The 130,766-nt window shown below is 47.5% G+C and overlaps 13 protein-coding genes, 3 long non-coding RNA genes and 1 pseudogene across 37 annotated transcripts in view; 11 read left to right on the plus strand and 6 right to left on the minus strand.

The window, feature by feature from the left end:
• The first annotated feature begins 28,379 nt into the window (after positions 1-28,379).
• LOC4329880 (uncharacterized) lies at positions 28,380-34,979 on the plus strand. Of its 3 annotated transcripts, none has more exons than XM_066307848.1 (13): positions 28,380-28,632; positions 28,722-28,750; positions 29,407-29,509; positions 29,756-29,927; positions 30,325-30,513; positions 30,674-30,834; positions 31,383-31,654; positions 32,041-32,255; positions 32,346-32,444; positions 32,525-33,033; positions 33,118-33,875; positions 33,969-34,167; positions 34,607-34,979. In XM_066307848.1, the coding sequence occupies exons 1-8, from the start codon at positions 28,425-28,427 to the stop codon at positions 32,053-32,055; spliced, it is 1,149 nt and encodes a 382-aa protein (XP_066163945.1). In that variant the 5' UTR covers positions 28,380-28,424; the 3' UTR covers positions 32,056-32,255; positions 32,346-32,444; positions 32,525-33,033; positions 33,118-33,875; positions 33,969-34,167; positions 34,607-34,979. The 3 variants fall into 3 exon arrangements, with proteins under 3 accessions (XP_066163945.1, XP_015626212.1, XP_015626210.1); XM_015770726.3 differs by having other exon boundaries at positions 31,383-31,638; positions 32,026-32,255; XM_015770724.3 differs by lacking the exons at positions 33,118-33,875; positions 33,969-34,167; positions 34,607-34,979 and having other exon boundaries at positions 32,529-32,959.
• On the plus strand, positions 34,607-40,995 carry LOC107276682 (probable protein phosphatase 2C 17). Of its 5 annotated transcripts, none has more exons than XM_026022654.2 (12): positions 34,607-34,707; positions 35,042-35,145; positions 37,115-37,241; positions 37,363-37,432; positions 37,942-38,047; positions 38,130-38,241; positions 38,737-38,859; positions 38,962-39,145; positions 39,245-39,321; positions 39,419-39,471; positions 39,645-39,699; positions 39,994-40,995. In XM_026022654.2, exons 3-12 carry the CDS (start codon positions 37,131-37,133, stop codon positions 40,750-40,752), a joined length of 1,650 nt encoding a protein of 549 aa, XP_025878439.1. In that variant the 5' UTR covers positions 34,607-34,707; positions 35,042-35,145; positions 37,115-37,130; the 3' UTR covers positions 40,753-40,995. The 5 variants fall into 5 exon arrangements, with proteins under 5 accessions (XP_025878439.1, XP_066163944.1, XP_015626207.1 ...); XM_066307847.1 differs by having other exon boundaries at positions 39,245-39,297; XM_015770721.3 differs by lacking the exon at positions 34,607-34,707 and having other exon boundaries at positions 35,098-35,250.
• A 729-nt stretch (positions 40,996-41,724) lies between these two features.
• LOC4329881 (probable protein phosphatase 2C 18) lies at positions 41,725-55,151 on the plus strand. Of its 2 annotated transcripts, NM_001417112.1 has the most exons (17): positions 41,725-42,090; positions 46,166-46,364; positions 46,450-46,642; positions 47,127-47,215; positions 47,453-47,574; positions 48,238-48,344; positions 48,701-48,803; positions 50,786-50,912; positions 51,036-51,105; positions 51,605-51,710; positions 51,793-51,910; positions 52,401-52,520; positions 52,623-52,803; positions 52,898-52,974; positions 53,061-53,113; positions 53,280-53,331; positions 53,627-55,151. In NM_001417112.1, the coding sequence occupies exons 8-17, from the start codon at positions 50,802-50,804 to the stop codon at positions 54,827-54,829; spliced, it is 2,091 nt and encodes a 696-aa protein (NP_001404041.1). In that variant the 5' UTR covers positions 41,725-42,090; positions 46,166-46,364; positions 46,450-46,642; positions 47,127-47,215; positions 47,453-47,574; positions 48,238-48,344; positions 48,701-48,803; positions 50,786-50,801; the 3' UTR covers positions 54,830-55,151. The 2 variants fall into 2 exon arrangements, with proteins under 2 accessions (NP_001404041.1, XP_066163123.1); XM_066307026.1 differs by lacking the exon at positions 48,701-48,803 and having other exon boundaries at positions 41,777-42,090; positions 46,265-46,364.
• On the minus strand, positions 42,571-44,623 carry LOC136355270 (uncharacterized; annotated as a pseudogene).
• Positions 55,152-55,688: 537 nt separating the features above from the next.
• Positions 55,689-56,834, minus strand: LOC107280010 (uncharacterized). The gene has a single exon (XM_015769000.2). It carries the CDS (start codon positions 56,832-56,834, stop codon positions 55,689-55,691), a length of 1,146 nt encoding a protein of 381 aa, XP_015624486.2.
• A 9,136-nt stretch (positions 56,835-65,970) lies between these two features.
• Positions 65,971-67,142, plus strand: LOC4329882 (uncharacterized). Its single transcript, XM_015769620.3, has one exon. It carries the CDS (start codon positions 66,306-66,308, stop codon positions 66,945-66,947), a length of 642 nt encoding a protein of 213 aa, XP_015625106.1. The 5' UTR covers positions 65,971-66,305; the 3' UTR covers positions 66,948-67,142.
• A 711-nt stretch (positions 67,143-67,853) lies between these two features.
• Positions 67,854-69,612, minus strand: LOC4329883 (uncharacterized; the record flags this gene model as incomplete). Its single annotated transcript, XM_026023088.2, has 4 exons — positions 67,854-68,013; positions 68,103-68,173; positions 68,550-68,600; positions 69,417-69,612. Coding segments are annotated over 4 exons (396 nt in total), but the record flags the coding sequence as incomplete, so codon positions are not given.
• A 3,885-nt stretch (positions 69,613-73,497) lies between these two features.
• On the plus strand, positions 73,498-75,039 carry LOC107280011 (uncharacterized). Its single transcript, XM_066307655.1, has 2 exons — positions 73,498-73,906; positions 74,216-75,039. Exons 1-2 carry the CDS (start codon positions 73,498-73,500, stop codon positions 75,037-75,039), a joined length of 1,233 nt encoding a protein of 410 aa, XP_066163752.1.
• Positions 75,040-82,861: 7,822 nt separating this feature from the next.
• Positions 82,862-92,873, plus strand: LOC9271361 (probable protein phosphatase 2C 19). Of its 8 annotated transcripts, none has more exons than XM_066307296.1 (20): positions 82,862-83,056; positions 83,699-83,789; positions 83,873-83,940; positions 84,186-84,250; positions 84,334-84,369; positions 84,441-84,520; positions 84,964-85,053; positions 85,284-85,405; positions 85,841-85,935; positions 86,544-86,721; positions 89,286-89,413; positions 89,535-89,601; positions 90,110-90,215; positions 90,308-90,416; positions 90,908-91,027; positions 91,130-91,307; positions 91,414-91,490; positions 91,583-91,635; positions 91,790-91,841; positions 92,213-92,873. In XM_066307296.1, the coding sequence occupies exons 10-20, from the start codon at positions 86,577-86,579 to the stop codon at positions 92,708-92,710; spliced, it is 1,533 nt and encodes a 510-aa protein (XP_066163393.1). In that variant the 5' UTR covers positions 82,862-83,056; positions 83,699-83,789; positions 83,873-83,940; positions 84,186-84,250; positions 84,334-84,369; positions 84,441-84,520; positions 84,964-85,053; positions 85,284-85,405; positions 85,841-85,935; positions 86,544-86,576; the 3' UTR covers positions 92,711-92,873. The 8 variants fall into 8 exon arrangements, with proteins under 8 accessions (XP_066163393.1, XP_025878453.1, XP_025878448.1 ...); XM_026022668.2 differs by having other exon boundaries at positions 83,890-83,940; XM_066307298.1 differs by having other exon boundaries at positions 82,909-83,129; positions 83,890-83,940.
• An 872-nt stretch (positions 92,874-93,745) lies between these two features.
• On the minus strand, positions 93,746-96,548 carry LOC107277629 (uncharacterized). The gene is made up of 3 exons (XR_010739186.1): positions 96,151-96,548; positions 94,086-94,560; positions 93,746-93,895 (listed from the first exon to the last, which is right to left on the minus strand). It is a non-coding gene; the product is annotated as an uncharacterized lncRNA (long non-coding RNA).
• Positions 96,549-96,948: 400 nt separating this feature from the next.
• On the plus strand, positions 96,949-98,747 carry LOC9267103 (uncharacterized). The gene is made up of 2 exons (XR_001543183.3): positions 96,949-97,704; positions 98,067-98,747. It is a non-coding gene; the product is annotated as an uncharacterized lncRNA (long non-coding RNA).
• A 3,478-nt stretch (positions 98,748-102,225) lies between these two features.
• LOC107280120 (uncharacterized) lies at positions 102,226-103,817 on the plus strand. Of its 2 annotated transcripts, none has more exons than XR_010739187.1 (5): positions 102,226-102,365; positions 103,106-103,196; positions 103,280-103,352; positions 103,592-103,690; positions 103,776-103,817. It is a non-coding gene; the product is annotated as an uncharacterized lncRNA (long non-coding RNA). The 2 variants fall into 2 exon arrangements; XR_010739188.1 differs by having other exon boundaries at positions 102,311-102,361.
• A 6-nt stretch (positions 103,818-103,823) lies between these two features.
• On the plus strand, positions 103,824-110,999 carry LOC9269793 (probable protein phosphatase 2C 20). 5 transcript variants are annotated; one of them, XM_015769623.3, is made up of 13 exons: positions 103,824-103,976; positions 104,792-104,900; positions 105,117-105,448; positions 107,124-107,251; positions 107,373-107,439; positions 107,959-108,064; positions 108,157-108,274; positions 108,775-108,894; positions 108,997-109,174; positions 109,282-109,358; positions 109,451-109,503; positions 109,658-109,709; positions 110,081-110,999. In XM_015769623.3, exons 1-13 carry the CDS (start codon positions 103,967-103,969, stop codon positions 110,603-110,605), a joined length of 1,875 nt encoding a protein of 624 aa, XP_015625109.1. In that variant the 5' UTR covers positions 103,824-103,966; the 3' UTR covers positions 110,606-110,999. The 5 variants fall into 5 exon arrangements, with proteins under 5 accessions (XP_015625109.1, XP_025878457.1, XP_025878456.1 ...); XM_026022672.2 differs by lacking the exon at positions 103,824-103,976 and adding an exon at positions 104,299-104,438 and having other exon boundaries at positions 104,792-104,911; XM_026022671.2 differs by lacking the exon at positions 103,824-103,976 and adding an exon at positions 104,299-104,438.
• A 777-nt stretch (positions 111,000-111,776) lies between these two features.
• On the plus strand, positions 111,777-116,185 carry LOC4329887 (26S proteasome non-ATPase regulatory subunit 6-like). Its single transcript, XM_015767221.3, has 7 exons — positions 111,777-112,130; positions 114,559-114,649; positions 114,734-114,879; positions 114,973-115,192; positions 115,258-115,366; positions 115,462-115,630; positions 115,745-116,185. Exons 1-7 carry the CDS (start codon positions 111,874-111,876, stop codon positions 115,917-115,919), a joined length of 1,167 nt encoding a protein of 388 aa, XP_015622707.1. The 5' UTR covers positions 111,777-111,873; the 3' UTR covers positions 115,920-116,185.
• Positions 116,186-116,366: 181 nt separating this feature from the next.
• Positions 116,367-118,401, minus strand: LOC4329888 (protein HHL1, chloroplastic). The gene is made up of 6 exons (XM_015767223.2): positions 118,006-118,401; positions 117,752-117,889; positions 117,553-117,639; positions 117,408-117,455; positions 116,843-117,056; positions 116,367-116,699 (listed from the first exon to the last, which is right to left on the minus strand). The coding sequence occupies exons 1-6, from the start codon at positions 118,303-118,305 to the stop codon at positions 116,686-116,688; spliced, it is 801 nt and encodes a 266-aa protein (XP_015622709.1). The 5' UTR covers positions 118,306-118,401; the 3' UTR covers positions 116,367-116,685.
• Positions 118,402-119,446: 1,045 nt separating this feature from the next.
• LOC107275383 (putative cyclin-F2-1) lies at positions 119,447-120,448 on the minus strand. The gene has a single exon (XM_015769005.1). It carries the CDS (start codon positions 120,446-120,448, stop codon positions 119,447-119,449), a length of 1,002 nt encoding a protein of 333 aa, XP_015624491.1.
• Positions 120,449-130,660: 10,212 nt separating this feature from the next.
• LOC4329889 (glucose-6-phosphate 1-dehydrogenase, cytoplasmic isoform) overlaps positions 130,661-130,766 on the plus strand; it is a 6,368-nt gene continuing 6,262 nt past the window's right edge. For 2 of the 3 annotated variants that reach the window (XM_015771574.3, XM_066307322.1), the window contains exon 1: positions 130,727-130,766. This exon is cut by the window's right edge. The gene's annotated coding sequence lies outside the window, so the exon portion shown is untranslated. The other variant, XM_015771573.3, reaches the window with a different exon arrangement.

The raw sequence follows: 130,766 nt of genomic DNA on the forward strand, positions 1-130,766 counted from the left end.
GGGAACACATCAGGATACTCCCGGACTATAGGAATCTCTTCCAAAGTTATCTGGTTCAGTCTTGACCTTAAAGACTCAGATGACAATGCATGAACGGTTACAACTCGACCATCATAGCTGGTGAGAGTTACTTTTTTGTTGGCACAGTCTATCACACCTTTATGTCTGGCTAACCAGTCCATCCCTAGGATGACATCAAGGTCTTTGGATTCTAACAAGATAAGATTGGCCAGAAATGGTACTCCCTTAATTTCTATTCTGACCGAGGGGCTACGTTGCAAAGAGAGTGCTTGATTACTTGGGGTACTAACCATCAAAGGACGTCTAAGATCTTCTACTTCCATCCCATGATTTCCCGCAAAACTCATAGATAAGAATGAATGTGTAGCACCAGAATCGAAAAGTACTGTTGCAGTAACTGAGTTAACAAGGAACGTACCCAAAACCACATCTGGAGCATCTTGAGCTTCTGCAGCAGCAACATGATTGACACGGGCCTTTGATGCTGGTACAGCAGAGTTATTCTGGACAGGGACAACCTTCACGCGTCGGGGCTTCGGACACTTGTCAGCATAATGTCCTGGATCTCCACAGTTGAAACACACCACGGGCTTGCTGCCTTGCTCCCTCTTGGCAGGTTGTTGCTGTGCTGGAGCTGCAACAGGACGTGGAGCTTGATTACGGATGTTGTTGCCAGCATTGTTGTTGAAGAACTGACGTTGCGGACGAACAACAGACGAAGAACCTCCCTGTGGCATGGACTGGGGTCCTAAGGTAAGACGCGGCTTTTGATTATTTCCCTGTTGTGTCTTGAATTGAGCAATCCGACGTTTCTTCTGCTCCATGCGATTGTACTTGTCCTCCTGACGAATAGCCTTATCCACTAATTTCTGGAAATCAGGGTAATCTCCAACCATAAGTGGGTAAGAAAGCTCATCATTAAGTCCTCCCAAAAACTTCTCCTGGCGCTCTTCATCATTGCGCACATCTTCCGGAGCATAACGAGCAAGACGATTGAACTCGTGCAGATACTCCGTAACAGAGCGAGATCCCTGGGTAAGCGACCTGAACTCCTTCTTCTTGAGAGACACTACTCCCGATGGTATATGCGTCTTTCGGAAAGCAGCGGTGAATTCAAGCCAAGTGATAGGTTCAGCAGTAGTCCTGTTAAGGCGGAAGTGATCCCACCATTCAGAGGCAGGGCCATGCAACTGATGTGATGCAAATGAGACCTTCTCCTGATCAGTACACTGAAGTAAATCCAACTTCTTCTCTATGGCATGTAGCCAATCACTAGCTTCAACAGGATTAGTGGTACTAGAGAAAACAGGCGGCCTCACACGAAGAAATTCTGCTAACTTGTTCTGTGGAGGTGCATGATTATTCCCTTGGTTTTGCTGATTCTGAAATTGCTGCATCATCATGTTCATAAGCTGTGTCTGTTGAGCAAGAACTTGGGCCAGAGTGGGATTCTCTCCATTGTTGTTATTATTGGGGTTGTTGGGACCATTCCCATTGCTACGAGTGTTCACCATCTGGTATGGACAGGATAAGAAGAGAAAACGGGGGAAACTACTTAGGACAGAGAATTACTTTAACTTTTATTGATCTTAACTGAGTTTCATTATTACAAACTGAAGACTCTCACACCACTAAACTCACCCACTTCCTAACACTCAAAAGCAAACAAACGCATGCACTTACATCCCACCACTGATGTAAATCACATGCGAGACCCACACACACAAACAAACTTAAAACAAGCAAGCTGTCACGACCGGAAATCACCCAACAGGCGTTCCCGACGTGCGTGTATTATTCCTTGTCCCAGGAGGCAAGGTACACCAAAAGTTGATACAATACAGAGTTTAACAAGCGGAAGCGTATATAAAATTATTACATGGGCAACGAAGGCCCAGCACACTCAAAGACAACGAAAAACAGCGGAAGACTAGGGCGACGACCACAGGCGCTTGACGGCAGGCACGAGCTAGACACCAAAGCCTTCATCTTCCAGGAACTCCTCATCTGGGCTTGGGAAAATTAAGCAAGACTGAGTACAACCACCGTACTCAACAAGACACACCCACAAATGCAGAATAAATGCAAGGGAGTACAAGGGAATTATAATATAAAGGGTTAGGGTTGCAGTAAACAGCATTTAAAGACATTTAGTTGCTCAAAGCTACTTTGTAAACGCGATCCTAGAACGCTACAAAGTTATTAATCAAGGCCGTGAACCCACACGAACCTGCCTTAACCCAAGGCCTATGATGATTCAGACCGAACTGGCAACCCGACCCTGGGTCCCAGCTCGTCCTAAGCCAACCCAGGCCAACCATTCCACATTTTAGTTGTTAAGCAAGTTTTAAGAATTAAAACACTAACTTGGGTACATTGCTCGGCTTGCCCATAACCGAGGGCGCGGCTATTCGAATAGATTATACTCTGATCAGAGGTGTACATCTTTACCCACAAGACACATCTTTCTCACGTGCAACCACGTGCCACATACCACCACGGTATACAGGCGAAAGACGTGACATAGTTTCCAACCCATCCTAGCCATAGACAAGAGTACCGACCCAATCCCGCCTACGGCCGGAACCCCCGGGACAGGCAGACGGAACTGAGCCCCTCGCAGCAGGGCACCAACCCTGTGCTTTTTGACATCTCGACTACCGGGCCGCAGCTCGTGTAGCCTTCATTTGCCCTGGAGAATGTCCATCGACCCCCGACTTCATCCATCTCCAATCCGTGTACTTTTGTTTAAGACTAGACTGAGCCACAAACTAAGCCTTACCCACTAGACATGTGGAAGTACGGTAGTGCGTTGCAACAGAGGCCCGAAGACCGGTCCTTATACGGCCGAGGTGCTACCATCAAAACCATGCACCCCGAGCCCAGCCTAAAACCATTTTGGGGACTTTTGAATAGAGGGAGCGGTGTGAAGCCAATTCCACAATAATCCAACAATTCCAAAGTGTCCAAGTGATATGAATATCTCCCAAAGTCTATAGTTGTAAAACCACCTAATGTTACCTAATTAAAGCGAAGCATCTACCTAAAATCATACTAGTGATACCACGAGTAGAGTGTCCACTAGTTGGGGTTTTGTTTATTCTAGGGTGAACAAGGTAATAATAACAATAACAACAATAATAAGGTCATAACAAAGGTAAATAGGCAAGGCTAAATAAAACAGTGATAACGCGGGAATTTAAATAAAGCGATAATGCAATAATTTAAATCAACATAATTTTATAAACTGGGATTCAATATGATCAAGATGATGTGTCTTGCCTTGCTCGTTTTCCCAATCGACGGCTTCGACTTCCACGAAGAGCGGATCTTCCGAAGCTGCAGCGTCTACACGACCAACGGAAAAGAAAAAGGCTTTAACACTAAATAACTCCACATAACAGCAGAAACAAAGCACAAAAATGGGTTCTTTACATCTTAAGGAAAAATTAGAGACTTGAACGGTCCAATTCCGAGTTCAAATGGCCAAGATATGGCCATTTGAAGTTTATATGCTCTTTAAATGGATATTTGCGAATTTCTTCATTTAATTTTCAATTAAAAATCCTATTTATTGCGTCAGCCGAGGGAGCAGGGCGCGCGGACCGGGTCCACGGGAAGTGGGGCCCACGCGTCAGCCCCACGGTCCACGGTGGACCGGGCGCACGCGGCTGGCGGCGGTCGGCGCCGTGGGTCCCGCGCGTCAGCCGCACCCGCGGGCGCGGGCGGCTGACGGCCGGGCCCACTTGGCAGCCGCGAGGGCGCGCCCGAGGGCGGCCTCGCCGGCGCGGCCGACGGGAGCGGCGCGCCCGCGCCCCGATGGTCACCGCCGGCGACCACCGGCGCGGCGGAGCGGCGCCCGAGAGAGAGGAGGGAAGGGGGAAGGCGAACGGCGGTCCTCGGCTCACCCCGGGACAACGACGACGACGAGAACGGCGGCCGGAGCGGAGGAAGACGGCGGCGCGGGTCGGGATGCCGAGGGCGACGGCGCTCCGGCAGTCGACGGGCGAAGCGGAGCGGCGGACGGGGTCGGCGGCAACACGGCGAAGCGGACGGAGGTGTCGCCGAGTAAGGAGGAAGTCCGGAGCGGCGGCGGCGGCGGAACGGAGCTCGGCGGCGATGGCGGAGAGAGCGGAGCACGGCGCGAGCACGAATCCGACGGCGAGAGCGAGCGGCGAGCGGCGGAAACGGAAGAGCGGAGCTCGGGCAACGTTTAAATAGCGCCGGGGGAAGGAAAGAGCGGCCGGAGAGGGAGGAATCGGTCGCGGAGATTTCGGCCGCCATAGATGCGCCGGCGATGAATGCGGGAAGGAAATCGGACGAATCCGAGGGAGAGAGAGAGGGGAAAACGGGGGAAACGGGAGAGGGAATCACGGGGAGTGATTCCCCTCTCTTTAATGCGCGCGGGGACGGCGGGATGCGGCGCAATCCGCGGCGGCGGCGGCGCTAGGGCACGGGCGCGGCGGCGGGCGCGGCGGGAGGAAGGCGATGACAGGTGGGCCCCACCCGTCAGCGAGAGCGGCGGGCGGGCCCGCCTGTCAGCGGCGCGCGCGCGCGGGGAGGCCGATGGGCCGCGGGGGAGGAGAGAGAGAGAGGGAGGGAGAAGTGGGCCGAGCCGGCCCAAGAGGGAAGGGGGGGGGGAAAAAGAACTTCTTTTAGGATTTTCTTTTTTTTTATAAACCTTTTCCACTTTGTTTATTTCTTTTCAATTATTATTTGTGCTCTGAAAATTCCACTAAAATTTGTTTAAGCATTTTAGGCTTTTAGGAAATATACAAAAATCCTCCAAGCCTCATTTGACTTTTACATTTGCACATTTTAATTGTTGGAGGCTTTCACATGAATTTTAATTATTCTTTGCACAATTTCGAGGATAGATTTTAGAGTCGATTTGGGACGCGACACAAGCTAACACAACGATCTAAGACAACGACTTAACAAGTCATTCTAGTTCTTCCGAGCATAGGAGGTCGATTGAAGGCTCGTTCGGCTCATCTTCCTCATCTTTGATAGCTACCCACTCAAACTTGGAATTGTTGCGCTTGGGTTCTTCTTCTTCATCACTACTTATGATGATGACCGGAGGATTTGCTGGGGCAACTTCTTTCTCCACCACGCGGACCTTTGGCGCCAATTGATAGCGAGGGACAAACAAAGCTCTCTTCCTTGCGGTAAGACGAATCCTAGCCTTCTGCGGCGGTGCTTCTCCCTTCAATGCGGCTAATTCCTTCTCCAAACGATCCACCTTGTCTTCTAGCTTGCAAATCTTACCACGATTCCGATCTTCACGATCTTGAGCTGCTAACACAGTCTCCGCACGACTTTCATCCATAGCCCACAACATCTCAACCAAATGTCTTGTGGTAACATCATTCTCAATTCCTTCAGTCTCAAGGTAACTGCCACGGTCACTTCCCTGGGGTTGGCGAGGATGATAGCGATACTCAGTGTCGGCCAACTGATCACTGTAGCGATCACGAAGCTCTCCTATGGCAATCCTTGCCACCTCCTGACATGCATGGATGTAGTTTCTTCCTCCAGCTTCAAACATCACTGAGGGGATATCTTCACTATTGCTGTTCAAGGTGACTTTGACTCGGCACTTTTCTTCATGACGATCATGACGAATCTGGGCATAAAAAGGAGCATTCCCAAATCCAATGACAAAGGACATCGTACGCAACTCCTGGACAAAACCTTCAACTCCAAACAGGTACTCAGGCTTGTAACACGGCATCTAAAGACAAGTGAAAGGAGAGAGTTAAGACATCTATCCAATTAATAGCACAAGTTTTTGGATTAATTTGAATAAAGTTTGAAAATCAAAGTAAAAAGGTAAGTAATTAAAGTAAACCAAGCTTTGCGAAATAAATTAAAACAGTTGGAAACGAGATCATAAATTTTGTAATTTTGAATAACTGGTTTCAAAAGAAATGAAAGAAAATTATAAAATCAACATGGTAAATTTATTTTATTGCAGCAAGATTAAATAAAACAATATTGTAAAACTTTTGCTGATAAATGAGCCATTAGTACAGTAATAGATGTACAGTACTAATAACACTGGAATAAATTTTTAATGAGAACCAAAAAAAAATTATGAAGTGCATGTGCCATTAGTTTGGTTAATTAAAAGAGAAAGGGAGGAGAACAGTTCTACTTTTCCAATATTTTTAGAGGGCTTCTATGGGTAACCATTTGGCATAACCTAGGGTCAAAGAGGCTCTGATACCAACTTGTCACGCCCGGAATTTCTATCCAAAATTCCAAACGCTTACATGTGTGTGAACCCTCGTCCAGGAATCAGCCGAGGCACACAATAACAAATTGATAATAGAGTACAAATATTACTCTAATTAATAAGCGAATAGAATGTCATTACAGAGGTAGATAGTTCCTCTCAATCAATAAAGTTCTAAGCAGCGGAAAATAAATAAACGGCGTAGACGGCTCCACTCCACAGGCAGCTTGACCAAGGCTACACCTAATCCTCCACACCATCAGCCTCATTGTAGAACTCTTCCTCTGATGAATGATTGCAAGGTGAGTATATGACATACTCAGCAAGCCACGCAGCAAATATGCAAGTGCACAGGATAACAAAGGATGGCATAATAGGGTTTCATTTGCAAAAGCAGCATTTAGCAAACATTTGAGAATTTAACAAAACAGTTAAGTAATTAAACAATATTAAGCCAACGCTATACAACATACCCTGTTGTATAGGCCCAACCATTCTGAACAACCACCCCGGCTGCACAGTTCTATCTCCAAACCAGGAATGTACCATTCCAAACCAGGAGCTAATCAAATTATTACCAGTTATAGCATCTTTTATAATGATGAGAGGTGTGAGACTAATCACGAAAGACATTGTTAGACCCGCCCATAACCGCGGGCACGGCTATTCGAATAGTTTTACTCTGATCAGAGGTGTACCACTGTACCCACAAGACACAACCCCACATCATGTCACCATGTGCCTCAATACCACCACGGTATCTCGGAAAGGAGTTGTGACAATACCCCTCGCATAACACAATTCACTGCAGCGCACCTTCCTGGATCATAATCACCCCCTTATAAACAAGGCATGGACTCCCCAGCGACCCCCGTGGGCTTATCTCCGCCACTTCTCAGTCTGGTGCCCCGCAATGAACCATGCTATACAAAAGATAAAGCCGTTGCCCATGCTGGCTTGTGGTTGGCACGATAAATGTTTCACAACCGAAACTCGTGAACCGGTCCTTAATTGTCATGAGCACGACCATCAAAACCATGTGCTCACAACCCACCATTACCAGGTTTTAGTTGGCACAATAATTAATTAACTAATCACGATTGACCATCGTGAACTATCAATAAGCCATCATAAAATAATAGTGAATCATTAGTTATCCCATAAGTGTACTAATGTTTCTAAGCAGGGCTAAGCAATTATATCTAATATCTAGTTGAACCAATATAAATAAAGCTCAACTAGTCAAATTAATATAACCCAAGGTATCAAGGAATAAGGTAATCAAGTACGAAAGGGCCATAACAAAGAATAGGTCAATTACACCCAATGACATTCGAAAATAGATGCAATAGTTGAATAGAAACAATAGCTTTAAATAGGATCAACATGCTCAAAGGGTTGTTTGGGATCTGTGTGACTTGCCTTGCTGGCCTTGGAACTCTTCAAACTCTTCTTCCGCGAAAACGGACTCTCCGGAAACGACGGAATCTAAGCAGAAAAGAGCAAAATCACCAAAACAGCACATAAACAAGCATGAACAGTACATGTGGATATTTTTAATGTGTAGATCTCAATTTTAGAAAAATTTAGAGACTTGAACCAACTAAATCGGAGCTAAGATGAATTAGTTATGAATTTTTAAAGATTAAATCGGATTAAAACACTTAAATCGGTTTAAATTGAATTATGACGCAATAATGAATTATTTTTGAAAAGGAAAAGGGGATTTATTGCGTCAGCGGGCTAGGGTTTGGTGGACCGGCGCATGGGCGGCGGTTCACGCTAACGGACGGCCGAGATTGATCCGATCCAAATCGGACGGCTGAGATTGATCGAGTCCACGGCGGTTCACGGCGGACGGCCTTGATGACGCCAGCAATGACGTCACCGACGGCGGCGGCGGCTCGGCGAGGCAGACGGCTCGGGCGGCGCACGCTCACCGGCGAACGGCGGCGCTACGGCACGAACGGAGGACACCAACGGGTAGCGGACGGCACGGCGAACACACCGACGACCAAAACGACGGCGGAGAAGCAACGGACGGCGACGGCGACGAGAAGGAAGCGGCGGCTACCTTTGGGTTGTCGACGGCGACGAAGCTCCGGCGGGTTCCGACGGCTGCGAAGGGACGGACGAGGACGGCGGCGACTTGGCGATGACGACGGCGGTCTTCCCGAGCGGCGGCGACAGCTGGAGCGACGGCGGAGCACGGCTGAAGCGGCGGCGGCGACGGCGAAGCTAGGGCACACAGCGCTAGAGCTACTCCGGCGACGAGAGGCGAAGGCGAGGGCTGCGACGGGTAGAGGAGACACCGGGGGTCCTTTTAAAGGGGCTCGGAGGCGGCGGCGAAGGCCCACGGCGACGGCAACGGCGAAGGAAACTCGCGGCTTGGAAAGAGGGAAAACCGATCCGAATCGAACTCGATTCCAAAGCTTTCCAAAGCGATTTAACCAAAGATTCCAAAGGAGAAAAGGTAGAGGAGATCCCGGAGATCATTTCCCCTCTATTGATTCGGCCGGAGAAGGAAAGAGGCGGCCGGATTTGGAAAGCGGCGGCGACGGCAGCTCGGCGGCGCGAAACTAGGGTTTCGGCCCGAGGAAGACGACGACTGACGGGTGGGCCCCACCTGTCAGCGGCCGAACGCGCGCGCGCGGCTGCGGACTGGGCCGGCTGGGCCGAGGAGAGAGAGAAGAGAGGTTTTGGGCCGACTTTCGGCCCAAAGCCAAAAGAAGACTTTTTAAAACCTTTTTCAATTAAAATTATTTCTTAAATGCAATTCCATTTATTAAAAATACTTTCTTAGCTCAAATAAATCCCAGAAAAATCTAGGAATTATAGAATTAAGCAAAGTATTTAATGAAATTTTATCTGGCCCAATTTTATATTGGAATTTATTAATTAAACATAGATTTTCTTTTCAAGACTTTTAAAATTATTTCTAAAAATTCCATTTAAACAACAATTTATATATTTTGAATTTTCAGGGTGTGACAATGTCATTCGGGGCCGTGTGAATCATGTGACGGCCGAGGACGTGCTGACAACTCCAGACGTCATCGTTGGTACGTTCCTCGTTCATTCCATCCCTGCTACAATTTTGTTTGACTCTGGAGCTTCCCACTCGTTTATATCTGTGCGATTCGTGGGGAGAAATCAGTTGGGGGTAGAAAGGCTTAGAAACCCTCTGCTCATCACCACCCCTGGAGGGGTTATGACAGCAAAGTATTATAGCCCTGCCGTCCCTATAGAAATTCAGGGGATTCCTTTTCCCTCGGATCTGATTCTGCTAGACACCAAGAACTTGGATGTGATTCTTGGGATGAATTGGTTGGCACAATTCCAAGGAGTAGTGGATTGCGCGAGACGCACTGTTACTCTGTACCGAGGGCCAGAACAACCGGTTGTTTTCTTTGCACCCCCAACCTCTGTCAGAAGTTCAGAACTTCATCAGATAGAACTGTCAGAAATTCCCATCGTCAGAGAGTTCGGAGACGTGTTTCCGGAAGAACTACCCGGTATGCCGCCTAAGCGAGAGATTGAGTTCCGAATAGATCTTGCTCCAGGAACCACTCCTCTGCACAAGCGACCCTACCGTATGGCAGCAAATGAACTAGCCGAAGTAAAGAAACAGCTGGAAGAGTTGAAAGAAAAGGGGTACATACGTCCGAGTACTTCCCCATGGGGTGCTCCTGTGATTTTTGTAGAGAAGAAAGACAAGACGAAGAGGATGTGCGTTGACTACAGAGCTCTCAATGAAGTCACCATCAAAAACAAGTACCCTCTTCCCCGGATCGATGATCTGTTCGATCAGCTCAAAGGTGCCACTGTATTCTCCAAGATTGATCTCCGTTCCGGATATCACCAATTACGTATTCGTGAAGAAGATATTCCGAAGACCGCATTCACCACGCGATACGGGCTGTATGAATTCACGGTGATGTCGTTCGGTTTGACCAATGCGCCTGCCTTCTTCATGAACTTAATGAATAAAGTGTTCATGGAATACTTGGATAAGTTTGTTGTGGTTTTCATTGATGACATTCTGATATACTCACAACCAGAGGAAGACCATCAGCACCATCTCCGTCTGGTGTTGGGAAAGTTGCGGGAACATCAATTGTATGCCAAGCTTAGCAAGTGTGAGTTCTGGTTGTCCGAAGTCAAATTCTTAGGGCACGTGATATCTGCAAAAGGAGTTGCTGTGGATCCCGAAACAGTGACCGCCGTCACCGATTGGAAGCAACCCAAGACAGTTACCCAAGTCCGCAGTTTCTTAGGTTTGGCAGGATACTATCGGAGATTCATCGAGAACTTCTCCAAAATCGCTCGACCCATGACACAGTTGTTGAAGAAAGAAGAGAAATTTGTGTGGAGCCCGCAATGCGAGAAGGCGTTTCAAACTCTCAAGGAAAAGCTGGTTTCCTCGCCAGTGTTAATCTTGCCGGATACCCGCAAGGACTTCATGGTGTATTGTGATGCTTCGCGCCAAGGATTGGGGTGCGTGCTCATGCAGGATGGTCATGTGGTAGCCTATGCCTCACGTCAGCTACGACCTCATGAAGGCAACTACCCTACACATGACTTGGAATTAGCCGCAGTAGTTCATGCTCTAAAAATCTGGCGGCACTATCTCATTGGGAATCGCTGTGAAATCTATACCGACCATAAGAGTCTGAAATACATCTTCACTCAGTCGGACCTGAATCTTCGGCAAAGGAGATGGTTAGAACTCATCAAGGATTATGATGTGGGAATTCACTATCATCCTGGTAAGGCCAACGTGGTTGCCGACGCTCTAAGTCGAAAGAGCCATTGCAACACTCTTAACGTCCGTGGCATTCCACCCGAACTTAACCAACAGATGGAAGCCCTGAACCTAAACATAGTTGGTCGTGGATTTTTGGCCGCGTTGGAAGCCAAGCCCACCTTGCTCGATCAAATCCGCGAGGCTCAGAAGAATGATCCGGACATGCATGGACTCCTCAAGAATATGAAACAGGGTAAAGCCGCTGGTTTCACAGAGGATGAACACGGAACCCTATGGAATGGAAATCGGGTATGCGTCCCAGATAACAGAGAACTTAAACAGCTGATACTTCAGGAAGCTCACGAAAGTCCTTATTCCATCCACCCGGGCAGTACAAAGATGTACTTAGACTTGAAGGAGAAATACTGGTGGGTTAGCATGAAGCGGGAAATTGCAGAGTTTGTGGCCCTGTGTGATGTGTGCCAGCGTGTCAAGGCAGAGCACCAACGACCGGCCGGACTTCTCCAACCACTCCAAGTACCCGAATGGAAATGGGATGAAATTGGGATGGATTTCATCACTGGACTTCCAAAGACCCAAGGTGGATATGATTCTATATGGGTAGTTGTGGATCGATTAACCAAGGTAGCTCGATTTATTCCTGTGAAGACCACCTATGGAGGGAACAAACTAGCGGAGCTCTACTTCGCTAGGATCGTGAGTCTCCACGGCGTTCCCAAGAAAATCGTATCTGATAGGGGAAGCCAATTCACCTCTCACTTTTGGAAGAAGCTCCAAGAAGAGTTGGGTACTCGATTGAATTTCAGCACCGCCTATCACCCGCAGACAGATGGACAGACCGAGCGTCTAAATCAAATCCTAGAAGATATGCTCCGCGCATGTGTACTAGATTTCGGGAAGACCTGGGATAAGAGTCTCCCCTATGCCGAGTTCTCCTACAATAACAGCTATCAAGCCAGCATACAAATGGCACCATATGAAGCGTTGTACGGGCGCAAATGCCGAACACCGCTCCTGTGGGACCAAGTTGGGGAAAGCCAAGTGTTCGGGACTGATATCCTGAGAGAAGCTGAAGCTAAAGTCAGAATCATTCGGGATAATCTAAAGGTGGCACAGTCACGGCAGAAAAGTTATGCAGATAACCGTCGCCGTGACCTGGAATTCGCAGTGGATGATTTTGTGTATCTTCGAGTCACGCCATTGCGAGGTGTACACAGGTTTCAGACGAAAGGGAAGCTTGCACCTCGGTATGTGGGTCCTTTCCGTATCATTGCTCGACGCGGAGAAGTCGCTTACCAGTTGGAGCTGCCCGCCTCCTTGGGCAACGTGCATGATGTGTTCCATGTGTCGCAACTCAAGAAATGCCTTCGAGTGCCATCCGAGCAGGCCGACTCAGAGCAAATTGAAGTTCGCGAAGATTTGACCTACGTGGAGAGGCCAGTGAAAATCCTGGACACCATGGAGCGCAGGACCAGGAACCGGGTAATCCGTTTTTGCAAGGTCCAGTGGAGCAATCACGCCGAAGAAAAAGCTACTTGGGAGCGTGAAGACGAGCTGAAGGCAGCCCATCCCGATCTCTTCGCCAGTTCTTCCGAATCTCGGGGTCGAGATTCCGTTTAAGGGGGGTAGGTTTGTCACGTCCCAAATCGACTCTAAAATACATCCTCGAAATTGTGCAAAGAATAATTAAAATTCATGTGAAAGCCTCCAACAATTAAAATGTGCAAAGATAAAAGTCAAATGAGGCTTGGAGGATTTTTGTATATTTCCTAAAAGCCTAAAATGCGTAAATAAATTTTAGTGGAATTTTCAGAGCACAAATAATAATTGAAAAGAAATAAACAAAGTTGAAAAGGTTTATAAAAAGAAAAATCCCTAAAAGTCTTCTTTCCCCCCCCTTTTCCTTCTTGGGCCGGCTCGGCCCACTTCTCTCCCTCCCTCTCTCTCTCTCCTCCCCTCCGGCCCATCGGCTCCTCCCCGAGCGCGCGCCGCTGACAGGCGGGCCCGCCCGCCACCCTCGCTGACGGGTGGGGCCCACCTGTCATCCCCAACCCCGCGCCGCGCCCGCCGCCGCCCGTGCCCTAGCGCCGCCGCCGCCGCCGATTCCGCCGCATCCCGCCTTCCCCGCGCGCCATAAAGAGGGGCGAATTACTCCCCGTGATTCCCTCTCCCGATTCCCCCTCTTTTCCCTCTCTCTCTCCCTCGGATTCGTCCGATTTGAATCCCGCAATCGTCGCCGGCGTCTTCAATGGAGCCCGAGAACTCCGCGGCCGGTTTCCTTTCTCTCCGGCCGCCCTCTCTCTCTCCCGTCGCTATAAAATCAATCCCCGAGCTCCGCTCCTCCGTTTCCGCCACTCGCCGCTCACTCTCCCCGTCGGAATCGAGCCCGCACCGTCGCACTTTCTCTCCGCCGTCGCCGCCGTGCTCCGGTTCGCCGCCGCCGTCGCTCCGGACTTCCTCCCCACTCGGCGTCACCTCCATCGGCTTCGCCGCGTTCCCGTCGACCTCGTCCGCGCCTCCGTTTCGCTCGCCGACCGCCGGAGCACCGTCGTCCTCGTCGTCCCGAACCGCGCCGCCGCCTTCTTCCGCTTCGGCCGCCGTTCCCGTCGTCGCCGTCGACCGGGGTGAGCCGAAGACCGCTCCATTCGCTTCCCCCTTCCCTCCTCTCTCTCGGGTGCCGCTCCGCCGCGCCGGTGGTCGCCGGCGGTGACCATCGGGGCGCGGGCGCGTCCCCCTACCTTCGGCCGTGCCGGCGAGGCCGCCTTCGGGCGCGCCCTCGCGGCTGCCAGGTGGGACCCGGCCGTCAGCCGCCCGAGCCCGCGGGTGCGGCTGACGCGTGGGACCCACGGCGCCGACCGCCGCCAGCCGCGTGCTCCCGGTCCACCGTGGACCGAGAGGCTGACGCGTGGGCCCCACTCCCGTGGACCCGGTCCGCGCGCCCTCTCCCTCGGCTGACGCAATAAATGAGATTTTTAATTAAAATTTAAATGAAGAAATTCGTAAATATCCATTTAAAGAGCATATAAACTTCAAATGGCCATATCTTGGCCATTTGAACTCGGAATTGGACCGTTCAAGTCTCTAATTTTTCCTTAAGAAGTCAAGAACCCATTTTTGTGCTTTGTTTCTGCTGTTATGTGGAGTTTAGTAGTGTAAAAGCCTTTTCTTTTCCGTTGGTCGTGTAGACGCTGCAGCTTCGGAAGATCCGCTCTTCGTGGAAGTCGAAGCCATCGGTTGGGAAAGCGAGCAAGGCAAGTCATATCATCTTTGAACATATTGAATCCCAGTTTGTAAAATTATGTTGATTTAAATTATTGCATTATCGCTTTATTTAAATTCCCGCGTTATCACTGTTTTATTTAGCCATGCCTATTTACCTTTGTTATGACCATATTATTATTGTTATTGTTATTATTATTACCTTGTTCACCCTAGAGTAAACAAAACCTCAACTAGTGGACACTCTACTCGTGGTATCCCTAGTTTAAATTTAGGTAGATGCTTCGCAATTTAATTAGGTAACATTAGGTGGTTTTATAACTTTAGACTTGGGAAATATTCATATCACCTGGACACTATGGAATTGTTGGATTATTGTGGAATTGGCTTCACACCGCCCCCTCTATTCAAAATCCCCTAAAATGGTTTTAGGCTGGGCTCGGGGTGCATGGTTTTGATGGTAGCACCTCGGCCATATAAGGACCGGTCTTCGGGCCTCTGTTGCAAAGCACTACCGTACTTCCACATGTCTAGTGGGTAAGGCTTAGTTTGTGGCTCAGTCTAGTCATAAACAAAAGTACACGGATTGGAGATGGATGAAGTCGGGGGTCGATGGACATTCTCCAGGGCAAATGAAGGCTACACGAGCTGCGGCCCGGTAGTCGAGATGTCATATGGCAGAGGGTTGGTGCCCTGCTGCTAGGGGCTCAGTCCTGCCTGCCTGTCCCGGGGGTTCCGGCCGTAGGCGGGATTGGGTCGGTACTCTTGTCTAAGGCTAGGATGGGTTGGAAACTATGTCACGTCTTCCGTCCGTATACCGTGGTGGTATGTGGCACGTGGTTACACGTGAGGAAGATGTGTCTTGTGGGTAAAGATGTACACCTCTGATCAGAGTATAATCTATTCGAATAGCCGAGCCCTCGGTTATGGGCAAGCCGAGCAATGTACCCAAGTTAGTGTTTTAATTCTTAAAACTTGCTTAACAACTAAAATATGGAATGGTTGGCCTGGGTTGACTTGGGACGAGCTGGGACCCAGGGTCGGGTTGCCAGTTCGGTCTGAATCATCATAGGCCTTGGGTTAAGGCAGGTTCGTGTGGGTTCACGGCCTTGATTAATAATATTGTATAGTTCTAAGATCGTGTTTACAAAATAGCCCTGAGCAACTAAATGTCTTTAAATGCTGTTTACTGCAACCCTAACCCTTTATATTATAATTCCCTTGTACTCCCTTGCATTTATTCTGCATTTGTGGGTGTGTCTTGTTGAGTACGGTGGTTGTACTCAGTCTTGCTCAATTTTTCCCAAGCCCAGAAGAGGAGCTCCTTGAAGATGAAGGCTTTGGTGTCTAGCTCGTGCCTGCCGTCAAGCGCCTGTGGTCGTCGCCCTAGTCTTCCGCTGTTTCTCGTTTGTCTCTGTGTGTGCTGGGCCTTCGCTGCCCATGTAATAAGTTAACTATTTACGCTTCCGCTTGTTAAACTCTGATTTGTATCAACTTTTGGTGTACCTTGCCTCCTGGGACAAGGATTCATGCACGCACGTAAGGAATGCCCGTTGGGTTATTTCCGGTCGTGACAGCCACCAAGACCTCTGGCGCTGCTACCACCGGCTCCGTGTCGTCAAGGCGGAGGGCGCGGCGAGCGGCGGCTGTTGCTCGCCGTTCGGCTGCCACTCCCTCGTCAGCACCTCTGACCCGGGAAGATCAGCGTGGAGGGCCAGATGCCCGCATCGGTATCGAGCGCCGGCGTAATGGTCGACGTGCTACCCACGCAACGGAGGGTGCCTCCTCGTCCGGAGTGTCACCTCAACACGGACGCGGGGATCAGCCCTCCGTGCCCCCGGTTGGTGGTGTCGGCTGTAGAGCCTTTGTAGCGAGCCTTCGGAACGTCCGTTGGCCCCCAAGGTTCCGGCCCACCATCGCCGAAAAATATGACGGGAGCGTCAACCCCGCCGAGTTTCTCCAGGTCTACACGACCGGGATCGAGGCCGCCGGGGGTGATGACAGGGTCATGGCGAATTTCTTTCCCATGGCCCTGAAGAGACAGGCGCGGGGTTGGCTAATGAACTTGCCACCCGCGTCGGTCCACTCTTGGGAGGATTTGTGCCAACAGTTTACCATGAACTTTCAAGGCACATATCCGCGCCCAGGTGAAGAAGCGGACTTACACGCAGTACAGCGAAGGGATGATGAGTCACTTCGCTCATACATTCAGCGGTTCTGTCAAGTCCGCAACACCATACCATGCATCCCTGCACACGCGGTGATCTACGCGTTCAGGGGGGTGTGCGGCACAACCGCATGCTCGAAAAGATCGCCTCCAAGGAGCCCCAGACTACCGCGGAGCTTTTTCAGCTCGCGGACCGAGTGGCTCGTAAGGAGGAGGCCTGGACCTGGAACCCCTCCGGTTCCGGTGTGGCAACTTCGGCCGCCCCCGGGTCCGCTGCTCAGACAGGGCGACGTGACAGGAGGAGGAAGAAGAGGTCAGCCCATTCCGACGACGAGGGTCATGTCCTCACTGTCGAGGGCGCTTCGCGGGCCACCCGAAAGGGGAGGCCTGCGAGCGACAAAAAGAAGGAGGCCGGCGCTCCCAGCAGGGAGCGCCCAACCGGCAAGTGGTGCATCGTCCACAACACCTCCCTCCACGACCTCGCGGACTGCCGCGCAGTCAAAAGTTTGGCTGAGCGGACGAGAAAGTGGGAGGAGGAGAGGAGGCAGGAGCGCCGAGAGGGTAAGTCCCCGGCGGTACCCTCCGGCAATCGGCGAAGTGAGGCCAAGCAGAAGGCCCCCGTCGAGGACATCGATGGCGGCGATGATGACCTAGGCTTTCAGGAGCCTGGGGCCACCATTGCCACTGTCGATGGGGGAGCGTGTGCTCACGTTTCTCGCCGGAGCCTCAAGGCCATGAAGCGAGAGCTTCTGGCCGCGGCCCCCACTCATGAGGCGACGCGTCGGGCGCGGTGGTCGGAGGTTGCCCTCACCTTCGACCAGACCGACCACCCACCGTGTGTTGCCCGGGGAGGACAGATCGCGATGGTGGTTTCCCCCACCGTTTGCAACGTGAAGTTGGGGCGTGTCCTCATAGACGGGGGGGGGGGGGGGGGCAGCCCTCAACATCCTTTCCCCCGTGGCCTTTGACGCCATCAAGGCCCCGGGGATGGTGCTCTGGCCGTCCCAGCCGATTATCGGTGTGACGCCGGGGCACACATGGCCGTTAGGTCATATCGACCTACCGGTCACCTTCGGTGGATCCGTCAACTTCCGCACGGAGCGGGTAAACTTCGATGTGGCGGACCTAAGTCTGCCCTACAACGCGGTCCTAGGGAGGCCCGCGTTGGTGAAGTTCATGGCGGCGGTCCATTACGCTTACCTTCAGATGAAGATGCCGGGCCCCGGTGGCCCCATCTCTGTCCATGGCGACCTCAAAGTCGCGCTTGCTTGTATGGAGCAGCGCGCGGATCACCTCGCCGCTGCGTCCAAGCCCGAGGGTGGCGACGAGAGGCTTGGCACCTCCGTTCCCGCCGCCCCGAGGCAGAGGATGATCACATGCGACGAGGTCCCGGTCAAGGAGGTTGCCCTGGGTGACGGCCCGTCCAAGACTACACGAATCGGTGGTCTTCTGGATGGCAAATAGGAAGACGCGCTCGTCTCCTTCCTGCGGGCAAACGCTGACGTCTTCGCATGGAGACCGGCGGATATGCCCGGGGTCCCCAGGGAGGTGATTGAGCACCGTCTCGCCGTACGGCCGGGCGCAAGGCCGATCCGGCAGAAAGTGCGGCGGCAGGCCCCGGAACGTCAAGCCTTCATCCGCGAGGAGGTGGCGCGACTTCTGGAGGCCGGATTCATCCGCGAGGTCATCCATCCGGAGTGGCTGGCGAACCCGGTGGTCGTTCCCAAGGCGAATGGCAAACTTCGGATGTGCATCGACTACACCGACCTTAACAAGGCATGTCCTAAGGACCCTTACCCCCTGCCTCGCATAGATCAGATTGTCGACTCCACAGCGGGGTGCGACCTTTTGTGTTTTCTAGATGCATACTCTGGTTACCATCAGATTCGCATGGCTAGGGAGGATGAGGAAAAAACTACATTCATTACCCCCATAGGAACTTATTGTTATACGACAATGCCCTTCGGGTTAAAGAATGCAGGTCCTACTTTTCAACGTACTACTCGAATTTCTTTGGGTAGCCAAATAGGACGTAATGTTGAGGCTTATGTCGATGACTTGGTTGTGAAGACGCGCGACCAAGAAACTTTACTTTCAGATCTGGCGGAAACTTTCGAGAGTCTCCGCTCCGCCCGCATAAAGCTGAACCCTGATAAGTGCGTGTTCGGTGTACCTGCGGGCAAGCTTCTCGGGTTCTTGGTCTCTGCCCGAGGCATCGAGGCCAACCCCGAGAAGATACGAGCTATAGAGCGGATGCGCCCCCAGCAAGCTTAGGGATGTGCAATGCGTCACCGGTTGCATGGCCGCCCTAAGTCGGTTCATATCGAGGCTGGGAGAGAAGGCGCTACCCTTATTTAAGCTCCTCAAACGCTCCGGGCCGTTCACTTGGACGGAGGAAGCTGAACGTGCCCTCACTCAGTTGAAGGCGTATCTCAGCTCTCCCCCAGTTTTGATCGCCCCGGAGCCAGATGAACCCTTGCTACTCTACTTAGCGGCGACCCCGCAAGTAGTTAGTGCGGCGTTGGTTGTGGAGCGCGATGAGGACAATCCTCATTCCGCGCATCCCCACCCTGTGCTGGCTTGGCCCGGGAGAGAGCAGGGAGGAGAGGCCCCCGAGCCGAACGGTGGCCCAAGGCCCCCGACGACCGGAGCTGGCCCTCTGCCCGCTTGTCAGACGGTGCCAGGTGCCCCCGACCCCCAGGATGGCCCGGGGGCCACTGCGGGAAGGCCGCACCTATCGCCCTCTGACCCCGAGGTTAACCCTGTGCCGACTCGACCCGGGAGAGAGCAGGGAGAAGAGGCCCCCGAGCCGAACGGTGGCCTAAGGCCCCCGACGACCGGAGTTGGCCCTTTGCCCGCTTGTCCGACGATGCCAGGAGCCCCCGACCCCCAGGACGGCACCGAGGCCACTGTGGGAAGGCCGCGCCTGTCGTCCTCCGACCCCGAGGTCGTCGGCACAGAAGACGAGTGCGCCCCGCGAGGCCGCTTGGACGAAGAGCGCCCCAGGGATGCGGCCCCTGGCGAAGAGGATCGGCCCCACCGAAAGGTGCAGCGGCCCGTCTACTTTGTTAGTGAGGCCCTCCGGGACGCCAAGACCCGATACCCTCAGGCCCAGAAGATGCTTTATGCTATTCTGATGGCTTCGAGGAAACTGCGCCATTATTTCCAGGCGCATCGGGTCACGGTGGTTACGTCTTACCCCCTCGGCCAAATCTTGCATAATCGAGAGGGTACAGGACGGGTGGTGAAATGGGCAATTGAACTTTCTGAGTTCGATTTGCACTTTGAACCACGTCACGCTATCAAGAGCCAGGCTCTCGCCGATTTTGTGGCAGAGTGGACCCCGGCTCCCGAACCCGTCTCACTCCCCGAGGCCAGCTCGGGCCCCTCGCAGCTGCCTCACACCGCCCGCTAGGTGATGCAATTTGACGGCTCCCTGTCTCTTCAGGGCGCCGGTGCGGGGGTCACGTTGACCTCGCCGAGCGGAGAAATCCTCAGATACCTGGTTCGCCTCGATTTTCGGGCGACCAATAATATGGCAGAGTACGAGGGACTCCTTGCGGGACTTAGGGTGGCAGCTGGACTGGGGATCCGCCGCCTCCTGGTGTTAACCAGGTCTGTATGGAGTACCGGTGCTCTGACCCGCAGATGGATGCTTACGTACGCCAAGTACGGCGTATGGAGCGCCATTTCGACGGGATAGAGCTTCGGCACGTGCCCAGACGGGATAACACGATTGCCGACGAACTCTCACGGCTCGCTTCCTCGCGAGCCCAGACCCCACCGGGCGCCTTTGAAGAAAGGCTTGCCCAGCCGTCGGCGCGACCCGACCCCTTAGGGGAGACGGACGCGCCTGACCGGCCCCCGAGGCCCGTCGGAGTCCAGGCCTCGGGACCCGAGGGGAGTGCTCCCAGCTCCCTTAGATTGATTGCTTGGATCGCTGAGATCCAAGCATACCTCACAGATAAGACTCTACCCGAGGACCGCGAAGGGAGTGAACGCGTCCAGCGCATCTCCAAACGCTACGTGCTGGTAGAAGGGACCCTCTATCGGCGCGCGGCTAACGGAATCCTCCTGAAGTGCATTCCTCGGGAACAAGGCGTCGAGCTTCTTGCCGATATCCATGAAGGCGAATGCGGAGCCCACTCCGCCTCGCGCACCTTGGTTGGCAAAGCCTTTCGTCAAGGTTTCTATTGGCCGACAGCTCTCAATGATGCGGTCGACCTGGTCCGGCGATGCAGAGCGTGTCAATTCCACGCCAAGCAAATCCATCAGCCGGCCCAGGCCCTGCAGATCATACCACTTTCATGGCCATTTGCTGTCTGGGGGCTCGATATCCTGGGACCGTTTAGGCAGGCCCCGGGCGGGTTTGAGTATCTGTATGTCGCGATCGACAAGTTCACTAAGTGGCCCGAGGCTTATCCGGTCGTCAAGATCGATAAGCACTCCGCACTTAAGTTCATTAAGGGCATTACAGCCCGGTTTGGGGTGCCTAACCGTATTATTACGGATAATGGCACCCAATTCACTAGTGAACTTTTCGGCGATCACTGCGAAGACATGGGCATCAAGCTCTGCTTCGCCTCCCCCGCCCACCCCAGAAGCAATGGCCAAGTGGAGCGCGCCAATGCGGAAATCCTCAGAGGCCTTAAAACCAAGACCTTCAACATCCTCAAGAAGCACGGCGATTCGTGGATCGAGGAGTTGCCAGCGGTGCTCTGGGCGAACCGAACCACACCAAGCCGAGCAACCGGGGAAACGCCTTTCTTCCTCGTCTACGGCGCGGAAGCGGTTCTCCCATCCGAGCTCACCCTGAGGTCCCCTCGGGCCACCATGTACTGCGAGGCTGATCAAGATCAGCTTCGCAGAGATGACCTCGACTACTTGGAGGAGCGAAGGCGGCGCGCGGCCCTCCGAGCCGCGCGCTACCAGCAGAGCCTACGGCGCTACCATCAGCGCCGCATCCGGGCCCGATCACTCTGCGTCAACGACCTCGTCCTACGCCGCGTCCAAACGCGTGCTGGATTGAGCAAGCTCTCACCAATGTGGGAGGGTCCGTATCGAGTGATCAGCGTCCCCCGGCCGGGCTCCGTTCGGCTGGCCGCGGGCGACGGCACAGAGCTGCCTAACCCGTGGAACATCGAACACCTTCGTCGCTTCTACCCCTAATAGGGTTCGGGTGTCAGGTTTCGGGCTCGGGCCAACCCCGTACCCCCCTCGGGCGTGCAGGGTTGGCCGGGGGCTACCACACATGCATATTCTTATTTCTCTTCTATCTGTATTTCAATAAAAGCATTTTCGATTTCCTAAAGGCTGTGTCTGTGCTGTTGTTTCCTTTTGAAGAATCTTGACTTGAAATAGGTCACTCGTGCTCGATCCTGCCCTCGGGGGCTCGAGTCGGCTAAAATCGCCAAAAGGGGCCCAGAACCGAGCCGTGCCCCGGGGCGTGGTTAACTCCGGGGGGGAATCGGCAAAAACCCACAACCGGGTCACCCATAACCCTCGGTCACCACGCTCCCGGCCTGGCCAGTCTCGACACGTGGATCTCCCCAGGCACTAGCCCCGACCCGAGCCATTTGAGGACTGGGACCTGGGCACGAGCCCTTGTTCGAGCTAAGACACAAAAGAACCATGGCACAGATCATCCTCGTTCTCATACACACAGTAAAATGAAATTGACACAGAAATTTCTTTATTTTGATTGCAGAGTAAGTTAATCTATACAAAAAGGAGGCCCGAAGGCTTCGGAAGAAAGAAAAGAAGAAAAAACTATTTAAAGATTGGCGGGGACCTGGAGGCTCACTCCGATGCACCCGAGTCGCCAGCCTCGTCGCCACTGTCGCCCACACCGCCGTCATCGCCCTCCTCGTCGGAGCTGAGGGCGAACGCGAGCCGAGGGGCCGAACCCTCGAAGCTGTGAACGATATGGTTGGCGGCGTCCTGGACCCGCGCGCGCGCGCCGTCCTCAGTCCCGGGAGGGAACTCGTCCAGCGCCATCCATGGGGAGAAGTCGGGGTCCCTGGCCTGGTAACTCGCCAGTACGAGCTCCACCGCTCCTCGGGCGAGGTCCCTCGAGGATGACTTAATCGTCCTCTCGAGCTCCTCGGGGAGCCGTTGGAGAGTCCCGGCCATCTCCGAGAGGCGCTGGGCGAGGCCCCCCTGGTTGGCGGCGTACTTCGCAGTCCGCCCGCCCCAGAGACCCGCCTGCCGCCCGGCGCGGTCTAAACGGGACACGGCGTCGCGAAGCATGCTGGGCCCTATCTCGCCTGCCAGACGAAGGGCCTCGACCTCCCCGGTGGACGAATTCAGCGCGCCCTGCAGATCCGCGATGGTGTGTTCGGCAGCTGCGAGGCGGGCGGCTAAGTCGCTGTCGCCCGTGGCCGCCCCACCGCTACGCGCCCTTGCATCCAGCTCCCTTGCCTGCGCCTCGAGTTCAGCGGCCCGTTGGTTCAGTGCGGCCCTCTCGGCGCGGGCACCTTCCAGATTGCGACGCGCTTGTTCCTCTTGCGCAGCTTCGCGGAGGGACGCGCTCTCCGCCAGCCTTTGCGCTGCGGCCTCGGCCTCCTCGAGGGCTCGCTCCCGCTCGGTGAGCGCATCCTCGCGGAGGCGGAGTGCGGACTCTTCTTCGGCACAGGCGGCTTCGTGCGCCGCCAGTGTGACCTCCCGAATGGCAACGGCGGCCTCGCGGTCCGCCAGGTCCCTCTCCACGACGCAGGCACGCTCTTCCAGCGCCATGGCACGGGCCTCAAGGGCTTCTTCGCGCCGCCGGGATGCCACCTCGGTCTCCGCCGCCCGCCGTTCTCGGGCAGCGGCAGCGTCAAGGACCCCCTGGGCGGCGTCGAGCTTCTTCCCTAGCTCCGCCTCCCAGCTCCCGTATTGAAGGCGGAGGTCGTCCTGCGCCTCGTTCATCACGGTAGTGGCGATGAGGGCAGCCCCCCGCTCCTCCTCCACCTCCCTGGCGATCTCCTCCAGCACCTTCCGACGGGCTTCGAGCTCTGAGGCATGCCGGCGGTGTGCCTTGCGGCTCACCTCCACCATGGCCTCCACCGAGTGTCGCCCCTCTTCGACGCGCGCCCATGCGGCGTCGAGCTCCGCCCGCTCTGCTTGCAGGGCCTCCATCTGGGCACTTAACCCGTCCAACACCGTGGTGTTTGCGACGGCCAAGGCCTGCAGAAGGGGCTCTGCGCTCAATGGGGCAACGGAAGGCGTGGGGGAGAGCCGCCTCGGTGAGGATGCCGCGCGGCCCGGCCCGCCGATGGACGTGCCGGGCTCGGGGACGTCCCCCGGACCTGGCTTGTCCTGAGTGTTGCCCGAGGGAGTGGGCCCAAGCGATGTGCCCGCGGCCTCGTCGCGAGCTGCCTCGGAAGTTGTCGCCGCCTCGGCTTGGCGAAGTCTGGCTTCCTCCCAAGCGGCTTCTTCAGCCTGGCGAGCCCGGACGGCCTCCCGGGCGGCCTCCTCGGCTTCCCGTAGGCGATCCGCGGCTTCTCGCCGGTCAGATTCTCGCCTCCGGGCCTCCGCGGTCGCCGTATCCTCGGCCTCAGACTGGCCGGACTTGGAATGGCGGGAGGGACGCGACGAGATCTCGCTGAAACAGAAGAAAGACCAGAAGACAAACAAGATGGGTGAGTGAAAACTCGCGTTGGGAGAATGAATACAGCCACAATGGGCGTGGGACGAACCTGCGAGGGGGTCGGTTAAACGACTACCTTGGAGGGGAAATAAGGTTTCCCCGGGATGGTTCTGTCCCCCCCATCTTGCGAAGCCGTATCTTCTTCCGCTCCCCCTCGGGCTGCGGCGTCGGCGCGGCCCCCTCCGGGCGCCTGCTGCTGACACGCGCCGCCCCGCCCCCTCGGGGAGGAGATGGGGAGGAGGAACCCTCTTGCTTCCTCTTCCCTCGGGCGTCGGCAGGGCGGCAGCCCCCCGAGCCCCCGTCACGGAGCCCGGAAGCACGACCCCCTCCTGGGGTAGATTGTTCTCCCCTGCAGCTCCCGCCCGCGCCATCATGGCCTCGAGGAGCCTGCTCCTCTGAGGCCCCGACCGCCTTCATGATGGTCAGGATGGTGGCGCGATCTGGATCGCTGCAGAGGGGGAGGACTCCTTGGGGGATGAGCGATGCCTCCGCGGAGCTGAGATTCAGCACCCGTTGGATCATTACCTTGAAGTCTTCAGGGACCCAGTCCCATTTGACCCCCCGGTGGGTCCTCATACAGTCCTCGGACCCGGTGTACTCCCAGGCACCCCGGGCGCGCCGCTGGAGTGGTGCGATCCGGCGACGAAGGTAGTCGCCGTACACCATGGCCCCTGTGAGCCCCTGGGATCGCAGGCCCGCCAGGCGGTCGAGGACGGCGTCGTAGCCATCTCCCAGATCTACCGGCGCCCGCCAGCTGGAGGCCTGCGCCGGGGGCTGGTTCGGAAGTCGGAGGCGCGCTTCGTCGGCGAGGGGGGTGTAGAACCAGTCGCTCTTCCAGTCATCCCACTTCTTGCGGAGGACGCAGGGAATCTAGCGGTTCAGCACCGGCCCCCGCGGCTGGAAGTAGCAGCCACCAACCACCGACGGCGGCGACACCGGCTGTACGGTGAAGAACCACCGGAACAACCGAAGGGATGGGCGCACCCCGATGAACATCTCGCACAAGTGCGCGAAGATGGCCAATGTCATTACCGCGTTGGGGGTGAGGTGCGCCATCTGGAGATCGTAAAACTCCAGAACATCCATGAAGAAAGAAGAAAATAGCGGAACCAGCCCTGCCATTGCGAAAGGGAGGAAGAAAACGGTCCGCCCCGGGTAGCGTGGCGCCGGGCGTCCCTCGCCCAGCGTAACTATCTCCTGGCCGGTGGCAGATTCCGGCAGGAAGCGGCGCGGCAGCCCGGCCTGCCTCTCGCTCACGATGCGGGAAAGCGGCAGCACGCTACCATCGAGTGGAGCAGAGCCCCGTGCCATGACGCCGGAAGAAGAGATGTTTGAGAGCGAGCGCGTGTGGCGAGGGTAGGGCACAGGAAACAAGGAGTTAGGGCACAAGCGGCGAAGACAAGGGGAATAATGGCGAGAGGAAGGAAGCAAATCTCTTCCTCGGTGTCTTTATACCCTTGCCAACGCTGTGCCCGGCTCCTCGCTTCTCGCGCCCACTATCTCGCTCCCTCGTTTCTCGCGCCCACGCTTCCACTAATCCCATTCGCCCGCTTGCGGCGCATGAGGTGAATATGCGGCTGTGGCAGTCGAGATGGAACATATCGTGCGCGCGTTAATTGCACTCGCCGACCGAAGTGCCATCACCATATCTCCAGGCAAAACGAACCGGCTCGTCCCGATTCGTGTGCTACTCGAGTAATGTGGCAGTCTTGAAGAGGCCGCTCATTATTGACAGTCGAGTTACCATTGCCGATGTGCGTGATTTGCGACCGTTGGGTTTCTGCCCAACTGTAGAGACCAGCCCCACTTGTCACCAGGCCTAAGTAAGGGGCGTCACGCCCGACCGCTTCCCTCGAGGAGGGTGATCGCCCTGGCATAACGCCGGGGGCTACTGTCGGTGACATGGGACCGGGAGTATCATGACTAGAGGCTTGGGCAGGAGCAATCACCCACGTGGCCTGACCCCCTCGGGGGGGTCGGGCCCGAAGGTGATGAGACCGCCCCTCTCTTTGTCTCCCCGAGGGATCGGACCGCTCCCGTTTCGGCCCCGAGGGCCGAGGCGCCCCGACCCCTTGTGGGTTTTGCGCCGCGTGTATAGGTTAGGTGAGCACGGCGGGGCTCACCTAACCGCATTTATTGCGGTTTGAACGAGCGCGTCACGCCGCATGTAACGCAGTGCAGCGCGCTCGTTTATCCGGTCTGTGACCGGTCACAGACCGGTCAGATCGTGGGTTAGGTGGCAACAGGCGGTCTGACACACGCCTCGCCCCATCCCGTCAGGATAAGAGCCTCCAGGCACTTGTCCCTAGCCGGAGCCAGCGTGCTAGCTCCTGGAGATGACACGTTGGTCCCGGTCAGATATATGCCAGGCTTCATCCCAACCGTTACAAGCAAGACATTGTATGAAGAAGGGTGAACATGCAGATTGATAAACTGACGCGTGGTGGACAAGAATGACCGATTTGTGACCGGTCTGACACTGGTCATGTCGTCGGCAGACAGCCATGTTCCCACGTCGCACCTGCTTCCGGCGAAAGTAGAGGTAGGTATGGGCCGTCCCATCAGAAGGTCATTCGGACGGCAACCATTACAAATCTCCGCCCATTTATGAAGGAAAGGCGAGCCAAGTTTTAGTGAAAAGAGGATGGGTCCCCACCAAAAAGAGAAATAGGTAGAAGTGGTGCATGTGGTATCCCCTTGAGATATAAAAGGAGGACCTTGCCCACTTAGGGAGGGGATCCGGACCAGAGGACCAGGGGAGGAGAGATTGGAGACTCCCGGAGGATCCAGGAGAAGATCCCACGAGAGGCAAAAAGGAGGAAAGGGGTTTCTAGAGTTTGAGCTCTCTGGTTCTCCAGCTCTTTGTAGCTTCTTCGTACACAGATCTACCAGAACACAGGAGTAGGGTATTACGCTTCTCAGCGGCCCGAACCTGTATACATCACCCGTGTCTTGTGTGTTTCCACTTTCGCGAACATTCCACAGACTAGGAGCTTAGAACCTCACCCAGGGCCCCCGGCCGAACCGGCAAAGGGGGACCTGCGCGGTCTCCCGGTGAGGAGCCCCACGCTCCGTCACATGATGTCAATAATATGAAATCGAAATGTTTCTTGGTTGTAATGAAAGCGTTCGAAAGTTCGAGCTTGTTTTCGAATCTTATAGAGAATCATGCACTCATGCTTCGTATTTGGCAGTTGGTTATACTCGCTCCTTCCGCTTTTGATGCATAATTCGACTACTGAGAAAAGTTAGTTAATTGCTGTATCGAGGAAAAGAAGCAAGTTAGTTTTATAGCAGGTACAATAGCATACTATAAGAGTAAGTTTAATAGTATAGTCCACTACTAGCTCCAATTCATCCATAGCCAATCTAATAGCTCATTCATACAATAGTTGCTTACTATACTATTAATATATGGCCCCAGTCATACACACACTGTGTTTTGGAGTCCGTGCTGCAGCTGGCTACAGATCTGTAGCCCGCTGCTATTCTTTTTCATTTTTTATCTCATAAAAATATGTTTATAGCTAACTAATGGTATGCTATTGTACCTGCTCTAAGCCAGCTATAGACATATTTTAAAAAGATAAAAGAGGATAGAGAAGTGCAGTGGGCTACAGATTTATAGTCAGCTGTAGTACGGACTCCAAGAGGCAATGTGAGTATGACATGTGGGACCAGATATTAATAGTGTGGTATATGTTTCTAGTTAACTATTGTATGAATTACTATTACTCCATCCTTCCCAAATTGATCATCATGTAAAAGAATCTAAAAATTCTTAAATTGATCATCATATAACTGCATGGACACGGATTTCAGCAGAATACAGTTAATACAGCATGGAAGAATGTGTGCATGCTATGGTGTAAGTGGCATGAGGTTTTAATCGATGCATGGTGGGAGAATGTGTGTATGTTGTATTGATTGATGTGATTTAAATTATCCTTGGTTTTGGTGTATAAAATCAATTTGGGAAGGAAGGAGTAGATTGACTATAGATGATTTAGAGCTAGTAGTTGGCTATACTATTAAACTTGCTCTTAGCAGCTCCAATTCTATCCTTATAAAAAAACTTAGAAATAATAGGAGTAATATACTACTGGTATCATGAATAAAAGTACAATTGACATTCGACATTCTTAATTCCTTCAATTATTTTTTTGGTATCTCAAACACATCTTCTCTAACAAAAGTTCATTTGCAAATTTTGATATTCTCAAACATACCCCAAAATTTTATCTTAGCCAACGGCAGTCAAGCCGGGTAAAACTGTTATTTCTCCTCCAAACAAAACCCCCTAATTACTCTTGCTCCAAAACCTCCCCTTCTCAAGCGCTCTCTCTTAGGTTCGTCGTGTGTTTCCCTTCACCCTCCCATGGCGAGCAACCCAAGCAGCTCCGCGGCGAGGGCTGCGGGCTCCCAGGGCGGCGGCCATGGTGGCGCGCGCCTCGAAGACCTAGCACTGGACAAGGTGGCGGAGGCGGCCGACGCGGTCGCCGCCGCGTCGAGCGCCGGCGAGGTCGTCCGCGCGATCCACGCCGTCGCCGCCCTCGTCTTCCCCGTCGACTCCGCTGCCGTAGCCGGTGAGGCTCCGAATCCTAATCCGACATGCTCCCTATTCCCATTTATCTCATTCGCCGTCACTTGGGGTGTCTGATGGCCTCTCTTGTAGGTACCGTGGACGAACCCTTCAGGAGCCAGGTGAAGCTCTGTGCTAATTTTAGGCCTTTTATTTCGTCCATCTGAGAAAAATTACTAGTAGTTTTATCATTTGCTATTTTTGGTTCTGGCATAAACAATGATGTGTGATTTCTAATAATCATGGAAGGGGTCTGTGATAAAAAAAATGGGGAAGTCTTGAGTTTTTGTTTTGACCTGCAATCACAAAGGACTGTATGCCGAAATGGAGCAGTAATTCTGCCACAAAAAATAGAAATGGAGCATTAAGATATCATAGTGAACTATTGGTTATGTGGACAATGTTTCAGCCGCTGTAATGTCATAATTGTGGTGCATATATTTGAGGAAATTGATCTCTGGAAGGAATTACTCTGAAACTGGATTGATAAGCATCCACAGAATTTTCCAGTTGATAAACCTATAACTTTGGTCACACAATGGGTAATCGAATTGCAGGACCTTGCTAGGTGAGCTGTAGCAGCACACATTTTGTAAAACCTGTGTCATTTGATAATGCATTCAGAATACAGAAGATCATGTTTCATGCTTGAGAGATAAATTAGTATGGATATTCAAAGACACATGCTTCCTTCAATATGATTCAGCCAAATAGCCAATTGGAGTTCCATCCTTTTAGGCCATGATGTAACAGGGAGAATTATTTTCTGTACTTTCAGATAATTAATGGCGTAAGCCTCAGCAATGATGAACGGGGATCTTGGAGGCATGCTTTTTACCATGGTCCAGCATTTCCTACTATATCTAAGATTTTGCTTGGCCGTAAGTTTACTCTTGAATCTATCACTGCATATATACTTTGTACCATTGATATTCTTTACATGTACAACTCTCCTGTTTGCTTATAATGTTATCTGCCAGTCATACAAGTCATACTTCATTTGTATTGTTTATCGATCTCTACAATTTGATTACTATACACTCAAAACTTCTTGATTGTTCATCACAGTTAGGTCAGTTGCAAAGTTCCTTCAGTTATAATCCCATTCTCACACTTTGGTTGTCCAGATGTTGCCTTGAAGTGGTTACGTCAGATCCGTGCCTCTGCAAGGAAGGAAATATATGATTCGTTTTTTGTCAAAGGACCTCCAACTGAAGTCATTCAAGCTCTTGTTCCTGCTTTGTCTCACAAAGGAGGCTCTAAGGAAGATCATAACATTATGTGTTCAAATATTGAAAGGTTATTCATGAACAATCTATCAATTCTATTAAGTTTACACCTGAATCTTTTATTGGTCCAACTTTGTTTGCTTTTACTATAAGTCTATAGCACATCCTTCTTTTTGACAATTCCCTGTGAGTTCAAAACTTCAAATATTACACCCAAACCTTGTAGGACAAAATTTCAAGTTTCAACACTTCGACTACATGGGTCTGTACTAATATCATGTATTTGTCCAATCGTCTGCTTTGTATTCTTAAGTCTATTTTATGCTCGAGTCATTAGGAAATCAAACAATCTAGCATGCACACTTCATCTGAAAATTCATGGGTCTGTTCCTATCTGGTATCTTCCTTTTTTCTCACCCGATAACTATGTTTTGAGCTTGGTGTGTCATTATTTCCCCCCATTTCAGGCTGTTAATTCTATGTTTGGTCGAGAATAAGGGGGTCAGCCAGATTATTGCAGAGTTTACTGTAAGCAGCAAGCACGATGATGACAACTTGAACCCAGGCAGAGCAGCTTTCATTTCAAGGGTTGCTCAACTACTTGCATCTGTTCCAGATAAAACAAGAATGGGAGCTTCACCTGCACTGACATCATCGTATCCTCACCCCCACCGCCCCAAACACGACACACACAAACACAAACATCTTTGTTATTTTTTTCCTTTCCTTTTATTCTGTTAGCTTTTTCTCAGCTAATATGTATTTATTTGCACTATGTTTGTTCCTCCAAACTGTAAGTCCTTGATGGAAACCAAGGTCATTCTTCAAGTGTGTTGTCGATCAGCTTCTTGTTGCAACTGAACAAGCGGCTATGGAGTTGGCTGCTGGCGAAGATGCTAATGGACTAGATGCCTCCAATTCTGTGTTCCTCTTCGTGGGTGAAGTGATATCTCGTGTTAGCCGTCGTGGATCTACTGGTGAGTATTCATCCTTCAGGATGTAGCTTGACGTGTGCAGTGTGCTGTTAGTTTATCTGTTTAGACATTTCTATTTACTAATGGGGGCAGTTCTAGTTGGTGCAGTAATGGTTTAGCAATGCATTTGTGTCTGGTAGGATTATAGTGTATTCAACTCAACATTTATGTTTGCGATGGTCTGCTACTAGGGTGATGGAGCAGATCCTTTTTTGTCCTCATATAATCTTTAATCCTTATGCAAACTAATACAACACAGTGGTACACATTTGGTTTTCTCTGATGGTCCACTAATAGTCCCTTCAGCTGAAATTTTAAACATTTAAGGTAGCCTGTTTTTGGGTTTTTATCCAGTGTTCACTTTTGGCAATCACAGTAGACTTGGGGTCTGCAATGCTTGAGATGTCACCCAGGATAGCAGTGCCTCATGTCATGGCTGATCATCCTAGCACACTGTTCTAGTCATTAACAACTTCTTGTTTGTAATCTATGTAGCCATCCTTTTCCCTACTATTTGTTGTATTTCTGATAATATATCTTGCTCTTTTCAGGCATTTTAGTTGCTGAGCTGATTCCTAGGATCCGTAGTCACTTAAAGAGATGTATGGAATCTGATCATAAAACCATAAGTCCTGACAAGATCAAGCATGTTTCCCAATTTTGGTTTAATGTGGTTGAGGCTATTAGAGACCAGCATTCTGTTGAAAGGTTGGCGGAAGAGATGTTGCGCCAACTTGCATCACAACATACAAGCGATGAGGAGGCATACTGGATTCTGTGGACTTTGTTTAATCAGAGCTTCATGCACAAAACTGTTTTTGAGGTGAGAATGAGATAGTACATGTGCGCATTTTAATACTATGCAACACTTGACGTGCTTGTTTTTTAGTTTATCCACATTGGTTCATCTGTGTCTGGCATGCTACATTTATCTGTGAAGGAAAAAGTACTTCTGAGGTTTATTTTTTTCAGTTAGTGGATGTTTTAGGTAAGGTGAATGATAGTCTTCAGATACCCTGTATGTCTTTGTTACTTCATTCCTATGAACGACAAACAGGGTGCCATGTATGTTTACTTAACTTTCAGCATGGGCTTATATTATGGGTGTCTATTCAGCGTATAATTGGCATGCAGCGATTGATCAAATAATCTTCAACGTGTCTTTTCTTTTCTTTTCTTTCATCCTTTAATTCTCTGTGCTTTCTTCAGGGCAATGTTTGTTGACAAATTTTTGCGTTGGAAAACATTCCCTCTATGTTGTCTGAGATGGATTCTTCACTATGCTGTCTTTGAATTGCCACCAAATTCAGGCATAGAAACACAGAAGCAAAGGACATCGAGCTTCCTTGGTACACTGCAAACTTTAGTCAGTGTTTGGTCCAAGAAAGAGTTTGTCCAGGCATACTCAGTGGAGCAACAAGCTTGTATCCTTTGAGGCACTCAAAACTGTATTACATTACACACTTTTTATTTGCAAATTATCATTTGACTTGTTCCCCTTAAACAACACTCAGACATCACTGCAGCAATTGGGTTGTGTTTGGAGAAGATGTCAAAAAGAGAATTAGAAACAACTAAAGATGTATTGAACAATATTCTTGAAGGTGTAAGCTGTGAGTATCCCCCCCCCACCCCCCCTGCATTAGCTTATCATATTATTATTATGGTAATACTGAATGCTCTTTTGCTGTAGGTAGGTTAGAGAGTCCAATTGATTTAATCCGGAAGATGGCCAGTGCTATTGCATTGACATTTTCTAAAGTTGTTGATCCAAACAATCCTCTATACCTTGATGATAACTGTTGTGAGAATGTTGAGTGGGACTTTGGGGTTTTATCTCCGAAGGAAATCACAGCCCCTTCAAAGGATGTAGAACTTATAAGCAAACTGAAACCATCTTTGCCTGAGAACAAGAAACATGCTTGTGAGAGAAGGGCAAAGGCTATTAAACATGATACTTCAGAGAACAGGGCAAAAATCATTGAGATCAAATCACTAGATTCTTGTGAAACGTCTGGTTCTGCTGTGAATGGGCATTTCGAAGAGGAAGAATGTGATGAGGAAATAATGAACATTGATGCCTCCAGTGATTCATCCCTGGAGCCATATGATCTGTCAGACGATGACTCAGATTTGCAGAAGAAATTCACCCAATTAAAAGATCTTGCTGCTGCACTACGAAAACCTGATGATCCAGACGGTGTAAGTTTCTATCTAGTGCTACCTGTACTTTCCAGAGCAAATTATTGTAAAATCCTGATCATCCTCCCTTCTTTTTTACCCAAGGTTGAAAACGCTCTGAGTTCTGCCGAAAAGCTTGTGAGAGCATCACCTGATGAACTACGCCACAACTCAGGTGATCTTGTTAGAGCACTTGTGCATGTTCGATGTTCTGACGTGGCAATGGAAGGAGAGGAAGATTCTGCTGAAGAAAAGAGACAGAAGGCATTAGTTGCCTTGCTGGTAACCTGCACATTTGAATCATTAGATGTTCTCACCAAGTTGCTGTACTCATCAAGCGTGGATGTAAGTCAGCGCATTTTGATTATTGATGTTATGACTGAGGCTGCACAGGAGCTTGCGGAAACTAAAATTGTAAGGAGAGAGCTGCGGCATGGAAACTTGATATCCGACACCTCTCCCTCTTGGCTAGTTCCTAGTGATCAGGGACCTGCTGGTGCAGGTCCTTGGAGGGAAGTCTCAGAATCAGGAACACTTCTGAATTGGTCACACCGGTATGAAAGAGAAGTTCCATCTAGATCTGGTCAAGTTAAATCAGGAAAATCTCGTAAATGGGGTCTTGGAAAAGCTAAAGATTTGCAGACAGAGTGGTCAAAAAACAGATTTCCTTTATATGCTGCTGCTTTTATGCTCCCTGTTATGCAAGGATATGATAAAAGATCACATGGTGTTGACTTGCTCAATCGGGACTTTGTTGTCCTAGGTAAATTGATATACATGCTTGGTGTCTGTATGAAGTGCATGGCAATGCATCCAGAAGCATCAGCTGTTGCCCCAGCTCTTCTTGATATGATCAGATCTAGGTCTGCCAAGCCTAAAACAAGCATTTCCGTGTTAAAGACTTTCTTAGTTATAACCAAGTGGTACGATTTTGACATTGGATTTTGTTTCTGCAGGGCTGTTTCGCAACATCCCGAAGCATACGTCAGGAGGTCTGTGTTGTTTGCAGCTTCTTGCATACTGATAGCGCTGCATCCGTCGTATGTTGCATCATCTCTTATAGAAGGAAATCAGGATGTTTCTACTGGTTTGGAATGGATACGCACATGGGCTCTTCATGTTGCAGAAACAGATCCTGATACAGAATGCTCATCAGTAAGTACTCTGGTCTATATCTGTTATCGATCACTTGTTCGTGTTTTGTTCGTCGACGTAGAGAGCAATTATGGTATAATAGGATGACATTTGTTTCTTAAAACCACACACAATAATAATAGGTCATTTTTTGACGAACAAAGGAGTACAGTTATGCTGGTTTTGTATCAAAGTTTGTCTGCATCGCCTAATCATTTCAGTAACCTACCCTTATATGCTTTAGTTTTCTGTAACCTACTCATTTCTCTCATTCCTTCAGTATACAAATTCAGTGACCCAGCTCTTTTCAGCAATTTGTAACGAAAAACAGGACATATTTTTACTTATAAGCTGGAAACCAGTTTTTACTTAAAAGAGAAACCAATTCAGTATAAGCTGGAAACTCAGTAACTTTTCACACTGTCATCTAACTCCTCCCATTGGCATGTTTGTCTTCAAGATGGCTATGACCTGCCTGCGGCTTCATTCTGAGATGGCCCTTCAGACATCACGAGCACTGGAATCGGCGGATCACAGCAAGGCCAGCAGCAGCAGCAGCAGGTCGCTACCTTCTAAGCTTGATAACATCATCATACCATTTGCCAACATGATGTGATCGATGTACTAGATTAAGTTGTAAATAAGCATATATTATCTTGCCATGTAATATTAGAAATTCCAGGTCAGCTAATTCTGATTAGGCTTGATATTGTCATATTACAGGGTTTTTTAATCTGGGATTTGAAAATGCTAGAATTTTTGTCGATTCGTGTGGAGATTGTATGGAAGTTGTCCTGATCCAGATTAAAGAGAATTGATGAAAATTGTACCCAGATTGATGAACTGACTAATAGTTGATGATGATGAGTAAAAGAGAATTGGACGAGTCATGCAGGGGCGAGGGATCCGTGGGGACCACCAGCCACAGGATGGGGCCACTCCTCGAGCGTTGGATCAGCCGCGAGGGACGATCCGACGGAGGAGATGCGTCTGGTCCAGGTATTTAAGCGCAACTTTTTTTTGCCCTTCGCAGCACAACTGCACAACCACTTTTCCGCATCTCTCTCTCTCTCGCGTCTCAAGAGCAGCGGCGAAAGGTGGGAGGTGAGATCTCTCTCTCACTTCATCCTCCTCTCCTCTTCTGTGGTTTCGTCCGCCGCCTCCATCCCTAAACCCTACTTCTTCTCCGAAAGCGCCGTGAGATTCTTCTCCCTACTCTTCTTCGATCTTGCTCCATTGGTGGTGGTGTTTGTTTGCTTGGAGTGTTTGGTGTCGCGGTTTCTCTCGTTCTTGTCTTCGCTGAATCGAGCAGCACCCTGCGTCTTGGTTGGTTCCTGTTTACCGCGGTCTGGTCCTCTTTTTTCGTGTTCTTCGCTTCCCGTACCCGTGATGTTGTTGCTTGATGCATTTGAGGCGTGGTTTTCTCGGAGTTGGATGAGGAGGTCGACGAGCACCGAAGCTTCATGGTTGGTCTCCGTTCGCCTCTCTCCCATCGGAGCACGTTGATCTTGACGGTTCCTGGCGCGACCAATGCGTGCGCGAGAAGTTAGACGCCATGAATTCGTTTCTCTTCTCTGCTTTGTTTTTTTTTTGGCTCCTGTTTTGCAGTTGGTGTGTTGCGGAGGTGTCAGTTTCTGAATTTGTATAAACCAAATGCCCTCTTCTTATTCTTTTTGCTGTTCCTGATGCAATCTGCCCGTCTTCCTTACGTCTTGATCAAGTAGAACGGCGCCTCTTTCTCTTCTCGAATTTTAAGGCGTTTCGGAATCCGAAATTTGCTAAGATTTTACCTGGCCGTGATCATTTTTTTCCTCCTGTTCTTGGCTTCCCTTACCCGTGTTGTTGTTGCTTGATGCTTTTGAAGTTGGGTGTGTGAGTTTCTTGGAGGAGGTTGAAGAGCACGGAAGCTTCATGGTGATCTCGTTCGCCTCTCCTCGGAACATGTTAGTCTTGATCTTGCCTTCCGTTTCTCTATTTGGTCTTGATCTTGCCTTCCGTTTCTCTATTTCTACCAGTGCAAGCTCGAGAAATTAAACCACATCAATTCGTTTCTCTTTTCAGTTTGTTCTGTTTTGGTATGCTGCGGAAGTGCCAGTTTCTGAATTTGTATTAGCTAGATGCCTTCTTCTGTTCTTTTCGCTGCTCCTGATGCAATATGCAGGATGCTTCTTCTCTACACGTCTCTCTGTTTTCTGCCTCGAAAGAACTCTCTGTCCTATTGTGGCTTTGTTTACTCGATGCTATTTTTTCGTTCAATGATTTCTGCATGTGTCGCTCCATTGAATTACTTGTAAATCTTCTGATTCTTTACCTATCAAAGAAACTTCCATCTCTTGAATCTTGATTTGGCTTCCTTCTCCCTTACCGAGATATTGTGCATTTTTTGTCTGTAACCTGTTTTTCACTTCTCTGTGATGGTGTTCGGTGCCGTACTGTACTGTTAGGTTGTTCTTGCTTTTTTTCTTCTGTTCTTCATTCTTTGTTTGCAATTGTTTAAGTTTTGATTCGCCGAAGCAGTGCCATATCTAAAGGAAATCGATCATTCTTGTACAGTACACTTTATGCGCTCGTTTCCTCTTCTTATCTCACTTTGAAATTTGGTGTTATGATATGTGTCAGTAAAGCTTATATCGCGTTTGTAGAAAACCTTGTGTGTATTTTGTTCGCAGTAATAAAATAAGATTTAGGTGTAAAATAATGCAGCACTGCAACTGAAGATTGATACTTCCATGTTATATATCTCAAAAATGCATTTAAGCATTTAAGGGCCCTGAATGAAAGCACCAATTACACCCTGTGCTTTGAGCTAGATAAGTAGTGCCATATCAAGTTTGATGATTCTACTTCACTTTATTTCATATGTAACCTAGCTTTCTGGCATTTAATTGATCTGTATTATTGTTTAAGTGTCTTTCCCCGTTTTTGTTAATAATGTTATTTTATATTTGTATTCATGTTAAATTTTCAGCAAAGCAAGTTCCGCTATGGGTAACAGCCTTCCTGTAGAATCGAAGTTCACTTTTGAAGAAGAGAATGACAGAATTAAGTATGTTGTGTCGTCTATGCAAGGATGGGGTGAGAAAATGGAAGATGCTGTGAGTAAACTTGCAGCCTTTTGTATGACAAAAAAAGGGACAGTTCTGCAAAATTTTCTTACTGATCTTTAAGTAATTGTGTAAAATACTGTGATTGACATATGCCCTCTATATTCTCTAGCATGCAGCTATTCTAAATCTTGATGATACCACGTCCACGTCTTTCTTTGGTGTTTATGATGGCCATGGAGGTTTGCTTCATTCTCATTTTTTTTTTTAATTTCAAACCCTCCAAATTGTTGGCGTAACTGTTTGTCATGCTATGTTTGTCTGTGTGTATCACTTTGTTTATCTCTGCGCATGTTTTGAAAACTTTGTTGTATATGTTGAAACATTTACCTGTCAATTTTCAAATAAATATGATGCTACAGTTATGGATAATGAACAAGTTAGCTAATCAGTAATCACATTCGTGTGGCATGCTTGCAAGGATAACATGAACTACATAAAAAGAAATTTTAATTCATGAGAGATAAAACACTGCATGAATGAGTTACTAGTAATATAAATGGTGATGATAATTTAGAGGATAATTACAGATTAACAGGTTAGTTTTTTTTTTAATGATGCCTATTCAAGTGTTGTTCTGCTACTAATGTTCACAACAGTGTTTTGATTTATAAGCTTCTATGCAATAGAAGTAATCTTGATCCATCGTATTGAGCGAGACGCCATACTGAATTGTTTTTTTCTATCTCAGGAGCTGAAGTAGCATTGTATTGCGCAAAACAATTTCACATTGAGCTATGCAATCATGAAGACTATCACAACGATCTGATTAATGCACTGGACAATGTGTTTTTAAGGTTATTTTGGCCTACTTTACATAATTTTGTTTATAGCTGCACTTGGAAATGTGGGATATCATTGTTCGTGTGATTGCTGCAGCATGGATGAGAACCTGCAACAGTCCGATGCTTGGAGAGAGTTAGTTATTCCTCATGATAATGGATGTATGTATTTTCTCAAGGCTGGTGTCTGTGCTAAGCCTTTCCCACAGGTAGTAATCTTTTAACCCCTAGCATCCTCAAATATTCATGTCGTGAAGAAGTTACTCAAAATTGTATTTGTTGGACAGTGTGCATATTGTATCTATGAAAAAGGAAATGGAAGAATGTGTTTGATATCGAGACTGTTGTTCTTTCTTGTGTTGTACTTTGGAGTTGGAGGAGATATGTTTAACCCTAATCTCGACTAATTGCTCCTATTAAAAATGGTTCAATTAGTTACATATCAATTGGCTGGTTTACTGAGTTGGAGGCCAACAGGTTCTTAAGTTCTCATTGCACCTTGGTTCTTATCATACTATGCTATCCAAATTGAGGTATTGTTTGCGATATCCCTTCGATGGTTATTTCTTTCATACATTGGTTTGGTTTTCAGAAATGTTTTTCTATACCTGTTGGCTTTCTTGAGCTATTTTTTGGTAGTCTTTTCCTTCTAACAATGTTGTGATTCTGTGTTATATACTTCAGTTTGGTTGTTGTTTTCCCAGGCGACATATACTGGGCCAGCGTATGAAGGGAGCACAGCATGTGTGGTTGTCATCAGAGGTAACCAAATGATTGTTGGACATGTTGGTGATTCTCGTTGCGTACTCTCAAGACAGGGTGGCCTGGTATAGTGATTGTTTCCCTATTGAATTTCTGGTTAATACCTAATTTGCAAGCTCGTTCATTGTGGCGCCTAACATTTGTGCTTGTTTCCATTTTGTCAATAGGCTATTGATTTATCCTTCGATCACAAACCATGCACAAGAACTGAGTCTGAAAGAGAGAGAGTTCAAAATGCAGGAGGGAGATCTCTTGGACTTAGGTGTGAACAAGTAATGGGGAATTATGTAGTCAAGGAACAATGGGTCCTCGGTGATTTTGGGGGAGGTGTAACAATCTCAAGATCAATTGGTATAGTCTTGTCTGGATCTGTTTTTCATTGATTGCATGTAATAGCACAAAAAGAAGCACATTACACTGTGATTGGCGTTTTACCTACTTACATTTCAGGTGACTTTGCTTTCAAGAAGAACAAAGATTTAGATCGTGAAAAACAAATGCTGGTATGTGATCCGGACATCCTCGCTGTAAGTGTAACTAAGTGTAAATAGGTCCGTTTGGTAGAATATGAAGTTCAGTTTTGCCGGGTTGGGATCTGATGGAAAATTGCCCTTTCAATGTCAGGATGACATAACTGATGACATGGAGTTTCTTGTTATTGCAAGTCAAGGTCTCTGGTAAGTGGTAACTCTTCAGCAAAAAATACCTGTCAATAACTATTGGATCATTTTTATGTCACCAGTACTCATTGGCATTCTCTTTTTTTTTTTTCCTCCTATTTGGTTCATATATAGTTTCACTCATAGTTCCATACTAATTGCATTGACTACTGTATATTTTCCCCCTGCAGGTCTTGCGTGGACAGTGCGGACGTGGTTTCTTACATACATGACCGTTTATCGGTGGTGAGTCTTTTCTTTCCCTCAGTTTGTCTTCTTGGCAGGACAAGATATCTTAGTGGTGTTAATCATGCTATCTGTTCTAGGAAATGACTTCAATCAAGCAATGTAAATATCCTGATTTTCTCTTTTCTTTTAAAAAAAAACTGTGTAAGCCCTAAACCTCACAAAACCATTTGTTAGTTTAGCACTGAATATGCATGCCTGGCTGACAAACTGCCATCTGCTTTGACTTCGATTCTTTCGCTGTTAAAACTGCTGTTACCAATAATGCTGTGACCAATTAATATTGCTATGCAGGAGGGTGCAGAGCTGCGTGTCATCTGTGAGGAGGTTGTTGAGTTCGGCTTGGCATCGGGCGAGAACACTACCGTCATCCTGGTTCAGTTCAAGCCCGGCGCCTTCCAGTACCAGCTGGTGGATCCCGCTGGATTTGGCACTGCCGTCTCTAACATTGCCAGCACCAGTGCTGCGCCGGCTGGTGCCAGCGACACAAGCGACGAGGGCGTCGATGACGCTGCCACTGCCAGGCCCACCGTTATGGGCTACGACGCGGACTCCAGCACCGGCAGCGCCGATGCCACGGTCGACAGCGACGAGGTCGATCCCAACGCCACGGCTGACAGCTACAATCCCAGGGGGCACGCTGAGATCGTTGCCAGCCACACCGACGACGAGGTCTACACCAGCGGCAGTGCCAGGGTTGAGAGCGGCGAGCTCGCCGTCCCCACTCCCAGCGCCAACAACACCGTCGCGGATGAGGTCAAGGTCGACGCCGCTGTCGTCGCCGGCGGCAGTACCACCGCCATGGCTGCTGACGAAGCCACCGTGGTGTCGTTGTTGTCGACCATCGTGGATAACTACTACTCCATTAACACCAGCGAGGAGCCAGCGAGGAGGTTGATCCCACTGCCACTGTCGCAGCCGACGACAAGGTCACCAACGGCAGCACCAGCGCCACGGCCGGCAGCAAGCTGCACACCAGCGATTCTTCACTCAATTTTGTCCTGGTCGAAGATGATGTGTGATGATGCGTGCACCGCTGCATGCGCAGGATGATACTGATCCTAGGTAGCACTAGTATCGTAGTAGTAGAACTTTGCTTTGGTAGGATCGGAATAGTTGGTTTCTGCTACCCTTGTTTTTGGTTTATGCCTCCTGGTTGGTTGGCTGGGTACGGCCGCCCCCCCCCCCCCCCCCCCCCCCCGATTTTGCTTGCCAGACTCGGTTAATTAATGAGGCACTTGAATGGTTTTTGAGTTTTCAAAGTACTTAATCTAGTGATGCTTTTGTTGACCTCCATTTTGAATCTCTATACATGCTGGGTATGAACTACTTCTCTGTTCCCGATTCGGGATCAACAAACAAAACTGTCCTGATAGTCCTAGATAGCAGCAATAGCTTCAAAGGTTCAGAGCGAACGAAAATAATTTTCAATAGTGCTGGCACATGTTTTTTCAGAAACATCGAGTGGTCTCAAGTCTCAACTCTTCAAATCGAACAACTGCTTTCTTGGATCCACATCAACAAAATAGGATGTCTACGGTCTACCTACCAAGATCAGCGCTAGTATCTACTTCCTCCGTTTCACAATGTAAGTTATTTTAACATTTCTCACATTTATACTGATATGAATGAATCTAGATATATATATCTATCTAGATTCATTAACATCAATATAAATGCGGAAAATGCTAGAATGACTTATATTGTGAAACGGAGGGAGTACTTCCTTGTCAAATCTTCGTGCCGGTGTGGAGGCCGACACCAGCAGAGGGAGGTGACAAGTGGTGGCGCGGGCGTAGAGCACGGGAGTATAGGGGATGTGCCACCGTCGATCCGTCGTGCCGGAAGGTGGATGGAAAAAGGAAGGAGGCGCGGCCGTCGCGCCGGCTCGAAGTACGCGAAAAAGGAGGAGGAGGAGGGAGCGTCGTGCCATGCGGGCTGTAGGCATTTTGTGCCTGAAATCGGCCCATGGTCTGAAGTAGGCCGTAGCGGGCTGCTTCTTGGGTCACGGTTACTCTTTCAGCTCGGCAACAGCAATAGACTCACTCACTCACACTCACGGTCACACCGATTTCTCCCTAGGCGACCATACCGGAAAACCCGCGACTCCCCAACTCCGACGAGAACGACATGGACGCCGGCGGCGAGGAGGCGAAGCAGGAGCGCCACCTGGTGCTGGCTCACGAGCTCTTCCTCCTCTCCCGCCCCGACCTCGACGACCTCGCCAATGTCGCCCTCCGCTCCGATGCCCTCGACGCCGTCAAGTCCGATGGCATGGCGCCGCTGTTCGAGTCGCTGGCCACCGCGGGCGTGCTGCTCAAGCCGGACGACGCAGCTGCTCGCCGAGATGCGCGCGCGGATCGACGAGGAGGTCCGCAAGCTCGACGAGAAGTGAGTGGATTCTTCCTCTCTTCGATTTTATTTCTAGCCCCACAAAAAAGAGGTCGCCCGTTGCTGTGTTGCGTATGCCTGCAGTAGTACTATGTGGGGATAGGTTTTGTGATAAATAACTCTGGTGTTGATATGATCCGTTTGCCTAAACTAACCTAGCTTGCTCTCGGTGCGGAACATGGATGCTAAAGCTGGTAGACAGTGGCGAAGCTAGAGCAAAATGGAGGGGGGTTCGAGATTTTGCCACAAGTATATCAATATATATAACTTCAAGCTACATTTTCGATAGAACCGTTGATTAATAATTTTTTACATCAACAGTAGAGACACACATGCATCAATAAAATAAAAAAAGTGACAAACATTGTTTTTCAAAATTAAGAAATCCACTAATAACATTGATAATTGAGAATTGGTTACTAACCCATGAGCAAAAGATGATCTGCATATGCAAACATAAGCAAACACCATTCTATTTCATTATCTCAACATCCTCGACGATGATTTGATAACCTAAAACAAGTTAACATCAAAATCAGTTCTCATTTTTCAAATAAAAAGTAGAATCCAGCGCACTTAGATACAATCATTACCTTCAATCATCATCAAATATGCGTCCTTGCATTTTCATGAAGCGACGAACAACGGCCTCATTGGTGACTTTCTTCATTTCTTCTTTCTCCACATAACAAATAAGGCTATCACTTAAGTACTCATCACCAATTTTATTGCACAAATATGTTTTCACATTCTTCATAGCTGAAAAGCACCTCTCAACTGTGGCAGTAGCGACGGGCAATACAAGTACAAGTTTTAAAAGTTGATAAACCAATGGATAACAAAGATGTTTTCTTGTCTCCACCATTATTTGAGAAAGCTCGGCAATAGTTTGTATGTTGGAGAATCTACCATCATCCCTCACATCAGCGATGTAGAGACCAAGTTGGTGGCTAAGGTCCCTCAAATTTCCAGAATTAAAATCACTAGGATACAATTTTGCTAAACTCATCAAATTCTCTAGATTGAAATCATGAAATGAGTCTCTTGGACTAAAAGCCGATGAGCAAATAAGCAATTGAGAGCTTGTCTCACTGAAGCGATTGTCAAGCTCTTGAAGTATCCAATCAATAACATCATTAAAACAATCCACTTGATAGTAATGCTTGTTTGTAATTCTAGATTTGTGCCTACGCTTCTTGGGATCAATATATGTATCTTCCATTTCCAATTTGACAATATCATACTTGTCACAAAAGTCAGAGACTTCATCTAGAACTTTCTCCCACTTTTCTCTTCTAAGCTCATCCAAATTGAGCCTAGTTGACTTTACACATTTCATAGCATTCACTATGTCTTGATCCTTCCGTTGCAATGCTAGTGACAAGCTGTTTGTGATTGTTAATATAGTCAACATGAGGTGCAAATAGAAGACAAAATCAAAAGATTGGAAGTACTCCAAAAGATTCGATGCTTGATCTCTAATTTTCCAATCATTTTTGTCTTTTTCCACAATTTCTAGCACTTTGACTATTGTAGCAAACATGCCAACCAAACTTTTGAGAGTTTTATAGTGGGAACTCCATCGAGTATCCCCAGGTCTCTGAAGACATTGCTCTTGATTCAACCCGGTTCTAGTTTGAAGTTGCCCACAACCCAATGCCTTACTCATTTCTTTAACATTAATATCTCTAATCAAATCCCTTCTCTTAGATGATCCACCCACCACATTCAGTAAGATGGAAATCTTAGTAAAAAAATCACTAACGCCTTTATGTTTTCTCACAATAGCCACAAGAACCTATTGGAGTTGGTGAGCAAAACAGTGAACATAATAAGCTGAACTATTTTCCCTCATGATCAATGATTGCAAACCATTGAACTCACCTCACATATTGCTAGCACCGTCATATCCTTGCCCTCTAACTTGCTTTAGACTTAGCTTCAGTTCTGCAAATAGAGCATCAATAGAAGACTTGAGATAGGCAGAAGTTGTTTCAGTCACATGGACAAGACCAACAAATCTCTCTCTCACAATTCCATATTTATCAACATATCTCAAGACCACTGCCATTTGTTCTTTGCAAGAAACATCTCTTGATTCATCAACTAGCAAGCAAAAAACATCATGCCCAATTTCTTCTAGAATAGCATGTAGCACTTCCTTTGCAAAACATTTCACAATATCCCTCTGTATTTCAGGAGCAACCAAAAGACTGTTATCTGATTTTTTTGTACCTATTGCCTTTCTTAAGGATGGGTTTTGCTCCGCTGTGTAATCACGAAATTCCCTGAAGTTGCCTCTGTTGTAGGGCTCCTTTGACTCATCGTGACCTCGGAAAGGCAATCCTAGCTTTACTAGCATCCTAGCAACATCAATGGACCCATTCAATCGAGTAAGATAGTCCCTCTTACCAGTTTCTCTCACACTATGAAAAGCAACATCAATGTGCTGTCTTTTTTTGTAATAAATCATCACACTTCTTCATTGCTTGATAGTGTGAACCACCGACATCACCTACATGCAATTTCAACCTTTCTTTTCTATGAAAACCATTCCAACCATTTTTAACAAATGCTTCATATCCACCATCCTTCTTTTCTCTAAACAAGAAATAGAAAAAACAATATGCTCGATTTTTGGACTCACTGTATTCAAGCCAACTTCCAAACTCATCAAACCATTCCGGGACAAACCTTCTTGAACCTGTCATAGGAAAAGCAAATGTGCGAGGTTGACAAGGGCCATTCTCCAAGTATTTCCTTCTCACCCTCTCTCTGAGATTAGGATGGTACTCATCAATTTGTTTTCTTAATCCTGGATCATATTTAATCTCATCTTCCCAGTTTATATCATCCAAACATGAATTACATGCATTGTTAGCACTATTCGGCTCTGGCACTTTCCTTTTGTAAAATCGTTCCATCAATTAACCTATCATTAGATGATTTAGGAGGATGTAAATATATACTGATTTTATCATTCATTCAAGTACAGAAGTAGAATGAAAATTGATATGACTTACATCCAAATAGCACCTTCAACTCAAATTCTCAAATTTCCCCCCAATCTGCAATTTTATTCCAATTCTGAAGGATTCCAAATTGAACCCTACTGGCCTCCTAATTCTACAATGTAAAAAAAAACAACCAATAAAAATTTTAGGCCTTTGTATCTAATAAATCAAATTGATTAAAAAAGAAATAGATGAAGCATGCTTTCTTACCTTGTCTCTACTAACGCACAATGTGGCTGTGTGCTGATCAGTTGATGGAGATGGATGATGTCATTGTTGGCTTCATGGCTTGTGAAAGTGTGGTCTGACGCTTGCTCCTGGTTAGCTGGTTGCCTGGCGACCGGCTTCCTGCCTTCCTGGCTCCTGCGGCTGGAGCGAGCAACGTAGGCACTAAGCAAGCAGGGGCGACGGCGACAGCGACAGTGAGCTGCCGAGGGCGACGGCCGACGGCGGCGCGTCACGATGCCGAGATGGGCAAGTGTTGTCTGGGAGACTGGGATTGGCTGATTGCAGAGCAGTGGCGTGGAAGCCAAACAGATGCGAGGCGGAGTCGTCAAGATTGGCAGCGACGGGACGCGGCATACGAGAAGTCGAGAAGAGAAAAGATTGATCTGGATTCGACTCTCCTCATGGGCTTACAACGTTAACTGGACTGTTGTTTGGACTGTGGGTGCACTATATTGGGCCAAGGGGGGTGCATATAGGGCCGAGATATGGGGGTAATAACTAAAAATTTTGTTTGAGGGGGGTTCATCTGCACCCACGGGCCTCTATTGGGCTTCGCCCCCGCTGGTAGATCCGTAGATAGCTTGCATTTGATTTGGTAGTTGTAAATTTACGAATTATGCTTAGGGTCAATTCACCTCTATATAAATCTGTACTACATAATACTAATAAACTTTCTCCACAGTTTTGTTTTAGATTCATGTACATATTGATGATTTTGTACATTATCTCTGCAATGTGTAATTTAGCATGTAGAAAAGTAATTGAGATTGCTAAGGATCACAATGCACAACATCCCAACTGATACGAATAATTTGTGTGTCCCTTTTATCCAGAAAAAATACCAGTGTAAACTAATGTGAAGGAAGAATGGCATGTTGAACTTCGTTAGTAATATGGTATCGATTTCCTTGGTCGCTACTTTGTTGTCCTAGGTAAATTGTTATACATGCTCGGTGTCTGTATGAAGTGCATGGCAATGCATCCGGAAGCATCAGCTGTCGCCCCATGTCTTCTTGATATGATCAGATCTAGGTATGCCAAGCCTAAACAAACATTTCCCTGTTAAGGAATTTTATTGGTAAGTTACCATTTTGACATCAAATTTTGTTCTATACAGCTGTTTCACAACATCCTGAAGCATCAGAAGGTCTGTGTTGTTTGCAGCTTTTTGCATATTGATAGTGCTGCACCCATTGTATGTCTCATCAGCTCTTATAGAAGGAAATCGGGACATTTCAACTGGTTTGGAATTGATACACATATGGGCTCTTCATGTTGCAGAAGCTGATCCTGATACAGAATGAATATCAGTATGTACTTTGGTCACTATGGGGGGATATATCTGTTATGAATCACCGATTTGCATTTTGTTCGTCAAAGTAGAGCAATTATAGTACAATAGGCTCAGCACATAATACTAATAGGGTCATTTTTGAACCAACAAAGAAGTACAGTTGTTCAGGGTAAACGTTATATCAAATTCATTTGCATCGTCTTTGATTTTAACCTGAAAGAAGAGTATTTTCACTGTGAGATAATTCACTATCTGAAAATAAAGAGCTAATAACTCCCACCTTATGCTTTAGTTTCCTGTAACGTACTTCTTTCTATCATTCCATTTGGTCTTCTATTATACTCAACCAGTGATCCAGCTCTTTTCAGTAATGTGTAGAGTAAAACCAGACTAGTTTTTTGTTCAACTCATAATTAGAAAACCATTTCAGTACACTGGAAACTCAGTAACTTCTCACATTGTCATCTAACTCTTCCATTGTCATGTTTGTCTCCTTGCAGGCATCATGACCTGTTTGCAACTCTGTTCCGAGATCTTCAGACATCATGAGCACTGAATCAGTGGATCGCAGCATGGCCAGGAACTGCAGGTCTCTGCCTTTTAAGCTTGATACCATCAAAATGATCAATGTACTGGACTAGATATATAAATCGATTGATGTATTTGGTTTCGGAGTGCTAGATTTTTCGTCATTCATACATAGAACATGAATTGATTTACGTGAAACAATTTATGTAAGTCTTCTGTTCCAGATTACTACTATGTTTGAAAACTTTGAACTGATTAGTTGAGCAAAAGAAAATTTACCTGTGGATGGGTCATGCAGGGCGAGAGGAGGAGGAGGAGGGCGTGTGCTCCATGGGGACCACCAGCCACAGAACGGGGCACTCCTGGAGCGTTGGATCAGCTGCGAGGGACAATCCGACGGCCGAGATGCGTCCAGTGCAGGTATTTAAGCGCAATGCTGCTTCTCCTTGCGCGGTTTGCTGCACAACCACTTTCTGCTTCTCCCTCCCTCACAGGCTCACGCATTCTCATCTCAAGAGCACTAGTGGCGAAAGATAAAGGGCAAATGTTATATCCAATTCCGTCTGCATCGCCTTTGATTTTAGCCTGAAAGAACTAATAATTTCACTGTGATATGATTCACAATCTGAAAATGAAAGAGCTAATATCACTCATCATATGCTTTAATTTTCAGTAACCTACTCCCTCCTCTCATTCCTTTAATCTAATGTTATACTCATTCAGTGATCCAGCTCTTTCAGCAATCTGTAAAGAAAAGAGATCTTCAAACGAGTAGATTAACAAAAGCGTAAAGTGTCTAGAGTTTTTGGAGGCGTCACCCTAAGGTGGCCGTTTTTCTTTTCTTTTGGGGGGCGTTAGCTGCGGCTAGCACCCTGCTCGACTGTCTAAGGTCGATTCTGTAACCTTCGTGACACCCTCTTTCTTCTTAATACAATTTGGGCGACCTCTTTCGGCTGTCCCGGCAAATCTGTAAAGAAAAACAGGACCTCTTTTTACCTTATAAAGAGAAACCAATCCACTAAGCTGGAAACGCAATAACTTTTAACACTGCCATCTAACTCCATTGGCATGTTTGTCTTGTAGATGGCTATGAGCTGCATGCGGCTCCATTCTGAGATGGCCCTTCAGACATCACGAGCACTGGAATCGGCGGATCACAGCAAGACCAGCAGCAGCAGCAGCAGCAGCAGGTCTCTCTACCTTCTAAGCTTGATAACATCATCATACCATTTGCCAACATGATGTGATCGATGTACTGGATTAATTTGTAAAAAAAACTTATATTATCTTGCCATGTAATATTACAAATTCCAGTTCAGCTAATCCTGCTACAGTCTACATGATTTTTTTTTGTCTGGGATTTGAAATGTTAGAATTTTGGTCATCCATGCAATGATGCAAAAGAACATGACTTGATTAGTGTGGAAATTGTATGGAAGCTGTCATGTTCCAGATTAGGAGTATGTGTGGAAACTGTACTCAGATTGATGAACTGACTAGTTGATGATGAGTATAAAAGAGAACTACACGGGGATGAGTCATGCAGGCTGAGGGATCCGTGGGGACCACCAGCCACAGGATGGGGCCACTCCTCGAGCGTTGGATCAGCCGCGAGGGACGATCCGACGGAGGAGATGCGTCTGGTCCAGGTATTTAAGCGCAACTTTTTTTTTGCCCTTCGCAGCACAACTGCACAACCACTTTTCCGCATCTCTCTCTCTCTCTCTCTCTCTCGTCTCTCTCTCGCGCGCGCGTCTCAAGAGCAGCGGCGAAAGGTGAGAGGTGAGATCTCTCTCCCACTTCGTCGTCCTCTCCTCTGTGGTTTCGTCCGCCGCCTCCATCCCTAAACCCTACTTCTTCTCCGAAAGCGCCGTGAGATTCTTCTCCCTACTCTTCTTCGATCTTGCTCCATTGGTGCGGTGGTGGTGTTTGTTTGCTTGGTGTTTCGTGTCGCGGTCCTCTCGTTCTTGTCTTCGCTGAGTGGCATTGATCGAGCGGCGCCGCGCGTCGAACTCTTGCTTGAATCTGGAGGCGTCTCGGTTTCCGAAACTTGAACCTCTTTACCGCGCTATGATCCTCTTTGTTTTTTTTTTTCGTGTTCTTGGCTTCCTGTACCCGTGATGTTGCTGCTTGATGGTTGATGCATTTGAGGCGTGGTTTTCTTAGAGTTGGATGAGAAGGTTGACGAGCAACGGAACTTCATGGTGGTCTCCGACTCCGTTCGCCTCTCTCCCATCGGAGCATGTTGATGTTGACAGTTCCTGGCGCGACCAGTGCGTGCGCGAGAAGTTAGACGCCATGAATTCGTCTCTTCTCTGATTTTTTTTTAATTTTTTCAGTTCTGTTTTGGTGTGTTCTTATTATTTTTGCTGTTCCTGATGCAATCCGCTCGTCTTCCTTACGTCTTGGTCAAGTAGCACCGCGCCTCGTTCTCTTCTCGAATTTTAAGGCGTTTCGGAGTCCGAAATTTGCTAAGATTTTACCTGGCAGTGATCTTTTTTCCCCTCGTGTTCTTGGCTTCCGTACCCGTGTTGTACTGTTGCTTGATGTTTTTGAAGTTGGGGTGTGCGTGGGTTTCTTGGATGAGTTTGATGAGCACCGAAGCTTCATGGTGATCTCGTTCGCCTCTCCTCAGAACACGTTGGTCTTGATCTTGCCTTCCGTTTCTCTATTTGTACCAGTGCAAGCGCGAGAAATTAGACCACATCAATTCGTTTATCTTCTCTGCTTGTCTTTTCAGTTTGCTCTGTTTTGGTATGTTGCCGAAGTGCCAGTTTCTGAATTTGTATTAGCTAGATGCCTTCTTCTGTTCATTTCGCTGTTCCTGATGCAATATGCAGGATGCTTCTTCTCTACACGTCTCTTCTGTTTTCTGCCTCGAAAGAACTCTCTGTCCTATTGTGGCTTTGTTTACTCGATGCTATTTTTTCGTTCAATGATTTCTGCATGTGTCGCTCCATTGAATTGCTTGTAAATCTTCTGATTCTTTACCTATCAAAGAAACTTCCATCTCTTGAATCTTGATTTGGCTTCCTTCCCCCTTACCGAGCAATTGTACTTTTTTTTCTTGTCTTTTACCTATTTTTTACTTCTCTGTGATAGTGTTCGGTGCTGTACTGTAGGTTACATGTCTCTGGTTTTCTTCTTCTTCCGTCCATCATACTCTGTTTGGAATTTCTTTAAGTTTTGACTCGCTGAAGAGATGACCATATCTAGAGGAAATTGATCATCCTTGTACAGTACACTTTATCTGTTGTTTCCTCTTCTTTTCTCACTTTGGAATTTGGTTTTATGATTTGTGTCTGTAAAGCTTATATGGCGTTCATAGAAAACCTTGTGTGTATTTTGTTCACAGTAATATTTCAATTCCTTGCTTAATTCTTGTACAAGATAAGATGTAGGTGTAAAATACTGCAACGCTGCAACTGAAATCACTATTAACACCCTGTGCTTTGCGCTAGATAACTAGTGTCGTATCAAGTCTGATGATTCTACCTGACTTTATTTCATATGTAACCAAGCTTTCTGGCATTTAATCGATCTGTATTGTTGTTTAAGTGTATTCACTTTATTCTTTCCCCGTTTTTGTCAATAATGTTATTGTATATTTGTATTCATGTTAAATTTTCAGCAAAGCAAGCTCCACTATGGGTAACAGCCTTCCTGTAGAATCGAAGGTCACTGTTGAAGAAGAAAATGATAGAATTAAGTATATCGTGTCATCTATGCAGGGATTGGGTCATAAAATGGAAGATGCTGTGAGTAAACTTGCAGCCTTTTGTATTACAAAAATTAGGATAGTTCTGCCAAAAAATTCTTATTGATCTGTAAGTAATTTGTGTAAAATGCCGAGACTGATATACGCTCTCCTTATTCTCTAGCATGCAGCTATTCTAAGTCTTGATGATACCACGTCCACGTCATTTTTTGGTGTTTATGATGGCCATGGAGGTTTGCTTCATTGTCATCTTTTTTGTTTCAAACCCTCCAAATTGTTGGCGTAACTGCTTACGTCATGCTATGTTTGTCTGTGTGTATCACATTTTTATCTTTGTGCATGTTTTGAAAACTTAGCTGTATATGTTGAAACTTTTACCTGTCAATTTTCAAATAAATATGATGCTATAGTTAAGGATAACGAACCAAGTTCAGTAATCACATTCGTGCGGCATGCTTGCAAGGGTAACCTGAACTACATAAAAGGAAATTTTAATTCATGAGGGATAAAACACCGCATGAATGTGAGTTAATACAAATAGTCATGATAATTAAGAGGATAATCACAGATTAACAGGTTGGCTAACTCTATTTTCTTATGAAACCTGTTAAAGTGATGTTCTGCTACTAGTGTTCATAACATTGTTTTAATTTATAAGCTTCTATGCACATAGAAGTAATCATGATCCATCCTATCGAGCCACCATACTGAGTTGTTTATTTTCTATCACAGGAGCTGAAGTAGCATCGTACTGCGCAAAACGATTTCACATTGAGCTTTGCAATCATGAAGACTATCACAATGATCTCACCAACGCACTGGACAATGTGTTTTTTAGGTTATTTTAGCCTACTTTATCATTTTGTTTATAGCTGCACTTGGAAATGTGGGATATCATTGTTCTTGTGTAAATGCTGCAGCATGGATGAGAACCTGCAACAATCCGATGCTTGGAGAGAGTTAGTTATTCCTCGTGATAATGGATGGATGTATTTTCTCAAGGCTGGTGTCTGTGCTAACTTTTGGCCTTTCCCGCAGGTAGTAATCTTTTATCCCCTAGTGTCCTCGAATATCCATATCTTGAAGAAGTTACTCAAAATTGTATTTGTTGGACAGTGTGCATATTGTATCTATGAAAAAGGAAATGGAAGAATGTGTTTGATATCGAGACTGTTGTTCTTTCTTGAGATGTACTTTGGAGTTGGAGGAGATATGTTTAACCCTAACCTCGACTAATTGCTCCTATTAAAAAAGGTTCAATTAGTTACATATCAATTGCTGGTTTACAGAGTTGGAGGCCAACAGGTTATTAAGTTCTCATTGCACCTTGGTTCTTATCATACTATGCTACCCAAATTGAGGTATTTTTTGCAACATCCCTTCGATGGCTATTTCTTTCGTACACTGGTTTGGTTTTCAGAAATGTTTTTCTTTACCTGTTGGCTTTCTTGAGCTATTTTTTGGTAGCCTTTTCCTTCTATGTTGTGGTTCTGTGTTTTACACTTCAGTTTTGTTCTTGTTTTTCCAGGCGTATACTGGGCCAGCATATGAAGGGAGCACAGCATGTGTGGTTGTCATCAGAGGTGACCAAATGATTGTTGGACATGCTGGTGATTCTCGTTGCGTACTCTCAAGACAAGGTGGTCTGGTATAGTGATTGTTTCCCTATTGAATTTCTGGTCGTTACCTAATTTGCATGCTCGTTTCTTGTGGTGCCTAACATTTGTGCTTGTTTCTGTTCTGTCAAAAGGCTATTGATTTATCCTCCGATCATAAACCAAGAACAAGCGAGTCTGAAAGAGAGAGAGTTCAAAATGCAGGAGGAATATCTCTTGGAGTTGATTGTGAAAAAGTAATGGAGAATTATGTAATCAAGGAACAATGGATCCTCGGTTACTTTGGGGAAAGTGTAACAATCTCAAGATCAATTGGTATAGTTTTGCCTGAGCCTATTTTTCATTGATTGCATGTAATAAAAAAAACCACATAACACTGTGATTGGCGTTTTACCTACTTACATTTCAGGTGACTTTGCTTTCAAGCAGAACAAAGATTTAAATCGTGAAGAACAAATGTTGATATGTGATCCTGACATCCACACTGTAAGTGTAAATATGTTCGTTTGGTAGAATATAAAGTTTGTTTTGCCGGGGTGGGATCTGATGGAAAATGGCCCTTTCTACGTCAGCATGACATAACTGGTGACATGGAATTTCTTGTTATAGCAAGTCAAGGCCTCTGGTAAGTGGTAACTCTTCAGCAAAAAAGAACTGTCAGTAACTATTTGATCATTTTGATGTCACCAGTACTCATTGGCATGATTCTTTTTCTCCTTTTTGATGCATATATAGTTTCATTCATAATTTCATACTAACCGCATTACGTACTGTATATTTTTTCCCTGCAGGTCTTGCATGGAAAGTGCGGATGTGGTTGCTTACATACATGTCCGTTTATTGGTGAGTCTTTTTTTTTTTCCTCAGTTTGTCTTCTTGGCAGGACAATATATCTTATTGGTATTAATTATGCTATCTGTTCTAGGAAGTGACTTCAACCAAGAAATATAAATAACCTGGTTTCTCTTTTTTATAGAATAACAGTGCTTATCCCCTAAACCCCCGAAAACCAGTACTTTGTTTCGCGCTGAATATACATGCCTGACTGACAAACTGCCATCTGCTTTGAGTTTGGATTCTTTCCCTGTTAAAACTGCTGTTACCAATATTGCTGTGACCAATTAATATTGCTATGCAGGAGGGTGTAGAGCTGCGTGTCATCTGTGAGGAGCTTGTTCAGTCCGGCTTGGCATCGGGCGAGAACACGACCGTCATCCTGGTTCAGTTCAAGCCCGGCGCCTTCCAGTTCCAGTATGAGCTAGTCGATCCCGCTGCCTTTGACACTGCCGCCTCTAACGTTGCCAGCACCAGTGCCGGCCCGGCTGGTGGCAGCGACAGCGACACGAGCGCCACGAGCGACGAGGGCGTCGACGACACTGCCACTGCCGGGACCACCACCACGGGCTATGAGGCCGGCTCCAGCACCGGCCCCGGCAGCGGCGGCGGCAGCGCCAATGCCGCGTTCGACAGCGGCGGCGACCTCGCCGCTAACTTGGACATCGCCACTAACTTCGGCAGCGACGACCTCGCCGCTAACTTGGACATCGCCACGGACATCGACACCGAGGACGTCTTCACCTTCATCAACAGCGACGACACGTTCGGCATCAACAGCGACGAGGTGGAGCTCGATCCCAACTTCAGGCCCAAGCCTCAGGTCCGCAGGGCCCACGACGGCCCCTCTCCCACTCCCAGCGAAATCGAGGCCGACCTCAATGCCAGCCCCACGAGGTACAATATGAGGGATATCTTCGAGGCCTTCGACAAAGTCGAGGCCGAGTTGGGCGGCTTCCCGTTACAGGGCCACGATGTCTCCAGCACCAGCACCAACCCCAACACCGCGACTGACACTGGCAGTGGCAGCCGCACCGGCGACGATGACGTCGACGGCGCCATTGCCAGAGCCATGGCCGTGGCTAGCAGCGTCATGACGGGCGCGGGCTACGAGGTCGACTCCACCACCACCAATCCCAGCGCTGCGGCTGACACTGGCAGCTACACCGGCGACGAGATCAAGGTCGACGACAGCACCAGCGGCAGTGCCAGGGGTGACAGCGGCGAGCTCGTCAACAACGACACCACCGTTGCTGACAACAATGCCAGTGGCGTTGCTGACAGCACCACCGTCGGCGACGAGGTCGATCCCACTGCCACTGTCGCGGCCGACGACAGCAACACCGGCGACAAGGTCGATCCCCCTGCCATCACCAAAGCCACGGCCGACAGCAACACCAGCGGCGAGGTCGACGTCGACGCCACTGCCACTGCCACTGCCAGCGCCAGCGCCGCCGTGGCTGATGACGAGGGCACGGCTCCTGATGACAGCGAGGGCAGCCCGTAGATGCATGATTCAGAAGAAAGAGGTCACCGGTTCATTACAGCTTCCACTCAATTTTGTCCAAGACGGAGATGATGTGTGATGATGCATGCACCACTGCATTCGAGGGATGTTACTGATCATAGGTAGTAGTAGTAGAACTAATGCATTGATAGGATCGGAGTAGTTGGTTTCTGCTACCTTGTTTTTGGTTTATGACTCCTGGTTGGCTGGGTACGTTTGGGGTAGGAGATTTTGCTTGCTAGACTTGGTTACTGAGAACACTTGTCTGGTTTTTGAGTTTTTATCAAAGTACTTAATCTAGTGATGCTTTTGTTGATCTTCATTTTGAATCTATTACACATGCTGAGAGCTGAGTATGTACTACTTGCTCTGTTCCCGAATTAATGTTCTCTTGGATACGTAATCAGTAATGCGCTTGGTTTGGCTGATTACCTCTCTTCTCTTGTCTGAACTGAAGAGAATTGCGTGCTGAAACCGGCTCTGAAAATCTGAAGCCGGCCTATGGCATACTCCAGCACCGCAACAGCAACGGACTCGTCACTATCAATATAAGGAAATCGGGACATTTCTACTAGTTCTGCACATGGGTTCTTCATGCTGCAGAAGCTGATCCTGATACAAAATGTACGTCAGTAAGTGTTCTGGTCATTATGGATCACTAGTTTGCATTTCGTTCGTCAACATAGAGAGCAAGTATGGTATTGGCTGAGCGCATAATATTAATAGCGTCATTGTTCAACGCCAAACAAAGAAATACAGTTGTGCAGGGTAAATGTTATACCAAAATTCATTTGCGTCGATTTTGATTTTAGCCCGAAAGAAGAGTAACTTCATTATGAGCTAACAACTGCAATTTGGGTCAATTAGTACTAAAATCAACCCAAATACTATAATCTACTCTCTCCGATCCCCAAAACTCTCTTGCTTCGTGCTGCCCAAACTCGCAGGACCAAATATTTATGTCCGAGGTGATCTCCCTTGTGGCAGACGAACTGTATGACTTGGGAACAAATGCTATTTCGCTGTCACGTATAACAAGGTCGACATGGATGGTCTCGGGCCAGTCGTACAGCCTCGGGAGGAACACCTTGTTGTGCATCAACCTAAGCTTAGTCTTCCTCAACATCGTCGTGTATGTCCCGGTGAACAACGCATGTCCTTCCAATGACCGCATCTTCTCCCACTCCATCGTCTCTTCATTGAGCTTGACGACATGGACAGGCGCACCACTGTAGCCAACGAGGACAGCCATGAGCGCGCCAGCTTGGTCGGACTCAAACAGGTGGCTATCGACTTGGTGTTCGATTCCAAAGCTCCCAGGCTTATCAAGAACCTTAAAACTATCGCCATGGTTGCACGGATCGTACACCGCGAGCTCCCCGTCTTCGCCAAGAACGTACAGCAAGCCACCGTGGAGCACCGGGTTGCTGGTCGGTGCCGCCAGAATTTGCGGTCCGAAGCCCGTCAATTCCCAGGGCCCCCATTGGCCATCGTCTTGTTGGATCGCACGGGCGAGCCGTAGCGCGGACGTCGTGTTGACGCAATACATCCTTCGCGCGCGGTCGTCGTAGACGATGAAATCGGGCGACGAGTCGAAAGGCGGTGTCGGCTTCGGCAGCTCATGGATGGTGCTGCCGGCGAGTAGTACGAGATCGGCTTGGAGGATCGATTTAGGTGAGCACAGCGTGAGGCGTCGTCCGGTGGAGCAGCAGATCCTAGCGTTAGGCACCTTGACGAGCGTGTCGGCGATCTGGAAACACTTGTGGTAGTAGGGGCTGTAGTACCTGGCGCTCGTGACGCCGACGTCGGCGGCGCTCAGGAGGAGAGGCGTGATCCACGCCGGGTAGAAGGGCGACACGGCGGAGCGCCAGTGCCGGCACGTCGACGCGAAGCTGGGGTGGGTCGACCACCCGAGCCGATATTCCAGGACGAGCACGAGCATGTCCAACGGGAGAGACGACCAGTCCCGTCGTCCTTGCGCCGCCGTCGCGGCGGCCGCCTCCATCTGTCGATCTCTGCTTGCGCTTCTTTTTGCGGTGCTCCTCACGCGAGTCGCGAGAGTTCGTGCCTGCATGGCGAGCTGCGTTTTGTGCTGCTACGGAGCTCTACTTTCATGGCGTGTTTCCTCCGGACTCGTATTATAGGTCGGCTTCAGCTCGGAGATTGTATACCGCCCCAGCGCCCCGGTTGGTTTTTGTTGGTTTGCTACCCACTCTCCATATATGCAAAGTATTTAGATTTTGCTTTTGAATTGGGTTGATAGTTTGAATTTTGATATCGTGTAGGAACTCATGTTTCCTTTTCCTGATCTACGGGCGGTGCAGATGATAATTGGTAGGAGTACTAATTGTAGGTAGTGGACGTGCATACCTCTTTCCTATGCCAATAGTTATTTATAAGGACTAGCAAATATACCCGTTCGTTGCACCGGGTGAATATCAAACAAATATGGATGGTTAAGATTGCTTGTGTACTTATAATACATGTGCACAAAAATATTGAATTTGTACATACCTTGCAAATATCTCCAAGTTTTATACAGGAAAATATCAAAACATATCTCATACTGTATACATATTCAGATTCAGGTCGTATCTCAAACTATATTCCAAATTTTCTACACATTCAGACAATATTCCAACTTTCACAAATTTTCATAAACGGGGGCAGTTACAGCTCTGAATTCACCATGCTCTACAAAAGAAAAATGGTAAAGGCATCTGCAATGGGAAAGAAACACACACTTTGTAGTATCGAAATAAAATTCACTCAAAAATCTTTAGTGGAATATGTTTGAATTCTAGAAATAATTTAATATTTAAGGAAATAATGGGGCGTTTTGGTTTGATACCAAAATATTGCCATATCAATTTTTTGGTAGTTTAAATAGTAAATATGATGATTTGGTTTGAAGCCAAATGTTTGGTAATGCCTATACTCAATTTGGCACAATTCTAGAATATTCTTCATCACAATTTAAAATTTGGCTCTCAATTGGCATAAATCCAAAGACACTCATTTATAATTCTACCCTACCAAAATATTGGTAGTGTCAAAACTTGCCTAGAGTTTGGCACTACCAACATAGGATAATAAACCAAACAAGCCCAATAATTATTTTGACATGAAACCATATTAACTTGGTCAAATACAATATCATATGATTAATACTTTCTAGATAAATTTTTTGTTGGTTTCATTTATCTAAAAATAATCTATGAGTGATTAAATAATTAATCGTAATTTCCCAACAATTTTAAATGGCTTAAAATAGTACCAAACAAATTTCTGTAAATATAAAAATAATTAAATCAGTTGCTTAGAAAAATAAACTGATTTTGGCCTAGCATTGTGGTTTAGGGATGAAGATTTGGGGACAACTTGAGGGACCAAATCTGAACTTATCCGTGCGAAGCATACACGTGGCCCAATTGTGTGGCGGCCTGGGAACGGCAACCCGACGCGGGAGAAGCCACACTCGTCTGATCTGATCAACGGTCCCGATTGATCCGAACATATATAAAAAGTCGGCAGCCCAAACCCTAACCCTAAAATCACTTCCCCTCCCTTCTCTCTCTCTCAAACCTACGGCGTCAGCGGCGCCTCTCCCCTTCCGCCGCTTCCCCTCTCCCTCCCCACCGGCGGCGCCGCTCCCCTTCCCCCTCCCTCCATCAGCAACGCCGCTCCCCTTCCCCTCCCCCATCGGCAGCACCGTTCCATCTCCCCCTCTCCCTCCCGTCTCGCTAGCATGGCACAGTGTTGGGGGACGACGGCGACGACGACCATCCTTCCATTTCCCCTCTCCCCGTAGGCCTCGATGGTGGGGCTACAAGCCTATGACACGGAGACGGCGGCGACGACAGTCCTTCTCTCTTTCTCTCCTCTGTCTCCGAGCAAGAAGAGAGCGCCGGAAGGTAGGTCGCCGGGGTAGAGGGAGGGGGTGTGTAAGTTCAAGTGCCTTAATTTGGTTTCGGTGATTAATGACAAATCTAATTATATGAGACTAACGTTTTTATGAGTCTTTCTTTGACTAGTCTCATTTGGATATGAAAGTAAAAATGATGAGAGGTATGTATTAAACTTCACATATTCTAACTTGGTCTCTCTTGTGGATCCAAAATATAGTGTGAGCTTCCTATTTGATCTTTATTGATTATGTGCATATGCGTTCCTTCATATGCATATGTATGCACATCTTGAGGGGGAGCTTATTCTATTTTTTTTATTATAAGATTTCTATCTTGATTTGAAATTATTTTTTATCTCATCTCTCTATATTGTTTATATCGGGTTATTATCCATCACCAAAGAGAGAAAAGATTGAAAGATCTTGGATTAAACAATTTGTGTAATTGTTACTTTGGTGATAGATGATAAACCGATGTTTATGGGATTAACTTCTCTTTTGTATAAGTTGTCTACTAGGTTATTTCCCGATAATGAGATGTGGAAGACATGCATTTTTTTGTGATGGACCTTAATCATGACAAGAATGAAATGCATGGAGATAAAACGATATATACCACTTCTTATCTCCTACGTTTTGATATGTTCATATATATGATTTCCATGTTATTGATATATAAGTGTGAGACTAATGTTTACTCGAATGTTATCTTATTTAGTCTCATTTACATTGAGAACATGGAGATCATGAAGGTATATGTTTTATGTTAGTCTACATCATTACTACATATGTCTTCTCTATATGTATAGGATAAACCCCCATTGGTCATTCTCTAATTATGCATACACTTGCATCTCTTGTATATTTATTTGTATGCATATATTTAGGGGGAGCAAATCCTATACATTTATTGTGCATGTTCTAGATCCATGTTGTTCACCTATTATTTATATCGGATCTTTGCACTTGAGCTTGCATACGAGTATATGACACTTGTGATGTTAATGAATACTCAACAAACATATCCATATATTTCATATGCACCCGGTTGGTCATCAAGTGAAGGATGACAACCGATTTGTTGAGACTAATGTTCTCCTTTGAGGTGTGAAAAGGAATAGGTCCCACTACGATGAGGCTAATGAATGACACCATGGGTTAGTGGTCACCAAGCCAAGGACATCATCATGTTGGCAAGAATGAAGTCAAGCTTGTGATGAGAATAAAGTCCTGACAAAAGATGGACAAGACCTCGGCATAAACATGGTTCAACCGGATGGTTACAAGTGTTGATCTCGGCTCAAGCTTGACCCCAAGATGGATGGCGCAAGGCAAAGGTATAATGTAGCTAAGAATGTTTTCTTAGTCTTTTCCCGGTCTTGGTGTTTGGTGTAGACCGGATTTGCTAGATAGGCGCCGTACTATCAAGAGGGGTCTATGAAGCGAGCTTGTGGATGATCTTGTGCCATATTAGTTCCTATGCATGTAGGTGCATTTTGTGGGCTTGTCTAACCAAGTGTGATGAGTTTTCTCAAGTCCTAAACCAAGAGAGAAGTGGGCATGTCAAATAGGAGTGAGTGACATCTTGTGGGTATGTCCGGTGGATATCCTTTGGAGTGTGAGCCCTTTATCCTTGACTTAAGTTGTGTTTCTTGGATGGATTTTTCATGGGTTGGATGGCCCTTTGAATAAGCTTTCCATATATTCCAAGAACGCCAAATTCCGAGACCCGAGTCAAGAGATATCGCCGTTTTACTAACGGTCGGTTGAGCTGAAAAGTGACCTGCGGTCTGACCGTGGGCCTTAGGCCGGTCTGACCGGGTCTGTTAGCCAGTCTGACTGGCGTGGTAAGGCCGGTCTGACCGGCCCCATTGGTCTGTTGCACTAGTCTGGTTTTTGGTGGCGATACAGAGCCGCCAGAGCCGCAACCGGTCAGACCGAGCCGACAGCAGTCTGACCGAGCCGTGGACGGTCTAACCGGCCACTACACTGCGGTCAGACCGGCCAGGTTGAGTGGGCTCAATGATTGCCCTGTAACGGCTAGTTTTCTAGCCGTTACAAAGTAGTCCGGTCTGACCGGCATCACAACGGCGGTCTGACCGGCAGAACACAAAGTTGGGGATTTTGGTTCCAACGGCTAGTTTTGATGGTTGGGGGTATATATACCCACTCCCCAGCAGCAAGGGTAAGGTTTTGGCACTCCATTGCATTATCTTGAACCCTTGCAAGAGCTCTCACACCCTTGTGCACTTAGTTTATCTAGTGAGGTGTTAGAGAGTGAGTTAAGTCAATCCAAGTGCATTGCTTCATTGTTAGAGCTAGTGTGGCACCTGATCATCCTCGGCAAGCATCCTAGACTTGTTACTCTTGGAGGTTGCCGCCTCCTAGACGGCTTGTGGAGGTGTTGCCCGGTGACCTCTCCGAGGAGATTGTGGAGGAGGCCCGGCGCCGGTTGTGAGTGGTTTGGAGTTCACCACCTTCGGAGCGAAGGAAGAACTACCCCTAGTGATCGAGGCTTGGGTAGTCCTCTCCGTGGGCCGGCTCTCACCTTGCCCACCCCTTGACGAAGGGGGCGTGCGGTGGCTTCGTGGTTGAGCGGTGGAGTTGGGCTCGCCTCAACGGGGATTAGGAAACCGGCGAGTTTCCGAACCTCGGTGAAAAATTCCTTGTCTCTTGTCTCATTTATTTTCTGCATTTACATTTGTGCAATTTGCATTCATAGAGACATATTTGAGCCCATATCACCTAGGTTTGCAAAATTTAACTTAGTTGCTTAGTTAACCTTGCACCTCACCTTGCCTAGCAACTTAGGTTAGTTTTGTTTAAGTGCCATTAAGTTTTAAGACCGCCTATTCACCCCCCCTCTAGTCGGCCTCCTTGATCCTACAGGGTGCCGTGCGCGGTTGGGGATGTGGTGAGTGTGGCCGTGCCCGGCGGGCGAGGCCATGACAGGAGCGCGGTCAATGGCAATGGTGACTGTCACACCCTGAAGTTCTTTCCCAAGCCTAAATTGAAGTTATAAATGGTCTCAAGAAAATACCAGTGTAAAGCAAGAGTAAACCTTAATAAATTAATGCAAATAATAATCAGATTTGGCATGTGGGATTTTTCTTGAGTTCTAAATGTCGAAATACGCTAACAAGATTTTTAGTGGAATTTTCAGAGCTCTAGAAATAATTTTAACCAATTAAAATTGAGCACAAGCAATATTTAATCCCAGGAAAATCCATTTCCTTCCTTTTCTTTTTCTTTTCCCCTTTTTTTCTTTCGAATGGGCCGCCGGCCCGTTCTCTCTCCCTCCTCTTCTTGTTGGGCCGGTCGAAGGCCGAGGCCCAGCCGAGCTGAGCCAGCCGCCCGCCTCCCTCTCCCGGGGTTGCCGACAGGTGGGGCCCACCTGTCGGGCCCGTCCCCTTCCTCCGGCCGGAGCCGCCGCGCCCCGCTCCCACGTCTCCCGGGCCACGTCGCCCACGTCGCCCTCGCGCCCGCGTTCCCCGCGCCCACTTCCCCTCTCTCCCGCCTGCGCCCGCGCTCGAGACAGCCGGGATTCGATTTTCGAATCCCGCCTCTCTCTCCTCTCCCACTTCCCCCACGTCGGCCGGCGATTCCCTCTTCTACCGGCCACGTCCGAGCTCCCTCTCCCCTATTTAAGCATCCCCACTCTCTCCTCTCTCTTTTTCCCATTTCGCCAAGCTCTCCCGTGCCCTCTATCGCCCTAGCGTCGTCACCCTCCTCTCCGCCGCTGCCGCTGCTCCGGTCGCCGCTAGCCACCTCTAGCCGCCGTGCCGAGCCGTGTCGTCGACGCCGTCGCGTTCGCCGTCGTGCCGGCCACCCCGTCCACCCCTCTCCCGTCGGATTCCGCCGCCGGAACCCGCTCCACGCCGTGCGCCGGTGAGCATCGCCATGGCCGCCGCCCTTGGCCGCCGTCCTCGCCCTCTTCCATCTCCCTCTCCCTCTCTAACTCCTTTCATCGTGTTCGCTAGGTGGTTCCGGAGATCGTCCCGCCGTCGCCATCGCCCTCCGTCGCTCGCCGTCGTCGCTTGTCGTCGATGAGGCACCTCCTCCTCTTTCTCTCTCTCTCTCTCTCTCTCTCTCCCGCACCATCTAGTCGCCGCGCCGCCGCCTAGCCGCTTAGCCGCTGCCAGCGTCGCCGCGCCGTCGCGCCGCCGCCGCTTGCCGTCTGCCGCGCCGCCGCCCCGCGGTAGCGCCGCCGTGCGCCATGGCCGCCGGGCCGGCTCGAGCCGCCCGTGCGCGCCGGCCGCGTGCTCCCCACCGCCGTCCGATCTACCCTCGGGTAGTTCGGGGCCGTCGGTTCAGCCGCCCGCGTGGCGTGCCATGTGGCCGCCGCGTGTGCGCCACGTCAGCGCCACGTGGTGCGCCGCTCCTTCCCCGGTCCGTGGACTTGGTCCACCATGAACCGCCCTCCCCGAGTCACTGCCATGTGGGGCCCGCATGTCGGCGCCGCCCCTCTCTCTCTCCCGTGATTTATTTATTGCGCAATAATTCAATTAAGGATTTTTCTGTTTATAGTAAAAACACAGTGAATCTTCTAAAATTTATATCTAATTCATCCAAGCTCCGTTTAAGCCCATTGAAGTCTCAGTAAATCAATAAAAATGTGTAGAATCCATTAAAAATGGTTTTGTTCTCTGTTTCAGTAGTCTTATAGCCTGTTTGTATTGTTTGCTTTGTATGTCGCTTAGATTCCGGCTCTCCCCACGCTCCGGTGTACTTTGAAATAGTCGCCGAGGTTCCTCCAGCAGTAGAGCAAGGCAAGTCATGCTTGTCACTTGAACATGTTGATCCTATATTGCAAATGCTCCATTGTTTTCCTTCAAATACTGCATTGTTTTATAATATTACCATGGGAAGTTTACCTACTGTTATAGCCATGCTATTTTGTACCATGTTCCTTTGTTAGCTTGGGATATAACATGACTAGAGATTGGACTAGGGATTTCTTAGCCTTGCTTAGTTCAACTAGCACACAATGGGGGACAACATTAATGCATAGATATCAGATTCTAGGAATGATGTTGGTTAATGCTCACCGCTCCAGTGTTGGTTAATTAAAATATATTAAATGGTGGGCTGTGGGTGCATGGTTTTGATGGTCGCGCCCATGGCAATTAAGGACCGGTTCGCGGGAAATCCTGGAAGAATTCCTCGTACTTACCACAAGCCAGCGTGGGCAACGGCTGAGCTTGTAGTGTAGCTTTTCTCTAGCCGACACATCCAGGCAAGGGTGGGCGTGATGGAGTTTGGATGGGCCTTACGACGGCCTATGCGGCTTCCGGATTCACCTAGGCACGAGAGGGGACTGCCCGCTGCCTTGCGAGAAGTGGGAGTGAAACCTGAGGTGTGGTGTGCTTGGTTAGAGGTGGTTATGCGAAGGGTCCTGTCATGGCCTCTTTCCGGTATGTCGTGGTGGCATGTCGGCGCACGGAAACGTGTCGTGGGGCTGTGTCTTGTGGGTACAGTTGTACACCTCTGATCAGAGTAAAACTATTCAAATAGCCGTGCCCGCGGTTATGGGCGGTCAACCAGATTCACCGTGATTAGTCTCACCCTAGGGTAGTCTGATGGAACTGATTAGTTCAGGTGGATGGTTGGGCCTGTTGCAACGTGGTGTAGCGTTGGACAGTGGATGGTTAATATTGATTAATTACTATAATGGTTTTACTTCTTCCAACTACTGTTTATAAATGCTCGCTTTATGCAAATGAACCACTCTAGCTATCCTTTGATTACCCTGCATCATACCCCTATCCCGGTATGACTTGCTGAGTACAGTGGGTAGTACTTAGTCTTGCTCTATTTTTCCCAAACCCCAGAGTTTGAGTATGCGTCAGATGGTGGCTTTTCCGAGGAGTAGGTTTCGTCCGTGCCATCGAGGATGCCTGTGGAGTGGTGTTCCCGCTGCAGTCCAAGTCAAGGCTAAGCTCCAGATATCTTTTAAGTTTTCCGCTGCATTTATGTAAGACTTTTATAATATTTGTAAGACGTGGATCTGTATGTCAACTTTGTCGTTTGTGTACCCCGGCCGGTCCTGGACGGGGATTTTAATGCACATTCTGCTTGGAATTCTATTCGGGAATTTCTAGGCGTGACAGTGACGAGCTCAGAACAACCGGATCCGATGGCAAACTCGCTCATTTGTGTGATTTTTTTCCTCTCTTTTTTTCCTTTTTTCTAGGGTTCTCAATCTGTGTAACTATCCGATTGGATGATTCTTTTAGATTCTCCGTGTAGTTCTGTTTGATAGGATGACTTTTTTCAGGTTCTCTCAGTCCGTGTAGATCTTTGATTTGATTTTGTGCTTTATCCATCGTACATGATTGGTATATAGAGTGATTAATAAGAACAAAAAAAATTCTACCTTTTTTATCACGGACGGTGGGTCTTCTTTTCTCCGTGTCATTGATGAATCGGACTTTTCTTTTTTTTTTCTTTTTATATGATGAGGGCATCATCACCATGGATAAACCATAATGATGTTTTACCTAATCGAACATAAGGTGCAAGCTTCTTATGAATCGGAGAGGTGTATCGATCGCTAAGGGCGCAACGCAATGCCTTGTACGGTTGTAGTCGGATCATCAACGTTTCTTCCAAATCGTAGTTATCTCAACTCACCGAAAGATCGGTCCAAACAACAGCTTTGAGCATCTTGAGTGGAGCTCAGGGTTTATCATTATATATTTGTTCGCCTTTTTTTTTATCACGATGACGAAAACACCTTCAATTTTTTAAGTATTTTTTTAAGTAGTAGAGATAGAGATAATAGAAAGATTAAACAAGATTCGATAGACGCATGTGATGATATCTCTAATCTAAAAAATATACCAACTTAGTCTTGGAGATTCTCATAGAGATATGTTGTGCGTGTGTGCTTTCATATGGATCAATGTGCACGTGTTTATATGAATGCATGTATCTATACTGTGTTTCGAAAAAAAATACAACCTGTTCTCAACGCTATATTGACGTGAAAGTAAAGTGAAAGTCTTTTTTACTTTCACGTAGAATAATTGATTTTGTATTTTTCTTATTTACTTAAAGTTGTCTTTATAAATTTTAGCAAATGAGATATTTTCAATAGACTTTCATGTCTAACCGGAGGACCGTAGCGTTTAAAAAGGAAAGAAAATAAATAAAGAAAATGGGAACCGTTTTCTCGCTCCCCTTCCCAGGCGCTATCTCCTCCCACCACTCGAACCTTATCCCCTCCAGGCGCCTCACTCGAACCTTAATTTCGTGTTCTAGTTAGAAATTTGGAATTTAGAAACACAGCTGGATTGGGGTTCTCCTATGGATCATGCTTCAGATTTTATTTAGGTGGATTAGAGTCTTATTCCTTTCGATTTTGGAACGACCTGGGCTACGGACTACACACGTTAGGATTTTTATCGATCTCTTTTTCTTTCTTTGGCCGCTGTAAAATAGCGAAGATAGAGGGCCACTCAGTCGGAATCGACGGACGAATCGGTCGGAATTGACGCACGAAAATTTTGTGACGAAAGGAAAATTTTGCCAAAGGAAAATTACGATTCTTTATATTAGTTAAGATTTATGAATTTGATCGGCCAGTCGTCCGTCGAAATCATGGAGGAGGCAGTCGACGCATCTGCCGCTCTGGATCCCAAGCTTGCTCCTCTGCTGCTGTTCGGCGGCCACGGCGACGCCACGTTCCTGTACAGCGTGCCGAAGAGAGCGCTGCTGGCGCCAATGCCAACGCCAACGAGGGTGGGCGACGGCGGCGTCGACGACATGATGAGAGGCCACCGCTGGTGGACCACGGCGCAGGGCTGGTTGCTCATGGCGCGCCGCGGCTCGCCGTGCACTTTCCTATGGGACCCTTTCACCGGCCGCCGTGTCAGGCTGCCCCCCGACCACGACGGCACCGTCCTCACCGCCGAAGGCAGCCATCGCCGGAGGTGCCTCCTGTCATGCTGTGGTCCCATGGACCCGACCAGCTGCACCGATCTCGTCATCGACCTCGCCGACCCGGAGCTCTGGTATTGCCGTCCCGGCGACAACCACTGGGTGAAGCTCCATCAGCAACCGTACCAGTACCGCAACCCTGCCCACCGTGACGCCATCATCAGTTTTTTACGCAAGTTTACGGCGATCGACGGCAAGTTCTACACCGAACTACACACCGGCAATGTCGGCGTCCTCGAGTTCTCGCCGGAGGTTGCCGAGGGGAACTAATTCCCCTCGGCCCACCGGCACCCGTTGTCAAGCGTTATCAAATCCATGCAGGCTCTTAAGTCGTGTAGTTATACAAAGTCACAAACCTGTATTATCGACGAAAATCTCGTTCCTTGTAGATTGAGATGCATGGCCTCTCTGTTTACTTTAAACATCATTCAAGCGGACAACAGGTGGATGTTAATTTGCCTAAAACCGACATTTTTCATCTTCACTAATAGCTGATCCATTTTGCTGTGCTACTTATTTACTGTTCTCTGCAATGACTGTTTGGAGATGCTGCTCCACAAAATTCAGTGGTGAATAGATGTGTCTTGTGTATTTATCATACATCTGTTCACTTTAAGCCAATATTCGAGCCTTTTGCCCTGTTACATCAAATTGCATTATTCACTTAAATAAATAGGTATGAATAAGGTTACTCAAAAAAATGCTTTCGCAGCAACAAATCTGACAAAACTGCAAAAGTTCACCCTTAAGAAGAGGGATATATATATATAGCATTGGTTCTGCACTTCTGCATGCTAAAGTACTCCACATGATACAGCAGGCTGGCTTTCCATCCATAAGGTTACAAATGGGCAGGATTGCCGTTTCTGTTTGAGATAAACCAAAGGAGTTGCAAGTTAGAATAAAGCATTTATAGTCACATCATGCATACAGTTTCAGTACTACCTCCGTCCCAAAATAAGTGCAGTCGTGGAAATTCGTGTCTAACGTTTGACCGTCCGTCTTATTTGAAAACTTTATGATTTTTTTAAAAAAAATTAGTCAGACATAAAGTACTATTTATGTTCTATCATTTAATAGCAATAAAAATAGTAATCATAAAAAAATTTCAAATAAAACGAATGGTCAAACGTTGGAGATGAATAGTGCAAAACTGCACTTATTTTGGGACGGAGGGAGTACAAGATACAACACACAGCGAACTGGCAATAGATTGCTTTTTTGTAAATCTTAGCACTCCAATGCAGCTTGAGCTTGATTAGTTCCAGGTGTTGACAGACGGTCCTGTGACTGGTTGCTCATCTAGGGCACGGCGCAACTCCTCAAAGAAGTTCATCTGTACTACCAATGACCACAGAAAAGGAATCAGAGTACAGAAACTAAGACGTAGGAGAACAGTATGACAAAATCGCAGGTTCAATATACCTGATGAGGAAGTTTCATGTGACCATGACCCCATGATGATCCACTAGATCCAGAGTACATCACCGGCTTATCTGGCAAAACATCAACAGCATTTAATAGGTTACTTTGGTTTAGTGCTTCCCGTTGGTACAACTGACATGAAAATTCACTTGAGTGCACAGGGTACTTGATGGTGTTCATAGTAACATATTAACATCACGAATTGCTATACAATACTATAATTGCTAGCACCATAATTGTGCGGCGTCACTACTGTTGCCAACACTTTATATTCACCTCCATATTTCTATCATAACTTATGAAACGGTAATCTAAATTAAACATAGGTCTAGGATAGTATGCCAGGTCTTGTAGAAATTGATCCTAAAATATCTAAAGATTCCTCTACCATGATTCATGACATAGTAAATCTCCCATCATGCGGCCTGAATTTGCTTAAGGACTCACCAGGGGAATCATATGACTGATCATTGTACAAGTTCATTGCTGCAGCCCAACCTACAGGGGAAAAGCAGCAAAGGTTTATTATCACATAAGAAGAATGGTTGTAAATAAAGTTGGTTCAAAATTAGTACAGCAACTGTAGGAATACATCTTTGTTATATATGCCTAGACCATCCTTGATTAAAAGTTGCCTAACTTCCGGTAAATTACCGGTGGCATATGCACAATTGCACATAAAGAGAACAGTTGATGGTATGATTAATGAACAAAAAAGATAGGATAAGCAGTAGGTACACAGTTTGAATATTCTTCCATGTTACTAACATGCAGAGAACCCCAAAATAAATCACAACAGGTGCTCCACGTATTTTTCTTTACAACTTACAGTATCTGAATATTGGATTATCAGCCTGTGTAAACTTATTAAAGCAATGGGCGGTTCTGTAATATACTGCATGTGCTTTTACTACTTACTCCCTCCGTCCCAAAATATAAGCATTTTTAGACCACGACATAGTATTCGAGATGCTACTTTGACCAACAATATCTATAAAAATAAAATGGTTTAAATAAAAAGAGTTGCATATAATAATAGTTTGATTAATGATAAATTTAGTAACATCAATTTCACATTATTGATTTTTTTTATTTTTTTGCTATTAATAGTTAAAGTTAAAAATGGTTGACTTAGCACTATGCTAAAAATGCTTATATTTTGGGACAAAATGAGTAATATCTTATTACTGTAGACATAATGTATCACTACCACAATAACATGCAACAATTCCCAGAAAGTCAAAAAGATAAGAACTTATATCATAGAACTTCTACAAGCATTTAAAAGGGCAGCTTGGTCTCTGAGAAACATACGGTCATTGAGAAGCTGGGCAGCCTCACTGGCACAACATCCCTCCAAGGGTATTAATCTTGTTTGACTGTAATCATTCTGAGGATTGCTGAAAAAAGTCTCATGAGGGATAATTGGTGGAAGGTTCTTTAATGAAGGAGCATGGCTCTTCTCTCCATCATTATTGTACAAATAACTAGCCTTCTCAGCCCTATCTGTTTGGTATAACAAAAGTGTTACAGTGTCAGCCAAAAAAAATCACCTCATAAATTAAATTGTTATGCTTAAACATACAGATAAATCATTAAAAAAACACATGGATAAGGAAAAGATAGCCCATAAAAAAATTATTGGAAATATGAATAATCAAATAAAGACATGTCAAGGTTAGAAGATTCTGGACAGCTATTGGACATAATAAGTAAACTCTGAGTAAAAAACACATTTGACTTGTAAATGACTGATTGTGGGGATTATGATTGCAGGTAGCTTGCATTAGATGCATGAAGTTGCATGTTGTACAGAGTATTGGCATCATTAATACAATGGAGTAGAGGGGCTCATACAAGGATGTTTGCTTGCAAGGATTTCCTTATAGATATAGAGTAGTTATCAACATGGTCGGTGTAAGGCACATATTTTTCAGCCCATTTGTGGAAAAGAAACATGGCAGTTTCACTGCATAGAAATCTACTAGAGGAATAATGAATTAAGTTTGATACCATAACAACCAACAACTGGATAAGACCTTATCAACTAATTTGGAGACCTTATATAGCAGTCAAGCCAAAATAATAATAAAGGAAAATATAATAAATCCCCAAAACATCATGAAATCCAACTGATTCAATAATAATTGCGTCGATTGTTAGCACGGTTCCTGAAGCATATTCAGTAAAGATAGCCATCAGAAAGCATATCTATGCATGATATGTAGCAAGATTATTAAAACTAAATAATAACTAACATTAGACTGCAGACAACAGAATATTTCAAGAAATAACTGATGGTTTCAAACAAAATAAATATTTAGCTCATAAATACAAAGATGGAACAAAGAAGCCATATCAAGTTATCAACTAATCAAATCAACAAGGTGATAGACTGATTGAACAATATGTCTTAAGCAAATCTACTTCTTCATTGTGAACTCCACTTATAATTGTGAAATTGTGATTACGCGATCACCTATCAAAGGGCAATTTTCAATATCTGGCAGTACAGTAACTAAAGTATGATAGTCTTTATGCAGTCATTATATGCCCTGTGTTGAAGTCATGCGTTAAACTTATACAAGCTGACCGACTGGCAGAGTTTTGCTAGGCAAGGTTAGCTTAATCCGCTAACCCAAATTCGAAACATGGGCAATCCTTCACTTGCTAAAACAGGTAGTTAGGTCAGCATTAAACATGCCCTGAAATAAGCCATTAGCCATGTAGCTTGAACAAAGATTTTTCTAAAATAAATAAAAGTTAGTTGCTAAGGTTGTTCATTCTCAAAAAGCTAAAAAGAGAGACCAGCGAGCCAATAAGCCTTATAGGTCGGCTTCCGCTTGGAGATTGTATACCGCCCCGGCGCCCCGGTTGGTTTTTGTTGGTTTGCTATCCAATCTCCATATATGCAAAGTATTTAGATTTTGCTTTAGAATTGGGTAGTGGTTTGAATTTTGATATCGTGTAGGAATTCATGTTTCCTTTTCCTGATCAACGGGTGGTGCAGATGATTGGTAGGAGTACTAATTGTAGGTCGTAGATGTGCATACCTCTTTCCTATGCCAATAGTTATTTATAAGGATTTATGAATTTGATCGGCCAGTCGTCCGTCGAAATCATGGAGGAGGCAGGCGATGCATCTGCAGCACTGGATCCCAAGTTTGCTCCTCTGCTGCTGTTCGGCGGCCACGGCGACGCCACGTTCCTGTACAGCGTGCCGACGAGGGCGCTGCTGCCAATGCCAACGCCAACGAGGGTGGGCGACGGCGGCGTCGACGACATGATGAGATGCCACCGCTGGTGGACCACGGCGCAGGGCTGGTTGCTCATGGCGCGCCGCGGCTCGCCGTGCACTTTTTTATGGGACCCTTTCACCGGCCGCCGTGTCGGGCTGCCTCCCGACCACGACGGCACCGTCCTCGCCGCCGAAGGCAGCCATCGCCGGAGGTGCCTCCTGTCATGCTGCGGTCCCATGGACCCGACCAGCTGCACCGTGCTCGTCATCGACCTCGCCTACCCGGAGCTCTGGTATTGCCGCCCCGGCGACAACCACTGGGTGAAGCTCCATCAGCAACCGTACCAGTACCGCAACCCTGCCCACCGTGACGCCATCATCAGGTTTTTACGCAAGTTTACGGCGATCGACGGCAAGTTCTACACTGAACTACACACCGGCAATGTCGGCGTCCTCGAGTTCTTGCCGGAGGTGGCGTTCACCAAGATCGCTGTACACGACGACGATAGGAGACCGGCGGTGTACAAGAAACGTACTACTTGCTTCGTGGAATCAAACGGGGAGCTGCACTCCGTTGTCTTCTCTCACCCGATCGGATGTGACCGGATTGTCGCGCGTGTAGGCGTTTACAGGTTGAGCATTAATGCGGCGGCAACGCAGGAGCAAAGATCAGCAGCATGGGTGAAGGTGGATTCGCTAGGTGGCAGAGCGTTCTTCGTTAAGATAGGCAGTTTTGGAGCGTCACTTGATGCGGAGGGAACAGGCTTGAGAGGGAACTGCGTCTACTACTCGGTGTTCAATGGGAAAGTGTTGTGTGTATACGACATGGAACGAGGAACTACGGCTGTAATCGATCCCGGCACACATCTTCCGTATCACCAGTCACCCCAAGTATTGATGCCAACATTTCCTAGATATCATGGCGGAGCAACTCGAAGTGTTGAAAGCATCTATCAGGTTGGGCCAACAATTCAGGAAAATGCTTATGAGGTAAAAGACACTAAGGTAAGTAAGGTGAAGAGGGATGTTCGATTTTTCGAGGGTGGTTGTACTTGTTTGCCGATTCCTATTCAAAATAAGTTAATAAATCAGAAGAAGAGTAAGAGGTCTATGGCTGAAAGATTTCCTTGTCAAGGGGAAGGTGCAAGCAGTCCCGAAACGAAGAACTCATACCGCGGTTGTGGCTTTCCTTTGGAGCCGCTCAAATGTCTTCTGCGTATGAAGAAATAGGAGTGCACTACATAGAGGATCCAACTTACCTTTTATGCCAACTCGATGAGTGTTTTTTTAGTTAACTCATTCATTCAAAATATGCACTAATGTTAGCTCGGCTATGTCACGTCTATTAATTTCATTAAGTTTTGGTCTCTACTATGTGATTGGGAGCTCTTTTTCTCTGAAATTTTATGAAACCATCTTCTTTTTTCTTTTAGGTGTTTAACAGCTCCCCAATCTGCTTTCTTCCTGAGAAAGCCTCGTTGTGTAGTGCCCGTTCCGTCGTAGCGCCTAGCTAACATCGTCAGATCCCAATCCCCCAATCCATCGTCAAGTTCGAATTCCAACTTCAAGTCCCCTCCAAATCAAATCTCTCGACAGAAGTCTATTTCGCCTCCCTAAAGTTTTGTGGGCCGAGCTCCCTCCCTCGGCACATCTTCTCCCTCAGCCCATCCCCTCCTCTCGCACATGCCGTGCGAGTGCGCTGAGCCGAGCCGAGAGAGAGCCCTCTCTCTCATTTTCTTGCTCTCTCTTTGTTCTCTCTCTCCCCGATTTCCCGCCAACGACACCCAAGTTGCCGCGCCGCCTGTTGCCGCGCGTGCACTGTGGTGGCCGACCGGCCGGTCGCCGCCGCCGTCAGCCCTGCCTGTTAGAGTATATGGTAGTTAGAGTCATATTAGGATAGAATTGGTTTGTTTGGATTCCTTCCATATCTGTAATCCTTCCTTATCTTCTCCCCATGTACTCCTGTATATATTGGCTCCCTGAGACTCAATACAATATGTCCAATATTCACAGTATCCTCTCTCCCTATATTATCTAACATGGTATCAGAGCAGACGATCTAGTCGCCTCTCTCTCACGCTTCCGCTCGTCGCCCTCGGGAGGGTTTCAATCTCCTGGGGCGGCCACCGTTTTTTTTTCCTTCGCGTCGTCAAGTCGATGTCCCGAGAGAGATCGATCTCTCGGACGCTTGCGTCGTCATCAAGCGGCAGTAGCAGAGTCTCCGGTCATCATCAGTCTGCACTTCGTCCTCCACCTCCGGTCCGCCGCCTCCACCGCCCCTACCTCCGATGGCCACCGTCGGCTTATCGACCTCCGCCGGGCTCCGCGGCCGACGGACGACCTTGTCTCCGCCTCGACCGCTGTCTTCATCAAGCTCCGCCGGGGGGATGGACCGACGTCTTCACCGCCTCTCCGCCTGCCTTCTGCCTCGTCGCCGGCAAGACGCTGCTGGTCCGGCGTCTCTGGCACGGGCGCGCGGCCCGACACCTCGCCGCCAGGATCTGCACCATTGTCGCCGCTTGCGGCCTCGACGCCTCCGGACTCAGCTCCCTCGTCGTTGCCGCCGGTCAGCCCCTACGCGTCCGCGTCTATCTTGCCTCTCGCTCCCTGTATTGTTTGGTTGTCCGTCACTTTGCTGTGATCTTACACGTGATTAGCAAGGGAGAGGAGAGAGAGAGAAGATGGTTGCAGAGAGCTTGTTGGCTGGCTGGCTGGCTGTGGAGGGAACCGATTGTGCATGTGTCGCTGCTGCTGGTACAGTTGAGGCAGAGAGGTTGCTGGACGTGGACTTGGTCTACGGACCATTTGAGCACGTAGGGCTGGTTGTTACTGTGCTGCTTGCTGCTGCATGTATCTTTTTTTTTCCCGATCAGAGATCGGGTTTGCGTCGTCCACCGCCTCGTCGATATCTACGCGTCTCTGACATCGGCATCGACTTCGTCGTCCTGCCCCGCGCATCTTCGGCTTGATCACCCGTTCAAGCGTCCGACTACAACGACTTCTGTAACCGATCGTCATCGAGCATGCGTCTACGCCATCAAGCTCTGGGTTGCCGCTGTGTCGCCTCCTTGGGCCGCAGTGCCGCTGCCTATGGTCCACACCTCCATTGGCTATTGCAACGCTGAGAGGCGCCCTTCTCAGCGTGGCCTCACCGCCGGTGGACTTCTCGCCGCTGCATCGACATGGAGCTGCAGCTGTGCTGTCCTCTCGGACCATAGCTTTGCCACTTTCGTCGTCTTCATCGCCGTTCGCGCATCGACAACCTCGTCGTCCGCACTGGTCATAGTCAGCCGCTCGGGGTCTCCTTCCTCTACTTCAAGCATCGCCGCCGCATCTCCAAGCTGCCACTGTCGCCACTCTAGGCCGGTGGTGCAGCTACCTCTACATGGCTACCGATGTCGCCGTCCAGGCCGTTGGTCCCGCTATTTCGCCTTCTACTTTGTCCAGCATGACTCATCGCCAGCGTCGCCGTATCTTCCTCGACTACACTTCGCTCTTCTCCGGCAACTGCGTGCTGCTCCGGCAATTCTCCCTCTACGCCGTTCTCGCGCTGCGACTGTCCCAGAGGCCTTCTCTGCTAGTCTCCTCCGACATTGGCGTATGATTCATGGTGGTCTCCTGTCTCGCCCGCGCGGTATTGGCAACACCGGCGCGCGCGTTTGTCCCGAGTTGTCCCGGGGTCTGGCAAGCCCTGTGTAACGTCTCGTCCTTTACGGTTCGACTACATTGGCTCTTCGGCGTCATCTTCCTCAACGACCGCCGCGATTGTATCACCGTCTTCGTCTCCAGCGCGTCCTCACGCACCATTGGTCCACGATGCCCTCCCGTCCATCCACGACCACTCTACGACGCCCCCTGCGCCTTACGGCTCGACTACCTCGACATCATCGACTTCCCGACTTCGGCTACATCGACCACGGCTACTCTACGCACGGCTTCATCAACCACGGCTCTCTCGGCTCCTTCGCTTTGGTTACATCGACTATGGCACAAAGGGCTATCATCTGTGTTGAGTACTCTTTCCGGTTTCTTCTCCAGTCCAAGTGTCCGCGCTGCTCACGCTTGGACTGCGGGGGATGTTAGAGTATATGGTAGTTAGAGTCATATTAGGATAGGATTGGTTTGTTTGGATTCCTTCCATATATGTAATTCTTCCTTATCTTCTCCCCATGTACTCCTATATATATCGGCCCCCCTGAGGCTCAATACAATGTGTCCAATATTCGCAGTATCCTCTCTCCCTATACTATCTAACACTGCCGCGCCTGTGCCGTCTGTGCCCGCGCTGCCACCCTGTAGCCGCTCCGCTCCACACCGCCCCTAGCCGTCATCGCCGGCGTCATCCACTCCGGCCCCGCCCTCCGTGCGCGTGCGTCCAAGGGATGGAGGTAGAGCCCTGCCTCATCGCTCCTTCTCCCTCCTTCCTTTCCCGTTTTGGCAAGGAGTGCCCCCCCTTTCTTTCTTCTTTTTCTTCTTTTTCCTCCCCTCGCCGGCGTCATCCTCTGTCGCCGATTTGGCCGCGTGCGCCGAGCGCCAGCCGAGCCATTTGACTGCCCAAGGTCGGTTCTCCCCTCCCAAACCGACATCGCCATCCCAATCTCTCTTGTTTTCACTCTCCACCGCTGTCGCACACCATTGTCGTCTCGCTGTCGCCGTCCGTCGCTGAGCGTGCCGGAGGAGCTGGCGCGTTCGTGGACGCGTGACGTGAACTCCGCGCTCCCGCTTCATCCCCTTCCTCGGCCAAAACGATCACGTTTCGCGCCGTGTCCTCTCTTCACGGCGCCCTGTCCCGTCGCGGTATCCCCTCCGTTCCCCCTCCTCGCTCTCCCTCCTCCCCGTAGCACACCCGATAGCTAGTAGGCGCCACCCCAAGCCCCGCCGCCGCTCGGCATGGTCTCGCCGCCATTGCCGCCCGTCGCTTGCCCTCCTCGGCTCTGCTTCGTCCAATCCGACGCTAGGAACGAGTCCCGGTGGTCGTGTGTCTGCTCTAGCTTCAAGAAATCGAACCCTCGTCGTCACGTCGTGCTTTCCCTCTTTTGCCGCCGCCGACGAACACCGCCGCAATCCGCCGCCGTCGGAAGGGCGACACGGCGGAGCGCCAGTGCCGGCACGTCGACGCGAAGCTCGGGTGGCTCGACCACCCGAGCCTATCTAGGACGAGCACGAGCATGTCCAACGGGAGAGACGACCAGTCCATCTGCTTCCGCTTCTTTTTCGCCGGCCTGGCTGGTGTTCCACACGCGAGAGTTCGTGCGTGCGTGCGTGCGTGTCCGCGATGGCCTGCACGGCGTAATATAGGTCGGCTTCCGCTTGTAGTTTTTGTTAGTTTGCTATCCAATCTCCAAATAGATGCATACTGGAGTACTAGTACAATTAATTTTGATGTCGTGTAGGAATTCATGTTTCCTTTTCCTGATCTACAGGCCGGTGCAGATTATAATTGGTAGGAGTTACTGATTGTAGGTCTTAGGTGTGCATACTTCTTCGCTTCTTTATCTCTTGTAGACTTGTACTACTATTAAATCGCTTCTTTATCTCGGATGATTTGGAACAGAAATCACGAGACAACACTTGTAGGATTTCTAAAACACTGCACAAATTCGTATACCGAAAGATCGATCGGCCAGTCGTCCGTCGAAATCATGGAGGAGGCAGTCAACGCATCTGCCGCTCTGGATCCCAAGCTTGCTCCTCTGCTGCTGTTCGGCCACGGCGACGCCACGTTCCTGTACAGCGTGCCGAAGAGAGCGCTGCTGCCAATGCCAACGCCAACGAGGGTGGGCGACGGCGGCGTCGACGACATGATGAGAGGCCACCGCTGGTGGACCACGGCGCAGGGCTGGTTGCTCATGGCGCGCCGCGGCTCGCCGTGCACATTCTTATGGGACCCTTTCACCGGCCGCCGTGCCGGGCTGCCCCCCGACCACGACGGCACCGTCCTCGCCGCCGAAGGCAGCCATCGCCGGAGGTGCCTCCTGTCATGCTGCGGTCCCATGGACCCGACCAGCTGCACCGTGCTCGTCATCGACCTCGCCTACCCGGAGCTCTGGTATTGCCGCCCCGGCGACAACCAGTGGGTGAAGCTCCATCAACATCCGTACCAGTACCGCAACCCTGCCCACCGTGACGCCATCATCTGGGGATTACGCCAGCTTACGGCGATCGACGGCAAGTTCTACACCGAAGAACTCTCTGGCATTGTCGGCGTCCTCGAGTTCTCGCCGGAGGTGGCGTTCACCAAGATCGCCGTACACGACGTCGATAGGAGACCGGCGGTGTACAAGAAACGTACTACTAGCTTCGTGGAATCAAACGGGGAGCTGCACTCCGTTGTCTTCTCTCACCCGATCGGATGTGACCGGATTGTCGCGCGTGTAGGCGTTTACAGGTTGAGCATTAATCCGACGACAACGCAGGAGCAAAGATCAGCAGCGTGGGTGAAGGTGGATTCGCTAGGTGGTAGAGCGTTCTTCGTTGAGATTGGCAGTTTTGGAGCGTCATTTGATGCAGAGGGAACATGCTTGAGAGGGAATTGTGTCTACTACTCGGGGTTCAATGGAAAAGTATTGTGTGTATACGACATGGAACGAGGAACTACGGCTGTAATCAATCCCGGCGCACATCTTCCGTATCACCAGTTGTAGCGCCCGTTCCGTCGTGGCGCCTAGCGGGAAAATTATCTCTTAAAAACCCTAATTGCGAAATTTGTTTCCTTGCTCGTTGTGTAGTGTCCGTGCCATCTCAGATCTCAAATCCCCGATCTATCATCGAGTTCAATTCCGAATCCAAATCCTTCCAAATCAAATTCCTCCGCAAAAGTCTAGTTTGCCTCCCCCGGGGTCGATGGGCCGAATCCCTCTCGGCCCATCTCCCCCTCCCTCCCGGCGCTCTCTCCCTTTCTCTCTCGCTCTCTCTCCCTCCTCTCCCTCCGCTCCGCTCCGCCCGCGCGCTGCACGCGCGAGCGCGTGAGCCGCGCCGAGCGCTCCCCCTCCGCTCTGCCCGCATGCGCGTGAGCCGCCCGCGCCGAGCGCCCCTCCCCCTCCGCTCTGCCCGCGCGCGTGCGCGTGAGCCGCCCGCGCCGAGCCGAGCCCTCCTCTTCGCTCCCTCGCTGCCGCTCCCCGCGCTCGTTCGCGCGCGCGCCCGCGTGGTTGCCGCCCGTGCCGCGCCGTCTACGCCGTCCGCGTCACCCGGTCCCGCTGCCCTGCCGCCTGCAGCCGCGCCGCCGCTCGGCCCCGCAGCCAGCGCGCGTGCCCGAGCCGCGCCGCTCCATCCGCCGCGCCTCCCGTTGCAAGCCGCGCGCGCGTGCCGAGTGGCCGACCGCCTGGTCGCCGCCGTCGTCAGCGCCTGCCCACGCCTGTCGCCCGTGTCGCCGCTCCACTCCAAACCGCCCCGCCGTCATCGCCGTCGTCATCGCCTCGGCCCCGCCACTCCGCGCGCAAGCCGCCAAGGAACGGAGGCAGAGCCCTCCTCCCTCTGCCGCGACGCCCCCGCTCCCCTCCTCCTTTTCCCAAAGAAGAAAGGGGCGAGCCCCCCCTTTCTCTCCCTCCTTTTTCCCCTTTTCCTCCCGCCGGCGTCATCCTCCCTCCGCCCTGTCGCCGATTGGACGCGAGTGCCGAGCGCCAGCTCGCGCCTTGACCGCCCAAGTCGGTTTCCAAACCGACATTGCCGCCCTTTAAGGCCCCGGGCGCCCTCCCTCTCTTCTCCTCCCATCGCCTCCACTCCATTGTTGCTGCCCCTCTGTTTCGCTGTCGCCGTTCGTCGTTGCGCGCGTCGGAGGAACCGGCACAAGCGAGGACGCGGAAGGGGACTCCGGGCGCTCGTCTTCCTCCTCTTCCCCGGCCCGAGGCCGGAGAGATTACTCTCGCGCCGTCGGCCTCTCGTCACAGCGCCCCTCCTCATCTCGGTAGTGCCTCCCTCCGTTCTTCCTCCTCGCTCCATCTCCCCCCCTTAGTTTTCGGTAGTAGCTCGAGTAGCCTCCCCGTAGCTAGCCGGCGCCGCCCCGACCGTTGCCGTCGCTCGCTGTGTGCTGGCCGCCGTCGCCGCCCGAGCTCCGTAGCACCCGCTCGTCGCCGGCCTCGCTCGGCGTAGCTCCGCCCAATCCGACGCTAGCAACGGATTCCCGTGGCCGCGTAGATGCTCTCACCGCCGGGATTTGGCCCCTCGTGACCTCGTCGCCGTTTCCCCCTTTTCTTTCCGCCGGGTGCCGCCGCCGCAATCCGCCGCCGACGGACTCCCTCCGGCGAATCCGAGCCGTTAGCTCGCTCCCTCTCACTCTCCCTCGTCATCCCGGTGTACGCCCCGTCGCCCCTCATCATCGCAAGGCGTCCCCGAGAAACCGCCACCGCCCGCCGTCCATTCGCGGCCGACGCCTTCGTCTTCCTCCCGCCAGCCCACGTGGCAGCCACGTAGGCGCCACGTCGGCGCCAGCTCGACCGAGGTCGGGTCGGGCCGACCCCGGTCAGCCCCTCCCGTGCGCACGTTCTACCGCGAGCCGTGAGGCTGCGCGTGGGCCCGCCGCATCCGTTCCTCCGCGAACCGCGCGCGTGCACCGCGTCCCAGCCCCGCCCGCGCGCGCGCGCCGCGTGCTCGCTCCGCACGGTGAACGGAGTCACCGACAAGTGGGTCCCACCCGGGACCACGCGCGGTGAGCCCGGTCCACCGGCTCTCTCTCTCTCCTCCCTCCCGCGCGAGCGCGCGCCTTGGGCCGGCCGGCCCATTTAGCTCGGCCAGACCGCCCCAATTCTCTCGGGCCGCGCCCTAGCCGCCCGAGAAAAGTCTATATTCCCTCCCTCTTTTCTTTTCTTTTATTTTCTTTTCAAAAAGGATTTAATTAAATCCTTTTCCTTTAGACCAAAAATCCAATAATCTTAGAAATTCAATATCTTCCCAACCATAAATCCGTTTGACTCCGTTCAACTTCCAAAATTCCTCAAATCTCGAGATCTATCTAATGGCACGCTTAGAGGTCATTAATAGGGCTTTATTTTCGCCGTTTGTTGAGTTGTCCCGTTTCGCGTGTAGTTTCGGAGCCCGAAGACCCGCAGTGCGAGGATTTCGAGGATCAAGCTCCAGATCTCGAGCAAGGCAAGCCACCTTTGAACATCTTGAGCCTATATTTGAAATTTAATTATGTTGCTTGAAAAATATTATGCATTGATAGGACCGCACTTAATCTGTTTGTCCCGTCTGCAAGGCAGATTGGCGGACCTACCTAGTTTGTTGCATTTGATCCTTCCTTTGTTAATTGTTATATCATGTCCCCTTGTATCCATCTAGTTGTGTCTCGATATTCGTGCACCCTGTGCGAGTATCGACGGACGCCTTCAAACTTAAAATTTGAATAACAACTTGGGTAAAACTTGGGTTTTACAAAAGACTTGGAAAACCCGGCACCTGGGTCGGTGCTTGCGAACTAAATGAATTTCCAAAACCGCGGACCGGGGAACGTACCGGGAGTACGGTTTCCCGCTCTTGCACTTAAGGACCGTTTCCTTGGAATTTCATCCAAACATAAGACAAGTACGACCATATGGGTGGAATGGGACACCCCTAGCTGAGTAACTAGCTTATCAGGGGAGCCTTGATGCCGAGAGACATGTGGATTCGCCGAGGTGGTGTCGGGGAGGACTCTGGGCTTCCTGGCACAGTATGGTCTGGGACCTAACCTGTTGTTGGTCTGGGACCCCTCTCGTCGGCATATGGTAAACCTGTGTCGGCTTTGGAAATGCCTTGTTATGAAAGCTTGGAGGTCTCCCGATGTGGCTGATTCCCACGGGCTGGGTGATCCGGGTTAGTAATGTCGTGTGGGTAAAGTGTACCCCCTCTGCAGAGGTTAACAAACTGTTCGAACAGCCGTGCCCACGGTCATGGGCGGATGTGAGGTGATTCCTAGCGTAGTTTTGTTTGACTACTGCTTGTGAAATTACGGTTGTGGAAAGGGGTTCGATGTTTGAAAAATCTGCAGCTGATGGGATCAGCTAGGCCCGGGTGGCCGTTTGAAAGTTGTTGGCCCGGGTGGCCGTTTGAAAAACTGTTGGCCGGGTGCCAACCTTGATTCAATTCTAAAGACTGATACATTGCACATACTCCGAGCGGACGAGACGCACTGTCTCATCCGTGTCGTTTGAGAAGCACTCACTTAGTTGTTTTTAGAAAAGAGTTCAAATAAAATCAATTGCAAAAACAACAGCCTTTCCTCGAAGCCTGCATTAAACACTTATTTCCCATGGCTTGTTGAGTACTCCCGTACTCACCCTTGCTCTATATAAATAATCCTCCCCCCCCAGTTGCTGAAGAAGATGAAGCGGAAGCTGCTGATGAGTAGTTCTTCCAGGAGCAAGCCGGCTACGATGAGTTTTAGGGTTTCGGCCTAGTTCCCAAGTCGCGCCTGTGTTGTTTGGTCCAAGTCCTGGCTTCCGTTTCCCTTTTGTAATGCAGTTGTGAGCTCGGGATCTGTCCGCAGCCCAACATGACTGTACCTCTACTCTATAATAAAGAGACCTCTGTTGCTGTGATATTCTGTCTCCCTGTGATACCAGCACTGTTTCCTGGGACTGGTATCGAATAACAGGTTAATTTGGAGCGTCACGGGCTAGTTCCGGTCGGGACTAGTTCGGGGCGTGACACCAGTCGCCTCAAGTATTGATGCCAACATTTCCTGCAGGATGTTACGGCAGACCAACTCGAAGTGTTGAAAGCATCTATCAGGTAGGGACAATAATTCTGAAAAATGCTAATGAGGTAAAAGACACTAAGGTAAATAAGGTAAAGAGGGATGTTCAATTTTTCGAGGGTGGTTGTACCTATTTGCCGATTTTTATTCAGAATACGAGAGTGACAAAGCAGAAAGATAAGTTAATAAATCAGAAGAAGAGTAAGAGGTCCATGGCTGGAATACCTCCTTGTCGAGGCGAAGGGGCAAGCAGCCCCAAAACGAAAAACTCATACCGTGGTTGTGGCTTTCCCTTGGAGGCGCTCAAACGTCTCCTGGGTACGAAGAAGTAGGAGTGCACTACATGGAGGATCCAACTTACCTTTTTATGCCAACTCGATGAGTGTGTTTTTAGTTAACTCATTCATTTAGAATATGCAGTAATGTTAGCTCGGCTATATGACGTCTATTAATTTCATTAAGTTTTGGCCACTACTAAGTGATTGGGAGCTCTTTTTCTCTGTAACTTTATGAAACCAAACCTTCTCGTTGCATTAAGAGAATGATTTGGTAAATTTTCTTTGATAAAATAAGTTAGAAAATATTAAAATTAATTATGACCTTTTGTTTTTCCAAATATTTGTTAATTTGGCAATAATTTATTCAAATTCAGTAAAAGAATGTGTTAAAATTTCAAAAATTTTCGTTTGGAGTGGTGCCTACCGAAATTTTCTAGCTTTTTAGAAAGAAAAAATCCTGCTTATACCCGGTTTTAGAATTGAGGGCCGCAATTGAAACTCGACCTCCTCCATAAGAGACGGAAGTGGACTTTTCCAACTGAAAAGCATTTCCTGCCTGAAACCGGAGAGTGAGAGTCAGAGACTCGTTGTTCTAAAAAAAAGTTCTGAAAAAAAAGTGAGAGACCCTCAATCCCTCCCCAACCGGAACACCCACTCCGACGAGAACGACATGGACGCCGGCGGCGAGGAGGAGAAGCAGGAGCGCCACCGGGTTGATGGTGCTTCGCCTTCCATGGTCGCCCTCCGCTCCGACGTCCTCCACGCCGTACGGCACCGCACCGCCGTCTCTCTCCCTCTCTCTCTCTCCATCCATCGGCCGGCTCCCCGCCTGCACGCCGGTAGCTGACGTGTTTTGGTTTTTCTTTTCTTTTCTTTTTTTATGCGGGGTTGGCTGCCGGACGACGCGCTGCTGGCCGAGACGCGCGCCGCGGATCGACGGGTCGTGTTACTCTTATTGCTCAGAAAATTAGGTTTGCCCGTTGCTGTTCTTATGGCTGTAGGCAACTCAAGTCTATGTGGGGATAAATTTTGTGACAACTCAAGTCTTTGCTACGATTCGTTTGCCTAAACGAACAGGTGTAATTGGGCTTGTAGAAAAGCAATATGCCAATATAGATTCCTAAGGATCACAATTCACAACTTCCCAACCAATATAAAAATTTCTGCACCCTCGTCACCAAGGATAAAACCCAATGTGAACTAATGTGAAGGAAAGTCGAGATATAGAACTTCATTAGAGCGTAAATAGTATCCTTTGGTTCCAGACATCAACACATGCCCTTTTAGCTGGTCGCATATATCTTCCGTGCTGCTCTCCGCATTTGTTCTGTATCTAATGTTTCAGTTACTAGCAAGTTTGATAAGAATCATTGCTTCCTCTGAAAGTAATTATTTTTCATGTATCAAGAATTGCTGACGCTGAAGAGAATTTGGGTGAGGTTGAAGTGCGTGAGGCCCATATAGCCAAATCCTTGTACTTCATAAGGGTTGGGGAGAAGGTATAAATCTGTATATCTCTATACTTTACCCTGTGACCTGGTTGACAAAGTACATGCTCGAAATTTAGCTACTTCAGTGACAGGGGACCTCCTGTTGCAGGTCCTTGGAGGGAAGTCTCATAATCAGGACACTTCTGAATTGGTCACACTGGTATGAAAGAGTTTCATCTATCATGTCAAGTTAAATCAGGGAAATCTTGTAAATCGCGTCTTGGAAAAACTAAAGATTTGCAGTCGGAGTGGTCCAAAAACAAATTTCCTTTGTATGCTTATGCTGCTGCTTTTATGTTCCTAGTCATGCAAGAATATGATAAAAGATCACATGGTATTGACTTCCTCAATCGGGACTTTGTTGTCCGAGGTAAATTGATATACATGCTCGGTGTCTGTATGAAGTGCATGGCAATGCATCCGGAAGCATCAGCTGTTGCCCCAGGTCTTCTTGATATGATCAGATCTAGGTATGCCAAGCCTAAACAAACATTTCCCTGTTAAGGAATTTTATTGGTAAGTTACCATTTTGACATCAAATTTTGTTCTACAGAGCTGTTTGACAACATCCTGAAGCATATGTCAGAAGGTCTGTGTTGTTTGCAGCTTCTTGCATATTGATAGCGCTGCACCTGTTGTATGTCTCATCAGCTCTTATAGAAGGAAATCAGGACATTCTACATACACATATGGGTTCTTCATGTTGCAGAAGCTGATCCTGATACAGAATGCACATATCAGTATGTATTTTGGTCACTATTGGGGGGGGGGGGGGGAATTATAGTACAATAGGCTCAGCACATAATACTAACAGGGTTATTTTTCAACCAACAAAGTACAGGTTTTCAGGGTAAACTTTATATCAAATTCATTTGCGTCGCCTTTAATTTTATCCTGAAGGAAGAGTGCTTTCACCCTGAGATGATTCACCATCTGAAAAATAAAAAGCTAATAACTCCCACCTTATGCTTTAGTTTCCTGTGACATACTTCTTTCTATCATTCCTTTAAGTCTTCTACTTCAACCAGTGATCCAGCTCTTTTCAGTAATGTGTAGAGAAAATTCGGACTCTTTTTTTTCAAAAAAAAAAACGTATAATGAGAAACCATTTCAGTACGCTGGAACTCAGTAACTTCTCACAATGTCATCTAACTCCTCCATTGGCATGTCTGTCTCCTTGCAGGCCATTATGACCTGTTTGCAACTTCGTTCTGAGATCTTCAGACATCACAAGCACTGAATCGGTGGATCACAGCATGGCCAGCAGCTGCAGGTCTCTGCCTTTTAAGCTTGATACCATCAATGTACTGGATTAGAAATATAAATCGATCAATGTATTTGGGATTCAGAGTGCTACATTTTTCGTCATTTATACATAGAACATGAATTCCCAACATGAATTGATTTATGTGAAACGTCTGTTCCAGATTACTACTATGTTTGAAAACTTTGAACTGATTAGTTGAGCAAAAGAAAATTACTACATGTGAACGGGTCTTGCAGGGCGAGAGGAGGAGGAGGAAGGTGCATGCTCCATGGTGACCACCAGCCACAGGACAGGGCACTCCCGGAGCGTTGGATTAGCCGCGAGGGACGATCCAACGGCCGAGATGCGTCTGGTGCAGGTATTTAAGCGCAATGCTGCTTTTCCTTGCGCTTGGCTGGCTGCACAACCACTTTTCTGCTTCTCCCTCTCTCACACATTCTCATCTCAAGAGCAGTAGCGGCGAAAGATGAAGGACAAATGTTATATCGAATTCCGTCTGCATTGCCTTTGATTTTAGTTTGAAAGAATGGATAATTTCACTGTGATATGATTCACAATCTGAAAAATAAAGAGCTAATGTCACTCATCATATGCTTTAGTTTTCAGTAACCTACTCCTTCCTCTCATTCCTTTAGTCTAATATTATACTCATTCAGTGATCCAGATCTTTTCAGCAATTTGTAAAGAAAAACAGGACTTCTTTTTATCGTATAAAGAGAAACCAATCAAGCTGGAAACTCAATAACATTTTACAGTGTCATCTGACTCTTCCATTGGCATGTTTGTCTTGTAGATGGGTATGTGCTGCCTGCGGCTCCATTCTGAGATGGCCCTTCAGACATCACGAGCACTGGAATCGGCGGATCACAGCAAAGCCAGCGGAAGCAGGTCTCTCTACCTTCTAAGCTTGATAATATCATCATACCATTTTGCGAACATGATGTGAATCGATGTACTAGATTAAGTTGTAAATAAACATATACTTATCTTGCCATGTAAATTCCTGCTCAGCTAGTTCTGCTTAGGCTTGATCATATCGTATTACAGGCAGGGGCGGATCCAGGAACAAAAGATTGGGGGAGTTCAATTACACAGTTTCTTCAACCTTGAGCCATTTAGGGACTTTTTAGTTTATCATTTATGGTGAAAAAATCGAACGGGGTACTCCGGAGGGTATCCATGGGTTTTGTGGGTGTAGGGGGGACTTGAGTCCCCCCTGCACCCACGTTGGATCCGCCCCTGATTACAGGATTTTTTTTTTAATCTGAGATTTGAAATACTAGAATTTTCGTCAGTCATACAAAAGAACATGATCGTGTTGAAATTGTATGGAAGTCATCCTGATCCAGCTTGTGTGTGAAAATTATACGAAGCTTCTACTCTGTCAAAAGAAAGAAAAAAAATAAACTCCTAGCTACGAATCTAGACATATTGTAGGTGGGATTGGTTTTTTTTTTAAGGGTAGTTGAAAATTTACATGTGGATGGATCATGCAGGGGGAGGGATCCGTGGGGACCACCAGCCACAGGATGGGGGCACTCCTCGAGCGTTGGATCAGCCGCGAGGGACGAACCGACGGAGGAGATACGTCCGTGCAGGGGGAGCGATCTGTGGGGACCACCAGCCACAGGATGGGGGCACTCCTCGACGTTGGATCAGCCGTCGACGATCCAGGTATTTAAGCACAACTATTTGCGCTTCGCAGCACAACCACTTTTCCGCATCTCTCCTCTCTCTCTCTCTCTCGGGGGTGTCAAGAGCGCAGCGGCGAAAGGTGGGAGGTGAGATCTCTCTCTCACTTCATCCTCCCCTCCTCTTCTGTGGTTTCGTCCGCCGCCTCCATCCCTAAACCCTACTTCTCCGAAAGCGCCGTGAGATTCTTCTCCCTACTCTTCTTCGATCTTGCTCCATTGGTGGTGGTGATGTTTGTTTGCTTGGTGTTTCGTGTCGCGGTCCTCTCGTTCTTGTCTTCGCTGAGTGGCATTGATCGAGCGGCACCGCGCGTCGAACTCTTGCTTGAATCTGGAGGCGTTTCGTCGATCCTTTTGTTTTTCGTTTCGTGTTCTTGGCTTCTTGTACCCGTGATGTTGACATGTTGTTGCCTGATGCATTTGAGGCGTGGTTTTCTTAGAGTTGGATGAGGAGGTTGACGAGCACCGAAGCTTCATGGTGATCTCGTTCGCCTCTCCTCAGAACACGTTGGTCTTGATCTTGCCTTCCGTTTCTCTATTTCTACCAGTGCAAGCTCGAGAAATTAAACCACATCAATTCGTTTTTCCATTGGTGGTGGTGTTTGTTTGCTTGGTGTTTCGTGTCGCGGTTCTCTCGTTCTTATCTTCGCTGAGTGGCATTGATCGAGCGACATCCGAAATCTTGCTTGAATCTGGAGGCGTCTCGTCATCCGAAACTTGAACCTCTTTACCGCCCTCTGATCCTCTCTATTTTTTTTCGTGTTCTTGGCTTCCTGTACCCGTGATGTTGTTGCTTGATGCATTTGAGGCGTGGTTTTTTTTGGAGTCGGATGAGGAGGTTGACGAGCACCGGAACTTCATGGTGGTCTCCGTTCGCCTCTCTCCCATCGGAACTTCATGGAGGTTGATCTTGATGGTTCCTGGCGCGACCAGTGCGTGCGCGAGAAGTTAGACGCCATGAATTCGTTTCTCTTCTCTGCTTTTTTTTTTCGCTTCTGTTTTGGTGTGTTGCGGAGGTGTCACTTTCTGAATTTGTATCAACCAAATTATTTTTGCTGTTCCTGATGCAATACGTTATACGCCCGTCTTCCTTACGACTGATCAAGTAGCACCGCGCCTTGTTCTCTTCTCGTCTCGAATCTTAAGGCGTTTCGGAATCCGAATTTTCTACGATTTTTCTTGGCCGTGTTTGGTATCGCGGTTCTCTGGTTCGATCATGTCTTCGCTGTGTGGCATTTGATCGAGCAGCAACCGCGTCTCGACCTCTCTTTGAATCTTGAGGCGTTTCGGCACCCGAAACTTGGGGCAAGGTTCACAGCGGTTTGATCTTTTTTTTTTCCCTCTTGTTCTTGGTTTCCCGTACCCGTGCTTTTGTTGCTTTGATGGTTTTGAAGTTTGAGGTTGGGTGTGGTTTTCTTCGAGTTGGAGGAGAAGGTTGATGAGCGCCGAAGCTTCATGGTGATCTCCGTTCGCTTCTCTCCTTGGAACACGTTGGTCTTGATCTTGCTGTGTGTGTCTCAAAGACTACACCAGTGCGTGCGCGAAGAATTCGTTTGTCTTCTCTGCTTGTATTTTTCAGTTTGTTCTGTTAATTTTGGTGTGTTGCGGGAGTTCAGTTTCTGAGAATTTATTAACCAGATGCCGCCATCGGCCTTCTTGTTCTTTTGGCTGTTCCTGATGCAGGATGCTTTTTCTCTATGTGTCTCTCTGACGTGTTCTCTTGGTTTAGTTTCTGTTTGGAAAGAACTCCATGTTCTGTTCATACAATGATTTCTGCATGTGTAGCTTGGTTAAACTGCTTGTTGTTTTTTTCCCTTTTCGATGAGAAATCTTCTGACTCTTTGCATATCAAAGAAGCTTTCATCTCTTGAATCTTAGATTTGGGATCCTTCTAAGCCCAACGGTTTTGGTTCTGCGAGATTGTACAATTTCTTCATGTTTGTTACCTATATTTTACTTCTCGGTGACGCTGTCATGTTGTATTCTCCTTGCTGAATTCTACTATAAGTGCACGCTGCTGTCTCTGTTTTTCTTCTTCTGTTCACTTCATACTCTGTTTCGAATTATTGAAGTTTTAATACACCAAAGAGGTGGCCATATCGGGAGGAAATTTATTGTCCTTGTACAATACGCCTTTTCTGTTTGTTTCCTCTTCATTTCACTTTGGAATTTGGTGTTATGATTTGTGTCAGAAAAGCTTATATGGCGTTCTTACAAAACCTTGTATGCATTTTGTTCACAGTAATATTTTATTTTAATTCTTCCTTGCTTGATTCTTGTATAAGATATAAGATTAATGTGTATAATTACTGCAGCATTGCAACTGAAGATTGATGATCTCATGTTATATGTCTCAAAAATGCATTTAGGGGCCCTGATAAATAGTGTCATATCATGTTATGTCTAGTTGACTCCTTTTCGTGTTTTTACGAAAGCTCTTATGTATTTAATTGATCTGTAGTGTTTTGTAATTGTATTCACTTTACTCTTTCTCCATATTTGTCAATAAAGTTATTGTATATTTGTATTCATGTTATAAATTTTCAGCAAAACAAAGGTCTGCTATGGGTAACAGCCTTCCTGTAGAATCAAAGTTCACTGATGAAAAAGAGAATGACAGAATTAAGTATGTTGTGTCGTCTATGCAAGGATGGGGTGAGAAAATGGAAGATGCTGTGAGTAAACTTGCAGCCTTTTGTATGACAAAAAAAAGGATAGTTCTGCAAAAATTTCTTACTGATCTGTAAGTAATTGTGTAAAATACTGTGACTGACATATGCCCTCTATATTCTCTAGCATGCAGCTATTCTAAATCTTGATGATACCATGACGTCATTCTTTGGTGTTTATGATGGCCATGGAGGTTTGATCTTCATTCTCCTTTTTTTTTGGTTTCAAATCCTCCATATTGTCGGCATAACTGTTTACATCATGCTTTGTTTGTCTTTGTGTGTCATGTGTTTATCTATGTGCATGTTTCGAGAACTTTACTGTTTATGCTGAAACTTTTACCTGTCAATTTTCAAATAAATATTAAGCTACAGTTCTGGATAATGAGCCAAGTTTGCTAATTAGTACTAATCACCTATGTGCGGTGTGCTTTCTAGGATAACATGAACTGCGTAAACAGAATATTAATTTACGAGGGATAAAACACTGCATGGGTGTGAGTTAATATTAACAGTCATGATAATTAAAAGGATAGCCACTGATGAACATGTTGGTTAATTTATGTGTGGTGCTATTTTTCTTATGATACCTATGAAGTGCTGATCTGCTGTGTTCATCACATTGTTTTGCTTTATAAGCTTCTATATGCACATAGGAGTAATCTTGAGCCACCATTCTGAGTTGTTTATTTTCTATCTCAGGAGCTGAAGTAGCATCATATTGTGCAAAACGATTTCATATTGAGCTTTGCAATCATGAAGACTACGACAGCAATCTAAGTAATGCGATGAGGAGTGCGTTTTACAGGTTATTTTCGCCTAGTCTATATCATTTTGTTGCACTGAATGATGCTGCACTTGCAAATTTGGAATTTCATTGTTCCTGTGTAATTTCTGCAGCATGGATGAGGACCTGCAACTGTCCGATGCTTGGAGGGAGTTAGTTATTCCTCGTAATAATGGATGGATGTATTTTCTCAAGGCTGCAGCTTGTACAAGCATTTGCAAGGTATCTTTTAAACCCTGAACGTCTTTTAATATCCATATATTGAAGGTACTCAAAACTGTATTTGTTGGACAGTGCATATTGTATCTATGAAAAAGGAAATGGAAGAATGTGTGTGATATCGAGACTATTGTTCTTTCTTGAGATGTACTTTGGAGTTGGAAGAGATATGTTTAACCCTAACCTTGACTAATTGCTCCTATTAAAAAAGGTTCAGTTAGTTACATATCAATTGTCTGGTTTACTGCGTTGGAGGCCAACAGGTTCTTAAGTTCACATTGCACCTTGGTTCTTATCATACTGTGGTACTACCCTAAATTGAGGTATTGTTTGCGGCATCTCTTCTATGGTAATCTCTTTCATACACTGGTTTGGCTTTCAGAAATGTTTTTCTTTGTCTGGTGGCTTTGGTGAGCTATTTCTTGCTTGACTTGTATTTCTAACTATGTTGGGATTCCCTATTATGTCCTCCAATTCATTTCTTCTTTTTCCAGGCAACTTATACTGAGCCAGCATATGAAGGGAGCACAGCATGTGTGGTTGTCATCAGAGGTAACCAATTGATTGTTGGACATGCTGGTGATTCTCGTTGTGTACTCTCAAGAAATGGTCAGGTATAGTGACTATTTCCTTTTCGAATTTCTTGTTGGTACCTAATTTGCATGTTCTCTTATTTTGGTGCCTAACATTTGTGCTTGTTTCTGTTGTGTCAAAAGGCCAGTGCATTATCCGTCGATCATAAACCAGACAGTGAGTCTGAAAGAGAGAGAGTTCAGAATGCAGGAGGAGTAGCTGTTGGGCATAGTTATCGTAAAATAATGGGGAGGTGGGTAACCAAGAAACAATGGGGCTTTACTGATTTTAAGGGAAGAGTATCAATCTCAAGATCAATTGGTATAGTCTTGCCTGGATCTGTTTTTCGTTTATTGCAGATAATAGCACCGAAAAAAAACATATTATGTTGTGATTTGCTGATGTGTTTTACCCACTTACATTTCAGGGGACTTTGCTTGCAAGAAGAACGAACGTTTACCTCCTGAAGATCAAATGCTGACATGTAATCCGGACATCCTGACTGTAAGTGCCACTATGTTTGTTTAGTATTTGGTTGAATATGAAGTTTGTGCTGCTTTGTGGGGTCTGATGGAAAATCCCCCTTTCTGCGTCAGATGGACATAACTGATGACATGGAGTTTCTTGTGATAGCAACTGAAGGCCTCTGGTAAATTTTGAACAAAAAATAACTGACAATAATTATTATTTGATCATTTTGATGTCACTAGTACTCTTTGTGATGCTGTTTTCTTTCTCCTGCTGATGCATATATAGTTTCATTTATAGTTGCATACCTACTGTACTATGTTTTTTCCATGCAGGTGCAACATGACAAATCAAAATGTGGTTGATCACACACATGACCGTCTTTTGGTGAGTCCTTTTCTTTTGCTCAGTTTGTCTTCTTGGCAGGACAAGAGATCTCCTACTGTAATAGCAAAAATATTTTGTGTCAAATTCTAGGAAATGACTTCACTCAGGCAATATAAAGCATCCGATTTTTTAAAAAAGAAAAAAACAAGTGCTAATAAGTACACTGTCATCTGCTTTGTGATTGTTCGATTCTTTTGTTGTTAAAACTGCTGTTCCTTTTGCCTTGATCAATATTGCTGTGACTAATATCTTGCATGTTTACGTCAAAAAAATATCTTGCATGCTCGATTGTTTCGTTGTTAAAACTGTTGTTCCTTTTGCTGTGGCCAAATATTGCTGACTTGCTGTGACCAATTAATATCGCTATGCAGGAGGGTGCAGAAGCGCGTGTCATCTGTGAGGAGCTTGTTCAGTTTGGCTTGCCATCGGGCGACAACACGACCGTCATCCTGGTTCTGTTCAAGCCCGGCGCCTACCCTGCTGTTCCGCCGGTCGACACCGACACTGACACTGACAGCCACACCGGCGATGATGTCGACAACAACGACCCCGCCAACGAGGTTGATCCCACTGCCAATGCCGGGTCTGATGACAGCAACACCAGCGATGAGGTCAAGGTCGACGCCACTGCCACTGCCGTCGGCAGCAGCAGTACCACCGCCGTGGCTGCCGACGAAGCCACCGTGGTGTCGTTGTCGACTGCAACCATCACCATTGTGGACAACTACTTCTTCATTAACACCAGCGAGGAGGTTGATCCCACTGCCAATGCCGGGTCTGACGACAGCAACACCGGCGACGAGGTCAAGGTCGACGCCACTGCCAGTTCCGGTCTTTCCGATTGGGAACTTATATATTCTGAATTCTGATCCTGTTAGTGGTAGACGAGTAATAGCACCGACCCGTTGATAGTAGTAGTTTGGTTGTGCTACTTTGCTAGACTGAGACACCTTGAATTAATTGTTTACGAATCATCTCTAGCCTTTTTAGTTCTGAAGGTGATTGATCTAGTGATGCTTTTGTTGATCTTCATTTTGAATCTCTGTGCATGGTAGTGGTTTATGAACTACTAGTAGTATTTTTCCCAGTTTCCTTTTGACCAAAGTTTTCTTCATTCTTCTAGTCTCTGTGACTGTGATACTCAAAATCTTTTCTCGGGAATCTGTAACTAGGATTAAGGCACGAAAATTTTCTCTCCTTTTTTTCAAGAGATATCCTGAATTTGCGACCTCTCTCTTCCGCCTTCCCCGCGCGGGGGGTAAAAAAAAACAGAAAGTTAGAAAAAATTATGTATAAAAAATTTGAATTCAAATTCAAATTTGAATCAGGTATGTAAACTTTTGACTTATAAACTTTGGATCTATAAAGTTTAGATGTATAGAAATACTATATATAGAAAATATTTGAATTCAAATTCAAATTTGAATCGGGTATATAAACTTTAGGTCTATAAACTTTAGATGTATAGAAATACTATATATGAAAAATATTTGAATTTAAATTCAAATTTAAATCAGATCTAATTCAAATTTAAATTTGAATCGGATATATGAACTTTAGGTCTATGAACTTTAGGTGTATAAACTTTAGATGTATAGAAATACTATATATAAAAATATTTGAATTCAAATTCAAATTTGAATCGGATATATAAACTTTTAGCAAAAAAAACTTTAGATATGTAAACTTGAGGTGTATAAACTTTAGGTGTATAAATTTACTAAAATAGGAAAGTAATATGGTGAAAAAAAAAATAAATTAGGTGGAGGGAGGGAGGGAGAGGAGGGGGAAATCTAATCGCCCTGGGCGATCGCTCAGTAGCATTTCCGTTCCCCGCGTTCACTTGCCCACCCGTCCGCTTGATCGTGCGGGAAACCAACAGGCAACAGCGATGCAGGAGGGAGTTCTATGTATTGGGTACTGTTGAATTTGATTCCAAAATTGAATCTCAAAATTCAGGTTTCCAATTAAATATCCCTTCCTATGAATCCTTGCCATCTACTTCTCCCAATTCCAAAAATATCGAATTCATATTCACGCTCCCATCGGATGGCCTAATCAGTCAAAGAAAAAGCCAAATGTTAAATTTTCAAACTTAATTTTAAGATATTTTCAACGTAGTTTCTTTTTCACCATTGGTTTTTAAGTCATAAAAACACGTATATAAAAGTTTTATCTATAAATTCATTTTTATTTCCTAATAAGCCGTAGGAAAAAAGCCAACCGATGGGGACCTCAGTTTACCTTCTTGACTCCTTGTTGAACCCTTGAGTTCAAATATCCAATTTGAATTCAAGTCCAAATCAAACCAGACCCCAAATTTCTTCAAATAATTTCCTGGAAAATGGTCAAACATTTTCCCCTCTGGTGGGCTGCCTCTCCTTTCTTTTTAGATAATGGAAATGGATTGCATCTCCGGCTTCTGTCATAAGACACACAGCCATAAATTTAATAGTAATAAAAATGTAAGATAAAAGTAAATCAAAATGAGAAATAAGGTGATGGGACAAATCCCCAACTCCCCTTTATTATTGACTAATGTTAAACCACATAAAATATTTTAGCTAGCAATTCTTATGAAACTACGCCACCCATAGTGGAATAAGAGACCCTTGGCTACCGATTCCAAGAGTGTAGCACCATTGCGCATAGTATCCTGCTCCTCTTGTGGTAGCATTGTAGACCATAAGTGGAGCCAGTAGGAAGACATGAAGATAACCTGCATAGGGTTAGATAATTGTTTACCATTAAAAACTTTATCATTGCGACAACGCCAAATTGACCAACATACAGCGCTAGCTCCAATTAGAATCATCTTCTTAATGGACCTAGATACCCCTCTAAGCCAATTATCGAAAATGTTTTTGGCGTTACGGGGTGGGGGGATATTAAAAACAAAAAACACACATCTCCAAAAACAAACTGAGCAACATGACACTCAAAGAAAAGATGTTGGATTGTCTCTTGTGTATAGCAGAAAGAACAATGTTTGTCTCCGCCCCCTCCAATTTTCTTTTACCCAGGTTATCTTTCGTTAGAAATACTTTCTTGTGAAGAAACTACATAAAGACCTTGATCTCCAGTGGAATTTTCAAGTCCCACAGAATTCTCTTTTTGATCCGAACATTACAGTTCATGATCGCGACATACATAGATTTGACGGAAAATTGACCATTCTTATAGAGCGACCATACAAAGCAGTCCTTTTCATTTGACAGAGTTATATTAGCTAGCCTGAGGATCAAATCGTTCCACTCGATTAGCTAGCCTCTCCTTTCTATGTGGAAAAAGTACATTGAAGGTCCCTCGACTTGTCATCGAGTTACAAAATCATCCCTCACCCGTAAAATCAGATATATGACATCCTTCAACTTACAAAATCGTTCATTTTAGATCCTTTAGTAGTTTTGTTCTGGTTTTATTTGACATGGCGGCTGAGTCAGCGTGGGACCCACGTGAGCCCCACATTTCTGGATGCCACGTCTCTTCCTCACCAGTCAACGAGGTTTTTTCCTATATGCCATTAAGAAAGATGGTGCCTGCTTCTGTGCCACTAAAAAGTTTAAGCCTCCCTCTCTGCCATCGTTAAACTTTATCGTGCCCTCCACACTATTCCGTCTGTTTTTGTTGTAACGGTGGGTAATGGCGCAGTAAAATGACTTAGTTGCCCTTTGGTCCAATATGCTCTCTCCTAGCACTCTCCTCTCTCCCCTCAGATGCAGCAGCAGCAGCCAAGGAGCGGAGGGGAGAAGACGGCGGCACTGCGACAGCGACGGGGCGCTGCGACGACGACGATGACGACGGGGGCAGCGCTGCGACGGCGGCGGCGGCGGCATTGCTGCGACGACGACGGTGGCGGCATCGCTGCGCGACGAAGACGGCGGCAACAACGCTGCGACGACGACGACGACGAAGACGGGGGCGGCGCTGCGACGACAGCGGCGGCGGCAGTGCTGCGCGACGACGGGGGCGGCAGCGCTGCGACAACAACGACGACGACCAACACAACTATGGCTGCGAGGACTATTGATACTTGCTACTGGTGTTCATGACTGTTGATGCTTGCTACTAGTAATGCTTGCTACTAGTGATGCCAGGACCAGCACAACGACGGCCGACGGCGGCGAGGACTATTGATGCTTGCTACTAGTGATGCCAGCGACCTCGCCTGATCAGCCGCGCGGCACATCCAGGAAGCCATCAGACCCACCCAGCTCGACCGAAAAAATTCGCAAGAACCACAGCTCACAGCCACAGGACCAAGTGTCCGTCCTAATTTCCGCGAAGACGAGTGCGAGAGATTGCTTACTCGGGCCGCCGAAGGGGATGGGTCCGGGGTTGAGCCCGGCGGCGATGCTCGGCGGCGGCTGGACGTGGAGCACGACGAGCGCGCCGTCAGGGCGGAGGCGGAGGTTGTCGGCCGGAGGTCCTCGCCGCTCGTGTTGACGCCGGCTTGCATCTGCGTCAGCGGCGGAGGCGGAGCCGCCACCGCAACGTGGACTGGTTCGTTGAACTCCATGCGGATCCACGGCATGGTGAAGCTGGAGGAGCCGGTTGGACCGAGGTTGAGGAACAGCGCACCGACGACGAGGATCAGGACGACGACGACCGGGCCGAGGCGACGGCGGCGCGGTGCCCCAGCTGGGCGGCGGCCTGACCGCCTGAGGGAGAAGAGGGGAATCGAGGGAGAAGACTGAGTGAAAGGGCAAGAGCGACATTTTTTCTACCCGGGCCCATATGTCAGAGCTGCCAAATAGTTAAATCTAAACGGAATAGCAACGGAACGGTGTGGAGGGCGCGATAAAATTCGACAATGGTATAAAGGGAGGGCTCAAATATTTTAGTGGCACAGGGACATATAGGGCCATTTTGGTTTGATGCCAATTCTTGCCCTACCAATTCTTTGGTAGTTTTGAATAGTACATGTTAGCATTTTGGATTGGAGCCAAATTTTGCCAAATCAATAGAGTGGAGCCAAATCTGTACTATAAAAAATTTGTTAGTGCCAAAATGTGCCTAAGGTTTGGTACTACCAATATTTTGGTAGGGTTTCAAACCAAACAAGCCCATACTATCTTTCTTAATTGCACACGGGGAAGAGCCTCCCAGTCACCACGTCTCTTCCTCTCTCTTCTCTAGTCGTCCTGTCGAGGAGCATAGCCGACAGGGGAGGAGGGCCGCGCCCGGTGGGCGCGCCGGCGCCCGGGGGGGGGGGGGGGGTGGGGGGGCGGAGCGCGGCGGAGAGGAGGGTTCGTGCGACGGGGAGCGGTCGGAGGCCGGCGAGGAAGAAGGCCCTCTCCCGGAGCGCACGGGAGAATCGCGCCTTGACTAGCCTCTTCGCCTCCATCCCACTGCTGCGCATGTCGGCGGCGGCGGCGGCAGCAGGTCACGAAGGCAGCGAGGATGGAGTCGGCGGACGGGGAGGACGGGGAGAAGCGCGGCGGCGGCGCTCGGTGGCGAAGATGGGCGGCAGCTGGGGGAGATGGAGCAGCCATCTTGTGGCTCTGGGCCTCTGGCGTAGACTCACCATGTGCATCAGTTTGGTCATCTTGTTCGTCTTTGTTTGATGGTGATGGATCATCCCCTTCAATCAAGTATCCCTCCTCATTTGTAGTCTCGTTTATTGAGTAGCCCCTTTCAGCTGGATCAGCAGTGCCAAGATTTGCTAAACCTGACGCTAGGCCTGAAATAGGAGTATCAGCAGATTCCCCTGTATCCATAGACAGAATCTCATCACCAGTATCAAACAGGCCTTCTCTAACCAAAGAAGAATAGATGTCATGAGGATTGGCATCTGCACTTTGCAAGCTTGCAAAAAGTCCTGTCTGTTCAGAGTTATCTTCTTGTGCTGATCTTCCACTCGGTGCTTCACTTGTCCCTGTCAGCGTAACTTGGTCCTAGAATTTCAGATTTATTAACTGAAAATTTGTTGAATTTCAGTCATTAGCTGGATCATTTGCTAAATTTCAGTCATTCATTGAAACTTTTGCTGAATTTCAGAGTCACCAACTTGGCACAATCTCTGAAACTTTTGCTGAATTTCAGATTCTTTGACTGAAACTTCTGTATCTCTTTTGCTCTTTTTTAGATTCGTTTACTTTGGCGTCATTTTCTCTGGAACTTTGCCTAGTGTTAGAGTAACTAACTTGATAGCGCCATTTTTTTTTCTGGAACTTTATCTGAAATACTAACTTCTTGTTGCATTTACCTGGAACAACCAAACAGGTTACATATCTCAGACAGTGAAATTGGAAGCTCTGGGCATTCCAGCATACAGATCATTTTCTTTGGTTGAGCTCGAAGCGGCGACTAATGACTTCGAAGTTGATGGGGAGAGGCGGGGAACGCGGCGGAGACACTGAAGTTGATGTGGCCCTCCCGGGCGAGGAACCCGTGCGCCGCGGCGACAAGGTTGTCGTAGCTGGCGGCGACGGTCTCCTGCACGCGCGCGTGGGGAAGCGGCACTTGCGTGTCTCCGCCGCCGCCCTCCCCTTCTCCCACGTTGCAGCTGCCACCGCCTCTCCGCCAGCGCGCTCGCCCGCCAACGCCGCCTCGCCCTACCGACGCCCTCCCCTTCTCCCGTGTCTCCGCCACCGCGTCGCCGCCGCCGCCACATCACCGGCCGGCTGTCGGACCTCCTCGCCTCGGCGACCTCCTCCCCACCACCGGCTGGCCTGCCAGAGAGAAGAGTGAGTGAGAGAGAGAGAGAGAGAGGAGGAAGGGACAGGCCGGCCTGCTGATGTGGCTTGCTGACGTGGCATTCTGACATATAAGGCCCACACTGACTCAGTCGCCACGTCGGATCTAGTTTTTACTGGTTTATAAGTTAGGGGGTGTGTTATATCTGGTTTTTCGGTTGGTGGATGATTTTGTAACTGGATGACAAGTTGAGGGACCTTCGGTGTACTTTTTCCTTTCTATGTCGACCCAGCCCAGCGCTCGGTCACGGCCCAGCAACCGCACGCGTCGCGCATGTGCCGGTGCGGACGGGGACGGCGCTCCCGCTCCACCGCCGCGCCGCTCGCCGTTTCCCCCGCGCGCGCGTCACCCCTCTGTCCGCCGCGACCGTTTTGCCGCCAAACCAGAGCAAGCTCGCCGCTTTTGCCTTCCTCTTCTCCGACCCCGGTGCCCGTGGCGCCACTCCTTGGTTCACGCCGAGGCCGAACGACCGTCATCTCGCCACGGCGCCCCTTGGCATCGTTAAGCCATGTCCTTCCCTCTTCCACTCATACTAACACCGGGTGCTAGAATTCTTCTCTCCTTCCTGCCGTAGCTTGTCGCTCGCTTGCTCTCTCTGTGCCGCCGCCGCCGCCTTGATTGATAGGAACGGCATCTTGAATCCTTAGCCGCGCTGAATCGATCTCTGTCAGCGGAAACATGCAAACTTAGTCACTCAGCTGATGACTAAGTTTAGCTGATGACGAGGGCACGGCTCCTGACGACAGCCCGTAGATGCATGATTCATGATTCAGGAGGAGGTCACCGGTTCACTACAGTTCCACTCAATTTTGATGTCCAAGACGGAGATGATGTGTGATGATGCACTGCATCTGCATGCGACGGATGATACTGATCATACACGAAGCTCGGGTGGCTCGACCCAGGACGAGCACGAGCATGTCCAACGGGAGAGACGACCAGTCCGGCAGTTGTCCCAGCTGCGCCGCCGTCGTCGCAGCGGCCGCCTCTGTGATTGGAGATTGGAGAATCTCGAGAGTTCGGGCACGCGTGTGACCTGCATGGCGTGCTGCGTTCTGTGCTGCACTGCTTCTTCGGAAACGTGTTTCCACCGGACTCGCATCACATATAGGTCAGCTTCCGCTTGTAATAGTTTGTACCCCACCCGGTTGGTTTTTGTCGGTTGCATAGTAATGTGGAGGATCCGTCTCTATGCCGTGCCAAAAAACTGATTTACCGGCGGTGCAGATTATAATTGGTTTGAATTTTGATGCCGTACGTGTAGGAATTCATGTTTCCTTTTCCTGATTTACTTACATGGGCGCTGCAGATTTAGGCGTGCAGATTTCTTCGTTTCTCTTTCCTATATGCCAATATATATATATACTAGTTCTCAAAGCCTCTCGGATGATTTCGAACAGAAATCACGAGACAACACTTAAATCGGGCTGCCACAAACTCTCCTCGTTTATAAAGCATAGCACAGATTGACCGGCCGTCTCCTACGAAGGATTAATTACCGAAAGATCGATCGGCCAGCCGTCCGTTGAAATCATGGAGGAGGCAGTCGACGCATCTGCCGCTCTGGATCCCAAGCTTGCTCCTCTGCTGCTGTTCGGCGGCCACGGCGACGCCACGTTCCTCTACAGCGTGCCGAAGAGAGCGCTGCTGGCGCCAACGCCAACGCCAACGAGGGTGGGCGACGGCGGCGTCGACGACATGATGAGAGGCCACCGCTGGTGGGCCACGGCGCAGGGCTGGTTGCTCATGGCGCACCGCGGCTCGCCGTGCACTTTCCTATGGGACCCTTTCACCGGCCGCCGTGTCGGGCTGCCCCCCGACCACGACGGCACCGTCCTCGCCGCCGAAGGCAGCCATCTCCGGAGGTGCCTCCTCTCATGCTGCGGTCCCATGGACCCGACCAGCTGTGTCGTGGTCGTCATCGACCTCGCCGACACGGAGCTCTGGTATTGCCGCCCCGGCGACAACCACTGGGTGAGGCTCCATCAGCATCCGTACCAGCACAGCAACACTGAGCACCGTGACGTCATCATCAGGTTTTTACGCCAGTTTACGGCGATCGACGGCAAGTTCTACAGCGAACTCCTCATCGGCGATGACGGGCTTGTCGGCGTCCTCGAGTTCTCGCCGGAGCTGACGCTCACCAAGATCGCCGTACACGGCGTCGACGACGACAGGAGACCAACGGTGTACAAGAAACGCACCACTTGCTTCGTGGAATCAAACGGGGAGCTGCACTCCGTTGTCTTCTCTCACCCGATCGGATGTGACCGGATTGTCGCGCGTGTAGGCGTTTACAGGTTGAGCATTAATCTGACGACAACGCAGGGGCAAAGATCAGCAGCGTGGGTGAAGGTGGATTCGCTAGGTGGCAGAGCGTTCTTCGTTAAGATAGGCAGTTTTGGAGCGTCACTTGATACGGAGGGAACGGGCTTGAGAGGGAACTGCGTCTACTACTCGGGGTTCAATGGGAAAGTGTTGTGTGTATACGACATGGAACGAGGAACTACGGTTGTAATCGATCCCGGCACAAATCTTCCGTATCACCAGTCGCCTCAAGTATTGATGCCAACATTTTCTGGATATCATGGCGGAACAACTCGAAGTGTTGAAAATATCTATCAGGTAGGGCCAACAATTATGGAAAATGCTTATGAGGTAAAAGACACTAAGGTAAGTAAGGTAAGGAGGGAAGTTCGATTTTTCGAGGGTGGTTGTACCTGCTTGCCGATTCCTATTCAGAATACGAGAGTGACAAAGCGGAAAGACAAGTTAATAAGCCAGAAGAAGAGTAAGAGGTCTACGGCTGGAAGACCTCCTTATCGAGGCGAAGGGGCAAGCAGCCCTGAAACGAAGAACTCATACCATGGTTGTGGCTTTCCCTTGGAGCCGCTCAAACGTCTTCTAGGTATGAAGAAGTAGGAGCGCACTACATGGAGGATCGAACTTGAATTTTTATGCCAACTCAATGAGGGCTTTTTAATTAACTCATTCTTTCAGAATTTGCAGTAATGATAGCTCGGCTATATCATGTCTATTAATTTCATTAAGTTTTGTTCTCTACTATGTGATTGGGAGCACTTTTTCTTTGAAACTTTATGAAACCTTCTCGCGTTGCATTAAGAGAATGATTTGGTAAATTTTCTTTGACAAAATAAGTTATAAAATATTAAAATTAATTTTGAATTTTTGCTTTTTCCAAATATTTGTGAATTTGGTGTTTATTTATTCAAATTTAGTAAAAAAAATGTGTTAAAATTTCAAAATATTTTGTTCGGAATGGTGCCTACCGAATTTTTTTTGCTTTCCGAAAAGAAACCCTGCTTATACCTGGTTTTAGAATTGGGCGACGCGATTGAAACTCTACCTCGTACATAAGGGACGTGGAGAGAACTTTTTCGAACTGAAAAGCATTTCGTGGCTGAAACCGGCCCATGGCCTCTTTCAGTTCGGCTCGGCAGTCGGCAACAGCAAGAGAGTGAGAGACTCGTTGTTCTCAAAAAAAAAAAATGTTCTGAAAAAAGTGAGAGACTCGTCAGTGACCGGCACGACATGGACGCCGGCGGCGAGGAGGCGAAGCAGGAGCGCCACCTGGTTGCTCGTGCCGGCCCGCAAGCTCTTCCTCCTCTCCCATCCCGACGCCGACGACGACCTCGCCGGCCATGGTCGCCCTCCGCTCCGACGTCCTCCACGCCGTCAAATCCGCCGTCTCTCTCCATCTATCCATCGGCCGGCTCCCCGCCTGCACGCCGCGGTCGAGTCGCTGGCCGCCGGACTACGCGCGCGCGGATCGACGAGGAGGTCCGCAAGCTCGACGGGAAGTGAGTGGGTTCTTCCTCCCCTCAATTTTGGCATCATGTTACTCTTATTGCGGTATTGCCCAGAAAATTAGGTTTGCCCGTTGCTGTTCTTATAGCTGTAGGCTGTAGCACTCTCTATGTGGGGATAAATTTTGTGACAACTCAAGTCTTTGCTACGATACGTTTTCCTCAACGAACCTTAGGTTAGGTAATTAGGTTACTTTGGGGAACTTGTCGATCACTTGCATTTGACTGGATATATGTAATTTATGAATTATGTTTCAGAATGGGGTCGGTATGTATTGTATGAGGTTCCTCTTGAGAGAGTTTGCATACCAAGTGCCTAATTCTGTCTTCAGTATATTGCCAGTGTTCGTGTATCTTGATTCCAGGCTCACAGATGTGCATCAATGCATGCTTTGGTTCATTGTTACAAGATGTAATTGGGCTTGTAGAAAAGCAATATAGATTCCTAAGGATCACAATTCACAACTTCCCAACCAATATAAAAGTAATTTATGCACCCTCCTCACCAAGGAAAAAAACCCAATGTAAACTAATGTGAAGGAAAATCAAGATATATAACTTCACTAGAGCATAAATAGTATAATTGTGGTTCCAGTCATCAACACATCCCCTTTTAGCTGGTCACATATATCTTCCGTTCTGCTCTCCGCATTTGTTCTGTATCTAATGTTTCAGTTACTAGCAAGTTTGACAAGAATCATTGCTTCCTCTGAAAGTAATTTTTTTTCATGTATCAAGGATTGCTGACGCTGAAGAGAATTTGGGTGGGATTGAAGTGCGTGAGGCCCATCTAGCTGAATCCTTGTACTTCATAAGTGTCAGGCAGAAGGTATAAATCTGTATTTTTCTATACTTTACCCTGTGGTCTGGTTGACATAGTACATGCTCGAAATTTAGCTACTTCAGGGACAGGGGACCTCCTGTCCTGTTGCAGGTCCTTGGAGGGAAGTCTTAGAATCAGGACACTTCTGAATTGTTCACACTGGTATGAAAGAGGAGGTTCCATCTAGATCATGTCAAGTTAAATACTTAAATCAGGAAAATCTCGTAAATGGGGTCTTGGAAAAGCTAAAGATTTGCAGTCGGAGTGGTCAAAAAATAGATTTCCTTTGTATGCTTTTGGTTTATGCTGCTGCTTTTATGCTCCCACTCATGCAATGATATGATAAAAGATCACATGGTAATATGGTATCGATTTGCTCAGTCGCTACTTTGTTGTCCTAGGTAAATTGTATGCATGCTTGGCGTCTGTATGAAGTGCATGACAATGCATCCGGAAGCATCAGCTGTTGCCACAGCTATTCTTGATACAATAAGATCTGGGTACTCCAAGCCTAAACAGACATTTCCTGTGTTAAGGAACTTTATTAGTTAGGTACAATTTTGACATTAACTTTTGTTTCAACAGAGCTGTTTCACAACATCCTGAAGCATATGTCAGAAGGTCTATGTGTTGTTTGCAACTTCTTGCAAATTGATAGCGCTGCACCTGATGTATGTCTCATCAGTTCTTATAGAAAGAAATCAGGACATTCCAACTGGTTTGGAATTGATATGCATATGGGCTCTTCATGTTGCAGAAGCTGATCCTGATACATAATGCATATCAGTAAGTATTCTGGTCACTATGGGGGGATATATCTGTTATGGATCACTAGTTTGTATTTTGTTCGTCAACGTAGAGAGCAATTATGGTATTGGCTGAGCGCACAATATTAATAGGGTCATTTTTCAACCAACAAAGAAATACAGGTGTTCAGCGTAAACGTTATACAATATCTCATTTTCATCTACTTTGATTTTAGCCTGAAAGAAGAGCAATTTTACTGCGAGATGATTTCACTATCTGAAAATAAAGAGCAAATAACTCCCACATTATGTTTGGCCCCTTTGTATCGCAGGAATGGAAAAACGGAGGAATAGGAAAAACGTAGGATTCTGACAGGAATGCAGGTGTAAAACAGAGGATTGGAAAATACAGGAAAAACACAGGAATAACCGTTTGATTGGACCACAGGAAAAACGCAAGAATCGGATGAGAGAGATAGACTCAAAGAAATTTTTCCAAGAGGTTGGACCTCTTGCTAACTTTCCTTCAAAATCTCTATAGGATTAGCCATTCCATAGGAATTTTGAAGGATAGTATAGGATTCAATCCTTTGTTTCAAAGGCTTTCATAGGAATTTTTTCCAAAGGGTTGAAATCTTTCAAATTTTGAACACTTTTCCTACAAATCAAAGGCAAAGGGGCCCTTAGTTTCCTGTAACGTACTTACTCTATCATTCCTTTTTTACTCATAAAGAGAGCCCATTTCAGTAAGCTCCTTTTTTACTCATAAAGAGAGCCCATTTCAGTAAGCTGGAAATTCAGTAACCTCTCACAATTCAATCTAACTCCTCCATTGGCTTGTTTGTCTCTTTGCAGGCCAACATGACCAGTTTGCAGCTCTATTCCGAGATCTTCAGAAATCACGAGCACTGGAATCGGTGGATCACAATTCATACCAAGGCCAGGCCAGCAGCAGCAGCAGCAGGTCTCTGCCTTGTAAGCTTTGATACCATCATACATTCGCGAACTTGATGATCAATGTACTGGATTAGAAATATAAATTCGATCAATGTATGATAATTTGATCAACGAATATATAGTTTTGTGATAATTTGATCAGCTTCCCTCTCACACCCCTCCCTCTCTAATAGTTGGGTCCCACTGATTTTTTTAAAAAAATATTGATTTGATTGTCACGTAGGAACAAAGCCACTCCGGCTTCTGCACTATGTGAGGTTGGTGGCGTGGGTGGCGGCGCGGCTGTCAGGAAGCGGCAGCTCGCGTCGGTGGCGCGGAGAGAGAGGCCTATGCGTCGAGAAGAAGAGACAGAAGCGAGACTGTGGGCCCCACATGTCAGCTGTGGGATGTGCATAACGGACACCACAGCTATAGTTGCAAATGCAATGTGGGTCATGCAGGGCGAGAGGAGGAGGGCGCGTGCTCCGTGGGGACCACCAGACACGGGCGGTGCACTCCTCGAGCGTTGGATCAGCCGCGAGAGACGATCCGACAGCCGAGATGCGTCCGGTTCAGGTATTTAAGCGCGATGCTTTCTTCTCCTTGCGCTTCGCTGCACAACCACTTTTCCGCATCTCTCTCCTCTCTCTCTCTCTCTCTCTGTCTCTCTCGCAACGTACTCATCTCAAGAGCAGTAGCGGCGAAAGGTGCGAGGTGAGTTGTGAGATTCTCCTCCTCCTCCATCCCTAAACCCTACGTCCTCCCAAAGCGCCGTGAGATTCTTCTCCCTTTCCTTCGATCTCGCTCTTCTGGTGGTGTTCTCCCTCTCCTCCTGGTGGTGTGGTTTCTGCGTGCTTGGGTGTTTGGGGGCGTCGCGGTTTTTTCTGGTTCGATCATGTCTTTCGCTGTTGTGGCATTTGATCGAGCAGCAACCGCGTCTTGACCTCTCTTTGAATCTTGAGGCGTTTCGTCATCCGAAACTTGGGGCAAGGATCACAGCTGTTTGATCTTTTTTTCCCTCTCTTGTAGGCTTCCCGTACCGTGCTTTTGTTGCTTCGATGGTTTTGAAGTTTGAGGTGGAGTGTGGTTTTCTGAGTTGGAGGAGGAGGCTGATGAGCACCGAAGCTTCATGGTGTATTGATCTTGCTGTGTGTGTCTCAAAGTCTCTACCAGTGCGTGCGCAAAAAATTAGACCACGTCAATTCGTTTCTCTTGTCTGCTTGTATTTTCCAGTTTGTTCAGTTAATTTTGGTGTGTTGCGGGAGTTCAGTTTCTGAAAATTTATTAACCAGATGCCGCCTTCGGCCTTCTTGTTCTTTTCGCTGTTCCTGATGCAGGATGCTTCTTCTCTATGTGTCTCTCTGACGTGTTCTCTTGGTTTAGTTTCTGTTTGGAAAGAACTCCATGTTCTCTCTGACGTGTTATCTTGGTTTAGTTTCTGTTTGGAAAGAACTCCATGTTCTGTTCATACAATGATTTCTGCATGTGTAGCTTGGTTAAACTGCTTGTTTTTTTTTCCCTTTTTGATGAGAAATCTTCTGATTCTTTGCATATCAAAGAAGCTTTCATCTCTTGAATCTTAGATTTGGGATCCTTCTAAGCCCAACGGTTTTGGTTCTGCAAGATTGTACAATTTCTTCATGTTTGTTACCTATATTTTACTTCTCAGTGACGCTGTCATGTTGTATTCTTCTTGCTGAATTCTACTATAAGTGCACGCTGCTGTCTCTGTTTTTCTTCTTCTGTTCACTTCATACTCTGTTTCGAATTATTGAAGTTTTAATACACCGAAGAGGTGGCCATACCGGGAGGAAATTGATTGTCCTTGTACAATACGCCTTTTCTGTTTGTTTCCTCTTCATTTCACTTTGGAATTTGGTGTTATGATTTGTGTCAGTAAAGCTTATATGGCGTTCTTACAAAACCTTGTATGCATTTTGTTCACAGTAATATTTTATTTTAATTATTCTTTGCTTGATTCTTGTATAAGATATAAGATTAATGTGCAAAATACTGCAGCATTGCAACTGAAGATTGATACTCTCATGTTATATGTCTCAAAAATGCATTTAGGGGCCCTGATAAATAGTGTCATATCATGTTATGTCTAGTTGACTCCTTTTCGTGTTTTTACCAAAGCTCTTATGTATTTAATTGATCTGTAGTGTTTTGTAATTGTATTCACTTTACTCTTTCTCCATATTTGTCAATAAAGTTATTGTATATTTGTATTCATGTTATTAATTTTCAGCAAAACAAAGGTCTGCTATGGGTAACAGCCTTCCTGTAGAATCAAAGTTCACTGATGAAAAAGAGAATGACAGAATTAAGTATGTTGTGTCGTCTATGCAAGGATGGGGTGAGAAAATGGAAGATGCTGTGAGTAAACTTGCAGCCTTTTGTATGACAAAAAAAAGGATAGTTCTGCAAAAATTTCTTACTGATCTGTAAGTAATTGTGTAAAATACTGTGACTGACATATGCCCTCTATATTCTCTAGCATGCAGCTATTCTAAATCTTGATGATACCATGACGTCATTCTTTGGCGTTTATGATGGCCATGGAGGTTTGATCTTCATTCTCTCTCTTTTTTTTTTTTTTTTGGTTTCAAATCCTCCAAATCGTCGGCATAACTGTTTACATCATGCTTTGTTTGTCTTTGTATGTCATGTGTTTATCTGCGTGCATGTTTTGAAAACTTTACTGTTTATGCTGAAACTTTTACCTGTGAATTCTCAAATAAATATTAGGCTACAGTTCTGGATAATGAACCAAGTTTGCTAATTAGTACTAATCACCTTTGTGCGGTGTGCTTTCTAGGATAACATGAACTGCTTAAACAGAAATATTATTTTACGAGGGATAAAACACTGCATGGTTGTGAGTTAATATTAACAGTCATGATAATTAAAAGGATAGCCACTGATGAACATGTTGGTTAATTTATGTGTGGTGCTATTTTTCTTATGATACCTATGAAGTGCTGATCTGCTGTGTTCATCACATTGTTTTGCTTTATAAGCTTCTATATGCACATAGGAGTAATCTTGAGCCACCATTCTGAGTTGTTTATTTTCTATCTCAGGAGCTGAAGTAGCATCATATTGTGCAAAACGATTTCATATTGAGCTTTGCAATCATGAAGACTACGACAGCAATCTAAGTAATGCGATGAGGAGTGCGTTTTACAGGTTATTTTCGCCTAGTCTATATCATTTTGTTGCACTGAATGATGCTGCACTTGCAAATTTGGAATATCATTGTTCCTGTGTAATTTCTGCAGCATGGATGAGGACCTGCAACTGTCCGATGCTTGGAGGGAGTTAGTTATTCCTCGTAATAATGGATGGATGTATTTTATCAAGGCTGGTGTCTGTGCTAACCTTTCGCCTTTCCCGCAGGTAGTGATCCTTTAACCCCTAAACATCTTATAATATCCATATGTTGAAGAAGTTACTCAAAACTGTATTTGTTGGACAGTGCTTATTGTATCTATGAAAAAGGAAATGGAAGAATGTGTGTGATATCGAGACTATTGTTCTTTCTTGAGATGTACTTTGGAGTTGGAAGAGATATGTTTAACCCTAACCTCAACTAATTGCGCCTGTAAAAAAAGGTCCAGTTAGTTACTTATCAGTTGCCTGGTTTGGTGAGTTGGACGCCTGACAGGTTATTAAGTTCTTATTGCACCTTGGTTCTTGTCATAGTATGGCACTACCCTAAACTGAGGTATTGTTTGCGGCATCTCTTCTATGGTTATCTCTTTCATATACACTGGTTTGGCTTTCAGAAATGCTTTTCTTTGTCTGGTTGCTTTTGTGAGCTATTTCTTGGTTAACCTGTATCTCTACTATGTTGGAATTCTCTATTATGTCCTTTAGTTTCTTTCTTCTTTTTCCAGGCAACATATACTGCGCCATCATATGAAGGGAGCACAGCATGTGTGGTTGTCATCAGAGGTGACCAATTGATTGTTGGGCATGCTGGTGATTCTCGTTGTGTACTCTCAAGAAATGGTCAGGTATAGTGACTATTTCCTTATCGAATTTCTTGTTGGTACCTAATTTGCATGCTCACTTATTTTCGTGCCTAACATTTGTGCTTGTTTCTGTTGTGTCAAAAGGCCAGTGCATTATCCGTCGATCATAAACCAGACAGTGAGTCTGAAAGAGAGAGAGTTCAGAATGCAGGAGGAGTAGCTGTTGGGTATAGTTATCGTAAAATAATGGGGAGGTGGGTAACCAAGAAACAATGGGGCTTCACTGATTTTAAGGGAAGAGTATCAATCTCAAGATCAATTGGTATAGTCTTGCCTGGATCTGTTTTTCGTTTATTGCAGATAATAGCACCGAAAAAAAAACATATTATGTTGTGATTTGCTGATGTGTTGTACCCACTTACATTTCAGGGGACTTCGCTTGCAAGAAGAACGAACGTTTACCTCCTGAAGATCAAATGCTGACATGTAATCCGGACATCCTGACTGTAAGTGCAACTATGTTTGTTTAGTATTTGGTTGAATTTGAAGTTTGTACTGCTGTGTGGGGTCTGATGGAAAATCCCCCTTTCTGTGTCAGATGGACATAACTGATGACATGGAGTTTCTTGTGATAGCAACTGAAGGCCTCTGGTAAATTTTGAACAAAAAATAACTGACAATAATTATTATTTGATCATTTTGATGTCACTAGTACTCTTTGTGATGCTGTTTTCTTTCTCCTGCTGATGCATATATAGTTTCATTTATAGTTGCATACCTACTGTACTATGTTTTTTCCATGCAGGTGCAACATGACAAATCAAAATGTGGTTGATCACACACATGACCGTCTTTTGGTGAGTCCTTTTCTTTTGCTCAGTTTGTCTTCTTGGCAGGACAAGAGATCTCCTACTGTAATAGCAAAAATATTTTGTGTCAAATTCTAGGAAATGACTTCACTCAGGCAATATAAAGCATCCGATTTTTTAAAAAAGAAAAAAACAAGTGCTAATAAGTACACTGTCATCTGCTTTGTGATTGTTCGATTCTTTTGTTGTTAAAACTGCTGTTCCTTTTGCCTTGATCAATATTGCTGTGACTAATATCTTGCATGTTTACGTCAAAAAAATATCTTGCATGCTCGATTGTTTCGTTGTTAAAACTGTTGTTCCTTTTGCTGTGGCCAAATATTGCTGACTTGCTGTGACCAATTAATATCGCTATGCAGGAGGGTGCAGAAGCGCGTGTCATCTGTGAGGAGCTTGTTCAGTTTGGCTTGCCATCGGGCGACAACACGACCGTCATCCTGGTTCTGTTCAAGCCCGGCGCCTTCCCTGCTGTTCCGCCGGTCGACACCGACACTGACACTGACAGCCACATTGACGATGATGTCGACCCCACCGGCAGCAACAATGCCACCGCGTCCGACAACAACGACCCCGCCAACGAGGTTGATCCCACTGCCAATGCCGGGTCTGACGACAGCAACACCGGCGACGAGGTCAAGGTCGACGCCACTGCCACTGCCGTCGGCAGCAGCAGTACCACTGCCGTGGCTGCTGACGAGGGCACTGGCAATCCTCCTCATGGCGCACTAGTTGACACCGACGACGAGGACGGGCTGACCTACTCCCAGGACATGGACTTACCCCCGGCGTCGACGTCCCCCCCAACCTTCCCGGACGAGGACGACCTCCCCCGGTCTAACCCGGACAAGTCCCCCCCGCACGTATCAATCTTATTCAGAGTTTGAGTCCAGATCAGGAAAGGCCAGAAGCTATAGCTATGATTCGGAAGGAGTAGTTCGTTTCCACTTGATTTTTGTCTAGCAAGTCGAAGATGATGTGTGATGATGCATGCAGGATGATACTTATCGTAGGTGGTAGTAGCACTGTGCATTGATAGGAGTAGTTTGTTTCTGCTACCTTGATGATGTGTGATGATGCATGCAGGATGATACTTATCATAGGTGGTAGTAGCACTGTGCATTGATAGGAGTAGTTTGTTTCTGCTACCTTTGGTTTGTGGTTTTTGCCTGCTGCTTTGCATAGGAGATTAAGATTTTGCTTGTCAGACTCAGATAACTTCAATTAACTGTCTACGAAATCTCGCTCACTGGTTTTTGAGTTGTGAAGGTGATTGATCTAGTGATGCTTTTTGTTGTTGTTCATTTTGAATATCTGTACATACTGCTGGGTTATGACTTGCCCCGTTTCTGAATACTTAGCTTTTAACCAAATTTTCTCTTCATTCTTCTAGTTATCTTGAATATGTAATCAGTAATGTGCTTGGTTTAGCGGGGAAGTCTATTTGTCCCTGAAGGACAATTCCTTCTGCTGCATGCCACCCAAAAACTCATCAAAAAGTTTGAAAAAAAGAAAAGGACGAGATAGATCGAATAAATAATATCACTCCACAAATATGCAAGCTTAAATTTGACACATATAAGTAGAATTAGAACTAAGTAATTTGATTGTGAATAATACGAAAAACTTTTTTTTATGTCAAAGACAAAAAGCTAGGGCGAATTCTCATTGAATCTCGGTTGTTCATGATAGTGATGACCATCCATTCAAATCTTCAGGTAGCACCCCCAAATCTTCAACAAGGCGGAAAGTTCGTGTGTTAAAATTGTTGTTTTTTGTTTTGTATATGTTGAATTTGAACTTACATGTCTGTTGAGTAATATATTACTCCTACATGTTAATTTATCTTTAAAATCTTTAATGAATTTTCGGATGACATACATACATAAATAAAACCGGAGACAAATCCACCTCTTTGGTTAAGTTAGCTCTGTTGCCTGCTGAGACCGGCTCTGAATCCGGCCCATGGGGACCGTATCTGAATCCGGCCCATGGGCTGTTAGGCCGTAGCGGGCCGCACTCCTCTTTCATCAGTTCGGCAACAGCAACAGACTCGGCATCACTCACCCACCCAACCCAGTACCCAAGCCCCAACCTCGCCTCGCCTCGTCTCGAGCCGACCTAACCGCGAACCCCCAACTCCGACGAGAACGACATGGACGCCGGCGGCGAGGAGGCGAAGCAGGAGCGCCACCTGGTGCTGGCCCACAAGCTCTTCCTCCTCTCCCACCCCGACCTCGACGACCTCGCCAAGGTCGCCCTCCGCTCCGACGCCCTCGACGCCGTCAAGTCCGATGGCATGGCGCCGCTGTTCGAGTCGCTGGCCGCCGCGGGCGTCCTGGAGCCGGACGACGCGCTGCTCGCCGAGATGCGCGCGCGGATCGACGAGGAGGTCCGCAAGCTCGACGAGAAGTGAGTGGATTCTTCCTCTCTTCTGATTTTATTTTACTAGCAAATATGCCCGTGCGTTGCAACGGGTGAAAAAACATAATGATAATATACATTTTTCATGCATAACCATGTCGATAACAATCAGAAAATTAGAACTACGAAACTTTATTTTCTAGCGCGTTTTCTTTTGTGCTTTTTTCTGACATTTTTCCCTCACGTGTTTTTTTAAACCGTTTTTATTTTCTCGCGCATTTTTTCCTTTTTTAATATACTGTAGAAACTTCTCTTTTTATAGTTAGATTAGATTAGATTAGAGATAAAGAAGATATATAAATGGACTAAAAAACGACGAATATAAATTTGACTTTTTTCCTCCGCGCTTTTTTCCGTCCTTTTAATTTTTTTTCTCGTGCATTTCTTTTACGAAGGGTTTTTTTCACCACTTTCACATAGTGTCAAACCTTTCTAGATATAATAGGATTCGATTTTTTTTACCGCATCACGTATAATTCCTTTTTCTTTAGAAACAGACAATTTTTTCGCCCTTTTTTATCGCGTCAACGGAGTCGGAATCGTTTTGATTTTTTCCCCTTTTTTTGGATCGGACAGATTTTTTTTTGCCCGGTTTATTTCGCCCGATCGATTTTTTTTACCGCGTCACATATAATTCCTTTTACTTTGGATTTTTTTCGCCCTTTTTTTACCGCGTCGACGGAGTCGGATTCGTTTTGATTTTTTTTCTCCCTTTACTTTGGAATTTTTTCGCCCTGTTTTCACCACGTCGACGGAGTCGGATTCGTTTTGATTTTTCCCCTTTTTGGCTTTTTTTGGATAGGACAGATTTGTTTTTTTTTCGCCCCGTTTTTTTATCGGACTTTTATCTTTTTTTTCGCATGGTTTTTTTATTTTTTTTACCGCGTCACATATAATTCCTTTTTCTTTATCGGAAAGTTTTTTTTCGCCTTTTTTTACCGCGTCGATGGAGTCAGATTCTTTTCAGCTTTTTCCTTTTCTTTTATCGGACAAATTTTTTTTCGCCCATTTTTTTTTCTCCTGTTTTTTTCGGATCGGACTATTTTTTTCTTTTTTCGCCCGGTCGATTTTTTTACCACGATATATATAATTCCTTTTTCTTTGGAATAGGACAGTTTTCTTTTTATTTTTTTAAACTCTTTTTACCGCGTCGATGTAGTCGGATTCGTTTCGATTTTTTTCCTTTTTTTGCTTTCTTTTTTGTCGGACAGATTTGTTTTTTTTCCACCCGGTTTTTTTCCGCCCAGGTTTTTTTATCGGACTTTTCTTTTTTTTTTTTGCTCCACGATACATATAATTCATTTTTCTTTGGAATAGGACAGTTTTCTTTTTATTTTTTTAAACTCTTTTTACCGCGTCGATGTAGTCGGATTCGTTTCGGTATTTTTTCCTTTTTTTTCCTTTTTTTTTGTCGGACATATTTGTTTTTTTTTCGCCCGGTTTTTTTTCGCCAGGTTTTTTTATCGGACTTTTCTTTTTTTTTTTCGCTCGGTTTTTTTCTCCCGTTTTTTGACGGACGACAGAAGCACCTAGAGAAGTGTTTTTTTTCTTTTCTCCAATCCAATACAGATCGGATCTCTTCCAGGGAAATCAGATTTTTTTTCTCCAGGGAATCGGACTCTTTTTTTTTCGCTTTTTTTATTCATTAAACGGTTTGTCTCTCGGACTTTTTTTTTCCCTTTTTAAGGGATCGGGTGTTTTTTTGCCAGGGAATCGGACATCTTTTTTTTTCCTGTTTTTTTCGCTGTTTTTATTTATTTGTGACGGACGATGGAAGCACCTCTTATTTTTTAAGTAGTAGTAGATTTTTAGCCCCCCAAAAATTAGGCCGCCCCTTGCTGTGTTGCGTATGCGATAAGTTTTGCGATAACTCAGGTGTTGATATGGTCCGTTTGCCTTAGCTAACCTAGCTTACTCTGTGTTGCGAGATGTAGATGCTAAAACTGGTAGATAGCTTGCATTTGATTCGGTAGTTGTAATTTATGAATTATGTTTAGGGCCAATTAATTCACCTCTATGCAAATCTATACTACATAATAATAAACTTTTTCCACATTTTTGTTTTAGATTCATGTACATATTCATGATTTTGTACATTTTCTCTGCAATGTGTAATTTAGCATGTAGAGAAGTAATTGAGATTGCTAAGGATCACAATACGCAACTTCTCGAGACAAAATACCAGTGTAAACTAATGTGAAGGAAGAACGGCATGTTGAAATTTGTTAGAAATAGTTTCCTTGAGAAGTTGAGGTTCCAGTCAAGATATGTCCTTTTGGTGATTTGCATGTTTCATTGTTTCTACTTTCTGATCTTGCTCTTCGCATCTGTATCTAATATTTCAGTTACTAGAAGTTTGATAAGAATCATTTGGTTCCTCTGGAAGTAACTAAGTAATTATGTTTCATGTATGAAGAATTGCTGATGCTGAAGAGAATTTGGGTGAGAGCGAAGTGCGTGAGGCCCATCTGGCGAAATCCTTGTACTTCATGAGGGTTGGAGAGAAGGTATAAACTTGTGTGCTTCTATACTTTACATTAAGTGTGTGCTTGAGATTTAGCTATTTGCATTCTTTGAAATCAATATTGCAGGAAAAAGCACTGGAGCAGCTTAAAGTTACTGAAGGGAAAACTGTAGCTGTTGGCCAGAAAATGGATCTTGTGTTCTACACTTTGCAAATAGGCCTTTTCCACATGGACTTTGATCTCATCTCAAAATCCATTGACAAGGCAAAGAAGTAAGTTATAGCTTTGATTGTGCCTTTGTGAAGTTCCATTCTGCCATCTATACTGGAGCAATGACATCTGACTATTTATTGTGTTGATTGAAGCCTGTTTGAGGAAGGAGGCGACTGGGAGAGAAAGAACCGATTGAAAGTATATGAAGGCCTATACTTCATGGCAACGAGAAACTTCAAGAAAGCTGCCAGCTTATTTTTAGATTCCATCTCAACTTTCACAACTTACGAGTTGTTTCCATATGATACTTTTGTCTTCTATACAGTCATCACAAGCATAATCACATTGGATCGTGTATCTCTAAAACAAAAGGTAATTTCACTTCTTACACTCTCTTTTCTTTTTCTTAATTGACTCACTAACAAGAAATATGGCAGGTGGTAGATGCACCAGAAATTTTGGCAGTGATTGGCAAAGTACCTCATCTATCTGAGTTTCTGAACTCCCTTTACAATTGCCAGTACAAGTCATTTTTTGTTGCATTCTGTAAGTGTAAAGTATCTTGATAAGCTGTCTATAGTTTTACTGTTACAGTCTGTACGGCTGGGCTATATGAATATATGGTCTAAACTTCTTTTCAGCTGGCATGACGGAGCAGATTAAGTTGGATCGCTATCTTCAGCCTCATTTCCGCTACTATATGAGGGAAGTGCGGACCGTTGTCTATTCACAGTTTTTGGAGTCATACAAGAGTGTGACAATGGAAGCGATGGCCGCAGCATTTGGTGTGACTGTTGATTTCATAGACCAGTAAGTGCTGTCACCCATCCGCATTAGTTTTATGTTTGTGATTCCTGTGTAGGACAAAACATTCTTTTCTGTTCCTGTGCTGTGGAGATAATATCTCCCTTTCATTTGTTCCAGGGAATTGTCGCGGTTCATTGCAGCTGGGAAGCTTCACTGCAAGATCGATAAGGTTGCTGGTGTTCTGGAGACAAACCGACCTGACGCTAGGAATGCCTTCTACCAAGCGACCATCAAGCAAGGGGACTTCTTGCTGAACCGCATCCAGAAACTGTCACGAGTCATTGACTTGTAAATTCAATGGTCTACGTTGGACGTTGGAGGTGTGATCCTTCTAGATCCCTGCAAAGCTCCCCATGGACATAAACCGTACTGAAATTGCTGTTCTACTTGTACTCCTAGGCTCATGAGAACATGATCTTTATCTCGGTTTGATTTTATTGCGGACAGCAAAAAGGTTTTAAAGAGAACCTCCGTGTGCAATTTCAGTAAGTGTGCTTTAGATTTGTAGAACGAGAAGAGTGCATGTCTTTCTGAGATGAATCTGTTCGTTCATTTCAAGTCTTGTGGCGATGTCTTTTTGGGGTTCCGCACTGTTTGATCTTATGGGTCTCTATATGCTTGAAATAGCCTGACATGCTAGTCTCAAAAGAGAACTGCAAAATAGAACCAAGCGTAATTCCTTTTGTTCTGAGCCTGTTTTCAGATGCAACATTTCAGAAAACAGATAAACAGCATTCGGTCATACGCAATCGCGCGCACACACTGTACAGCCACTGTAACTCATCAGAAACGAGGTCAATATACAACAGTAATTTTCGCCGTTCCATAAGTCCATAAAATACCGATTTCTAATATCCCAGGAGACTCTAGCTGCAGATTTAGTAAGGAAGAACAAAGCAAGTTACTCAGAGTCACAGGCAAGCTACACATTGTTTGTTGCAAAAAAACTCGAAGTATTGAGGAACTACACAGAGCTAATCTGGGACAGGGAAATGAGCACACTGGAAAATTACAGCCGGCTGTTCACTTGACGATCTCTGGTATGCTGCGCTTTACAATCAGCTCTCCGTTTCTGCAGATCAGAAATGGTAACCATGCAGGCAGGTCAGAACGTCTGTGTTTGATGGCTATACAAAGGCCTAGAGATTCACACAAGCAAAATCACAGGAAGCAGTAATGTAGTTTAGTGTAGGAGCATTGTCTCTCTTTACTTACTGATCCCCTGCTTCTGGTTCTGCTTCTCCTTCTGTTTCCGCTTCCTCTCGTTTCGCCTCTTCACCCAGGGCTTCTCTTCCTCCACTGGCGCTTCTGCCTCTGCGCTGACAGATCCTGTAATCTGCGCAAACGACTCTTTGGCGCCAGAGGTTACGTCGCCGAAGAAGTCCTTCACCTTGTCAACCACAGTTTTGAGCTCTTCTTTCTTTGGGAGCTGGGATAATCAAAACATTTTACTGTTAGTGACTTGCTACCTTTGCTCAAGACATGCTTACTGAAAACATGGTCATTTGTACATTTACTATAAGAAATGCCTACCATCCTCACTTAACTGCATAGAAGTTCTTTTCCAGGACAACATTTTCTGAGCTACTATCTAGTACTAGGCCAAAATAATTTGAAGGTTGTGCTCTAGAAAATGTCAGCCTAGGATAAAGCAAGATACAAGTCTGAAATGTACATTTTCAGAGATTTCAGCTCTAATGTTCATGAGAAATTGCTACTCCTACATAACTTGCAGAGAATTCGACAGGGAGAGGAGATAAAAGGCGCTAGCGAAACGTACTTCGATCACATTACTTGTCGTCAGCGCAGACCTCAGGTTCCCATTCTCCTGCTCACCCAAATGAGACAGGTAAATTGCAATTCTCAATTTTTTCGAGTGCAACAACATACAATCACGCACAGAAGATGAGGACTGAGAAAATTACCACAACTTTGTAGCCATATCGAAACTCATTGTCGGTCTTCAGCACCCTGTACTGCTCTTTTGCTGTGTCTATTATGTCATCCTCATCCTTCAGAAATCAAATCATGAAACACGCACATTTAAATCTTCTCTTTTCTACAACTCTTCAAACACGATTGTGTGACAATTTGTGTAAGCAAACAGATTGTGCTGTTAATTACTTTGTAGATGACAGCGGCAAGGTTCCTGGCGAGCGTGTCCTTGTAGATGTACTTTCCGAGGAAGTTGTCCTTCGCCGCGAGCATGATCTTCGCCGTCGTGCCGCCGGTGACGATGTTGAGCGGGTACCAGAAGTACACCTGCAGAAACCAGAAAAAAAAACCCACACAAATCTTGATCACACGCACGCGAAGCATTGGGATCAGGAATGGAGAAGAAGAAGAAGAAGAAGAACAAGAATCAGGGCAGCACGGACATTGGCGGTGCGGATGAAGATGACGAAGCGCGGGTTGCCGTCGTCCTCGATCTTGGGCAGCTGCGGCATGCGCTGCTGCTGGGACCGCCGGTCCGACCACCCCCTCCCCCTCGCCTCCACCACCAGCGCCGCCCGCCTCGCCGGCCTCGCCGCCGCCTGCAGCCTGCTCCTCGGCGCCGTCCTCATCAGCAGGAAGCTCCCCCCGCCGCTCGCCTCGCCGGGCGACAGCTGCCGCAGCCGCGCCCGCGCCGGCGCCGGCGAAGACGCGCTCAGCGACGACACGCCGCCCACCACCTCCATTGAAACCTCCTATTCCGGTCTCGCGCCGCTGTGTGGTGTACGTGTTGTGGCCGCCGACGAGGACTTGGGAGAAGAAGCAGTGGAGGGGAAGAGGAGGGAAGATAAAGCCGTGGAGGGGAGCTTATCTGGTGGTGGTGAGATGGCTGTGGGGTCGCTGATGTGTGGGCCCGGGTGGGGGTTCTGGACCCACTTGTCAGTGTGCCAGTGAGTGGACCGGGATTATGCGGATAGTTTTTGAGATGGTTTCGTGCTCTCGGCATACGTGGCGTGGTTACGGACAGCTGAAATAAAGGCACAGTAGCAGTCGCGTGGCTTCTCCCGGGGACGCCACGTTGCACATGGAACGGCCTCCCAGTTTATATGTTGGAACACATCAAATTTACAAAATTCTTGCAAAAAGATAAGTTTAACAGATTACTCGTTGGATTATTGTTACTGCCGATTATATATTTGATTTATGAATGAATTAATGTTTTAAAAGTAAACTTTATAAATGGCTTCGAACAAGTGATCTATAGAAAACATATTTAAGAGACCTAGAGTAAATAATCTGTGACAATAATCCAATAAAGTAGCTAAAAAGCCCGTTTAATCCCTAAAATTTACTTATATGAAAACTATCTGTTCTAAAAGGAGGCCTAAAAGGCTAAAACGGAGTGTAAACAAAGCTAGAAAGATGTAATTATTATGTTTAAATTTAAATGGTATTATTTGTAGACAATGAAAAGCATTTTTTTCCGAAATAAAATTTTAGAAGTAAGCAAATACACGTCATCGAGAAATTGAACTTACGACGTTTCCAAACATCTCATTTCACATTTCAATTAAAAAAAACTTACGTACAGATGCTAAGCTACAATTACATGCACCACCTTTTTTACGGGCGAACAAGGCGTTCGTCGGCCAAGAGAAATTTACTAAGATCAAATTAATGGTTACAAAGAGGTTTACCACAATCAACAACATCGTTGATGAAACCTCACACGTTTGCAACGGACTTCTGCTTGTAGCATCGAAATGCCGGCAATTTTTTCCCCTTCCAGATCAACCCCTTCTTTTTTCTGCTACCTGATTCTCTTGACTCTCCTAGCTAATCGTCGATCCCCTATATACTATGAATTAATTAAACCCCTTACGATGATCACATTAAGACTAAGGGCACCACAAGTCTGCAAGGAAGCAACAGGTAGTCAATGGCGAATCTGCTCTTCATCTCGTCGTAACCCGGCCACAATGACGCCATCTCATGCACGTCGTACATCTCCTCCATGCAGCGTGCCAGGTACACGACGCTGTATCCCGTCACCGCCTCCAGCCCGTCGTCCTCCCACGGCAGCGGCGGCGGCAGCCCGGCATCTGCCAGGGTGGTGGCCGCGTACCGCGCGAGGTACACCGCCGACGCCGCCACGACGGACGGCGGGATCCTCAGGCTCCGGCGGTCGAGCAGCGTGAGGTCGGCGAGGTGGTGCGCCACGGCGTGCACGGCGTCGCCGCCGGAGTAGCCGTACCTGGCGAGGAAGTGGTCGGCGAAGGTGTGCGCGGTGGGGCGGCCCAGCCTGTACCCGAGCGCGTCGAGCAGGTCGAGCTCCCTGTCGAGCACCTCGCTCCTGGCGATGGCGAGCCCGCCGGCGCCGGCGCCGGCGGCGGCGTCGCCGGCGCTCAGCCTCTCCTCGGGGAGGTCGCCCTCGTACTTGGCCGCGACGAAGACGGCCGTGGCGCCGAGCAGCGCGAGCAGGCGGTGGCTCACCGCCTCCAGGGGCCTCACCGACTGGTAGCGGTCGACGTAGGCGACGGCGCGGTGGAGCGTGCCGGCGGCGAGGCCGGCGTGCCCCCGGGTGATCCCCTCCATCCACGCCACGAGCGACGCGCGCGTCCACGGGTCGACCCGGCCGCGCTGCACCGCGGTCATGTAGTCCGGCGACGACCGCTCGCCGGCGGCCATCTCCATGGCCCGGAGGCTGGCGTACAGGTCGGCGTCGTACGTCCACGCCGCGCAGGCGCATCTCTCGCCGGCGCAGTAGCTCCCGTCCGTCTCGTCGCCAGCAGCCGCTCCGCCGGGACCATTGGCGGCGACGGCGGCCGCGATCTCCCGGAGCATAGCCTCGACGTCGGCGTCGGCATCATCCAGATAGAGATAATCCATGGCGCGCTCTGGGCGCGGAGCTAGGCCGCGAGCTCGGTGATGGATTCTTGGAAGATGGGAAGAGAGGGAGACGACGTGCTCGCTGCAAATTTATAGCGCCACGGATATGATGATGAACCCGTTGACTCCGACATGATCACTGCGATGCGACGAGCTCAAGAGTCCGAATTGGAGTTGACCTGGCCCGCAAGTCCGACTTGATCCCGTACTGGGCCGAGGGATACGGCCTGTGGGCCGGCCTGCTCCGGCCTTGGGCTGCAGCTAGCTGGGCCGGCGACTCCGTGGAGACCATCTCCGGGCAAGGAATTTTTTTCATTTTTAATTTTTTTCTTTTAATATTTACAGAAATAATCTATCGGCGCAAAAAATTACAAAAATAGACCCTGCCGCCCTAGTGGTGGGCGGCAAGCTGACGTGGCAGACGGCGGCTCGACGGCGCCGTCTGCGGCCGTCTGCGAAAATTGCATTTAGCCGGCAAGGGGCTAAATGCAATTTTCGCAGCATTTGGCTCGTACATTTTGCATCTGGGTCCCTTGCCGCCCTACTAGACGTACCAGCCAAAAAGTACTAGGCCCGGGCTGTCTTTTTTGCATGGGGGCCCTTGCCGCCCTAACAGAGGGCGGCAATGGTTTTCGTGCAAAAAAAAACCCTCCCTCTTCCGTCTGCCGTCACCGCCCGTCCCTCCCCGTTTGCCACGTCAGCTTGCCGCCCTAGTAGAGGGCGGCAGGGTCTATTTTTGTAATTTTTTGCGCCCATGGATTATTTCTGTAAATATTAAAAGAAAAAAATTTAAAAATGAAAAAAATTCTCCGGGCAAGTGGCAGTAAAAAGAAAGAACCTAACACGTGCATCAGGAACATGCTTAGATCTGCGAGCACAGTGGTCAGCTTAGCCATGTGGTTCATGCACTAATCGGAGTACATAATACATTAGTACATGAATGGTGATTATTCTGTATAATTTACTGTTATATACAGCGTAGTACTCCGTACTAGCGAGCTGGATATTGAGTTCTTGTTTATGGGTTCGTTGAGACGTCAGCGAGATTAGGACGAAGACGTTTAGTTTATCATAAGACCATTTAGGTCATAGAGGTGTCGAAACATGAATTCGGCAATAATAAAAGGGGGTAGCGCACGAGACCTAAAAGTGGATGGATGCGGAGACAAAGGATTTAGACAGGTTCAGGCCCTCTCAATGAGAGGTAATACCCTACTCCTGTTTGGGGATTTGAATCCGCCGGGTGTATTATAGATCTGACGATCTAGTTTGTGTCATCATGCCCCCTAGAGGGCCTCCTGCCCACCTTATATAGGGTGGGGGGCAGGATTACAAGATAGAAACCTTAACCAATACGGTATCGGTTTCCTAAATCTACTTTACAATATTATCAAACCAGGACTTTAGGCCGTTCCGTAATATATAAGGAAACGTAATACCCGAGTCATGATCTATTACATATTCCATAGATATAAGTTATCCCCTATGACTAGTCGGATAACCATGCCGTATGGGTATGGGGTACCCATAATATCCACAGTAGCCCCTGAGACCTTCGCAGTCGAAAAGATAATCTTCTCTCGAACCAGATTACTCCAAAGCCGAGTGCTTCAATCATCTTTGTCATGGTCTCCCGAGTACTTTTACCAAATCTGAAGACTGTGGAGGGCTGGAAAATAAAGTCAGGTGCACCGACTAGATGCACCTAATAGGTGTAGCCCCCGACAATGTGGTTAATTGAACAAACCAAGCATATAGTCAAGGAATAAATAATCCAACCAACCGAGTGGTTTTGATAATCGTAATCAACCAAGTGACTTGATATCAATATATAGCATATGCGGTGTGAATCCTCCAAATAACATGATCCGGGTGATATACCAACTGCTTTGTAAAATATGATGAGTGATATAGCAAAATAGCTATAAAGAAGCTTGAATGCTGTGAATAAAGAAATTTCCAAAGTATTGGGCATACGCCATGCGCACACTGCTTTAACAGATGTGCTTAAGTCCCTAAAAGACACATGGTTTCACCACACCTGGAAATATATGGCATATGTGGTATAACATCCGAGTAAGTAAACTCATAAAGGATTTACCAACCGCCTGACAAATGACCATAATATATAATCAGCCTAAGCCATAATATTGGTCAATAAAAATGCACACTTACGTGGCAAAAAGCAATGATATTGTATCCAATCAATTGCTTGATAAACCCAAACAGCACCTTGACTATATAAAAAAGTCAGCGGGACAGCTATATAAAGCTTTACTGTTTGACACCTTTTAAGATGCATTGTACCAACTCCTAAAAAGTTAAGTAACTGCGGTATAAAAGGATTTTAAGGTATTGGGCACTTGATCACGCGCACTTTGGCCTAAGCAAAAAGTGCCTAAGTCCCTAAAAGAACGTGACAGGCCACACCTGAAAATATGGGCTGCAGACATATTAGGCCTAGGCCAAAAAATATGCCTTCGATACCCTTTAAAGGATGACGCATGTAACATGCTCCCGGGTAACAAATCTTCTGGGTAATATAGACCAAGTGTAGCTCATATGAATAGCTTCTGATCTGAATGATTATCCCTTATGGGATACTCCAAAATAAATATAATAATTGAATCCCGACTGGCGCAAGTATTCGGTTGATAGCCTTTACGGGGAATAATAATTGGTCCAGTCTTTGAGCATAGAAGATAGACTCATGACTATGAATCCATGTGGAATGTATCCGGAACAAGTCCCAATTGGAGATATAATCCTCACGCTTGAGTTGATGAGCCCCTGAGCATATAGCTTGTCATTTTGTCATAGTCAAAATTGTCTATTGGCAATAGCTGACGCAGTCGGCATGGAGATGAAATGACCAACATGAAGACGAAATTGCTCATCAGAAGTAACGGAAGATGTCAGTGGTAGTAAAAAACAGTGACACCAATCAAAGGTAATGAAGTTGCATAACCATGGAGGCGAAGAAACAGTCGGTGTTGACAAAAGCAAACCGACGATGAAGACGTAGACGCGCATCAACAGTGATGGCGAAATCCACTAATCATGAAGATGAAGAAAATAGTTGACGACGACAAACGCAACCGACATGATGAAGATGACGATGTCGGTGATCCAGCCAATAGCAGTGTAGCAACCAATGATAATGACAAAGACGCTCATCAGCATTTGCATAGTAGGTCAACCGTCAAGGTGAAATAATAAGTCGGCGAAAACATAATCATCCATTAGCAACAGCAGAGATGTCAGGGTCGATGAAGCAGAGGTGCTGGTGATGATGTTAGTGACAATAATCCATCAAATTAATGTTATAGCTGTTGTAGATGCTTCACTTGGAGGAGAGTTGATGTTGTTGCCCAACTCGTCTAAACCGAAATATTTGAAGTTGTTGAAGTAGAATGTCTGCTCCGAAGCAAAGATGAAGATAATGACTCCTGGAGTTGACTCGTGGGTTGATGAATTGATTTCTTCAGCTTGACATAAAATTTGTCAAATTTTGAGCCTTGTATTTGTGTAGCCCCCGACTCTTTGATTAGTTGGGAAACAACTGAACATAGAGTCGAAAACTGTAGCCTCTTGTCGTCGAATAGTTATTGCTTGATTGAAGATATGTGTTGAAGATTTCCAAGTAGAAATCATGAATGTTGGAGAGCCTCTTATTGTAGTAAAATAACATGGCATCGCATGCCGAGATGTCGAGGCATGATGACAAAGACGTCGTGGTTGGTGAAGTAGTAAAACTTGCGAAGTAGCAGCAATAGAGTTTGCCAGTGCCGAAGATAATAAAGATGAAGTCGCTCCACCATGATGACAAAGTTGCATCGCCGTGATGAAGTGAACACGAGTCGGCGGCAACAGAAGCAAACTGGTAGCGAAGACGCGCAGTTGTGAAGATAAAAGCACTAGTCGGCGGCGGCATAACCAGTCGGCAACGGAAGACGATGATGTCCATCAGTAGTGGTAGCTGTATAAACCAGACGTAGAGGCGAGGGCACTAGTCAGCAGCAGACGAGACGAAAGGCGATGAAGATGGTAAGGCCAATCAACACTGGCAGAATCATGCAGCCATGGAAGTGAAGAAACCAGTCGGCAGCCATGGCAAACGTAGGCAGCTTGTGTTGAAGATACTGATGCCTATAAGTAGTGACAGCGATGTAGCCAGCCGTGAAGAAGATAGCATCAGTTGGCGTTATAACAGGCCAGCCGTGCAAGCGATGACACCAGTCAGCGGCGGATGCGGCGGCCGGTCGGTGAAGACGTAGACGCCCAACAACGGCAGCATAATAGGCCAGCCGTGCAGGCGGAAGTACCAGTCGGCGGCGGACGAGGCGGCCGGTCGGTGAAGACGTAGACGCCCAACAACGGCAGCATACTAGGCCAGCCGTGCAGGCGGAAACACCAGTCGGCGGCGGACGAGGCGGCCGGTCGGTGAAGACGTAGACGCCCAACAACGGCGACATAAAGGGCAGCCGTGCAGGCGGAAACACCAGTCGGCGGCGGCGAAGGCAAGCCGGTCGGTGAAGACGTAGACGCCCAACAACGGCGGCATAAAGGCCAGCCGTGCAGGCGGAAACACCAGTCGGCGGCGGCGAAGGCAAGCCGGTCGGTGAAGACGTAGACGCCCAACAACGGCGGCATAAAGGCCAGCCGTGCAGGCGGAAACACCAGTCGGCGGCGGCGAAGGCAAGCCGGTCGGTGAAGACGTAGACGCCCAACAACGGCGGCATAAAGGCCAGCCGTGCAAGCGGAAACACCAGTCGGCGGCGGCGAAGGCAAGCCGGTCGGTGAAGACGTAGACGCCCAACAACGGCGGCATAAAGGCCAGCCGTGCAGGCGGGGACACCAGTCGGCGGCGGCGAAGGCAAGCCGGTCGGTGAAGACGTAGACGCCCAACAACGGCGGCATAATAGGCCAGCCGTGCAGGCGGAAACACCAGTCGGCGGCGGCGAAGGCAAGCCGGTCGGTGAAGACGTAGACGCCCAACAACGGCGGCATAAAGGCCAGCCGTGCAGGCGGGGACACCAGTCGGCGGCGGCGAAGGCAAGCCGGTCGGTGAAGACGTAGACGCCCAACAACGGCGGCATAATAGGCCAGCCGTGCAGGCGGAAACACCAGTCGGCGGCGGCGAAGGCAAGCCGGTCGGTGAAGACGTAGACGCCCAACAACGGCGGCATAAAGGCCAGCCGTGCAGGCGAGGACATCGGTCGGCGGCGACGAAGGCAAGCCGGTCGGTGAAGACGTAGGCGCCCAACAACGGCGGCATAATAGGCCAGCCGTGCAAGCGGAAACACCAGTCGGCGGCGGCGAAGGCAAGCCGGTCGGTGAAGACGTAGACGCCCAACAACGGCGGCATAAAGGCCAGCCGTGCAGGCGGAAACACCAGTCGGCGGCGGTCGAGGCGAGCCGGTGGTGATGTTCTGACTGATCCATTCCTGGAGCGTAAGAGATAAGCTTAAAGCCATGAATCCCTTTTATGCATATCTGGATCTGGATCCTGCAGAACAAACATATAGGATGAGTAGTATCTGATATAAATATAATACTCGAGAAAAAATCAAGTATTTTAAAATATTTATAAATATGTATTTCTCCTCTTGTCAATTTTGATTTCCCCGAGCAGATGACTCATTACGTTTAAACACTCTGCCCGACTAGTCATAGCCACCAAGCACTGGGAGTCGGCCTAAGCACTTCCCAAACATGCATATGAGTGACATGAGTTCGTCATTAATGGAACAAAGTTTCACGGATCGGAGTTTACTATTCGGGTACTTTTGCAATTATTAAGAGCAGAAAATAAATTATCTTATCTCTATGCTTTTGATTTATTCCGAATAATACTTAGCACCTTGCGTTACTCGGTCCATCCAACGAGCCCCCGGGTGCTAGGAATCGGCCCAAAGGCAACCATCCATTGGCAAACCAAACGGAAAGCATAGGAAGATAGAACTCCATAACTCGATAGGTACTTTTGTACTCAGATTATGTCGCAAGCAATCAAGATAAATATTATAAAAAATATGATATAACATCTGTAGCACCCGACTCACTACTCAATGGAAGACCAATTGGTGTAGTGAGGCAGAGGAAAAGGAAAAATATCATATAAAGAATAAAATAAATGATGACTTAGCTTTGTAATATTCCCCTTGGTGATGGCAGAAGTGGCCAATGTGGGAACAAAGTCGTCCATCAATAACAATGAAGACACCAGTCGGCGGCGACGAAGGCGGTCGACGGTGAAAGCGAAGATGCCCACTAATGGCGGCATAATAGGTCAGCCGTGTAAGCGGAAACACCAGTCGACGGCAACGAAGGTGAGCCAACGGTGAGGATGTAGGCATCCAACAACGGCAGCATAATAGGCCAGCCGTGTAGGCGGAGGCACCACTCGGCGGCGACGGAGGCAGGCCGGCGATGAAGTCGTAGACGCCCAACAGCGGCGGCATAATAGGCCAGCCGTGCAGGCAGAGACACCAGTCGGCGGCGGACGAGGCGGCCGGTCGGTGAAGTCGTAGACGCCCAACAGCGGCGGCATAATAGGCCAGCCGTGTAGGCGGAGGCACCACTCGGCGGCGACGGAGGCAGGCCGGCGGTGAAGTCGTAGACGCCCAACAGCGGCGGCATAATAGGCCAGCCGTGTAGGCGGAGGCACCACTCGGCGGCAACGGAGGCAGGCCGGCGGTGAAGTCGTGGACGCCCAACAGCGGCGGCATAATAGACCAGCCGTGTAGGCGGAGGCACCACTCGGCGGCAACGGAGGCAGGCCGGCGGTGAAGTCGTGGACGCCCAACAGCAGCGGCATAATAGACCAGCCGTGTAGGCGGAGGCACCACTCGGCGGCAACGGAGGCAGGCCGGCGGTGAAGTCGTGGACGCCCAACAGCGGCGGCATAATAGACCAGCCGTGTAGGCGGAGGCACCACTCGGCGGCAACGGAGGCGAGCCGGCGGTGAAGTCGTAGACGCCCATGAACGGTGGTGTGACCAACCAACCGTATAGGCCAGGACACCAGTCGGCGGCGACGGAGGCAGGCCGGCGGTGAAGTCGTAGACGCCCAACAGCGGCGGCATAATAGGCCAGCCGTGTAGGCGGAGGCACCACTCGGCGGCAACGGAGGCAGGCCGGCGGTGAAGTCGTGGACGCCCAACAGCGGCGGCATAATAGACCAGCCGTGTAGGCGGAGGCACCACTCGGCGGCAACGGAGGCGAGCCGGCGGTGAAGTCGTAGACGCCCATGAACGGTGGTGTGACCAACCAACCGTATAGGCGAGGACACCAGTCGGCGGCGACGGAGGCAGGCCGGCGGTGAAGTCGTAGACGCCCAACAGCGGCGGCATAATAGGCCAGCCGTGTAGGCGGAGGCACCAGTCTGCGGCGACGGAGGCAGGCCGGCGGTGAAGTCGTGGACGCCCATGAACGGTGGTGTGACCAACCGACCGTATAGGCGGGGACACCAGTCGGCGGCGACGGAGGCAGGCCGGCGGTGAAGTCGTAGACGCCCAACAGCGGCGGCATAATAGGCCAGCCGTGTAGGCGGAGGCACCAGTCTGCGGCGACGGAGGCAGGCCGGCGGTGAAGTCGTGGACGCCCATGAACGGTGGTGTGACCAACCGACCGTATAGGCGGGGACACCAGTCGGCGGCGACGGAGGCAGGCCGGCGGTGTAGATGACGATGCCCATCAACGGTGGTGTGACCAACCGACCGTATAGGCGAGGACACCAGTCGGCGGCGACGGAGGCAGGCCGGCGGTGTAGATGACGATGCCCATCAACGGTGGTGTGACCAACCGACCGTATAGGCGGGGACACCAGTCGGCGGCGACGGAGGCAGACCGGCGGCGTAGATGACGATGCCCATCAACGGTGGTGGCCGACGGTGAAGTCGTTGTTGCTATCAGCAATGGCGGTGGCGAGGACAAGCCGGCGGAGTGGACTCGCGGCCGATCGACCGGAAAGCTGAGACGCCTCGAGTCCATGACCAGCATCAATCGCCTCAATAGTGCCGCGTAGTTATATGCGAACAACAACAAAAAATAGCAAGAAATTAATCTGAGATTAAAAATCAATATGATAAACAATGATAAAAATCAGATTGAGTTTCCCCCTGACTGATTTGGATCAAGTCAGAGAAGAGGAGGTTGAAGAAGTGGTCGACGGAAAGGAAGTGAAAACTCCCAAAGCGAAAACGAAGTCGGCGACCCATGAAATTGATTCCATCGCGCTTGTTGATGGGAAACTCGACGCAACCCCTACCTGGCGCGCCAACTGTCGAAACATGAATTCGGCAATAATAAAAGGGGGTAGCGCACGAGACCTAAAAGTGGATGGATGCGGAGACAAAGGATTTAGACAGGTTCAGGCCCTCTCAATGAGAGGTAATACCCTACTCCTGTTTGGGGATTTGAATCCGCCGGGTGTATTATAGATCTGACGATCTAGTTTGTGTCATCATGCCCCCTAGAGGGCCTCCTGCCCACCTTATATAGGGTGGGGGGCAGGATTACAAGATAGAAACCTTAACCAATACGGTATCGGTTTCCTAAATCTACTTTACAATATTATCAAACCAGGACTTTAGGCCGTTCCGTAATATATAAGGAAACGTAATACCCGAGTCATGATCTATTACATATTCCATAGATATAAGTTATCCCCTATGACTAGTCGGATAACCATGCCGTATGGGTATGGGGTACCCATAATATCCACAAGAGGATTAAAACGTGGTGCTTTTTAGCGTATTTTGTGACGTCGCTGATGACCATTGTTAAATCATCGAAACAGAAAAAAAAAAAGAACAAAGAGATGGGGATGATAGATATACCACCGGCCGCGCCGTTCGACTCGTGAATTGATTTTCCAGACGATGCTCGATTTGCGGCGCCATTTGGTTGATGTCATGTCATGGCCTCATGGGTTGGAAAAAGTGAAAAACTTTGTCACCAACACTAGGTGTGTTTAATTCACACAAAAATTAAAAATTTGGTTGAAATTTAAACCATGTGATGAAAAAGTTTAAAGTTTGAAGAAAAAAATTACAACTAAACACGGCCACGTAGAGTACTAGAGTACCAGAGTGAGGATACTCGGGAAAACTACAATCCATAGAAAAAACTACAATCCATCGGCATTCCACAGATTGCTTTGGTCTCATCTCAGACTTATCGCCTGCATCTTCAACTCCCTTCAATCCATAGAAAAAAAAACAATATTTAGTTATGGATGTTCAACTTCTAACTATGTATCTAAGTATATTTTTTTTACGGGACGGGAGTGTAAATCTCAGTATATCAGCTTCAGCAAAAATATAAAATTTGAAATTTATAGAGTTCATTTTAGGATTTTTTATTTGTCGTAGTTTTATTTTCTATTAACTTATATAAAGCGAGTAAATGTTACTGATGCACTATTTCTATCGCTAAAACAAGTGATACAAATATTAAATGTTAATGATAAACTATTTCTACCGGTTCATTCATATTTTATTTGAAACACAGTATATATTGATGAAGTTGCCACGTAGTCCTTGACAAAAATACATTACAAATTGATAAAGTCAGTATTGATAAATACGAGCATCCATGTTACTCCGGATAATATTTATCGTTTTGGACAAAGGCATAGTCTTAAAAAAATAATTTTGACCATTATTTTTCATTATAATGTGTATAAAAATATTAACAAATATATAATTTTATTAAACTACTTTTTAAGACTAATTTATACATATAGTAGCCATATTTGAAAGATAAATATTTTAAAAATGATTCATAATAAAAGATTTGATCTCACCCTGGTCTAAAACGACAAGTATTATCAATCCGAAGGGAGTAAATATAGAGCTTGAACCTGACTTGGTTCTACCACAGCGTTACGCTTCACGGTTCACATTTTTTATATACTTCCTCCGTTTCACAATGTAAGTCATTCTAGCACTCTCCACATTGTGAAACGGATGGATTATATTAGTAGTTCAATCAATCGGATTGACGCTATTTTTTTTAAAAAAAATAACTTATAAGATTGGTGATTTATACTATGTTGGTAGGGTAACAGTAAGCGAGCAGGGTTGGTGGGTGTGGGCGTGTGGCAAAGCAGAGAGGCGGCTAAGCGCGGGTCAAAGCTGAGAACAACGCCGACGAGAGACGAGTCGTCCGCGAGTATAAAAGCGGCGGGGGAGGAGAGTGGAGGGGTGGATGGAAAGCGGGTGTGAGTGAGGAAGATCCCCCTATAAATCGCACCCGGAAAAGATCACCATCCATTGCCCAATTCGCCGTCGTCGTCTTCTTCTTCCACCTCG

This window comes from Oryza sativa, chromosome 2 (assembly GCF_034140825.1).
Source record: "Oryza sativa Japonica Group chromosome 2, ASM3414082v1".
In the NCBI taxonomy this organism is placed as follows: Eukaryota; Viridiplantae; Streptophyta; class Magnoliopsida; order Poales; family Poaceae; genus Oryza; species Oryza sativa.

Excerpts from the sequence above, each read along its gene's own strand:
- LOC9269793 (XM_015769623.3), top strand. Across the intron at positions 109,175-109,281 it reads ATCAATCTCAAGATCAATTG|GGGACTTCGCTTGCAAGAAG; the intron begins GTATAGTCTTGC and ends CTTACATTTCAG. Across the intron at positions 109,710-110,080 it reads ACACACATGACCGTCTTTTG|GAGGGTGCAGAAGCGCGTGT; the intron begins GTGAGTCCTTTT and ends ATCGCTATGCAG.
- LOC4329888 (XM_015767223.2), bottom strand. The coding sequence starts at position 118,305 with ATGGAGGTGGTGGGCGGCGTGTCGTCGCTGAGCGCGTCTTCGCCGGCG. Across the intron at positions 117,890-118,005 it reads TCTTCATCCGCACCGCCAAT|GTGTACTTCTGGTACCCGCT; the intron begins GTCCGTGCTGCC and ends TGGTTTCTGCAG. Across the intron at positions 117,640-117,751 it reads TTGCCGCTGTCATCTACAAA|GATGAGGATGACATAATAGA; the intron begins GTAATTAACAGC and ends TGATTTCTGAAG.
- LOC9271361 (XM_066307296.1), top strand. The coding sequence starts at position 86,577 with ATGGGGGCACTCCTCGAGCGTTGGATCAGCCGCGAGGGACGAACCGAC. Across the intron at positions 91,636-91,789 it reads ATAGCAACTGAAGGCCTCTG|GTGCAACATGACAAATCAAA; the intron begins GTAAATTTTGAA and ends TTTTCCATGCAG. Across the intron at positions 91,842-92,212 it reads ACACACATGACCGTCTTTTG|GAGGGTGCAGAAGCGCGTGT; the intron begins GTGAGTCCTTTT and ends ATCGCTATGCAG.
- LOC4329882 (XM_015769620.3), top strand. The coding sequence starts at position 66,306 with ATGAATTTGATCGGCCAGTCGTCCGTCGAAATCATGGAGGAGGCAGTC.
- LOC107276682 (XM_026022654.2), top strand. The coding sequence starts at position 37,131 with ATGGGTAACAGCCTTCCTGTAGAATCGAAGTTCACTTTTGAAGAAGAG. Across the intron at positions 37,242-37,362 it reads GTGAGAAAATGGAAGATGCT|CATGCAGCTATTCTAAATCT; the intron begins GTGAGTAAACTT and ends TATATTCTCTAG. Across the intron at positions 39,472-39,644 it reads ATTGCAAGTCAAGGTCTCTG|GTCTTGCGTGGACAGTGCGG; the intron begins GTAAGTGGTAAC and ends TTCCCCCTGCAG.
- LOC4329880 (XM_015770726.3), top strand. The coding sequence starts at position 28,425 with ATGGCGAGCAACCCAAGCAGCTCCGCGGCGAGGGCTGCGGGCTCCCAG. Across the intron at positions 31,639-32,025 it reads TTTAATCAGAGCTTCATGCA|CTGTGCTTTCTTCAGGGCAA; the intron begins CAAAACTGTTTT and ends TCCTTTAATTCT. Across the intron at positions 33,876-33,968 it reads CTTGATATGATCAGATCTAG|GGCTGTTTCGCAACATCCCG; the intron begins GTCTGCCAAGCC and ends TTGTTTCTGCAG.
- LOC4329881 (XM_066307026.1), top strand. The coding sequence starts at position 47,485 with ATGGGGACCACCAGCCACAGAACGGGGCACTCCTGGAGCGTTGGATCA. Across the intron at positions 51,711-51,792 it reads CTGGACAATGTGTTTTTTAG|CATGGATGAGAACCTGCAAC; the intron begins GTTATTTTAGCC and ends TAAATGCTGCAG. Across the intron at positions 53,114-53,279 it reads ATAGCAAGTCAAGGCCTCTG|GTCTTGCATGGAAAGTGCGG; the intron begins GTAAGTGGTAAC and ends TTTTCCCTGCAG.
- LOC107275383 (XM_015769005.1), bottom strand. The coding sequence starts at position 120,448 with ATGGATTATCTCTATCTGGATGATGCCGACGCCGACGTCGAGGCTATG.
- LOC107280011 (XM_066307655.1), top strand. The coding sequence starts at position 73,498 with ATGTCCCGAGAGAGATCGATCTCTCGGACGCTTGCGTCGTCATCAAGC. Across the intron at positions 73,907-74,215 it reads CTCCCTCGTCGTTGCCGCCG|ATCGGGTTTGCGTCGTCCAC; the intron begins GTCAGCCCCTAC and ends TCCCGATCAGAG.
- LOC4329887 (XM_015767221.3), top strand. The coding sequence starts at position 111,874 with ATGGACGCCGGCGGCGAGGAGGCGAAGCAGGAGCGCCACCTGGTGCTG. Across the intron at positions 114,650-114,733 it reads TCATGAGGGTTGGAGAGAAG|GAAAAAGCACTGGAGCAGCT; the intron begins GTATAAACTTGT and ends TCAATATTGCAG. Across the intron at positions 115,631-115,744 it reads ACTGTTGATTTCATAGACCA|GGAATTGTCGCGGTTCATTG; the intron begins GTAAGTGCTGTC and ends CATTTGTTCCAG.
- LOC107280010 (XM_015769000.2), bottom strand. The coding sequence starts at position 56,834 with ATGGAGGCGGCCGCCGCGACGGCGGCGCAAGGACGACGGGACTGGTCG.